At 40.3% G+C, this 144,179-nt stretch overlaps 2 protein-coding genes and 2 pseudogenes across 2 annotated transcripts; 2 read left to right on the top strand and 2 right to left on the bottom strand.

The window, feature by feature from the left end:
- Window positions 1-58,231: 58,231 nt before the first annotated feature.
- LOC105066598 (guanylate-binding protein 7) lies at window positions 58,232-77,385 on the top strand. The gene is made up of 11 exons (XM_010951972.3): window positions 58,232-58,886; window positions 62,269-62,464; window positions 65,645-65,772; window positions 67,760-67,869; window positions 68,075-68,271; window positions 69,603-69,848; window positions 70,775-71,055; window positions 72,263-72,475; window positions 74,615-74,717; window positions 75,044-75,237; window positions 76,082-77,385. Exons 2-11 carry the CDS (start codon window positions 62,275-62,277, stop codon window positions 76,247-76,249), a joined length of 1,830 nt encoding a protein of 609 aa, XP_010950274.2. The 5' UTR covers window positions 58,232-58,886; window positions 62,269-62,274; the 3' UTR covers window positions 76,250-77,385.
- Window positions 77,386-91,821: 14,436 nt separating this feature from the next.
- Window positions 91,822-94,793, bottom strand: LOC141579693 (guanylate-binding protein 2-like; annotated as a pseudogene).
- Window positions 94,794-97,918: 3,125 nt separating this feature from the next.
- LOC105065096 (calpain-15 pseudogene) lies at window positions 97,919-99,543 on the top strand (annotated as a pseudogene).
- Window positions 99,544-119,087: 19,544 nt separating this feature from the next.
- Window positions 119,088-143,857, bottom strand: LOC141579556 (guanylate-binding protein 3-like). Its single transcript, XM_074376048.1, has 12 exons — window positions 143,416-143,857; window positions 137,110-137,185; window positions 133,533-133,728; window positions 130,232-130,359; window positions 128,129-128,238; window positions 127,726-127,922; window positions 126,129-126,374; window positions 124,923-125,203; window positions 123,498-123,710; window positions 121,287-121,389; window positions 120,764-120,957; window positions 119,088-119,907 (listed from the first exon to the last, which is right to left on the bottom strand). The coding sequence occupies exons 3-12, from the start codon at window positions 133,720-133,722 to the stop codon at window positions 119,680-119,682; spliced, it is 1,890 nt and encodes a 629-aa protein (XP_074232149.1). The 5' UTR covers window positions 133,723-133,728; window positions 137,110-137,185; window positions 143,416-143,857; the 3' UTR covers window positions 119,088-119,679.
- Between the last annotated feature and the right edge of the window lie 322 nt (window positions 143,858-144,179).

Here is a 144,179-nt window from a genome sequence, read left to right as displayed (position 1 = left end):
TTCTTTTTACCCCTATTGTCCCCAGCCTTCAATTTTGGGTAAAGGAAATGTTCATCTCAGCTTCACTGAAAGACTGAGACTTAACAATAGGGCTATAGGATACTTCCCCTTCCCATACCTCACCACTACACCAACAGGACTCCTGTATGTTAACAGGGGATCAAAGCTAGAATATCTGCAACTCTCAGACCCTATTTAAGATGTCTTAGTCCATTTGGGCTATTTTAACAAAATCCCACAGATCTGGCAGTACTTAAACAATAGAAATTTATTTCTCACATGTGTGGTGGCTGAAAGTCTGAGATCAGGGTTCCAGTAGAGTGGGTTTCTGGTGAAAACCCTCTTCTTGGCTGCAGACTGACGAGTTCTTGCTGTATCCTCACCCAGGCAAGGGTACAAGAGAGCTCTCTTGGGCCTCATTTATAAAGGCATTAAACTCATTCATTAGTGTTCTTCATTCATGAACTAAACACATCCCATAGGCCCCACCTGCAAACCCAGCAAACTGGGCATTAGATTTTCAACATGTGAATTTTGGGGAGACACACCCATTCAGATGGGAGCAGAAAATTTCTCTAGGGAAAGCAAAAGAACAACACAGAGACAAAAACAAGAACAGTAAGGGAATTTTAGTTCCTGACACCTCAGCTATAACAAGAAGTAGTAAACACAAACTAACTCCTAGATAGATGACATAAAAGTTCTCATTAAGCACACATTTACCTAAGTTCTTTAACCTATGAAATCATGCCAGCTTGCAACAAAAAAACAGAAGGGATGCTAAAAGGCAAAAAAAAAAAAAAAAAGTGGTCTGTAGAGAATAATCACATATGAGAATGAGACCCAGACATGTTGAAATTTTGAAATTGTCAGACAGGGAATTTAAAATATGTATGATTAATATGCTAAGAACTCTAATGGAAAGAAGGAAAGAACAAATGAGTACTACAAGGAGAGAGATGGAAACTCCCAGAATTAAAAAGAAACGCTGGAAACCAAAAACATATTGACACAATGAAGAATGGCTTTAATGGGTTTATCAATAGACTGAACATGGTTGGGAGGGACTCAGTGAGCTTGGAGATGTGTCAGTAGAAACTTCTCAAATTAAAAAGCACATCATATTCAAATTGTAAAATATTAAAGACAAAGAGAAAAACTTGAAAGAAGCAAGAGGGAAAATACCTTACCCACAGAGGCACAAGACTAACAATTACAGCAGAATTTTTTTCTAAAGCATTCGAACAAGAAGGGAATGGAGAGAAAAATTTAAGTGTTGAAAGGAAAAACAACAGAGCCAAATTAGAATTCTCTATCTACTGAAATTATGAGAATGTATTTGAAGAAATCATGACTGAATACTTCCTAAACCTAAAAAAGGAATCAGATATCCAAGAACAGGAAGCACAGAGGGTCTCAAACAAGAACCTAAACAGTCCTACACCAAGACAGATTATCATTACGATGGCCAAAGTTAAAGATAAAGAAATGATTCTAAAGGCCACAAGAGAAAAACAAAAGTTAGTTAAAAGGGAACTCCGATAAGGCCTTCAGCTGATTTCTATACAGAAGCATTGCTGCCCAGATGGGAGTGGCAAGATACATTCAAACTCCTGAATGAGGAAAGGCTGTAGCCTATGATACTTTATCTAGCAAGACTCTCCTTTGAATAGAAGGAGAAAGAATCTCATAGACAAGCAAAAATGAACAGAATTCAGAAATACTAAACCTATCCTAAAAGAAATACTGAGAAGTCTACTCTATATAGTAAAGAAGCAGGAAGCTACAGAAATGAGAAAAAAATTGGAAAAGCAATAACCAAAATGAGTTGTAATGGAATAAACTTGAAGTTGGAAAAGAGGACATCAAAATCATAAAAGGTGTGAGGGGGAGCAAGAAAAAGTGGATTTTTTTCCTCTATTTTTTAATCTTTTTAGGATGTGTTTATGTCTATATGACTACCAGTCTAAAGCCAACATAGTAATGGGTAAACATACTTAAAAAGCAGGGTAATCACAAATCAAAAGCATACTATAGAGTCACAAATGCCAAAAACAATCCAAGCTAATATAAAAGAAAATTATCAAATCACAAAAAGGAAAAGAAAGGAAGAAGAAGAAATATCAAATCGAGTTGAAAACAAAGTTCAAAATGGCAATAAACACACATTTATCAATAATTACCATAAATGTCAATGCACTAAATAATCCAATCAAAAGACTTGAAGTGGCAGATGGAATACTACATCAAGAGCCTCCAACATGCTGCCTCCAAGGGACCCACTTGAGGGTAAAAGACACACATAGAATGAAAGTGAGAAATTGGAAACTGATACTCCATAGAAATGGAAATGACAAGAAAGTGGGAATAGGAAAACTCATATCAGACTAAATAGACTTTCAAACAGAGGCCATAAAGAATGATAAAGAAGGACAATATAATGATCAATGGAGCAATACAACGTGAGACTATTACACTTGTTAACATACATGCACCCAATATAGGAGCACCTTAATATATAAAACAAATACTCACAGACATAAAGGAAGAAATTAATGGGAACACAATAATAGTAGGAGACATTAACACTTCAGTAACATCATTGGACAGTTCTTCCTGACAGAAAATCAGTAATGAAACAGAGATATTAAATGACATAACAGAACACCCAGACTTGGTTAATATTTTCAGGACATTACATTCCTCCCAAAACAGAATATACATTCTTTTCAAGTGTGCCTGGTATATTCTCTAGGATGGACCACATACTCAGGCACAAAAGAAACCTCAATAAATTTAAGAGGATAGAAATTATTTCAAGCATCTTCCCTGACCACAATGAATCTAGAAATCAATGACAGAAAAATGAATGAGAAAATAAATGACTGTACAAAGACTAAGTAACATGCTACTAAAAAACCAATTTTTCATTGATGAAATCAAAGAAGTAAATTTAGAACTTTGAGACAACTGACAATGAAACCACAATCACACAAAATCTATGGGATACAGCAAAAGCAGTCCTAACAGGGAAGTTCATGGCAATACAGGCATTCCTCAAAAATCAAGAACAATCTCAAATAAACAACCTAACCTTCCAGCTGACAGAATTAGAAAAACAAACTAACAAACCTAAATCCAGCAGTAGGAAAGAAATAATAAATACCAGAAAGGATATAAATAAAATAGAGATTAAAAACCAATAGAAAAAAATCAATCAAACCAAAAGCTGTTTTTTTTTGTAAGAGTAAATAAAATCAGTAAACCTCTGGCTGGGCTCACCAAGAAGAAAATAGAGAAGACACAAAGGAACAACATAAGACTGGAAAAAGGATAAATTACAAACAACACCACAGAAATTTAAAAAACCGTAAGAGAATTCTGTGAACAAGTATATAGAATCAAATTGGACAACCTAGAAGAAACAGATAAGTTTCTAGAAACATAAATTCCACCAAAACTGAATAAAGAATAGATCACTTGAACAGATTCACCACTAAAATTGAAAAAGAACTAGCAATAAAAGCCTCCCTGCAAACAAAATTGTAGGACCTGATGGGGAGTTTACCAAACATACAAGGAATAACTATACTGATTCTTCTCCAACTCTTCCAAAAGACTGAAGAGGAAGAAATACTCCCCAAAACCATTCTATGAAAGCACCATCACCCAGATGCCACATCCAAAGACATTACCAAAAAACAAAATTACAGGCCCACATCATTGACGAACATAGACGCAAAAATCCTTAAGAAAATATTTGTAAACAGAATCCAACAACACATAAACATGATCATATACCATGACCAACTTGGATTTTTCCCAGGGTCACAAGGATGTTTCAACATATGCACATCATTCAATGCGATAAACCACATCAACAAAAGAAAGGACAATAATTACACGATCATCTTAATAGATACAGAAAAAAACATTTGATAAAATTCAACACCCATTTATGATAAAAAATTTACCAAAGTGTGTATAGAAGGAACATACCTCAACATAATAAAAGCTATTTATGACAAACCCACATTCAGCATAATAATCAACAGTGAAAAGTTGAAGGCCTTCCTACTAAAGTTTGGAATAAGACAAGGATGCCCACTATTACCACTTCTACTCAACATACAATTGGAAGTCCTAGAGACAGCAGTTAGGCAGGAAAAAAAAAAATAAATGGGATCCAAATTAGAAGAGAAGAAGTAAAATTCTCATTCTATGCAGATGATATGATAGTATATATAAAACCAACAAAAAAAAAAAGCCACTTTATGTGATAAAAATTTAGCAAGGTAGCCGGATACAAGATTAACATACAGACATTAGTTGCATTTCTTTACACTAACAAAGAAATATCAAAAAAAAAAAAAAAAGACAGTAAAGAAACATCCCTTCTCAAATCACATCCACAATAAAATACTTAGGAATATATTTGAACAAGGAGGAGAAAGACTTATATGCAGATAACTACAAAACACTGATTAAGGAAATTAAAGATGACTTAAAGAAATGGATAAGTATCCCATGCTTATGTGGTAATAATCAATATTATTAAAAGGGGCATACTTCCCAAGGCAATCTACAAATTTAGTGTGATCCCTAGCATATTACTCATGACGTTTCTCACAGAACCAGAACAGATATTTCTAAAATTCATTTGGAATCACAAAAGACCCAGAATCAACAAAGCAATACCAAAGAAAAATGAAACTGGAGGAATAATCCTCCTAGACATCAGAGAATACCACAGAGCTACAGAAATCAAAACAGTATGCTATTGGCACAAAAACAGACACACGGATCAATGAAAGAGAATAGAGAGCCCAGAAATAAACCCACAGAGCTACAGTCAATTGGTCTTCAACAAAGAAGGCAAGATTATACAGTGGAGAAAAGACAGCCACTTTGGCACATGGTGCTGCGAAAACTGGACAGCAGCGTGTAAATCAATGGAGTTAGTACACTCCCTCACACCGTACACAAATGTAATCTCAAAACGGCTTAATGACTCAAATATAAGTCTAGACATGGTAAAAATCCTAGAAGAACACACAGGCAAAGCATTGTCTACCATAAATCTTAGTGATGTTCTCCTAGGGCAGTGTAGACAGGCAATAGAAAGAAAAGCAAAAATTAACAAGGGAGATCTAATGAAACTTTTAGGCTTTTGCACAACAAAAGAAACCATAAGGAAAACAAAACGACAAACTATAGAATGGAGAAAATATTTGCAAATGATGCACCTGACAAACATTTCATTTCCAGAGTATATAAATAGCTCATACAACTTAATAACATAAAAACAACCAAATCCAAAAATAGACAGAAGACCTAAAAAAGCAATTCTTCAATGAAGACATACAAATGACCAATAGGCACATGAAAAAAAAGCTCACTGTTGCTAATTACCAAAGAAATGCAAGTCAAAGTTAAATGAGGTTATCATCCCACAACAGTCAGAATGGCCATCATTCAAAAGGCCACAAAGGATAAATTCTGGAGGTGTGAAGAAAAGGGAACCTTCCTACATTGTTGGCAGAAATGTAGTTTGGTGTGGCCATTATGGATAACAACATGGAGATTCCTGAAAAGACTAAAAATAAAATTTTCATATGATCCAGCAATCCCACTTTTGGCCATATAGGGAGGGTACTCCCACGTGAAAATATACAGGCACCCAATGTTCATAGCAGCATTATATACAATAGCCAAGACATGGCAGCACCCTAAATGTCCATAGAAAGAGGACTGGACCAAGCAGCTGTTGTATATTTATACAATGAAATACTACTCAGCCATAAAAATGAATAAAATAATATTTGCCACAATATGGAAGGACCCAGAGAATGTCATTCTAAGTGAAATATGACAGAAAGAGAAAGAAAAGTGCCATATGATATCACTTCTATGTGAAATCTTAAAATAGAATAAAATAGACACTAATGGACTTATCAAAAAAAACAGAGACTCACAAACGTGGTAAACACTCTTATGCTTATCACGGGGTTGGATGGGATAAATTTGGGAGTTTGAGAACTGCAAATATTAACTACTATGTATAAAAATAGATTTAAAAGAGTCAATATGTTCTGTATAGCACAAGGAACTATATTCAGTATCTTGTAATAACCTTTAATGAAGAAGGATATGAAAATGAATACGTGCACATATATATGACTGGGACATTTTGCTGTACACCAGAAACTGACACAGTGTAACTGACTACATTTGAATTTTAAAAAAAGAGAGAGATTCTTACCCACACTTTCAGGCAAATAGGCTCAGATCCTAAAATAATCAGTCAGTAGATTACTATGTGTGGAATGTAATGTGACCATTGAGGTTGGGACTATACCAACTTTAATCTGAGAGAAACTTGGCAAGGACCCACCAGTCCTGCTGTCTCTTTTCTTGCTGTCCCTGACTTACTCTGATTAACATTTTGCAAAATACAAGTTTTAGAGTTCATCCCCATCTTTTGCATGAATCTAAACTTCTGTTGTCAATTTAAGGACAAAGCAAATCTGAAACTTTAGTTTCTGTTAGTATATGTGAGATTGAAAGTGGAAGAAGGGCAGGGCTGCTTTGAAATAGGGTTCATGCTGAGAAATCACTTGTTGCTTCTCCAGAACAATAAAATGTGTGGTTTAATTCAGATAACCCCAAAACAGTTGCAGAATAGCTGAATCTTCTTGTGAAAACCACTGGCAACTTTACCGCTCAGAGAGATCTACAACTTTCAGGGCTCCACCCAGAAACTTTTTCACCTTGGGAGCTTAACCTAGGTTCAGTCTTGTCTGTAAACATTCCTTCTTGGGGAGAGGATGAAATTTAATTATTATGTCAGATGAAGGCAGTTACCTACATGATAGTGACCTCAATTTTCAAGTGAACATTGGGTGAACTCTGTATGAGAAGGTACAGGGCGTTCAGGATGACACAGTAAATTGTGCTGTCCAGTCCTCATGGGAAAAAAGGATACCACTTATCCAAGGAGACATGTCACATGTGGGCTAAAAACAGTGCAAACGGATCTTACCTGCTTGTTTATAGAAAAAGTATGGAAATTCATCCTGCCTTTCTGGTCACTTTCAGTCTACCTACATGCATGTCCTTAGTTGTGTGAACTCAGCAATGAAACACTCTTCCTTCTTCTCTTCATTGTTATGGACAGGACATTCTTTGCTGATAAAAGTTTTCATTCACCAACAATATGAAACAATTGAATTTGCTATCTATCCCCAAACCCTTCTCCAAATGAACTCAACTTAATCTTCTTAATATATTTGGGAGTGTTTGCTTGAGAAGAATTCAATTTATCGTAGGTAAAAGATTATTTTATTTTGAAAAATGTATAAATCTAATAGCATAGACAAGCCTAGAAGCATACAGTATATACCCCAAGATTAATCTTATTTCTTATTAATTGATAGGATTGGAGACTGTTTTATTTTTATACTTCTGAGTATTGCAAATATTTTTCAATAAATGAAAATTACTTTATCATAGAAAAGAACATACGCCAGAAGAAAGCAATTTCTCTTCTGAAAAAGAAATTTATTTATTCAAAAAGTATTTTCTGCTAGATGCTGTGTCCCACAATCCATTGGTTACTCATTTGCTAGACAGACATTTAATAAGCAATGACAATGTTCAAAGTCCGTCACACTTTAGTGGTCAACTGTGGACACACAGGAGAGTTATTCCATTGAGGTGGGTTGTGTGGGAAAGGCAGCTTGGAATGAGGGAGTGCACTAGCCCTCTTGGTTTGGACAGAAAACAGACTCATTTTCTGTTGCTGTGGCATCCATTGTTTTATCCTGGTGGTCCAACAGGAAGACAAACCAGTATTTTATCCATATGTTGATTTACTTTAAAATATGCTGGGTGTGTTTCCAAGCTGCCTCCAATTTACACCCGTGGGTCGACAATGAGCATGTGAGTTCCCCTAATGTGGAATCATCATGTTAAAGGTTGGTGGTTTAGCATAGGAAGAATGGCTTTCTGAATTACCAGCAAGGCGTTTGTTCATATACATCACTTTGGTAGAAATACTGAAGCCATTCATCTTAATGCATGTGGTAGCTCAGGAGAGGAGGACAGAACTGTGCTCCCTGCCTGCCGGGCCTAGTCCAGGAATAGGGCCTGAGGCCCTGCTTCTGTCCAGAGGGAAGATGCTGCCTCTGCCTTAGCGTCTCACTGCCTCCTCCTTGTGGTCGGGTTCTGCCTCACACAGAGGGTCCAACCTTGGCTGCAGAGAGATGGCTGATGTCCTCTTACCATCTTCTCATGTTTAAGGTTCACACTGAGGCAGAATTTCATATGAGACTGAGGGGGCTGCAGGAGTCCTCCTGACACTCTTACCTGCGACTCAAATCTGAGCTTTCTTAACTTCTTCCCTGTATTCTTGGAGAGAGGCCTCCTCTATTTTCTTTGCATTTCTAACAATTTGCTGCCACTATTCCCTGAGTGTTTCCTTGAGAAGTACACTGTCTGAGGCCTACTTGAGGCCAGGCTAACAGGTGAGAACACAGCATCCGTGAGGCAAGCTGCAGACTAAGTCTGAGAAAGTCGGGAAAGAATTCTCGAAGAGCCAAGCTGCTGACTAACTGTATTACAATAGCATGTGCAAGCGTGATCGTGACCCTGGCTTCCAAAAAAATTTCTTGAAACGTTACTTAAAATAGACCTTTTTTTCCTGCAATAATTCAATGATTATGAATTAGTTTTGAAGTATGTGAGAAACCTTTCTCCTAGAGCCTATTATTGGGGTGTATATAACACATGACAACAGATGACAGCTTATGTTTGAATGTCAAAGTGGGGGCATTCTCCTTTACTCAGCCTCACTGATATTTACCTCACTCCTAATCCCTCCCTGATATATAAATAGCTCTAATTCCACGCCAGCAGCCTTGTGTTGACTGCTGCATGTTCTGTGCACTGGTCCTGGGTACTGGGGAACCTGATGGGGATGCAGCACTGTTCCCTGCCCCTCAACACCTTCCCAGAGCATCCAGACATGAAGCCTGCAGCACATTTCTCCAGGAGACACCAAAGGGCTCAGGACAGGCTCAGCTTTAGGATCTCTCCTTCCTCTGTTGGCAGGAGAAACTACAGGTAACTGGAAATTACCTCACTTCCCTCGGGAGTGCAGAGCTGTGTGCCTCCTAATTTAGAAGGAGAGAAGACATGAGGGCTTATGTTAGAGTTGCTGTCTGATGGCTCAGCGGACAATGTTCAGATCCCACCACACTGTCAGCATGCGGGTAGGTGTCACATTCAGTGAGATGTTGTTTCTCATAGAAAAAGCATGATTTTATTTCAGCACAAACACCCTGAACTGATTTTTTTAAAACTATGGTGGAACTATGAGGCGTTTTCATGATTTGGTAATTTATTTTCCTTTTAAACAGCACAATGACCCTGTGAGTCAAAGGCCCTTGTGTAATTCCTGGTGACTGTCGTGAAAGGAATTTTGAGGACACAGAGCACATGGAGTTTCCGTTCCTCAGAAAGAACAGACAACAGGTTCCCATGTGGTGCACGGCCTTTCTACCTCAGCGGGTCCCTTCTACACTAGTTCCTCAAAGAGTGTCCTGGATGTTGAGAACCGTGGGGAGTGGGGAATACAGTGAGGAAATGGAAAATTGAGTGGTTGTTCGTGTGCTGATGCAACCCACACCGGCTGCTTATGTGGTGGGCTCTGCTCTGAGAAATGGAGATACATGATGGTGACTTAATCCCTGAGATCAAGAAATAGCAGGGGAGACAAAAGTGCACAGGAAACCTTCAACTTTATGATTGTATGAAAATTCCTGATAGGAGTGAGCACAGGAAGGCACAGTGGCAGCAGAGAGGAGGGTCCCCTCACCCAGGCTCAGGAAGTCAGGAATTAGGAGACCATACAGAGGAATGGAGGCTGGCAAACAAGGAGGACTGTAGGGGGAAGCAAGAGTGTCTTTTGAAGAAGTCTGTGCATTGTGAGCAAAGGCCCATAGATCTGATAGTATGTTTAGCTTGTAGGATTCCAACGAGTTGATTCCAGCTACAGCAGCATCTACAACAGCGGACAGCATAAAGCCTTCCCCAAATGGAATTGACACTGAAGAAAACGATTCATCCTGATGCACCAAATTTATAAATCCGGGAGTATTTAGATGCCATTCCAGCTAACCTCCCATATAGTTTATATTGAAGAAGTTAGGGAGTCAAATCTTAAAGCTTTTTGGGAAAAACCGTATCATGATGAACCCACAGTATAACCAAAGGTCTACCAGACATACTGAACACAGAGACATGCTTTGGCACATGGGCGACTCAGGGTTCCCAGTGACAATGACCTTTTCTTTTGTGGTCTTGGTATTTTTTGCATGGGTGAAGGAAGAGGACTAGAAAAAGTTTGATTGCCCCAGGAAATTACAATTCAGCAGGTCTTCTTGTATTTTATCAATACGGAATGAGAGATTTTTTTCACTTGTTAGCTGGTCAAGGACAAAACTTCCATTTTAGAAAGAATGGCCTGATACATTCTGGGTATGTTGGAATTCTGGAGTTGGGAATTTTTACCTGCCGACATGGCAGAATCATGGTCATTGAATGGAGAGCCTTCAGACAAGACTCTTTCTGGGAACCTTTGAATCATTGCAGCTCCTAAGCCTTTAAATTTCCTTTAATCCAATCTATCATCACGTTATTTCAAATAAAACTGTGCTAATCCAGCAAAGAGAAGGAACATCATTTTCTGCACCAGCCAAGAGTCACGGAAGTACTTTAGGGGAGGAAGGAGAGGCAGGCAGCCCAAGTGAAGAAATGCATGTTTGGTGTTCTTAGCAGTGATATGGAGCTTGGTGAATTTAGGGTTTCTTAAATGTGTATTGAATGAGAGATTAATGAAAACATGGTCATAATTCCTCATGATCCTACTGTCTCCATGGCTGAAATGAAGGGCCCTAAAGTAATACAGTACTGCCAGAAAGAACACAATGTTCCTTGAGGAAATACAATGTGGAAAAGAGTGAAACAAATATAGAAATCAGAGCTTATTTTACACACACACACACACACCCCATAAATGTGTTTGGGAATTCTCTTAACAGAAAACTCCAGAGAGTAAGGTCAACCTAAATATAATTTGGAACTCACTTCTCATCTGTATCAGATTTCAACACACTTGAAAGTGCCTTACAGAGTCGTTCTGTGGTACTTACCTGGTGTTTAACTGTTTAATAAATGTGTCTGATGGAATAAATGAATGAGTAAACAGAAATGAATATTCTTCTTAGGCGCCATCAGTTGCTCACTGTGCTACATACAACAATGCATTATGGTAAATAACAAAATGGTACTACAATGGATAAAGCTCTAAGAATGTAGAGTTAGGTCATAGGGAAAGTAAAGTGAAGGCTCGGTAGTCCTCTGCAAGAATACGTCATTTTGGGATGAAAATTTAGGTGTATGTATATTCTTTCTCTGAAAAATGCAACTGTCCAGGCACTTCCAAAATATGCTTTGGAAAATAAATTTTTAGATGAAATTACTTTATTTCTTCAGATTCTATGTGTTTTAAATCCTGCTCAGATAAGCTTTTTTGGCAGTACAGAATAGGAGGACCACAAATTTGGAACATATGTATGTAAGCCTTGGGGAATTACAGCACTGAGTGTAGCCTGGAAAATTATTTTCATGGTGTCAATTGCTATAAAGTCATTTGCCCCAACACTGGTTCTCAAATTTGGGGATTGTTAATTTTATAAGTCAATTGCATAGGCTAAGGGATACCCAGAGAGTTGGTGAAACAGTATTTCTGCGTAGGTCTGTGAGGGAGTTTCTGAAGGGGATTGATACTTGATTCAATAGAGTAAAAAGATCCACCTTCATGAATGTGGGTGGACATCATCCAATCCCTGGTCTCAGGACTTCAGACTCAGACTGAATAACACCAATGACTTTCTTGGTTCTCCAGCTTGCAGACAGAATGTGGTACTGCTTGGCCTTCATAATTGCATGAGCCAATTCTTATAACTCTCATAATTATATATAATTTTTATATATAATATGTATATATATGTATGTGTGTGTGTGTAAGTTTGTGTATATGTATGTGTGTGTGTGTGTGTGTGTGTGTGTGTGTGTGTGTGTGTGTGTGTGTGTGTATTCCATTATTCTGGAAAACCCTGACTAGTACAATTTTCTTCAGTGAGCTTATCCAGCACAGGAGTTTTACAAGCAATAACCCAAGAACATCAATCACCAGTTGCCACTTAACACTCATCACTATTAGCATGGCTCTCAGTCCAGGCTCCAATTGAGACTGAAGTCAAGTTCTGAATGATGGTACTCGGTTGATCCTATCCACTACTTAACCAGCCACCACCCAGGCCATGCTCTGGTACCTGGAATCAGCTTCAAAGCATCTTCCAGTACTCATTTTCAATGAAGGGGTGTCCATCTATTTTCATCACCAGGGTCAAATCCAGAGAGTCCCAACAAAGCCTGGGGTAAAATGTAAAACCTCAGTGGAACCTTCTACTTCATCAGGTGTCAAGGAAGGTTTTGCCCTAATTGGCTCTGTTAGTTGAGTCACAGAGCTGGGAACTGAGCTAAGGAAGGAGAAGAGTTCTACATTGTGAATTTCCAGGTCTTATAAAACATTTTTATAAATATTAACTTTTGCCTAGTGCCCCATTTCCAACCATGATGACTGAGTCACTGGAAAGAAGAAACAGTCGCAGTTGCTAAAACTGTGATCTCAGTAAACCTTGGAGGGTTAGTCCACCAGCTTGATGATGGTGCCCATGCTACTGTAAGCAAAATTGCTACTGAGAAGCACAGCCAATGCAAGGGTCCACGAGTCATTCTTAAGGTCACCCTAGAAAGTGTATTAGAGCAAGGGGCTAAAAAGTTTGTTCTTTCATTCATTAGTTCAATCACTATTTAATTCATTTGTACAAGGGCTAGTACATAGTAGGTGTGAACTACTAAGCAGGGTATTATATCTTTAGCAAATTTTATTTATCATGGCAATATTAGAAACACAATGCTATTTGATTCAATTCAACAACAATTCTTTGGGTGTCTGCTAAATACTGGGCAGTATGTTTAGTTGTGTTTATGCAAAGTTCCATATGACAGTCCTTGTCCTAAAGAAAATGACTTTCTGGATGGGCACACAACTAAAATAATCATAAAACTGTGACCAAGTTTATCATTTCTGCCAGCAGTGGAACTAAAGCTATAGTGTAAAAGACAAAGGAGTAAATTCAGTTAACAAAAACAAATATGTTTTGAAGACAGAGCAAGAGGAGTCTACATCTGAATAAGAAATGATGGCAGTAGGGGAAATAGCTGGGCACTACAGAACTGGTAGAATGTAGATCAGTGGAGATGAGAGGATCGTGCAGGCGGAAGGACCAACACAAGCCAAGTCAGAAATGTTTAAAGCACCATCATGTGAAAAGTGTGGTAGAATCATGACATTTGGCTGAGGCAGTGGATCGATCTGTGGGATTGGAAGGCAAGGAGAGTTGGGGCAAGATGTGAAGAACACTGAAGGCAGGGCACACGGAATTAGACACCACCCAGATCCCACTACAAGTGCTGAGATTAGCAAGCAGCTCTATCTCCACCAGTCAGTTACAGTTTCATATATCTTGGTCCCCTAAACAAATGCAGTCAGATGAAAATAAGTTTAGGTTAAACTACAATCAATTTCAACATTAAGCCCATCTAAGTTTTAGAATTTATACTGAAAATTTTAAACATAATTGAAAACTTTTTCCAATTTTGAAATTAAAAATAACTTTAATTTAGAATTTCTAAATCCTCCCCCTCCCTTTTTTTCAATAATGGGAGTCTCCAATCTGCTGGTCCTACTTTATATGTAGACTCTGACTCGAGTAATATCAAAATTATCGATTTCACCTAACAGAGAAAGTCAGTGTACCTAAAGTTATCACATATACTATATTTTTATTTGGTCAAGCTCATGCTTTTCAGAAGTCAGTGAAGAATCAATCTTGAAAGTCCAAAACTTAGACCAAAACCTTTATGAATGTTTCTAGTGCAGCTAAAGCTTTACTGAATACTATTTATTGCTTTTTTATTTGAGTTATAGTCAGTTCACAATTTTGTATCAATTTCTGGTGTATAACACAATTTTTCAGTCATACATGAATATACATATATTCATTTTCACATTCTTTTTCACCATGAGCGACTACAAGATCTTGAATATAGTTCCCTGTGCTATACAGTAGAAACTTATTTATCTAGTCTATGTATACCTGTCATTATCTGCAAATCTCCAACTCACAGTCTATCCCTTCTTACTCCACTGCCCTCTGGCAACCACAAGTTTGTATTCCATGTCTGTGTGTCTGTTTCTCTTTTATATTTAAGTTCATTTGTCTTTTTATTTTTTAAGATTCCACATATGAGTGATATCACGGTATTTTTTTCTCTTTCTGGCTTACTTCACTTAGAATGACCTTCTCCAGGGACATCCATGTTGCTGCAAAAGGCATTATGTTGTAATTTTTTAATGGCTGGATTGTATTCCATAGTATAAATATACCACTTCTTCTTTATCCAGCTATCTATTGAAGGACATTTAGATAGTTTCCATGTCTTGGCTATTGTAAATAGTGCAGCTGTGAAAGTTGTGGTGCAGGTGTCTTTTTTAATGTATTTTTTAAACATTTTTTATTGATTTATAATCATTTTACAATGTTGTGTCAAATTCTAGAATTCAGCACAATTTTTCAGTCACACATGGACGTATACACACTTATTATCACATTTTTTCCTCTGTGAGCAACCATAAGATTTTGTGTATCTTTCCCTGTGCTATACAGTATAATCTTGTTTATCTACTCTACAGTTTTGAAATCCCAGTTTATCGCTTCCCACACTCCACCCCCATGGTAACAAAAAGTCTGTATTCTATGTCTATGAGTATATTTCTGTCCTGTATTTACACTTTGTTTTTGTTTGTTTGTCTGTTTATTTGTTTGTTTGCTTGTTTGTGTTTTTGTTTTTTAGATTCCACATATGAATGATCTCATATGGTATTTTTCTTTCTCCTTCTGGCTTACTTCAGTTAGAATGACATTCTCCAGGAGCATCCATGTTGCTGCAAATGGCATTATGTTGTTGGTTTTTATGGCTGAGTAGTATTCCATTATATAAATATACCACTTCTTCTTTATCCAGTCACCTGTTGATGGACATTTAGGCTGTTTCCATGTTTTGGCTATTGTAAATACTGCTGCTATGATCATTGGGGAGCAGGTGTCATCCTGAAGTAGGGTTTCTTCTGGATATAAGCCCAGGAGTGGGAATCCTGGGTCATACGATAAGGCCATTCCTAGTCTTCTGAGGAATCTCCACACTGTTTTCCACAGTGGCTGCACCAAACTGCATTCCCACTAGCAGTGTAGGAGGGTTCCCCTTTCTCCACAGCCTCTCCAGTATATTGTCATTTGTGGATTTTTGAATGACGGCCATTCTGACTGGTGTGAGGTGATACCTCATTGTAGTTCTGATTTGCATTTCTCTGATAATTAGGGATATTGAGCATTTTTTCATGTGCCTTTTGACCATTTGTATGTCTTCCTTGGAGAATTGCTTGTTTAGGTCTTCTGCCCATTTTTGGATTGGGTTGTTTATTTTTTTCTTATTGAGTCGTATGTGCTGCTTATATATTCTGGAGATCAAGCCTTTGTCGGTTTCATTTGCAAAAATTTTCTGCCATTCCGTAGGTTCTCTTTTTGTTTTACTTATAGTTTCTTTTGCTGTGCAGAAGCTTGTAAGTTTCATTAGGTCCCATTTGTTTATTCTTGCTTTTATTTCTACTAGGGGAAAATTTTTGAGGTGTATGTGAGATAATGTTTTGACTATGTTTTCCTCTAGGAGGTTTACTTTACCTTGTCTTATATTTAAGTCTTTGATACATTTTGAGTTGATTTTTGTATATGGTGTAAGGGAGTGTTCTAGCTTCATTGTTTTACATGCTGCTGTCCAGTTTTCCCAACACGATTTGCTGAAGAGACTGTCTTCATTCCATTGTATATTCTTCCCTCCTTTGTCAAAGATTAGTTGACCAAAAATTTGTGGGTTCATTTCTGGGCTCTCTATTCTGTTCTATTGGTCTATATGTCTGTTTTTGTACCAAAACCATGCTGTCTTGATGACTGTAGCTCTATAGTATTGTCTGAAGTCTGGGAGAGTTATTCCTCCAGCCTCTTTCTTCCTCTTCAGTAATGCTTTGGCAATTCTAGATCTTTGATGGTTCCATATAAATTTTATTATGATTTGTTCTAGTTCTGTGAAATATGTCCTGGGTAATTTGATAGGGATTGCATTAAATCTGTAGATTGCCTTGGGCACTGTGACCATTTTAACAATATTGATTCTTCCAATCCAAGAGCATGGGATAGCTTTCCATTTTTTAAAGTCTTCTTTAATTTCCTTCATCAATGGTTCATAGTTTTCTGTGTATAATTCTTTCACCTCCTTGGTTAGATTTATTCCCAGGTATTTTATTACTTTGGGTGCTATTTTAAAGGGGATTGTTTCTTTACTTTCCTTTTCTGTTGATTCATCATTAGTGTAAAGAAATGCAACTGATTTTTGAACATTAATTTTGTAACCTGCTACCTTCCTGAATTCTTCAATCAGCTCTAGCAATTTTTGTGTGGATCTTTTAGGGTTTTCTATATATAGTAACATGTCATTGGCATATAGTGACACTTTTACCTCTTCTTTTCCAGGTTGCATCCCTTTTATTTCTCTCTCTTGCCTGATTGCTGTGGCTAGGACTTCCAGGACTATGTTGAATAGGAGTGGTGATACTGGGCATCCTTGTCTTGTCCCAGATTTTAGTGGGAAGCTTTTGAGTTTTTCATGGTTGAGTACTATGCTGGCTGTAGATTTGTCATATATAGCTTTTATGATGTTGAGATATGTTCCCTCTATATCCATTTTGGGGAGAGTTTTTATCCTAAATGGGTGTTGAATTTTATCAAATGCTTTTTCTGCACCTATTGAGATGATCATGTGGTTTTTGTCCTTCCTCTTGATGATGTAATGTATTACATTGATTGATTTGTGAGTGTTGAACCACCCTTGTATCCCTGGGATGAACCCCACTTGGTCATGATGTATAATATTTTTTATGTGTTGTTGGATTCTATTTGGAAATATTTTGGTGAGGATTTTTGCGTCTATGTTCATCAGTGATATTGGCCTATGATTCTCTTTTTAGGTAGTGTCTTTGCCTGGTTTTGGTATCAGGGTGATGGTGGCTTCATAGAATGAGTTTGGGAGTATTCCTTCCTTTTCAATCATCTGGAAGAGTTTGACAAGGACTGGTATGAGTTCTTCTTTGTATGTTTGGTAGAATTCCCCGGTGAAGCCTTCTGGTCCTGGATTTTTATTTGTAGGGAGGTTTTTTATTGCTATTTCTATTTCCCTTCTAGTGATCAGATTGTTCAATTGTCCAGTTTCATCTTGATTCAGTCTTGGTGGACAGTATGTTTCCAGAAACTTGTCCATCTCCTCTAGGTTATCCAGTTTGGTTCCATATAGCTTTTCATAATATTCTTGTATGATAGTCTGTATTTCTATTTTATTTGTTGTAATTTCTCCATTTTCCTTTCTTATTTTGCTAATTTGTGCTCTCTTTTTTTTCTTCTTGGTGAGTTTTGCAAGAGGTTTGTCAATTTTATTTACTTTTTAAAAAAAAAAACCAGCTCTTTGGTTGATTTTTTCTGTGGTCTTGTTAATCTCTATTGTATTTATTTCCTCCCTGATCTTTATAATTTCCTTCCTTCTGCTGCCTTTTGGGGCTTTTTGTTCTTCTTTTTCTAATGCATTCAACTGGTGGGTTAAATTGTTTATTTGAGATTGTTTTTCTTTTTCAAGGAAGGCCTGTATCACTATAAACTTCTCTCTTAGCACTGCCTTTGCTGTGTCCCATAGATTTTGAGTGGTTGTACTTTCATTATCATTTGTCTCAAGGTATTTTTTAATTTCAGCTTTGATTTCCTCATTGACACATTGTTTTTTCAATAACATACTGTTTAATCTCCATGCTTTCCTTTATCTCTCCTTTGCTTCTCTGTTGTTGATTTCTAGTTTCATGGCATTATGGGCAGTAAAGATGTTTGAGATAATTTCTATCTTCTTAAAATTGTTGAGGTTTCTTTTCTGCCCAAGTACATGATCAATCCTGGAAAATGTTCCATGTGCACTTGAAAAGAATGTATATCCTATTTTTGGGAGGTGTAATGCTCTGAAAATATCCACCAAATCTAGTTTTTCTATTGTATTATTTAATTTCTCTGCTGCCTTATTTATTTTCTCTCTAGAATATCTGTCTAGTGATGTTAATGCAGTGTTAAAATCTCCAACTATGATTGTATTCCCATCAATATCCCCCTTTTTCTCTGTTAGTAATTGTTCTATGTACTTAAGTGCTCCTATATTGGGTGCATACATAAAATGAGTGTAATATCCTCATCTTTTATCACTCCTTTAATCATTATTAAATGTCCTTCTTTATCTTTCTTATGGCCTTTGTTTTAAAGTCTATTTGGTCTGAAATCAGTACTGCAACGCCTCCTTTTTGGGCTTTTCCATTTGCATGGAATATCCTTTCCATCCTTTCACTCTCAATCTGTATGTGTTCTTCTCCCTAAAGTGGGTCTCTCATATGCAGCAAATTGAAGGTTCTTGCTTTATTATCCATTCTGCCACACTATGTCTTTTGACTGGAGAATTTATTCCATTAACATTTACAGTAAATAATGATAGATGTGTGTTTATTGCCATTTTGGACTTATCTTTGCAGTTGAATTGGCATATCCTCTTTGTTCCTTCCTTCTTCCTTTTGTGGTTTGGTAGTTTTCCTTTGTATTATCATGGATTTTATACAATTTTTCAGACTCCCTTGTAAGTTTTTGGCTTGTGGTTACCCTTTTTCATAAATCTATTAGCCATTACTATAACTGTTCCTATTAAACTGTTTGTAAAATGATCTCAAACCCATCCTACCGATGACAAAAAATTTTAAAAAGAAAGAAGAAAATATATTCTATATTTCCCTTCCTCCCTCTTCCACTCTCAGTGATTTGTATGTCTTCTTTTATATTTTCATGTTTATTTTATTTATTATTCATGAGTTATCACCTTTCCAGTTGTGAGTTTCTCATTTCTGTAGCATCCTGCTGCTTTTCTATTTAGAATAGACCTTTCAATATTTCTTTGAGCATGGGTTTAGTGTTGTTAAACTCCTGCAGGTTTTTCTTGTCTGTGAAATTCTTTATCACTCCTTCTATCCTAAAGGATAGCCTTGCTGGATAAAGTATCCTAGGCTGCATCTTTTTTTTTTTTTTGATTCAGGGCTTTGAATGTATCTTGCCACTCCCTGTAGTGTTTGTGTAGAGAAATCAGCTGAGAGCCTTCTGGAGTTTCCCTTGTAACTTACTCTTTGCTTTTCTCTTACTGTGTTTAGAATCATTTCTTTACCCTTGACTCTTGCCATCTTGATTATGATATGTCTTGGTGTGGGTCTATTTGGGTTCTTCCTGTTTGGGACCCTCTGAGCTTCCTGCCCTTGGATATCTGATTCCTTCTTTAAGTTTTGGAAGTTTTCACTCATGATTTCTTCAAAAACCTTTTCAATCCCATTTGATCTTTCTTCCCCTTCTGGGACCCCTATTATGCGAAGATTGGGATGCTTTATATTATCCCATAGGTCCTTTATGCTATTTTCATTATTTTTTATTTGTTTCTCTTGTAGCTCTTCTGATTGGGTGCTTTCTATTGTCCTGTCTTCTAGGTCACAAATTCGTTCCTCTGCATTATCTAGTGGGCTTTGCACAACTATTAGGTCATTCCTCATCTCAGTCAATGAATTTACCCATTCTACTTGGCTCTTCCTTATAGCTTCAATCTCATTTTTGACATATGTTATATCTCTAAACACTCTCTCTTTTAATTTCTTCAGCACTTTGATCACTACTTTTTTGAAATCTTGATCTAGTAGGCTATCAATGTCTATTTCATTCATCTTTCTTTCAGGGGAATTATCTCGTTCTTTTAATTGGGAATGTTTTCTGTGCTTCTTCATCTTGCTCATACCTCTCTGGCACTGTGGTTTATGGAGTATCAGTTGTTTATTTTGGTCCTTAAGGATTTTATCTATTTAATGCCTATGTAGGAATAAGACTTAGGAAAAAAAGAAAAAAATAGGAAAGAGAGAGAGAAAGAACTTTAAAAGAAAGGAGAAAAAAAGGGATTGAAAACAGTGTATAATGAATAATAGAAGTGCAAGTCACAGCAGAATATCAATCGGGTTGAGACGTATTTTTAAAACCTTTAAAAAAAAGGGGGGGGGGTGAAAAGAGGAAAAGATGTTTTGAAATATGTGTCTAATCAAGAGGAGGATACAAAACTCAAGAGAAATAAAAATGTATTAAGAAGTAAAAATTAAGAGGGTAATAGAAAATAGAACAGGTAAAACAGATTTTAAAAAAGGGGGGGGTCGGTGTTCTCCTGGAGTCTGTGTGCTTTTAATATGAAGTCTTTCTGTCTTTGTCCTGTTTTGGAAGCTCAGCTTGCTGTTTCCAGAGGTCCTCTGTTGGCGCCCTTGTCTGTGCTGCTCCCAGTACCTGTTGGCAAGCAGATCATGCCTCCTCCCAGCACTGGGTCGGGTGCAGCTCTCCTTTGCTGTGGGAGGGCGGGTCACTGCCCTCCCGATGCCACAGTCAGATGTTCCAGACTGGCCAGGTAGGAGGGTGGGCCATGCCCCATCCCAGCAGCGCAGTTAGGGACTGCATTCCAGCCCAAAATGTGGGGGGGCCGCCAGCCCAAAATGTGGGGGGGCCGCCCGCCCTCTCCTGGCGCTGGACCTTCCGCTTCTCTGTGCGGCTGCGCGCTCCGCTTCAGGTTGGCGCTCCGCAGGTGGGCTCAAGGAAGACCGAGGAACAGCCCTGTCCCTGCTTTGGGCCAGGACCCAGCTCCTTGTTTGTCTTGGTGGAGCAAGTTCTCTGAGGGACCAGGATGGAAGGATCCTATCTGCCTCAGGCTGTAGACAAGTCTCCGTCTGGCCTTTGAGGCTGCTAAGCCCTTCGGTGCAGATGCAGGTTTTGCCCCTGCCCCCGCCTGGATGCTAAGCGCCAGAGAATATGGCGGCTGTGCCTGAGACCCGCCTCTCTTCCCCCAAAAACTTTCCGCAGGTTTTCAGAGATGGGGGTATGCACCCTTCCCCCAGGGCACATCAACCATGTGGTTTTATGGAGGGCCCAGGTTGTTCTGCCCTGTACATCAACAGCTACAGCACGCAGCCCCTTGCAGTCCCCCAGGGCTGCCTCCATGCAGCTGCGCCCATCCTCTGCCCTGCTTGGGCAGCCTGGCCCTGCCTGCAGCTGCCAGCCTGCGACTCAGGCTGGGTGTCGGGGGGACCCTCTGTGCCCATTTAAATTAGTTCTGTCAGTCAAGGGCTGCTCTGTACAGATCTGAGCCTCAGAGGCTCCCCCTCCAACCCGCTGGCCTCTCAGTTGGAGAGGGGAGACCCAGCGAAAGAGTGCCAGTCCTCTTTTGCCACTCCCTCCCCATGGGGCCCGTCCCGCTCTGCTTTGCCTTTTGTTCTTTCTTTTTTCCTCTTCTCCTACAAGATTTTTGGCGTCTCTATCTTTTGAAGAGGGTGATGTTCTGTCGGAGTTCCGCAGGTGCTCTGGTTGGCTGACTGGGTCTGTGGATGTGAGTCTTGGTGTATTTGTGGGAAAGGGTGTGTTATGGGCTTCCTTCTACTCCGCCATCTTCTCTCTTCTCCGCAGGTGTCTTTTTGAATTAGGATTCCTTCTGGATATAGCCCAGGAGTGGGATTGCTGGGTCATATGGTAAGTCTATTCCTAGTCTTTTGCGGAATCTCCATACTGTTTTCCACAATGTCTGAGCCAAACTGCGTTCCCAACAACAGTGTTACATTATAGGAGGGTTCCCTTTTCTCCACAGCCTCTCCAGTATTTATCATTTGTGGACTTTTGCTGAGGGCCATTCTGACTGGTGTGAGGTGATACCTCTTTGTAGCTTTGATTTGCGTTTCTCTGATAATTAGTGATATGAAGCATTTTTTCATGTGCCTATCAATAATTCATATGTCTTCATTAGAGAATTGCCTGTTTAGGTCTTCTGCCCATTTGTGGATTGGGTTGTTTCTTTTCTTCCTATTAAGTTGTAAGAGCTGCTTTTGTATTCTGGAGATCAAGCCTTTGTCAGTTTCATCTTTTGCAAATAGTTTCTCCCATTCTATAGGTTGTTGTTTTGTTTTGCTTATGGTTTCCTTGCTGTGCAAAAGCTTGTAAGTATAATTAGGTCCCATTTGCTTATTTTTGCTTTTATTTCTATTGCTTGATTAGACTGCACTAGGAGAACATTGCTGAGATGTATGTGAGATACTGTTTTGCTTATATTTTCTTCTAGGAGATTTATTGTGTCTTGTCTTATGTTTAAGTATTTAATCCATTTTGAGTTTGTTTTTGTGTATGTTGTGAGGGAGTATGGTAGCTTCACTGATTTACATGCTTCTGTCCAGTTTTCCCAACATGATTTGCTGAAGAGACTGTCTTTATTCCATTGTATGTTTTTGCATCCTTTGTCAAATTAAATTGACTAAAACATTGCAGGTTCATTTCTGGGTTCTCTAATATATTCCATTGATTCATATGTCTGTTTTTGTACCAATTCCATGCTCTTTTGCTTACTGTAACTCTGTAGTATTGTCTGAAGTCTGAGAGGGTTGTTCCTCCAGCCACATTCTTTTTCTTCAGTAGTGTTTTGGCAATTCTGGATCTTCTGTGTGTCCATATAAATTTTATTATGATTTGTTCTAGTTTTGTGGATGAATACAATTTAAGTATATTCCTTCACTAGAATCCTATTTTCTAGGCTCTTATATCCAACTTCATAACTCCACACATTTTAATGGATATCTCCTATCGATCTCATGGGTTACAGTTTACAATTTGTCTCATCATGAACCTTTCTCTACATGTCCGATTGGGCTGCATCCATGGCATCCTATACTTATCATGCTTTGATCATGCTGTTGTCCACCCAACTAGCCTCTGGTCCATTACCTTTCTCACAGTAGATTCTATAGGACTTAATACAAAGCCCTGGATTCACCTGTCAAATAAAATATTTACAAAATTGTGTTATTCTCCACAGTGTTAAAAATCAGATGAAAATCTTCCCCTAAAGTACAAATGTATTTGTAATGATCACAGAAATATGTTTACAAGAAGATAATTTAGCTTCCTTACCCATAACTATTGTTTACATTTTGCAAGAATATGTCAAAAAAGTTGAATTAACATGGCAAATTAAAAGGCAAGAGCAAAGACGGTTTTCCCATGATCCTCACTGCCTAGGCCATCTGTATCTAAAAGGACCAGAGTTTGAAGGAATGGGGCCTATTTCACATCTAGATGTCTCAGATTCAGATCTCACTGTACATCCCAGATGGAAGCCTGCAAGGGAGGAGAAGTAGACAGCATACAGTGACAGCATATGGTCCAGGTGGCCCAGGGCCCCCAGGGATTAAACTTGTTAGAAAGTAACGGCCCAACAGGGAGAGGAGTTGCTTCCATTTCAGCAATCCAGTCTATATACATATTAAGAATTTTCTCAAGAAACATGTTATGTCCCTAATTCAGCACATACATTTAGAAACTAAATGCCATAACATTATACAATTAATGTAAACTCTATTAACCTGTATAGATTTATCTGACGGGCAAGAAGAAGGAAAAAGCATGCATTCATAAGCAGAATTTGTGAGAGGGCAGAGATGACAAGTCTATATTCCTGGTTACCTTCACATACAACTTTGTTTCCTTATCTGTGTCATCCTAAGAGGAGGACCATTCAATGGGGAAGCTGCCATCAGAGGAACAAGAGCATTGTGCTCTCACCCTAGTCCAAGCCAGAAACAGGTTTCCAGTAGCAGAGGAGGCAGGACTGAGTCCTGAAAGGTAGTTGCAGAATCCCAAATGAGGCCCAAACGCCCAGCTAAGTGGGCAATATTTGTTAGACAACAAAACTACTTACCTCTTAGTGATGCCCACGTGATGTGTAAAATGAGTAGAATTAGAGAAGCAAAGGATGTATGTCAGAGCCTTGAGAATGCTAACATTTCAGGGGTCAGCAGAGGCTGGATGGGAGATGAAGGAGATGAGAGAAGTGGACAGAAGAGATTCTATGAGTTCCAGGACAACATGACATCCCATTAATTCAACCAATATTTGTGGAGTCCCTTCCTTGTGTTGGGCACAGTTGTAAGTGCTCAGGATCCAGAAGTGAACAAAGGGGTAAAATTCCTGTCCCAGGCAGCTCCGGTCAACTGGATTCATCAGGTAATTTCCAAAAAAAAAAAAAAAAAATCAAAGTCCATTGGTGTGTTAAATGATGGTACATGCTCAATAGAAAAATCAGCAAGCGATGAAATTCTCAGGAAATTGGACAGAGATTGTTGTGTTGAGTTATATGCAGTGTTTTCTGAGAAAGAGTCCAAATGAAGGTGATCAGCAACCTTGATGAGGGCAGATTTGGTGACATGATGAAACAGGACACAGATTGGGTGGAGATGTAGTCGTGAAACATAGGAGAAGAGGTGCAGAAAGCAGTTTGTCTCCACGTGGAAGGGAGGACCCACATGGTGCCTAGAGGAAGCTCTGAATCTAGGATTAATTTATTTAACTGGAAGAAGACATTTCTTGTTTATACATTGACAGGATGACAGCAAATAGCGAGGGTATCTGAGGATCTCCCAGGTCTGACAGTCCCACATCTGAGGGAGGCTCTACTTTGTAATTTTCACCTCGATGAGAGGGATGTTTCATGACACCGAGGGACTTGTATGTCCCTTTAGTCTATGAAGTGCTAAGCAACATACTCATGTCCCCACATTGCATCCAGCCCTCTGACTAATGTGGGGGTCACTTCAAACAGTAACATTCAGGCCATCCTGGAACCCATGTCTGAAGAGTTCTTGTGTCCAAAGGTGCCCCACACTTAGGCGTGAGTGTGTACAATTATAAAACATATACTTTTATAGGTCAAAATTATCACTATCATTTGGATGCAGAAGTTTGGGGATGGGGCTGCAATTTTATATTTTGGGAGTCCACTTTCAAAGATGCAAAAATAAAAATAAAAAAGAAAATATTTATTTAAATGTACAAAGCAATCATAACCAACAACAAATTTAAAAATTTCTCAAGTCATCAAACATTTTGTTTTAGTTTTCATTTTTTTTCTGTTATGGTACTTCTGATAATCATTGAATGTTAGTGTGATCAATAATTCTGGGGAAACTGAAAATATAAGAACATAAGGCATTTGTCCATATTGAACTAAATAACTAGGATTGTATGATCAATTACTGTCTTACTACATCTGTGACCTTCTCTATGGAGATAGACAGGAACTGCATCATGGAATCTTTGTGCACTTTGGTTCGATAGTTGTTTTTGTTGATGATCTTTTTTGCCCAGGATATTCTGAGTGGATGAAAAGACATTAAAAGCATTAACTCCACCATCACCAGTATCTTTGTGAGAAGTTGGCTGTTTGACAATACTTTTAAAACAACAACAACAACAACTAAGTACTCATAGTTAGATGTTGCAGATTCACTTTTTGTAATACTGTCAAAAATAGATTCTTAACATGACAGATGAATTGAGGAAGCCATTATTTATAAAAATTACCAGAAAAGAAATTTCTAATTTCAAAAATTAAGTATACCCATTTCCTATGATATGAAAGCAATCACATTTTCCATGAAAAATTTGTCTTTAAATATGAGTTTACATCTGATCCTGCCTAATTTTAACTGTTAAAATATGCTCTTCTTTAAAGATATCATGATGAAATTAGAGGACCAGTTTTTTAAATACTCTTTATTTGGTAGTATTAAGATTGGGAAATGCTATGGTTTTCCTGCAACTCATCAGGGTACATTTTACCGGGACGTGTAATCCAAGGGAGTGGGAGGGGATTAAGCAAAAATAATAGTGCTGAGAGGGACTTCTAGGAGTCAGCCAGGATCCACTGTAGCCAGTGAAACAGTTCATGGAGAAAAGGTTTGAAAGCTCAGTTGGGACTTGAGTCATGGGCTTTATTTCACAGACAGGTAGAGTCTTCAGGGTTATTATTAAGCATACCCATCTCTCTGATGGCAGGAGGAGAGAGAGAATAAGGTGGATACTGGACATAGAGATCAATCAGGAGGGTGTTGCTGTGGTCTAAAAGGCATGGTACAGTCCTAACTCTCAAGGCTTATGAAGAAGCATTTATCCACAGGGTCATTCAGGGATCTAGTTTCCTTCCAGTTTGGTGTTCTGCACCCACTAAGACACTTTGCTTATCTGCAAGGTCAGAACTTGACTACTGCCACGTCTGTGGCCCAGGTAACAAAAGGGGAGAGAGGCTGGTGGAGCACAGGCTCAGAGTTCTACTGCTCAATTTCACAGTGACATACATGTGCTTCTGCTCACAGTGCATGTTCAAACTTAATCATGTGTCCACACTTAGTTGTAAAGTATCCGGAAAAATATAATTTCTGGATACTTTTACACAAGCGCATTTGTACAACAGAGTCATATGCTATTTAGATCTGAAAGGTATATAACAATAGCAGGGAATAATTTTTAAATCCCAAAATTAAACTTGGCAGTTTCAAGCATTGAACTCAATTCAGCTAAGTATAGTAGCTTGGGATTTCTTAGACACAGAAATTAATTTAGGAGGAGAGTTTGACAATTGATACAAGTCTGAATAAAGAGAATCCTTCTTCAGCCAGCTTAACTACAAGCTTCTGTTTCTTTTTTTAAATTTTTGTTCATGATGCTATGACATGTGAAGTATCACACGCCCTGGTTTCAAACTATAATACAAGGCAAAGCAACTTTTTGTTTTTATTCAGAAAAAGAAGGAAAAGGGACTTTGCAATATTTCTTCCAGGTTCCACATTTTGTTATTTCTATAAGAAGAAATATATTTTAAAATTACATCCTATCCATCTAAGTCACAAAGTCTGACACAACAGTATTTCTGTGGTATAGGCGTATTGTTAAAATGGTTTCCTAAATGACTGGAGGTTAACAAGGCTTGATTTAACTGACACGAGTCTATGTTCAATAATTTAACTCCACATAAGTTTGCCTCACATCTTTTTCTATCAAGCGTGTGTATTTGTCACGTAGTGCCCTTTGCCTTGGGACCTAGTCTAAATACACAGAAAGAGTCTCATTGTTATATCCTTGTGTAGAAAGCTTGTTTAAAAGCATGAAATTGCAGAGGGACAAGCTCTTCTTAAGGATCACACTCTTGAAGCAGTTTCAGTTCAGTAATTTGTTGAGTGTGATTCTTCAGCTAACCATAATGTGGCTATAAGGAAATAAAGACTTTTGTGGGATAAGATTCATATAGGATTAGCACATTCAATATGAGGGGAGAATAGCTACAGTGACTTAACTGTGAAACGAACATAAAATGAAAAATACATTGGATATTGCTGGGAATACTGGTACCCAGGGTAAGAATCTCAAACCATGATGTAATCTTACACCTAAAGAAACTAGCAGAAGAAGAAATATAAAATCTAAAGTTAGTAGAAGACAAGGAACCATAAAGTTCAGGGCAGAAATAAATGAAATAGGGTCTTAGAAAACAATAGAACTAATAATTTTAAAATTCATATGGAAGCACAAAAGACTGTGATTAGGCAAAACGAATCTTGAGAAAGAAGAACAAAGCTGGAGATATCACACTCCCTGATTTCAAACTATACTGCAAAGCTATAGTCATTGAAACAGTATGCTACTGGCACCAAAACAGACATAGAGCAATGGCACAAAATAAAGGACCCAGAAATGAATGCATACATATATGAGCAATTAACTTACAGCAAAAGAGGCAAAACAATACAATATGGAAGAGGCAGACTCTTTAATAAAAGGTGCTGGGAAAACTGGACATTACATGCAAAGGAATAAAATTGGACTACTCTCTCACACCATGCACAAAAATAAATTCAGAACAGGTTAAAGGTTTATTATAAACTTGAAACCATAGTACTTCTAGAAGAAGATATAGGTAGTAAGATCTTTGACACCAGTCATATATATATGTGTATATAAGGAAAACAATGTACAAGGAAACATATGGGATGACATCAAACTAAAATACCCCTGCACAGCAATAAAGACTATCCACAAAACAAAAGGCCACCTACTGAATGGGAGAAGGGTTTTGCAAATGATATATCTGATCAGAGGTTAATATCCAAAATATGGAAAGAACTCATACAACTCAATATCTAAGAACCAAATAACCTGATTAAAAATGAGGGTTTGAATAGACATTTTTGCAAAGAAAACATACAGATGTCCAACAGACACATAAAAAGATGCTCACCATCACTGATTATCAGAGAAATGCAAATGAAAACCACAATATCACCTCACATCTGTCAGAACTGCTAATATCAAAAAGCGAACAAATAATAAGTATTGGCAAATAATGTAGAGGAAAGGGAAGACTTGTGCACTGTTGATGGGAAAATAAAGAAATAAAGGATAATTAACATCAATCTCCCTGAAACCCTCCAAAAACATTGAAGATGAGGGATCACTTCCAAATTCATTACCTGATACCAAAGTCAGACAAAGATACTACAAAAAAAGAAAAACAAATTTACAGACCAACATTCTTGGTGAATGTTGAAGTAAAAATCCTCTGCAAAATACTATGAGACAAAATTCAGTAGCATATTAAAAGAAATAGATACCATGACCATATGTGAATTATACCTGCAATTAAAGGATTGTTCGACATAGGAAAATCAATCAATGTGATATACCATATAGAAGAATAAAGGGCAAAAACTGTGTGATCATCTTAATTGAGGCAGAAAAAACATTGGACTAAATTCAACACAATTTAATGATAAAAAAATTCAATAAAATAGAAATAGCAGGAAACTACCTCCACAGAATAAAATCTATATATGTAAAGCCTACATGTAACATCTCACTCAAAGGTGAAAGACAGAAACCTTTCAGTAAAAGATCAGGAATATGGCAATAATGACCACTTGGCCACTTCTATTCAACATAGTACTGGAAGTCCCAGCTAAAGCAATTAGAGAAGAAAACTGAAAGGCATCCATTTCAGAAAGGAATAATTAAAATTATTCCTGTTTACAAAGGGCGTAGTCTTATATGAAGAAAATTGTAAAGACTTCACCAAAAAAAACCTCTGTTATAAGTGATAAATGAATTCAGCAAATTTGTAGGATATAAAATCAACATGCAAAAATCAATTGCATCTTTATACACTGACAATAAAACGAATCCAAAAAGGAAATTAAAAAAACAATCTCAGTATAATACATCAAAAAGAATAAAATAATAAATTATATATATATATATATAACTATAAAAACAATTAATAAAATTAAACCCAGAAGGCAAAAGACTTATACACTGAAAACCACAAAACTTTGATAAGAGAAATATTAAATGTCATAAATAAATGGAAAGACATTCCATGTTCATGGATTACAGGACTTAATATTGCTAAAATTACCATACTACACAACACGATCTAGAGATTCAATGCATTCTTCATCAAAAGCCCAATGGTATCTTTTACAGAAACATTAAAAGCCAACCTCAAATTCAAATGGACTTTCAAGGGATACTGAATAGCCATGGGAATCCTTAAAAAGAATCAAGTTAGAGGACTCACACTTCCGTTTTGTTTTTGTTTTTGTTTTTAACATTTTTTATTGATTTATAATCATTTTACAATGCTATGTCAAATTCCAGTGTTCAGCACAATTTTTCAGTCATACATGGACATATACACACTCATTGTCACATTTTTTTCTCTGTGAGCTACCATAATATTTTGTGTATATTTCCCTGTGCTATACAGTATAATCCTGTCTATGTATTCTACAATTTTCAAATCCCAGTCTATCCCTTCCCACCCTCCGTCCCCTGGCAACCACAAGTCTTTATTTTCTATGAGTCTATTTCTGTCCTGTATGTACACTTTGTTTTTGTTTGTTTGTTTGTTTGTTTTTGTTTTTGTTTTTTAGTTTCCACATATGAGCGATCTCATATGGTATTTTTCTTTAACTTTCTGGCTTACTTCACTTAGAATGACATTCTCCAGGAGCACCCATGTAGCTGCAAATGGCGTTATGTTGTCTGTTTTTATTGCTGAGTAGTATTCCATTATATAAATATACCACATCTTCTTTATCCAGTCACCTGTTGATGGACATTTAGGCTGTTTCCATGTTTTGGCTATTGTAAATAGTGCTGCTATGATCATTGGGGTGCAGGTGTCATCCTGAAGCAGGGTTCCTTCTGGATACAAGCCCAGGAGTGTGGATCCTGGGTCATATGGTAAGTCTATTCCTAGTCTTTTGAGGAATCTCCACACTGTTTTCCATAGTGGCTGCACCATACTGCATTCCCACCAGCAGTGTAGGAGGGTTCCCCTTTCTCCACAGCCTCTCCAGCATTTGTCATTTGTGGATTTTTGAATGACGGCCATTCTGACTGGTGTGAGGTGATACCTCATTGTAACACACTTCCTTTTTTTGTAGTATCTTTGTCTGACTTTGGGATCAGGTACTGCTTGCCTCATAGAGTGAATTTGGAAGTGATCCCTCCTCTTCAGTTTTTTTGGAGGGTTTCAAGGGGATTGATGCTAATTTTTCTTTATTTTTTGCTTTCCCATCAACAGGGCACAAGTGTTGCCTTTTCTCTATATTATTGGCCAACACGTTATTTGTTGGATTCTTGATATTAGCTGTTCTGTTTGATATAAGGTGATATTATGGTTTGGATTTCCATTTCTCTGATGATTTGTGATGTTGAGCCTCTTTTTATGTGTCTCTTGGACATCTGTACATTTTCTTTGGAAAAATGCCTATACAAATCCTCAGTTTTAATCAGGTTATTTGGTTCTTAGATGTTGAGTTTTATCAGTTTTTTCTATATTTTGGATACTAACCCCTTATCAGACATATCATTTGCCAAATTTCTCCCATTCAGTAGGTGCCTTTTGTTTTGTGGATAGTTTTCATTGCTGTGCAGGAGCTTTTTACTTTGATGTCATCCCTTTTGTTTCCTTTTCCTTTGTATTTCCCGGCTGAGGACATATGTAGATAGCTCTGCAGTTCAATATGGAAAAACGCCTTACATTCATATATTTTTAGTTTCCCCAGAACTATTGCCCACACTAACATTCAGTGATTATCAGAAGTACACTAATAGAAGAAAAACTGAAAACTGAGAGAAAATGTTTGATGATTTCACAAATTTTTAAAATTTTTTGTTGGTTATGATTGCTTTTTAAATTTAAATAAATATTTACTTTTTAATTTTTATTTTTGCATCTTTGAAAGTGGGCTCCCAAAATATAAAAGTGCAGCCCCATCCCCCAAGTTCTGCATCCACCCCAATGAGAAACAATGTAAGAATGAGCCTCTAAATGATAGTGAATATTTTGAAAAATAAAATTATAGGTTTTATAATTGTACACACTCACGTCTAAGAGTTGGGCACCTTTGGACATGAGAGCTCTTCAGACATGGGATCCAGGATGGCCTGAATGTTACTGTTTGAAGTGACCCCCACATTAGTCAGAGGGCTGGATGCAATGTGGGGACATGAGTATGTTGCTTAGCACTTCATAGACTAAAGGGACATACAAGTCCCTCGGTGTCATGAAACATCCCTCTCATCGAGGTGAAAATTACAAAGTAGAGCCTCCCTCAGATGTGGGACTGTCAGACCTGGGAGATCCTCAGACACCTTGCTGTTTGCTGTCATCCTGTCAATGTATAAATAAGAAATGTCTTCTTCCAGTTAAATAAATTAATCCTAGATTCAGAGCTTCCTCTAGGCACCATGTGGGTCCTCCCTTCCACGTGGAGACAAACTGCTTTCTGCATCCCTTCTGCTTACTTTCACAGCTATACCTCCACCCTATCTGTGTCCTGTTCCCATCATGTCACTAAATCTGCCCTCATCAAGGTTGCTGATCACCTTCATTTGGACTCTTTCTCAGAAAACACTGCATATAACTCAACACAACAATCTCTGTCCAATTTCCTGAGAATTTCATCCCTTGCTGATTATTCTCCAGAGTATGTACCATCGTCTAACACACATACGGACTTTGATTTTTTTTTTTTTGGAAATTACCTGATGACCCAAGTAGACTAGAGCTTCTTGGGGCAGAGATTTTACCCCTTTGTTCACTTCTGGATCCTGAGCACTTAGAACTGTGCCCAGCACAAGGTAAGGACTCCACAAATATTGGTTGAATTAATGGGATGTCATGTTGTCCTGGAACTCCTAGAAACTTTTCTGGTCAATTCTCTCACCTCCTTCATGTCCCATCTGGCCTCTGCTGAACCCTGAAATGTTAGCGTTCTCAAGGCTCTGACAAACATCCTTTGGTTTTCTCATTCTATGCATTTTAAACATCACGTGGTCATCACTAAGAGGTAAGTAGTTTTGTTGTCTAACAAATTCTGCCCACTTAGCTGGGTGTTCGGGTCTCATTATGGGTTCTGCAACTAGGTTGAAGACACAGTCTTCCATCCTGTGTTATTGAAAATCTGTTTCAGGCCTGCACCATGATGGTAGCCTCCCACTCTCCTTCTTCAGATGGTAGCTCCCCCAATGAATGGTCCTCCTCTTAGGATGACACAAATAAGGAAACAAAGTGCTACGTGAAGGTGACCAGGAATGCAGACTTGTTATCTCCTCCCTCTCACAAATTCTGCTTATGAATGCATGCTTATTCTTTCTTCTTGCCCATCAGATAAAACTATACAGGTTAACAGAAGATACATTAATTCTGTACGGTTTTGGCATTTAGTTTCTTAAAGTATGTGGTGAATCAGGGACAAAACATGTTTCTTGAGAAAATTCTTCAATTATAATTATGACTGGATCACCTGTCTTTTCTGAGATAGAAGAAATTCCTCTCCCTGTTGGGCCATTACTCTATTACAACTGTAAACCCTGTGGTCCCTGGGCCGCCTGGACCATCTCCTGGCACTTTATGCTGTTTACTTCTTCTCCCTTGGAAGCTTCCATCTGGGCTGTACAGTGAGATCTGAATCCAGGAAATCTAGATGTATTATAGACCCCATTCCTTCAAAGCCTTATCATTTTAGACACAGATGGCCTGGACAGTGAGGATCATGGGAAAACCATTTTTGCTCTTGCCTTTTAATTTGCCATGTTAATTCAACTTTTGTGACATATTCCTGCCAAATGTAAACCCAAATTGTGGATAATGAAGTTAAATTCTCTTACTTTAAACATATTTCTGTGATCAGTACATTTGTATTTCAGGGCAAGATTTTCATCTGATTTTTAACACGGTGGAGAATAACACAATTTCATAAATATTTTTTTTCACAGGTGAATCCAGGGCTTTCTATTAAGTCCTATAGAAACTACTGTGAGGAAGGTAATGGACCAGAGGCTAGTTGGGTGGACAACAGAATGATCAAATCATGATCAGTATAGGATGCCATGGTTGCAGCCCAACTGGACACATAGAGATAGTTTCAAGGTGAGAGAACCTCTAAACTGTAACTTATGAGGTTCATGTGTGATACCATTTAAAATATGTGGAGTTATGAGGTTCGATAAAAAAGCCTTGAAAACGGGATTCCAATGAAGGAATATAATTAAATTGTATTCATTCACAAAACTAGAACAAAACATAATAAAATTTATATGGAATCACAAAACACCCAGAATTGCCAAAGCATTACTGCAGAAAAAGAATGTGGCTGGAGTAATAACCCTCCCAGACTTCAGATAATACTACAGAGTTACAGTAAGCAAAAAAGCATGATATTGGTACAAAAACAGACATATGGATCAATGGAATAGAATACAGAAACCAGAAATGAACCTGCAATGTTTTAGTCAATTTATATTTGACAAAGGATGCAAAAACATACAATGGAATAAAGACAGTCTCTTCAGCAAATCATGTTGGGAAAACTGGACAGCAGCATCTAAATCAGTGAAGCTACCATACTCCCTCACACCATACACAAAAACAAACTCAAAATGGATTAAAGACTTAAACATAAGACAAGGCACAATAAAACTCCTAGAAGAAAAGATAAGCAAAACAGTATCTCACATATATCTCAGCAATGTTTTCTTAGTGCAGTCTAATCAAGCAATAGAAATAAAAACAAAGACAAGCAAATGGGACCTAATTATACTTACAAGGTTTTGCACAGCAAGGAAACCATAAGCAAAACAAGACAACCTACAGAATGGGAGAAACTATTTGCAAAAGATGAAACTGACAAATGCTTGATCTCCAAAATATATAATCAGCTCTTACAACTTAATAGGAAGAAAAGAAACAACCCAATCCACAAATGGGCAGAAGACCTAAACAAGCAATTCTGTAATGGAGACATATGAATGATCAATAGGCACATGAAAAAATGCTGAATGTCACTAATTATCAGAGAAACACAAATCAAAGCTACAATGAGATATCACCTCACACCAGTCAGAATGGCCATCATTCAAAAGTCCACAAATGATAAATGTTGGAGAGACTGTGGAGAAAAGGGAACACTCCTATAACGTAACACTGTTGTTGGGAATGCAGTTTGGCTCAGACATTGCTGAACACAGTATGGAGATTCCACAAAAGACTAGGAGTAGACTTACCATATGACACAATAATCCCACTCCTGGGCTATATCCAGAAGGAATCCTAATTCAAAAAGACACCTGCACCCCAATGCTCACAGCAGCACTATTTAAAATAGCCAAGACATGGAAAAAATCCAAATGTCCTTTGATAAATAAGTGGATAAAGAAGAAGTGGTATATTTATACAATGGAATGCCATTCAGCCATAAAAAATGACAACATAACGCCATGTGCAGCAACATGGATGTCCCTGGAGAATGTCATTCTAAGTGAAGTAAGCCAGAAAGACAAAGAAAAATAACATGTGATATCACTCATATGTGGAATCTTTAAAAAAAAAAAAAAGACAAATGAATGTAAATATAAAATAGAAACAGACTCACAGACATGCACTACAAACTTGTGGTTGCCAGAGGGGAGTAGGGTTGGAAGGGATAGACTGGGAGTTGGAGATTTGAAGATAATGACAGGCATATGTAGAATAGATAAACAAGTTTCTACTGTTTAGCACAGGGCTCATGGTGAAAAAGAATGTGAAAATGAATATATGTATATTCATGTATGACTGAAAAATTGTGTTATACACCAGAAATTGACACAATATTGTGAACTGACTTTAACTCAAAAAAGCAATAAATTGTATTCAGTAAAGCTTTAGCTGCACCAGAAACATTCATAAAGGTTTTGGTCTAAGTTTTGGGCTTTGAAGATTGATTCTTCACTGACTTCTGAAACCAGGAGCTTGACCGAAGGAAAACAGAGTAAATGTGATAATTTAAGGTACACTGACTTTCTCTGTTAGGTGAAATCGATAATTTTGATATTACTCAAGTCAGAGTCTACATATAAAGTAGGACCAGCAGATTGGAGACTCCCATTATTGAAAAAAAGGGAGGGGGAGGATTTAGAAATTCTAAATTAAAGTTATTTTTAATTTCAAAATTGGAAAAAGTTTTCAATTATGTTTAAAATTTTCACTATAAAGTCTAAAACTTAGATGGGCTCAATGTTGAAATAGAATGTACTTTGACCTAAGCTTACTTTTATCTGATTGTATTTGATTAGGGGACCAAGATATATGAAACTGTAACTGACTGGTGGAGATCGGGCTGCTTGCTAATCTAGCACTTGTAGTGGGATCTGGGTGGTGTCTAATTCCATCTGCCCAGCCTTCAGGGTTCTTCACATCTTGCCCCAACTCTCCTTGTCTTCCACTCCCACAGAGTGATCCACTGCCTCAGCCAAATGTCATAACTCTACCACACTTTTCACATGATGGTGCTTTTAACAGTTCTGACTTGGCTTGTGTTGGTTCTTCCGCCTGCACGATCCTGTCATCTCCACTGATCTACATTGCATCAGTTCTGCAGTGCCCATCAATTTCCCCTACTGCCATCATTTCTTATTCAGATGTAGACTCCTCTTGCTCTGTCTTCAAAACATATTTGTTTTTGTTAACTGAATTTACTCCTTTGTGTTTTACACTATAGCTTTGGTTCCACAGCTGGCAGAGATGATAAACTTGGTCACAGTTTTATGTTTACTTTAGTTGTGTGCCTATCCAGAAAGTCATTTTCTTGAGGACAAGGACTGTCATATGGAACTTTGCATTAAACACAACTAAATACACTGCCCGGTATTTAGCAGACAGCCAATGAATTGTTTTTGAATTGAATCAACTAGCGTTGTGTCTCTAATATTGTCATGGTAAATAAAATTTGCTAAAGATATAATACCCTGCATATTAGTTCACACCTACTATGTACTAGACCTTGTACAAATGAATTAAATAGTAATTGAGTGAATGAATGAAAGAAGAACAAACTTCTTAGCCCCTTGGTCTAATACACTTTCTAGGGTGACCCTAAGAATGACTTGTGGACCGTGCACTGGCTGTGCTTCTGAGTAGCAATTTTGCCTACAGAAGCATGGGCACCATCATCAAGCTGGTGGACGAAACCTCCACGGTTTATTGGGATTAGAGTTAAGGCAACTGAGACTGTTTCTTCTTTCCTGGGACTCATTCATCATGTTTGGAAACGGGACACTTGGCAAAAGTTAATATTTATAAAAACGTTTTATAAGATATGGAAATTTACAATGTAGAACTCTTCTCCTTCCTTAGCTCAGTTCCCAACTGTGTGACTCAACTAACACAGCCAATTAGGGCAAAACCTTCCTTGACACCCGATGAAGTAGAAGGTTCCACTGAGGTTTTACATTTTCCCCCAGGCTTTGTTGGGACTCTCGGGATTTCACCCTGGTGATGAAAACAGATGGACACCCCTTCATTGAAAATGAGTCCTGGAAGAAGTTTTGAAGCTGTTTCCAGGTACCAGAGAATAGCCTATGTGGTGGCTGGTTTAGTAGTGGATAGGATCAACCGAGTACCATCATTCAGAACTTGACTTCAGTCTCAATTGGAGCCTGGACTGAGAGCCATGCTAATAGTGATGAGTGTTAAGTGGCAACTGGTGATTGATGTTCTTGGGTTATTGCTTGTAAATCTCCTGTGCTGGATAAGCTCACTGAAGAAAATTGTACTAGTCAGGGTTTTCCAGAATAATGGAATACACACACACACACACACACACACACACATATACATACACACAAACTTACACACACACACATACATATATATACAAATTATATATAGAAATTATATATAATTATGAGAGTTATAAGAATTGGCTCATGCAATTATGAAGGCCAAGCAGTACCACAATCTGTTGCAAGCTGGCGAGCCAAGAAAGTCATTGGTGTTATTCAGTCTGAGTCTGAAGGCCTGAGACCAGGGATTGGATGATGTCCACCCACATTCATGAAGGTGGATCTTTTTACTCTAGTAAATCAAATATGAATCCCCTCCAGAAACCCCCTCACAGACCTACTCAGAAATAATGTTTTCCCAGATCTATGGGTATCCCTTAGCTCTATCATCTTGACTCATACAATTAACAATCCCCAAACTTGAGAACTAATGTTGGGGCAAATGACTTTATACCAACTGACACCATGAAAATAATTTTCCAATTTACAGTCAGTGCTGAAACACCCCAAGACTCACATATGTACATTCCGAATTTTGTGCTCTTCCTATTCTGTACTGCCAAAAAGAGCTCATCAGTGCAGGACTTAGTACATATGGAATCTCAAGAAATAAAGTAATTTCATTTAAAAATACATTTTACAAAGCATATTTTGGTAGTGCCTGGACAGTTGCATTTTCCAGAGAAAGAGTATATACACACATAAATTTTCATCCCAAAATAGCATATCATTGCAGAAGACTACTGAGCCCTTTGCTTTACTTTCCCTAGGACCTAACTTTACATTCTTAAGGCCTTATGTATTATAGTACCATTTTGTTATTTACCATAATGCGTTGCTGTATTTAGCACAGTGAGTAGCTTATGGCACGTAAGAAGAATATTCATTTTTGATTACTCATTCATTTATTCCATCAGAAACATTTATTAAAAAGTTAAACACCAGGTAAGTACCACAGAACGACTCTGTAAGGCACTTTCCAGTGTGATGAAATCTGATACAGATGAGAAGTGAGTTCCAAATTATATTTAGTTTGACCTTACTCTCTGGAGTTTTCTGTTAAGAGAATTCCCAAACACATTTATGGGGGGTGTGTGTGTGTGTAAAATAAGCTCTGATTTCTATATTTGTTTCACTCTTTTCCACATTGTATTTCCTCAAGGAACATTGTGTTCTTTCTGGCAGTACTGTATTAGTTTACTTTAGGGCCCTTCATTTCAGCCATGGAGACAATAGGATCACGAGGAATTATGACCATGTTTTCATTAATCTCTCATTCAATACACATTAAAGAAACCCTTAATTCACCAAGCTCCATATCACTGCTAAGAACACCAAACATGCATTTCTTCACTTGGGCTGCCTGCCTCTCCTTCCTCCCCTAAAGTACTTCCGTGACTCTTGGCTGGTGCAGAAAATGATGTTCCTTCTTTTTGCTGGATTAGCACAATTTTATTTGCAATAACGTGATGCTAGATTGGATTAAAGGAAATTTAAAGGCTTAGGAGCTGCAATGATTCAAAGGTTCCCAGAAACTGTCTTGCCTGAAGGATCTCCATTCAATGACCACGAATTGCCATGTTGGCAGGTAAAAGTCCCAAAATCCAGAATTCCAACATGTCCAGAGTGTATCAGGCCATTCTTTCTAAAGTGGAAGTTTTGTCCTTGACCAGCTAAAAAGTGACCAAAATCTCTGATTCCATATCGATAAAATGCCAGAAGACCTGGTGAATAATAATTTCTTGGGACAATCAAACTTTTTCTAGTCCTCTATCTTCACCGATGCAAAAAAGACCAAGACCGCAAAAGAAAGGGTCATTGTCACTGGGAACCCTGAGTCACCCATGTCCCAAAGCATGTCTCTGTGTTCAGTATGTTTGGTAGACTTTTCGTTATACTGTGGATTCATCAGGATATGGTTTTTCCCATAAAGCTTTAAGATTTGTCTCCCTAACTTCTTCATTATAAAGCCATATGGGAGATTGGCTGGAATGGCATCTAAATTCTCCTCCTGGATTTATAAAGTTTGTGCATCAGGAGGAAACATTTTCTTCAGTGTCAACTCCATTTAGGGGAGCACTTTATGCTCTCTCCTGCTGTAGACGCTGCTGTAGCTGGAATCAACTCCTTGGAATTGTGCAAGCTAAACATACTATCTGAGCTATGGGCCTTTGCACACAATGCACAGGCTTCTTCAAAAGACACTCTTGCTTCCCCCTCTGGTCCTCCTTGTTTAGCCTCCATTCCTCTGTATGGTCTCCTAATTCCTGACTTCCTGAGCCTGGGAGAGGGGACCCTCCTCTCTGCTGCCACTGTGCCTTCCTGTACTCACTCCTATCAGCAATTTTCATACAATCATAAAGTTGAAGGTTTCCTGTGTACTTTTGTCTCCCCTGCTATTTCTTAATCTCAGGTATTTGGTCACTGTCATGCATCTTCAGTTCTCAGAGCAGAGCCAACCACATAAGCAGCTGGTGTGGGTTGCATCAACACATGAACAACTTTTCAATTTATCATATCCTCACTGTATTTCCCACTCCCCAGGGTTCCCAATATCCATGAAACACTTTGAGGAACTAGTGTGGAAGGGACTCACTGAGGCAGAAGGGCTGTGCACCACGTGGGAACCTGCTGTCTGTTCTTTCTGAGGAATGGAAACTCCATGTTCTCTGTGTCCGCAAAATTCCTCTCACAACAGTCACCTGGAATTACACTAGTGCTTTTGACTCTCAGGGTCATTGTGGTGTTTAAAACGTTAAATAAAGTACCCAAATCATGAAAACGCCTCATAGTTCCACCATAGTTTTAAAAAAATCAATTCAGGGTGTTTGTGCTGAAATAAAATCATGCTTTTTCTATAAGAAACAACATCTCACTGAACGTGACACCTACCCGCAGGCTGACAGCGTGGTAGAAATTGAACATTGTCTGCTGGCCAATCAGACAGCAACTCTAATGTAAGCCCTCATGTCTTCTCTCCTTCTAAAGTAGGAGACACAGAGCTCTGTGCTCCCGAGGGAGGTGAGGTCATTTTCAGTCAACTTGTAGTTTCTCCAGTCAACACAGGAAGGAGATGTCCTAGAGCTGATCCTCTCCTGAAGCCCTTTGGTGTCCCCTGGAGAAATGTGCTGCAGGCTGCATGTGTGGATGCTCTTGGAAGGGGGTGAGGGGCAGGGAACAGTGCTGCATCCCCATCAGGCTCCCCAGTATCCAGGACCAGTGCACAGAACATGCAACAGTCAACACAAGGCTGCTGGTGTGGAATTAGAGCTATTTATATAAAAGGGAGGGATTAGGAGTGAGGTAAATATCAGTGAGGCTGAGTAAAGGAGGAGGCCCCCACTTTGACGTTCAAGCATAATCTGTCATCTGTTGACATGTGTTATATGCACCCCAATAAATGGCTCTAGGAGAAAGGCTTCTCACAAACTTCAAAACTAATTCATAATCATTGAATTATTGAAGGAACAAAAGGTCTATTTCAAGTAATTTTCAACAAATTGTTATGAAAGCCAGGGTCACGATCACTCTTGTACATGGTGTTGTAATACACTAATTCAGCAGCTTGGCACTTCAAGAATTCTTTCCTGACTTTCTCAGACTTAGTCTGCAGCTTGCCTCATGGATGCTGTGTTCTCACCTGTTAGCCTGCTCTCAAGTAGGCCTCAGACAGTGTACTTCTTAAGGAAACACTGAGAGAATTGGGGCAGGAAATTGTTAGAAATGCAAAGGAAAAAGAGGAGGCCTCTCTCCAAGAATACAGGGAAGAACTTATGAAAGCTCAGAGCTGAGTCGCAGGTAAGAGTGTCAGGAGGACTCCTGTGGCCCCCTCAGTCTCAGATTAAATTCTGCCACAGTGTGAACCTTGAACATGAGAAGATGGTAAGAGGACTTCAGCCATCTCTCTGCACCCAGGGCGGCCCCTCTGTGTGAGGCAGAGCCCGACCACAAGGAGGAGGCAGTGAGACGCTAAGGCAGAGGCAGCGTCTTCCCTCTGGGGAAGAAGCAAGGCCTCAGGCCCTAGTCCTGCACCAGGCTCGGTGGGCAGGGAGCACGGTCCTGTCCTCCTCTCCTGAGCTACCACATGCATTAACACGAATGGCTTCAGTATTTCTAACAAACTTGGTGTATATGAACAAACGCCTTGATGGTAATTCAGAAAACCATTCTTCCTGTGCTAAGCCACCAACCTTTAGCATGATGATTCCACATTAGGGCAATTCACATGCTCATTCTCGACCCATGGGTTTAAATTGGAGGCAGCTTGGAAACACACACAGCACACTGTTTATTGGAAATAGTTTAAAGTAAATCACCACATGGATAATGTACTGATTTGTCTTCCTGTTGGACCACCAGAATAAAACAATGTATGCCACAGCTACAGAAAATGAGTCTGGTATCTGTCCAAACCAAGAGGGCTAGTGCACTCCCTCATTCCAAGCTGCCTTTCCCACATGACCCACCTCAATGGAATAACTCTCCTGTGTGTGCACAGGTGACCACTAATGTGTGATGGATTTTGTACATTCTCATTGCTTATTAAATATTTGTCTAGCAACAAGAGACCAATGGATTGTGGGACTCAGCACCCAGAAATAATAAATTTCTTTTTCAAAAGAGAAATTACTTTCTTCTGTGTATATTCTTTTTTATGATAAAGTAATTTTCATTTATTGAAAAAAATTTGCAATACTCAGAGAAGTATAAAAATAAAACATAATATCCAATCCCATCAATTAGTAAGAAATAAGAATAATCTTGATGTATAAAATATAGGCTTCTAGGCTTGTCCATGCTATTTGATTTATACATTTTTCAAAATAAAATAATTTTTACCTACCATGAATTGATTTCTTCTGAAGCAAACACACCCAAATGTATTAAGAAGAATAACTTGAGTTCATTTGGAGAAGGGTTTGCAGATAGATAGCAAATTCAATTGTTTCATATTGTTGGTGAATGAAAACTTTTATCAGCAAAGAATGTCCTGTCCATAACAATGAAGAGAAGGAAGAAGAGTGTTTCATTGTTGAGTTCACACAACTAAGGACATGCATGTAGGTAGACTGAAAGTGACCAGAAAGGAAGGATGAAATTCCATACTTTTTCTATATACAAGCAGGTAAGATCCATTTGTAGTTTTTAGCCTACATGTGACATGTCTCCTTGGATCAGTGGTATCCTGTTTTCCCATGAGGACTGGACAGCACAATTTACTGTGTCATCCTGAGCATCCTGTACCTTCTCGTAGAGAGTTCCCCCTATGCTCACTTGAAAATTGAGGTTGCTATCATGTAGGTAACTGCCTTCATCTTACAGAATAATAAAACTTTCATCCTCTCCCCAAGAAGGAATGGTTACAGCCAAGACTGAAACTCACTTAAGCTCCCAAGGTGAAAAACTTCTGGGTGGAGCCCTGAAAGTTGTAGATCTCTCTGAGCGGTAAAGTTGCCAGTGGTTTTCACAAGAAGATTCAGCTATTCTGCAACTGTTTTGGTGTTATCTGAAATAAACAACACATTTTATTTTTCTGGAGAAGAAACAGGTGATTTCTCAGCATGAACCCTATTTCAAAGCAGGCCTGCCCTTCTTCTACTTTCAGTCTCATCTATACTAGCAGAAACTAAAGTTTCAGGTTTGCTTTGTCCTTAATTTGACAATAGAAGTTTAGATTTATGCAAAAGATGCAGATGAATTCTAAACCTTGTATTTTGCAAAATATTAATCACAGTAAGTCAGGGACAGCAAGAAAAGAGACAGCAGGACTGGTGGATCCTTGCCAGGTTTCTCTCAGATTAAAGTTGGTATAGTCCCAAACTCAATGGTCACATTACTTTCCACACATAATAATCAACTGACTGATTATTTTAGGATCTGAGCCTATTTGCCTGAAAATATGGGTAAGAATCTCTTTTTTTTAATTCAAGTATAGTCAGTTACACTCTGTCGGTTGCTGGTGTACAGCACAATGTCCCGGTCATACATATATGCATGTATTCATTTTCATATCCTTCTTCATTAAAGGTTATTACAAGGTATTGAATATAGTTCCTTGTGGTATACAGAAGAAATTGACTGTTTTAAATTTACTTTTTTACTTAGTAGTTAATAGTTGCAATTCTCAAACTCCCAAATTTATCCCCTCCCACATCATGATAACCATAAGACTGTTTACCATGTTTGTGAGTCTGTTTCTGTTTTGTAGATAAGTCCATTAGTGTCTTCTTTTTTCTTTTGAAGATTCCACATAGGAGTGATATCATATGGCACTTTTCTTTCTCTTTCTGTCATATTTCACTTAGAATGGCATTCTCTGGGTCCATCCATGTTGTGGCAAATATTATTTTATTCGTTTTTATGGCTGAGTAGTATTCCATTGTATAAATATACCACTACTGCTTTGTCCAGTGCTCTTTCTATGCACATTTAGGGTGCTGCCATGCCTTGGCTATTGTATATAATGCTGCTATGAACATTGGGGGCCTGTATCTTTTCACATGGGAGTACCCTTGCTTTATGTTCAAAAGTGGGATTTCTGGATCATATGAAAATTTTATTTTTAGTCTTTTCAGGAATCTCCATGTTGTTATCCATAATGGCCGCACCAAACTACATTTCTGCCAACAATGTAGGAAGGTTCCCTTTTCTTCACACCTCCAGAATTTATCCTTTGTGGACTTTTGAATGATGGCCATTCTGACTGGTGTGAGATGATAACCTCATTTAATTTTGACTTGCATTTCTTTGATAATTAGCAACACTGAGCTTTTTTTCATGTGCCTATAGGCCATTTGTTTGTCTTTATTGAAGAATTGCTTGTTTAGGTCTTCTGCCTATTTTTGGATTCAGTTGTTTTTATGTTACTAAATTGTATGAGCTGTTTATATACTCTGGAAATTAAATGTTTGTCAGGTGCATCATTTGAAAATATTTTCTCTATTCTATAGTTTGTTGTTTTGTTTTGCTTATGGTTTCTTTTGCTGTGCAAAACCCTAAAAATTTAATTAGGTTTGCCACTGTCCAGTTTTCCCAGCACCACGTGCCAAAGTGCCTGTCTTTTCTCCACTGTATACTCTTGTCTCCTTCATTGAAGACCAATTGACTGTAGCTCTGTGGGTTTATTTCTGGGCTCTCTATTCTCTTTCATTGATCTGTGTGTCTGTTTTGGGGCCAATAGCATACTGTTTTGATTTCTGTAGCTCTGTGGTATTCTGTGATGTCTAGGAGGGTTATTCCTCCAGTTTCATTCTTTTTCTTTGGTATTACTTTGTTGATTCTGGGTCTTTTGTGATTCCAAATGAATTTTAGAAATATCTGTTCTGGTTCTGTGAGAAACGTCATGAGTAATATGCTAGGGATCACACTAAATTTGTAGATTGCCTTGGGAAGTATGGCCATTTTAATAATATCGATTTATTACCACAAAAGCATGGGATACTTGTCCATTTCTTTAAGTCATCTTTAATTTCCTTAATCAGTGTTTTGTAGTTATCTGCTTATAAGTCTTTCTCCTCCTTGGTCAAATTTATTCCTAAGTATTTTATTGTTGTGGATGTGATTTGAGTAGGGATGTTTCTTTACTGACTTTTTTTTTTTTGGATATTTCTTTGTTAGTGTAAAGAAATGCAACTAATTTCTGTATGTTATTCTTGTATCTGGCTACCTTGCCGAATTTTTATCAGCTCCAGTGGTTTTTTGTTGAGCTTTTATATATACTATCATATCATCTTCATAGAATGAGAATTTTACTTCTTCTCTTCTAATTTGGATCCTATTTATTTTTTTTCCTGCCTGACTGCTGTCTCTAGGAATTCCAATTGTATGTTGGATAGAAGTGGTAAGAGTGGGCATCCTGGTCTTATTTCAGACTTTAGTAGGAAAGTCTTCAACTTTTCACCATTGATTATTATGCTGAATGTGGGTTTGTGAAAAATAGCTTTTATTATGTTGAGATATGTTCCTTCTATACCCACTTTGGTAAGAGTTTTTATCATAAATAGGTGTTGAATTTTATCAAATGCTTTTTCTGTATCTATTAAGATGATTATGTAATTTTTGTCCTTATGTTGATGTGGTTTATTGCATTGAATGGTTTGAATGAGAACCATCCTTGTGACCCTGGGAAAAAGCCACGTTGATCATGGTATATGATCGTTTTTATGTGTTGTTGGATTCTGTTTACTAATATTATCTTGAAGATTTTTGCGTCTATGTTCATCAAAGATGAGGGAGTGTAATTTTCTTTTTTGGTAATGTCTTTGTCTGGATGTGGCATCTGGGTGATGGTGCTTTCATAGAATAATTTTGGGGAGTATTTCCTCCTCTTCAGTCTTTTGGAAGAGTTGGAGAAGAATCAGTATAGTTCTTCCTTGTATGTTTGGTAAACTCCCCATCAGGTCCTGCAATTTTGTATGCAGGGAGGCATTTATTGCTATTTCTATTTCACTTTTAGTGGTGAATCTGCTCAAGCGATCTATTCTTCATTCAGTTTTGGTGGAATTTATGTTTCTAGAAACTTATCTATTTCTTCTGCGTTGTCCTATTTGTTTTGATACACTTGTTCGCAGAATTCTCTTACAGTTTTTTAAATTTCTGTAGTGTTGGTTGTAATTTCTCCTTTTTCCAGTCTTATGTTGTTCCTTTGTGTCTTCTCTATTTTCTTCTTGGTGAGCCTGGACAAAGGTTTATTGATTTTGTTTACTCTTACAGAAAAAAACAGCTCTTGGTTTGATTGATTTTTTTCTATTGGTTTTTAATCTCTATTTTATTTATATCAACTCTGATCTTTATTTTTTCTTTCCTACTGCTGGATTTAGGTTTGTTTGTTTGTTTTTCTAATTCTTTCAGCAGGAAGGATAGGTGGTTTATTTGAGATTGTTCTTGTTTATTGAGGAAAGCCTGTATTGCTATGAACTTCCCTGTTAGGACTGCTTTTGCTGCATCCCATAGATTTTGTGTGGTTGGGTTTTCATTGTCAGTTGTCTCAAAGTTCTAAATTTACTTCTTTGACTTCATCACTGACAAATTGTTTTTTTAGTAGCATGTTACTTAGTCTTTGCACAGTCATTTTTTTCTCATTCATTTTTCTGTCATTGATTTCTAAATTCATTGTGGTCAGGGAAGATGCTTGAAATAATTTCTGTCCTCTTAAATTTATTGAGGTTTCTTTTGTGCCTGAGTATGTGGTCCATCCTAGAGAATATACCAGGCACACTTGAAAAGAATGTATATTCTGTCTTGGTGGGCAATGTAATGCCCTGAAAATATTAACCAAGTCCAACTGTTCAGTTGTGTCATTTAATATCTCTGTTGCATTACTGATTTTCTGTAAGTAAGATCTGTCCAATGATGTTGCTGAAGTGTTAATGTCTCCTACTGTTATTGTGTTCCCATTAATTTCTTCTTTTGTCTGTGAGTGTTTGTTTCATATATTAAGGTTCTCCTATATTGCGTACATGTATGTTAACAAGTGTAATATTCTCATGTATAGCTTCTTTGATCATTATATTGTCCTTGTTTATCATTCTTTATGGCCTTTGTTTGAAAGTCTATTTAGTCTGATATGAGTTTTCCTATTCCCACTATCTTGTAATTTCCATTTCTATGAAGTATCTCTTTCCAATTTCCCACTTTCATTCTATGTGTGTCTTTTACCCTCTAGTGGGTCCCATGTAGACAGCACGTTTGAGGCTCTTGTTGAAGTATTCCATCTGCCACTCCAAGTCTTTTGATTGGAGTATTTAGTCCATTGACATTTATGGTTGTTATTGATAAATGTGTGTTTATTGCCATTTTGAAATTTGTTTTCAACTCGATTTGATATTGCTTCTTCTTCCTTTCTTTTCCTTTTTGTGATTTCATAACTTTATTTTGTATTAGCTCAGATTGTTTCTGGCATTTGTGACTCTATAGTTTGCTTTTGATTTGTGATTACCCTGCTTTTTATGTATGGTAACCCATTGCTATATTGGCTTTAGACTGGTAGTCATATAGAGATAAACACATTCTAAAAAGAATGAAAAATATGGGAAAAAAATCTACATTTTCTTACTCCCCTTCACACCTTTTATGATTTTGCTGTCTTCTCTTCCAACTTCATGTTTATTTCATTACAATTCATTGTGGTAGTTTCTCAATTTTTTTTCTCATTTCTGTAGCTTCCTGCTTCTTTTCTATTTAGAGTAGACTTCTCAGTATTTCTTTTAGGATAGGTTTAGTATTTCTGAATTCTTTTCATTTTTGCTTGTCTATGAAATTGTTTCTCCTTCTATTCTAAAGAAGAGTCTTGCTAGATAAAGTATCATAGGTTACAGCCTTTTCTCATTCAGGACTTTGAATACATCTTGCCACTCCCATCTGGCCAACAAATCTTGTGTATAGAAATCAGCTGAAGGCCTTATCGGAATTCCCTTTTAACCAACTTTCCTTTCTCTTGCAGCCTTTAGAATCATTTCTTTATCTTTAACTTTGGCCATCGTAATGATAATATGTCTTGGTGTAGGACTGTTTAGGTAGTTCTTTGGGACCCTCTGTGCTTCCTGTTCTTGGATATCTGATTCCTTTTTTAGGTTTAGGAAGTATTCAGTCACGATTTCTTCAAATACATTCTCATAATTTCAGTAGATAGAGAATTCTAATTTGGCTCTGTTGTTTTTCCTTTCAACACTTAAATTTTTCTCTCCATTCCCTTCTTGTTCGAATGCTTTAGAAAAAAATTCTGCTGTAATTGTTAGTCTTGTGCCTCTGTGGGTAAGGTATTTTCCCTCTTGCTTCTTTCAAGTTTTTCTCTTTGTCTTTAATATTTTACAATTTGAATATGATGTGCTTTTTAATTTGAGAAGTTTCTACTGACACATCTCCAAGCTCACTGAGTCCCTCCCAACCATGTTCAGTCTATTGATAAACCCATTAAAGCCATTCTTCATTGTGTCAATATGTTTTTGGTTTCCAGCGTTTCTTTTTAATTCTGGGAGTTTCCATCTCTCTCCTTGTAGTACTCATTTGTTCTTTCCTTCTTTCCATTAGAGTTCTTAGCATATTAATCATACATATTTTAAATTCCCTGTCTGACAATTTCAAAATTTCAACATGTCTGGGTCTCATTCTCATATGTGATTTTTCTCTTCAGACCACTTTTTATTTATTAATTTATTTATTTTTTGCCTTTTAGGGTCCCGTCTAATTTTTTGTTACAAGCTGGCATGATTTCATACGTTAAGGAACTGAGTTAAATATGTACTTAATGAGAACTTTATGTCATCTTTCTAGGAGTTAGGTTGTGTTTACCAATTCTTGTTATACCTGAGGTGTCAGGAACTGAAATTCCCTTACTGTTCTTGTTTTTATCTCTCTGTTGTTCTTTTGCTTTCCTTAGACAAATTTTCTTCTCCCATCTGAATGGGTGTGTCTCCCCAAAATTCACATGTTGCAAATCTAATGCCCAATTTTCTGGGTTTGGAGTTAGGGCCTATGGGAAGTGTTTAGTTCATGAGTAAAGAACACTCATGAATGAGTTTAATGCCCTTATAAATGTGGCCCAAGTGAGCTCCCTTGTCCCCTTGCGTGGGTGAGGATACAGCAAGAACTTGGCAGTCAGCAGCCCCAAAGAGGGCTTTCACCAGAAACCCACCATACTGGATCCCTGATCTCAGACTTCCAGCTGCCACACCTGTGAGAAATAAAATTCTATTGTTTAAGTACTGCCAGATCTGTGGGATTTTGTTATAATAGCCCAAATGGACTAAGATATCTTAAATAGGGTCTGAGACTTGCAGTTCTTCTAGCTGTGATCCCCTGTTAACATACAGGAGTCCTGTTGATGCAGTGGTGAGGTATGGGAAGGGGAAGTATCCTATAGCCCTATTGTTAAGTCTCAGTCTTTCAGTGAAGCTGAGATGAATATTTCCTTTACGAGTTGAAGGTTGGGGACAATAGGGGGAGAAAGAATTGGATAGATTTCTTCCCCCAGGTTGCTTTGGCTTTGATAATACCAAAGGCTGTTTGGGCCTGGCAAAATAGTTTCCATTGAAGGAAGGCTTTGTTAAGGAGAACACAAAGCTCTGGGCATATTTCAAATTTTTACATCCCCCTCCCTTGCTGGAATTATTCACAAGTTTTTCTCCTACTTTCACAACGAGAACCTGAAGGTTTTTTTCTTAGAAGTAAAACTCAAGAAAGTATGGGGCACCCCCTTAGACCACCATCCTCCATGTTTTTAAGTCATAACTTATTCCACACTAACCCTCTCTCAACTCATCAGTTACAGTGGAAGTATTCCCACCCCTGCTGGGGACTGCCCTTGGTGAGCTATTATGCTCTGTTCACCTACCTGTCTCTCCAGACTGGGGGACAGCAGTTAACCTATGACCTCTATGTTCCCATGTATCTAGGAAGACTTGTTGATTTCAGTTTTCTCAGCTAATTTTTTGTTGTTAGAATCATGACTTGCAAGCTTTTTAAATGTCAGACCAAAAATGGTGTGCCTTTACATTCATAAGTGATTGAAACTTTATTTTCACATATACTATTTTAGTGATATTTTGGAATTAAATATTTCCAAGACTGAAATATTGATTTCACTAATGCATGTTATTTTTTGTGCTCTATGGAAATTTGGCCAACATTGAAATTACTGTTATTGAATGTAAAAAATCACAATTGAAATGGCCAAGCTATGAGCTATCTTAAAAGAATTCTCACTGACTAAATTTCCTAAATACTTATTATGATTTTCTGTTTTGTATTTTGCCCTTGAATCAGTTGTGTTAATTTATATTTTAAGAAATTTATTTATGCAACTTTTCTGTTATTTACATAAAATTATTCATTAATACCTTAGTGTTTAATATTTGTAGGATTTTAATGGCAAATAGACACTTTTTTCATGTCTGATATGGTCTCATTTCTCATATGTTGTTTGTGCCTTCTGTTCTGTTTATATTTGCTGAGAATTTCTTAAAATGAAAGCCTGAAGGCAAAAAATTCTGTCAGCTTTGTTTTTTGACATTTAAAAATGCATTTAATATACTTATAAGTGGTTAGCCCTTATACTTTTACAGTACCTGACTCCCACTCAACCACTGCTTCCATGTTTTACCTTTTTTAAAAAATTGAAGAATAGTTGATTTACAAAATTATATTCATTACAAATGTATACAGCATACTAATTCAACAGTTGGACAGACTACACTCTACTCAAAGCTATTATGATGTAATGGCTGTAATCCCTGTGCTATGCAATGTCTCCTTGTTAGATGTCTGTTTTATACATTGTAGTGTGTGTCTTTTAATCATGTACCCCTAATTTGCCCCCTGGCCGTCCCTCTCCCCACTGGTAACCACTAGTTTGTTTTCCACATCTGTGAGTGTGTTTCTATCTTGCATGTATATTCTTTTATATTACTTTTTACATTGTGCAGATAAATGATATCACATAGTGTTTGTCTTTCTCAGTTGACTTATGTCAGTAAGAATACTGTTCTCCAGGTGCACCCACATTGCCACAAATGGCAGAGACTCAGTCTTTTATAGAACTAAGATATATTTCTTTATATGTATATTTACATGTACATACACTACATGTCTATCAGTTCAGCTGATGATAGGGGCTTGTGTTGCTTCCATGTCTTGGCTATTGTAAATAGTGTGCTATAAACACTGGGGAGCATGTGTCTTTTCAAATTTTTGTTCTTTTTCACATACAAACACAGGAATGGAATCGCTGGATCATATGGTAGCTCTGTTTATAGTTTTGTGAGGAACCCCTATACTGTCTTCCATAGTGGCTACACCAATTTATATTTTGACCAACAGGGTACAAGTGTTCAAACCATACTTTAAAAGTTTTTATTTTCCATTCGCTTGAAAAATATTTTTAGTATATAGCTAATAATGGTAGACATTTTTCATTCAGCTCTTTAGAAAGTTTATTCTAATTTCTCTTAGTTGATATAATTTCTAGCAATGTTTGTTTCCAATCCTAATTTTTCTTGCTCTGTATGTAGTGTTTCATTTTTTCACTAGTTTTGTACAAGGTATTTATACTTGGTTTTTACTGCTAGTGTGTGAGATACATGGCCATATTTATCTTCTGTTTGTTTTGCTCGGGGTTCCATGAGATTTTGATCTGACATTTGTTAGCCTTTCACTACTTTTAGAAAATTCCTGGCCATTTTCCCTTCAAACATGTTTTCTTCTTCCTTCTTTACTTCTTCTATTTGTATTTTTCCAATTACCTACAGTAAATCTTTAGACCTTGTCCTGTGAGATGTTCTTAGCTACTGAACACTCAGCTGCATTTTTTTCTCTTTCTCCTTGATTTCCATGTGGTTAAAATGAATTTATCTCTCTCGGGTTCTTGGGTTCTCAGATTCTTTACACCAATTTGCCTGCATCTTTTTAAGTTAATTACACTAAAATAAAACTTAATCACTGATATTGTGCTTTACTTTTATAGGATTTTCATTTAACTCTCTAAGTAGTGTCCATGTCTTCACTAAATTTCACATATGTTCCTGAGTGTTTGTCACCTTTTCACTAGATCCTTCAGCATAATAATAATAGGAATTTAAACTCCCTGCTCTGATTGAACCAAAATTTGATCTATCTCTGATTTTGTTTCTGTTCCTCATTTTTTCTGATTATAATGGACTGTTATAACGTGTTTTGGTTTTGTTTTTCTGCTTGATTACATTTTAATTGTATGTTTGGCATTGTAAAACAGTAGATATTGAGATAATAACATTTACATTTCAAAATTTTCAGTTGTTGTAATTGTGGGGGCATTGATTAAGTGCAGTGGTGTCCACCTGGCTGGGCTTTGTTTTGCTGTAGCTACATCAAGTACACTACAAGCTTCCCATTCCTCCATTGGAATTTTGCCATGGCATTGATCTGAGTGGGAGGTCTGAGGATTTCCTGAGTATTCCTGTTCCACTCTCAACTTTTAGCAGCCCTGCAGACCTGTCTTACAGTGTCTCTCTGTGCCCTTGACCTATTCCAATGGTAGACTGCTGCATTTGTCACCCAAGGCAAGGCTTTGTTGAAGGCCTGTGTGCTCCTAGGTTCTCCAGGTCTTCCTGCTGCACCTCAAACCTTGGGAAACCAAGTCAGCCTGTCCAGCCAAGGATGTCACACATCTCCTTCCCGGCATCTGCTGTTTCTTATGAGCACCTGATGGAGGCCAGTGGGACACTTTTTATAAATAGATGTGGATTCATCTCATGTCAAGGTTGCTTAGGATTCTAGCACTCGCCAATGAAATTATTTTATATGATACTCTAGTGACTGTATGTCATTATGTATTTGTCAAGAGCCACAGAATGCACAACATCAAAAGTACACCCTAATGGAAACTATGGACTTTGGTTGGAAATAATGTGCCCATGTTGATTCAATGATTGTACCAAATATGCCACAGTGATGAGGGATACTGAGGGTAGAGGAGTATATATGGGTGGGTGGGTGGGTGGGGCTGTGTGGGTACTGTGTGTATTCTCTGCTTAATTCTGCTGTGAACCTGAAACTGCTCTGAAAGTATAGTCTATTAAAAATAAATAAATCAATAAAATAGATAAAATTTAAAAAAAGATTCTAACACTCACCCTGCCTTGAAGAAATTTATTAAAATTTTAGTTACTTTTTCTCATGTGTATAATTTGCCAATGGATAAAAAATTTCTGTGGCTTCTGAAAGGAGATTTGGACCCTTTGGAATTCAGTTTATCTTCTTAGCTAGTGACCTAAATCATTGTGGATTTTTAAAAGCATGATCTTATAAATTCTTTGGTCTTTCCTTTTTTTCAGACTGTGACAATATTTTCCTGAGGCATTTGGAGTCTCAGCAATTTGGAACACAGGTATCTTGTCTTTTGATTCATCAATCTAGCTTTGCCAGTTTCACAAAGTATGAACATTTTGGACACTTTGATCCTCCTACTCTGTATTGATTTTCTGTTTTGTTAAGTATGCTTTCATTTTTAGTTTGGTTATTCTACTTTTTCTGTAGTTGTATCACATGTAGAGATTGATACTTAGCTTGTTTTCAACTTCAATTCTTTACTAGCATCAGGCTTTGAGGTCATGAATTTCACTGAAATTACTGATTTGGCTGCATCCTGAAAGTTTGATGTATAGTATTATCAGTATTGTTCATAATAAAATATTTTGTAATTTTCAATATAAAATTTTATTTGTCCTATAGGTTATTTATATAAATAAATAAGAATTTCTAGTTACATTTTTGTCAGCATTTTTTAACATTGTCTTATGGTAAATTTGTATATTCAGCTTGACTTTAATTCTTAAAGTTGAAAAAGTATGTTTTCTACAGCGTTTGATCACAGTTATCAATATAATAAATTTCTATTTGTTCAGTTTTGCTAATTCCCGTATACAAAGCTCCAGCTTCACTACTGATTTTGTGTGTTTGCTCTAACGATCAATCACAGAAGAGGGATGAGTGTGCTTTTCAGATTGTAGCCTTAACTATTCTTTTAGTTCTACCCACTTCCTCTTAATTTGTTGGAGACTATGTTATAAAGTACATACAAATATAATACTATTATGTCTTTCTGGAAAACTGGAACTGTCATTTTTCTATATGACTACATATAGGCTTTTTTACTTTTAAAGTCTACTTTTATATGCTGCTATATATTCCATGCACAGACTATCATTTCAGTTTTCATGGAGCTCTTGTAAACAATTCTGTTTTTATAGGATACTAAATTTTTTGTTTTCTATAGTACATTGTTTATTATTTGTGTAGTGGATCAAACCCCCTGTCTTTACGTTTGACCTTTCATAGCATTATATTTTAATGTTTCTCAAGAATAACATAAGCTTTAGTTGATATTATGTACATACTATGCATTATTCCAGTTGCATTAATTTCATTTTTATTTACTTTATTGCTATATACTCATTGCTATATGCTTTTGTATAATATATAATTTCACACTTTCATTCCACTTGGACTATTATGAGTTTATTTTTCTCTCTTTTGTTTTCTTTCAGAGAGACTGAATATATTTAATTCCTCCATTTGTCTTCAGTTTTTTTAGAAGATATGAATTGAGTTCAGCCTGTTGCTTAGCTCAGAATTTAAAACGCGCATTCCTAACACATCATGATTTAAAAGAAACAATGGCTTTATTCTGCTTTTAGGAAACGAGGTCTGGGAAGGTACATGTATACCTTGGGACATATGTGTTACTATTATAGCGAAAATATTCCTCCCTGCCCCCATCATGTGACAGTAATCCTACCTCTTCATGATGATCACAGTCAATTTTCATGATAACTACAAGGACGCTGACTCATTCCTCTACCTGTTCTATTGGCACAAGATGCCCAGAAGGAATAGGCAGCAGCTTGGCTGCAGCTTAGTGGCCCCTTAATTTTTCCCCTGGTGGAAACATTCCCTCTCTAGGAACCAGGATCTCTGGAGCCACAACCCAAGGTTTTCAAGTTCAGGAAGCACAAATTCCCCTAAAGGTGTCACCACGAGAGATACAGAGTGGGACTATTAGTCATTCTGCCATTGGACTCCAATCCTGTGTATTATGCCTACTGGGTGCACAGAACCCTATCATGACTAAGGGTTTAAGTTATTTACCTTATCCAGAATAATGGTACCCCATCCTCACAGAAGTCATGGTTAAACTGACCTCTCGGTTGCCTCTATAACAATATGTTCCACAGCTCTACTGGGCAAGCAAGTGTTGAATCTTATGATTTGTGGTAGAACCAGTGGAATGCATGTCCCACGACTGTAGGCTCATTCTGTGTTGTGGAAGTGGCCAAATTCATCCCGAAAAATTGGGGAAAAAGCTCATCTTGGGAGGGATGTGTTGACATACTGCTATGGTCTTTACCAGCACAAAGAGCAAGCTAACTGAAAAGCCATAGTTTTAAAGAGAAATGTATATGTTTTCCCCCAAATTTCGCTGCTTTATCACCTAGGACTATCCTTTACTTTCTAATCATTATCAGCTACTGGACAGACCCAAAGGGCACAACATAGCAGAATTCAGCTGAGTATATGCAAATGTTGGGAAACCTAAGAAAGATAGTATAGCTACACAGGGTAGCTCCTTGTCAGGTCATGGCTGCAATTTCTCCACCGTTCACAGCCAAGCAAATACCACGACAAGTGAGAGAGTTTCATTGACAGACAGCTAAACCACCTCTTATGCAGGAATTAGGTGAGCTGGTTTTGTAGTTTAAGATTTGTATTTTACATCTATAATTGTAATATGACTGTTAGGCTCCCAATTCTTAAAAACAAGTGGAGGTGTGTGAGAAGGTAAACACCCCCATAAAGTATGTGTAGATATAAACAAACTGAATCCAACAAAGCCAACAACACTGAATGAGACTCACTGCAGTGGATGAATGCAGAGGCATTTGGAGCTTCCATTTTGCATTAGAACCTGGCTTCCCTTTCAGTGTAGCTCTAATGGACACCTTCCCCCACCCCCACCCAACAATAGTAGTCTGTGAACTCTGATCAGGTAAACTCTCATCTCCTAGTAAAAGGAAACATTAAACCAGCAGTGAGATTTCCCCTCTATAAATGGGATCTTAAGAGAGTTTACGCTGAGCACCATCACTCCTACAGTGAGCCCTGACACCCAAGTGACAAATTATACATTCCTCGACGTTCCTTAAAATGGACCCTCCCTGACAAGTGCTGGGAATTTGTAAAGGAGGTATAAATACACATCTGTCTTTAGCACACCGAGGCAGATGCACAAAACTGTCATTTCAGTATTCCCTTTACCTCATGTCCCAGACAGACTATGGCTGAGTCTCCTCGGTTGATGCACTGCATTTCAGCTTGTGAGCAGGGTGATGTGATTATTATGACCAGATAAGCACTCCAGCTCTGTTGCCTTACATTGTGTACATTTCTGAGTGCCTGTTCTTGGCCTTGTTTATTTCTGTGCTCAGCAATATACAAAGTGATTCAGTTTTGCCTTGTGGTGGCAAACATTTTGTCCCACTGACCACTCTCTCCAAGTCTAAAGGGCACAAACCTATGAATCTTATCCACAGAGGCCAATATTCCTTTGTATCCACATTTTCCACACCTGAATGACTGCACTCAGGTTTGTGAACTGAAAATGCTTCAAGTGTGAGCTGCTGAGAATGCTGCTGCATCCCCAGCTCTGTTCCTTCACTAAACTCTGAGTAGCAGGATGGGAAAATGAGACTCTTTCTGGCAGGATTCTCACCAGACACCAAGCTGAATGCACTAGGTGACTAATAAGCACAATGTCTAAAATAAGATGCCAGACCACTTTTTCAGAGTTAAAGTAATAGACAATGAAAACACTTAATTTCAGCCTCATTGACTGCCTTCAGTTTTGGATCTCATTTTAATCATTCATCCTTTTCCAATATTACACTTTTGGGAATTAGACTTATGGAATACAATTTCTTAAAGTATTTTTCTTGAAGCAATTACAGAAAATGGAAGCTGAAAATAAGACTATAAATTAATTCCCCCTCTGTAAATAAATATCTATCATGCTTTAAAGACAAACATATCTAAGTGTCCTTTCAGTCTTCATCTCAAAACACATCTTCACTTCCTCATTGTCAACAATGAAAAGTTAATGGAAACAGAAGAGAAGACAGCTTGAGAGCCAAATAAGACCAATACCTGGAGAAAAAGGAAAGACAGAGAGAGAGAGAGGGAGGGAGACAAATCCCTTGTATCTAAGTAACTGAGAAAGGATTAAATTTGTTTGGTCTTGGGTCATGTGCCACATGTCTCCCTTAATCAATCATGGTGGCTCAGGAATTACAAGGCTGTGGTCATTTCCTCACCTTGGGTTGAAATCTTAAATATGTCACGTTTATTTTCAGGATTCTAGAAAAACCTGTTCCTGACTGTGTTGCATATACTTTTAGTTATAACATGCTTTGCAGTTCAAATATTGTATCAGTGTATTTTACAAAGTGAGCTTGTGGCCGTCCAGCTAAGGACAATGCTCACCTAGCTGCTCATGCAGCTGAGAAAGACCACGGACAGAACGTGCACTAGAGCACGTGCTCTGGGTGAGTCTTGGCCGTGGATCTTTGTGACTGTAGCCCATCTGCCTTCCTCTCCCTTCCTACCTTCTGACACACAGATGTGGCGATGAAACCACATCCCTGATGGTTAAAAACCTGTATCAGAAAGTGGTAACTAACACATCCTGTGCTCATCTTACAGAACAGCAGATAAAGGGACAGCTTTATTTTTTCTTTCTTTCTTTCTTTTTTTTAAGCCCTCTTCTTATAATACAACCAAAGTGACTGAAACAACTGGTACCAATATGGCTGAACAGACTCTGAGCAGAACAGACTTGCTTGTCCCATGCGTGACCTATTTATATCACAGCCTGCTTGTTTCCCACCAACACCCCATGAATCTGCACACGCATCACATGAAGAAGCATGGAACTCGGGTAGTCCTGCAATCACACCAATGAGCTCACTTTTTCCTCACTTCCAACAACTTTTTCTCACAGCATAAATCCATCCTGCTCCTTTATCCCATCAACATCCCAAGCACTTACCCTTCTGGGGGGCAGAGCTAAGACTTGTTATCCTGCCTCATTGCTTGCTTGCCTCCCAAATAAACCCTTTCTCTGCTGCAAACCTCAGTGTCTCAGAGTTTTGGCTTACATCTCCTCAGGAAAATGAATCTGGTGCCATAGTGGCAGATGTCAAGCTTATACCTGTTGGGTAAGTACAACAACTTAAACATACACAACAAGGCAGAAGGAATCTCAGTCACCCCCCAACCACCAAATCTGGATCCATCCTAGTCAAACACAAGGGAAAAATAGTATGACAAAATAATAGTGAATATGTCTGGGCTATAAAATCAAGGATTTTATACACATATATACTGCTAATGAAGAAAAATCACTAAGTGAAAAACAAAACATTTTTAACAAAGAAGGAGAAAGGAAATGAGCACATAAAATATTCCTGAAATTATAAAAAAATTAATAAGCTCCTTTCCTCATAAAAGAACCCCTGAGTGACAGACTGTTGAACACTCTTGTCCCACTGTTACTTGACCCACGTTCACAATTGGGTCAAGGACACACCTAAGAAACCCTTGAAAGAGGGACAATGTTGGGTTTGTTCAGCCAGGTGTGAAACCTGTCTTTCCCTGACTTCATCCAAGTTCCTGCCTGCAAAGGGATGTAGGAAGAAAGGAAGGAAAGAAGAGAAAGAGAAAGCGAGAGAGAGAGAAAGCGAGAAAGAAAACAAGAAAGCAAGAAAGAAAGAAAGGAAAGGAAGAAAGGAGAAAGCCTTTGCCCTTCCTAGAAATGGCCTTTTTCTTTCGCTTTCATTTCCCTTAAAGGAAAGTCAACACTGGTTGGAAGGCTTTAACACCCAGCCCACCTTTCATCTTCTAAAGAGAAGAATCCATTTGCAGAGGAGCCAAAGACCAGAGGAGCTTCTCCTGCGCCCAGGGCAGCTGAGAACGTGATCCGCGGTGTATCGCCAGCGCCACGTGAGTTTGTTCCTAAACTTGACCTTCCTTGCACGTTGCCATTGACTAGCAACAAGCATAGGAAGAACTCACCCAGTGCAGTCCCCGCGCTGCAGGCGGGGTTGCTCGGGCGCCAGCTCTGCGGGAGGGAAAGAGGCAGGTCTGGCCCTGGGCAGAGCCGGCTCTGCGGCTCCATGTGGATGCAGGGCGGCTGCCAGGCGTGTCCTGGGTCCAGGGCTGCAGCAAAGAGCTGTGCATGTGAGAAGGAAGGATGTGTCCTGCCTCATCTGAGGAAAGGGGATGGAGGTCCTTTTTAGCACTGATAACCCTTCACCAGCCTCTTCCCAGAGGCGCTGGATGGGGTCCCTCCCAGGTCAGGCCCCTCCCTCATGGCCCTCTTCCCCACCTCAGACAGGTCCTGCCCCTGCCCCTCTGGGCATTGGAGAAGCAGAGAAAAGATGGCCCTTGACATATAGACAGCTTACATCCTGAAAGACTGACCCTGGATTAGTTTTGTGTTAACATTTGTTATTCCAAATACTGCAGAGCTGGATTATGTGCAGTAATTAAATGTGGCTCTCAGTTAAAAGCTATTAAATGTAACTGTAAGTCTAAGCATGTTTGTTTATCGTGGATTATTTGTAATGAGTAGCCCACACATGATCTGCCTCAGGGTAACTTTGTACTTGCTGAAAACACAGGGCATGTGGTAATTTTAACCATCACCCCAGGCAACTCTCAGGAATAATCTTTGCAAAGTGTTGATCATCTTCTGCCATCTAGTAGCACTATTCTACTTATTTAGCTTCAAAATTAAAAGGCTTCTTGGTTTTTGTACCTCAGTATAGTCTGAATTAAAAACAAAACCTTTGTAAACTCATTGACTCTTACACAAAGCTTTATCAATATTCAATGTAAGAAGTGATTTCCACAATTCCTCTTGCTTATTCACCTTAAAAATTAAACAGTTATTCCTGAAGTAAAAATGGGTTTGTTCAAGCATAGCAGTGGAATTGCAATTTGGGACAAGCAAGCTCTAGCAAAATCCATAAGCATATCCAAGAAACAAAGAATAGGAACCTTTTTTTAAAGAAAAATGAGGAAGTTGGGATGCATTGTTTTCAAAAAAAGTCCATTGGAGAAAAATAAGATGATAACTGGTTCTCATTGGCTGAGGTGTCTGGGTGGACAGTTCTTGTAGACCTGCTCCTTTGGGGAACTGGTCTTGATGCCTTTCCTGATGATGATTTTCCCTGGGGGGTCTGTCATTGACAAACATTCCTGTAACTGAGCTCCAGTGGTACCACATGAGAGCGCCCCCTTCTGGCCTCCACTTGAGTGAAATTTCCATTTATTAATTTTCACATAACACATTAGTAAAAGGTCTTTTTAGTCCCCCATCTCTTCTCCCAATCCACTATAGAAAAAAGAGAAATTAAAGATAGGAATTGTGTTAAACAAATTCATGTTTTGTTTCTAAGAAAAGATTGTATATACCTTATGTTTCTTGGCAACTGACAGCTCACAGTATGCACTGACACAGCCTAACACATTGTCTAACTTACTTGCTGTTGAAAGAGTAAATTAATGCAGGAAACGTTTTTTTAAAATTTCTGAGAACCTACATGTTACCAGTTGTGCAGTAGTGAATCAGGCAAGAATTCTTGTTTTCCATATGATATTGATAAAAATTGAGGCTTAAATTGTCAAGTTCCTTTGTCAAGGTCTCAACAGACAGTAAGTGACTTGAACTCTTGGGTTTGAACCCTGGCAATCAGACTGCAGACCCGCTCTCCATCAGAATTGTCCCTCTCAGCTGTTACAGACAGGCCTCCCAGGCCTGCTCATCATCCTCATGGCATGAGATGTCCCACTTGCTTGCACCCAGGGAGGGAACTGCCACTGCCTCAGGACACAGCCAATCCTCCGCCTTCATTCAGAAGTGACCCACCCTGCCTTCGGCATTCTGAATACTCAATTTTGAAACACTACTTATTCAGGGTTTACTAGGTACCAGCATGATTTTTAGGAGCAGAATGAACATTCTGATGTATTTATTCCCCTAGTGACCCTAATGAACCATATATACATTTAGTGCTGCCATTTTACAGAAGGAAACTCTGAGGCCCAGAGAAATGAATCTTTCTGGTGGTCACACAGCTACTGGAGTACAAGCAGGTGTGACTGTTGCATCGTATTGTCTCTAAGAAACTAAAGGGACAGTCAGAGCTCTCTGACTGCTCACTCTGGGTATCATGAAACACCTGATCATCGTGCTGGAAACATTTAAGTAGAATCTGGCCCAGATGTAACACTCTGACAGCTCTATGCAGATGCCCCTGTTGCTTGCCTCTCTCCCACATCAGCCTTAATAATCAAAAATGTGCTGTCATTTCAGTTAGTAAGTTAATGATTGCATGCACGACTTTGTGTAGGTAGCACAAAGCTCTGTCCTGTTGTGTTTGAGGGAGAGCTGGGTGTTTCATCTATCCTTCTTTCTCTCACAGTCACACCTCCTCCAGCCCATTCCTGCTCCCAGCGATCCACTGCATCTCTCCTCACCAAGGTCCCTGATCATATTCCTTTTCCCTTTATGGCTCAGGCCTTTGCTGACTACCCTCTATGTAAACTCTACTTCCCACACATTCTGTCCCATGCCTTATTTGTTTTCTTCAGAGCGTTTACCATCATTTAATAGACACTTAGTGTTTTGCTCCTCCACTTTCTATAGTATCTGCCTTCTCTCTTAGGTTGAGCTCCAGGAGGCAGGGATTTGCATCCATTTTGTTCACTGTTTGATACAAAGCACCTAGAACAGTGTCCAGCACATGGTAGTTTCTCCATAAATATATATCCAGTTACTGAGTGACCAAATCATTCTGGAACTCCTGAAATCTTCTCTGGTCACTCCTCAGCTCCTTCAAGCCCCTTTCTGCCTCTAATTACCCAAAAAGTGATAGTGTTCTCAAGTTTCCATCGGGAGAAGGGTATAGCTTAAGTGGTAGAGTGCAGGCTTAGCATGTCAGAGGTCCTGGGTACAATCCCCAATACCTCCTACAACAATTAAATAAGTAAACCTGATTACCTATACCCATCAGATAATATTATAAGAAAACCTCAGAGACATGTCAGGTCTCCATCATCAATGGCTTGTTTTCTCATCCTATTCACTGTGTGCGTCATGTTGGCAAGGTTGTTCTAGGGTTCATTTGAGTATAACTAATAGAGCGCTCATAAGCTACCTGTATCCGGCCTTGGCACAGTAGACTAGTAGTTATTATTGAAAACATACAAAACATAGAAAATTGATATAAGTTCCACAAGCAAAAAGCTCACGTGCATGTGACTTGTGTGACCATGAGAGGTGAGCTGTTTTCTACTGAGTTGTTGCTCTGGGTTACAGCTTCCCATGGCATCTGGACCCAGCATGATGAACCCTGTCTGTCTGGTGGAAAGACAGAACAGCCAGATGACAGTAAATCCGGATGCACTGAAGATTCTCAACCAGATATCTCAGCCTGTGGTGGTGGTGGCCTTTGTAGGCCCATATCGGACGGGAAAGTCCTACTTGATGAACCGCCTGTTGGGACAGAACCATGGTGAGTGCTGCTCAGGGCTGCTCAGGGCCATGTGCTTGGAAGCAGGGATAATGCAGGTGCTGAGCATTCTGCTCCAGGGTCCATCTCAGGAAGAGCCTAACCCCTCCCACTGAAGGGGACTTCAAACTCTCACCACCAAATTTATAAACTCATACCCATTTCTTTATGAAATTTACTCTTTTGTCCATTAACAGAGAATTCCCACACATGTCAAACTACCCACCTCCTTAGTCCTGATCCCATCCACTGCCATCTGCTCAGGGGGCTCACTTGCATTCAGTATTCTCTTCTTTTCTCCTTCATCACTTTTGTCCTAAACCACAGGGGCATTTCAAGCAGCACAGAAATACTATTCAATATGTACTTTTTTTTTTTTTAAAAGGAATGGAATGAAGAACGGACAGCAAAATCCCTGGATCCCAAATCTCAGTGGGGCTACTACCCCTTTTTATGGCTTTATTTCATGGGAAAACTTTCATAAATTATACTTTCTCTTTCTCTACATAGTATTTTCTAATATATGAACTAGAACACATGCAGAAGAGGGCATAAATATATGTCTATTATATATATAAAATAAAGTCGATAAAGCAAAGGGATTATCTATTGAGTCACTGCTCAGTTCAAGAAAAAAACATCACCAACCCACAGAAGCCCATGTCACTTGCATCAAACCCTAACTACAGCTAAGCAACATTTTGATTTTTGTGCTGTATTCTTTCAGGCTTCCTGTGTAAACATGAGTTTACAATCTATGTATATGTTTCTGAAATGTAGCTTGGACATGGTATAGGAAGTTGCATGCTGGTATAAATTAGGATCTTGCTTCATACTCTCGCTAAGTTGTTTACAAAGTCGATCTAGTTCATCATATGTGTCTATAATTATTTTCACTGATTGAAGAGCATGCAGTTGGCAGAGGGCACCGCGGTGTACTCACCCACTAGTGCTGATGGACATTTGTATCACGTGCAGCTCTGCTGCTTCATGAATGGTGCTGTTGTGAGAGTCCTTGTGTCTGTATCCTGGTGCCCATGTGCACAGCTTCTTTGTGTGATGTGCCCAGATGTGGACTTGCTGAGTCAAGGAGCCTTTCTGTCTTCAGCCTTTCTAGATGGTATTGAACAAACTTTTAAGCTTCCTATTCAATGTGTATACTTATTAGAAGTAATTTAGAATTCTTCACATCCTCATGAAATTGGTAAAAACACTTTTAAGTTTTGCTGATGTGGTGTGTGTGTAGTCGCATGCTTTTTGCCTCAATACAATTAAATTTGAGCACCTACTCACACAGTTATTTGTGATTTACATTTCCTATCTCAAGAAGTTGGGGTTTTTCCTACCAAGTTGCCTACTTGTTTCTTCTTCATCTGTAGGACCATCTGCCTACATCCTGCTGAGCATTTCTGTCTGAAAGAAACATTCACCATTTCCTTCCAAATGTCCTCTTCTGTGGCTCAGAGGCTCACAGGATTAGGGGATAGGACATCAGTTCACTAAACTCAAAGGATCTCAGGAATGTTTCATTGTCTCTCTCAGACTCTATGTCTATTTCTTTCTCTCTCTCTAGTTTTTTCCATTCTTCTCTCCTTCTTGCTTTGCAATCTCTCATTGGTTTCAAACAAAACTCACAGTCCTCGTCTTTCTTTTAGAGGAACTCTTGACCACGAATCAAGGAGTTTTCCTTCCTAGGCTGAACATAATTGTCTTCTTCTTTTTTTTTCTTTTGAGGGATTCAAGATTTGAGAACTCTAAGAAAAATATACCAGTCAAGGACTTTCAACAATGTTCTTTTTTATTCTATTTGAGATAATATCAGGCAATAAGGGAGTGATTTCCCTTATGAAGGATATCCCAACACAAGTTATGTTTTAAAACACCTGAACTGTGACCTACCACACCAGTCATATCACAGGAAGAGCAACACACACACACACACACACACACACACATTTGTGCCCAATCAAAGAGGTTGAGCAGAAGCAGGTCACAACTCTCTCCTTGTGATGACTTCTGTCTGGTCCTTACCTGTCTTACTGAGAGTGATGAGCACCAGGTACACCTTGTCTTTTCTCCTGGGGAAGGTCAAGTTGCTCTGCATTGATCAACAAGCAGTCAAGTACGATTATGATGTAGAATAGTGCGTATCATCTCAGGTGTTATTGCCCCTCCATGCAGAACACACCATGTATGGAAACTAAAGGGCCTGAGCCATGCTGAACCACGCTCCCCTCAGTGTGTCATCACATCCATTTCTGTTTTCAGGTGAAGGCGTCGTTGGTAGATGACAGATGCTATAAATCTTGGACAAGATATATTACCAGCAGCATGTCAGGCATACACTTCACATATCTCCCTGTGGGTTTAAGGCTTTGCTAAATAGATGAAAAATTCTGACAGGTCTTTTATGCTTTCCCTTCTATTATATCCTGAGTCAATGAACAAATAACTCATCACTTTAGAGGACGAGACAAAAAGGAGGAAAATCCAGAAATAAAGGGGAAGACAAAGAATCTAGCAAAGCTGACATATCAGTCCAGGTGCTGGAAGGGCACCGATGATCCACTTAAAGGGTAACTGTGGATGCTCAGTGGCAGGAAAGCTACAGGAGCACCAGCAAGGGAGAGTGAACTAGTGAAGAAGGTGGAGGCACCCAGGGAGTGGCCAGAGCAACAGCCAGGCAGCCATTGTAACTCCTGCAGCCTGAGGGGAGAGGCAGTGAGTGGAACCAGAATGTGCCAAAGACCAGAGCTACTGGGCAGAGCTAAATTAAAGGATATGTGACCAAGAGAGAGGAGCAGAGGCCTTGGGTCACTGTGGGTCACCTGGGTGGAAGAAAATCCAGGCACCTGCTGCTAATCAAAACTGGTTCATCTCCATCAGAAAGTGGAGGAAGGCAGCTCTTCGGTGTCAGATAAAAATAGAAGGGTTAATAGAGTTTAAATTAATCTCAGAATGTGGCAGTTTGAGCCATTAATGGTAGGAGGTGAACAAGTGACAGGAAGTGTTTCTTGAGGTGGTTCTGAAGAGGTACATAAGTTGGATTTGCTGTTCTTGCTGAAATGGAGGAACCTCCCTTTCAGAAAGGCTCCCACGTGCAGACAAGGATAGCCAAGGTAAGCTGTGCTCAGCCCGGACCTTCTGCTGTCACTGCGCACTGTTTCTTCTCTTCCTTTGCAGGTTTCTCTCTGGGATCTACGGTGAGGGCTGAAACGAAGGGCATCTGGATGTGGTGTGTGCCCCACCCCTCCAAGGAGAGCCACACCCTGGTCCTTCTGGACACCGAGGGCCTGGGTGACGTGGACAAGGTAGTGAGGAAAATCTTTGCTTTTGATAGTCAACTTATATTTTAACTATTTTAGTTTTAAGTTTTGGAGGGAGGTGATTGTTTTTTTTTTTTTTTCCTTTGAATACAGGTACTAGTGATCTTGACCCAGGCCCCCCTGCATGCTAAGCACATACTCTACCACTGAGCTCTACAATGCCCTTCCACTTACATTATATTTTCCCTTCTCAATTTAAATTTAATGACATAATACTATATTGCAAACCCAATGTTGAATAATGAGGCTAAATTCTCATCCCTTGAATCTATTTTTTAATAAATTAAATACTTTGAGTATTATTGAGAGATCTTACTTTTTACACTGGGGTGAAAGAGACAAGTTAGCAAAGACTTACTGGGCATCAGAATTCCAGGGCTTGTGTTCAGTGCCACAGACATCGCCGTGAGTGAGGTCTGGGCCCAGGGCCTCGTTGGGGAGATAAGAAATATACAGAGTTATCAGGACAGGGAACCATGGGTACCGAAAGTGAGAACCTACCCCTGCAGCTCAGGTTTGGGTACACAGCCTGCTGGAAGGTGTAACCCATGCGAACATGGAAATCTAAAAGTTAAGATGTGTGCAGTTAAAGGGTTTAGAGGCAGAAATCTGGAAAATAGGGTTTCAGTGAAACACGCTATTTCAATTATCTCCAGAAAAGTTTCAGCCACATCAAGGGCATTCGTGAAAATTTTACTCCAAGCATTTGGGCTGTGAGGAGAGATTCATCAATGACGTCTATAAACAGTGTGCTCGGCCCCCCAAAAGCACTTCACATGGGGTAATTGTAGAAGTTCTGGTTTTACAGTCCTGCTTGCAGTCATCTTTTCCCCTTTATATAAGTCTGAGTCTATGTCAAATTTAGTGGCCGTGAACCTTTAGCTTTCATTACTGCAGAAAAGAGCTGTGATATGAATTCAGACATTCTGAATTTAAACATTCAGGTTGAAATATTCAACAATCACCTCGGTGTCAGCCAAAAATGATCTACAGTACCAAATAGTCCATAGTTTGCATAACCCTCTTCTTCTTACCTTATTGCATTTGTCAAGGAACCAGAACATAGCAAATTGTAACCTGATAGCAGACGAACACCTGCTGCCCTCACTACATGTCGTGATAGGATCTGACTCCCTTCCAAGGCCACTCAGGACTTGCTCTCATCTCGTTTTCAGCCTCACCATCTCCTAGCACCGCCATGAGCACCATTTCAGACAAATAAATTAGCCCTGTGATTCCTCTGTGGGATTGCAGTTCCTGGCAGTACTGATTCACTTCTCCCATTCCTTCAATCTGCACTAGCCCTTTCTCTTCACAAACCCACATCCCTTCAGTTCTTTGAAGCCCAGTTATTTTCAGCTGAATGCCATCACCTCTCTGACAAACATAACGACTTCTGGCTCTCAATTCAGAGTACTTTTTTTTTGGTCTTTATTTTATTTTATTTTTTTCATTCCACCTTTGTCCTTCACATGAGAACATGTGGATCCACTCCAGGCAGTTTATCATCTTGGATACATTTATATGTTCGCACATGTTATTGGCACCTCTAGAAAGCCATGTCACTGGTGCTAGGGACTGTCCTTTGGAGCTTTATAGCCACACAAGCAAATGCATTATCTGGTGTTTTCTAGACACACAATGAACAGCTGATGAGTTTAGGTAAGTGGCATTTGTGACCCTAATGCAGCCCATAATCAAGAGAAATTTGCAAAAGCATCATTGCCCCCTTATTGCTTAGATTCTATGTGCCAGGCAGTGTATTAAACACGTGACACACATTTACGATGTCATTCCGTTCTGCTAAAAGATAATGCGACTGAGGCCCTGAGAGGGGAACACGTCATCATGGCAAAGGTTTGGGTTTAGCATTGTTTTAAAGTTTATTTTCCTTGCTGTCCTGTTGAGTTACGGTACAGCTGACAGAAAATGACCAAGCGATTGAGAGAATGGGGACCCCACTGCTTTCTAGGGTGACTCCAAGATCGACTCGTGGACCTTCACACTGGCCGTGCTTCTGAGCAGCTGCTTTGTCTACAACAGCATGAGCACCATCAACCACCAGGCCCTGGAGCAGCTGCAGTATCCTTCCCAGACTGAAAGCCCTGGGTCCAGTTCACTGAGTCGGAGGGAATGGATGCTGAGCCTGCTTCTCCTTTCCCATGACTCCGTTCTCATGGCTTAGAAGGGGGAATGGGGCAGAGAGGAATGCTGATAAAACTTGCTTTGGGGGGCGATCTGGAAATTGTGTTGCGGGGCACCTCTCATTCCTTAGCTAAGATCCCAGCTACGTGACCGAACTCACTAATCTGATCAGGACAAAATCCCCGTGCATCTCTGATGATGGAGAGGACTCAGTTGATTTTGTGAGTTTCTTTCCAGACTTCGTGTGGGCTGTGCGAGATTTCATGCTGGAGCTGGAGTTTGATGGACACCCCATTACTGAAGATGAGTACCTGGAGAATGCCTTGAGGTTGATTCCAGGTATCAGAGCCTGGCCAGGCTGCTGGGGGGGTCAGGAGGTCATGGGGTCTGCAGAGCCCTGCCACCCAGCATGTGACCTCAGTCTTTATTTGAGATTGGACTTGTGCTGGGTGAATAACAAGTGTCATGGCTCCAGTCATTATTCTTGTGGAAAAACCCCACTGGTCAGAGTTTAAGTTCACAGAGGAAATTTAGAATCCAGTATTAGACCAAATGATTTCAGGAAACTTCATGCCATGAAAAACTGAGGCTCACACATTTATGTTCCACATGAACTGCTTCTCCTTTTCTGAGCAAAATAGCTCATCAATTCAGAAATTGGTAAACACAAGAACTAATCTTTGAAATACTCTTCTCCCTGTACGTTGTACTTCCCCATATAGCCACGCCCCTCATACACAGGCTGTTTGTACACTGAAAATTTCATAAACAGCATAGCCATATTCTTCCAGGAAGACTGTCCAATGCCTCGTTTCATCTCTCTCATAACAACACACTTCATTCTAGACCTTGCCCGACACATGATATAATAAATTAATTTCTCAACTTACATTTAACAGAGAGGATAATGGTGGCACCCAAAAGCAATATGCATTTGGTGTATTTAATCATTTATTCATCCTTTCAATAAACATTTATTGAACTGCTGTCATATGCCCAGAGATGCTCTGTATAATACTGTCACGTCCAATATAAAAGAATGCAGAGGACTGCTGATGTCTAAGCTTCACGTAAGCTAGTCTCACCATGAGAGGGTGTACACTGAAGCCATTTCCAAATATATTTACACCATGTGTATTTTTTGACTCTGATCTTATAAAGCTGTTCATTTACTGTCCTGAGTATTATCTGCTCTCCACATGTGATCTTCCCAGCAAGGTCATATATATCCTGACCATGGCGTTACTTAACCGCCCACATTTCCTGTCTGTTTTAGGGTCTGTCATGTCAGATATACATTTCTGACAAGTTTTGTATTAATGTATCTTTGTAGAAAAGTCTAATAACGAGTTGATCTGCTGCACATCATGCAAGAACTGAGGAAAATAATCATAAGATTTTTCATTTGGAACAGATCCTCTCCTTCTTGTTCAGAAGCACTTCCTACACTCTTAGCTCTGTACCAAAAACAAGACAAAAGAAAATTAAAAACAGGGAGGGAGGTTTCCATGCCCAGGGTAGAGAAGCATAAGTTCAATTTGCATGATTCAATAAAAGGAGATTTACAGGCAGGGGAGCCACAGGGATGCAAAGCTCCCTGGAAAGGAAAGTCCTCACCCCCTGACCTGAAGTCTGTTTCTTCAGTGTTTATTCTTTCTCCACTTCTGCAGGCAAGGATCCCCAAGTCCAACATTCCAACATGCCCAGAGAGAAGATCAGGAGTTTCTTTCCAAAACGGAAGTGCTTTGTCTTTGACCGGCCTGTCACCTCCAGAAAACTATTAGTCCATATGGAGGATGTGCCAGATGACCAACTGGATGAGAGTTTTCAGATGCAGTGCAAAGATTTCTGTTCCTATATCTTCACCCATGCAAAATCCAAGACCCTAGGAGAGGGGGTCACGGTCACTGGGGGAGGTGAGTCTTTCATTGCAGCCTCTCCCTCTGTGGGTCAGGGTGTGTGATGGAGCTGTGAGCGCACTCTGGGTTTGTCAGCAATTGTGTTTCCTTCTGTATGTAATGTGGGAAAGTAGATGTTCATGCCACACAGTGAAATGCATGTTTCTTCACTAAAATTTTCCTGTATCAATGTTGTTGAAGCCTGTCAACCCTCATAATACTATTACACTAACAGTATAAGGACAGGCACCTGTTAAGTTAGGAAAAATGCACATTGATGAGACGTCTGATGGGATAAGTGTTGGAAGTGAAGATACACAAGATGTTCTGTGAGTTTGCATGAATGAGGAAACAAATACCAGGTCATGAACCATGTAGACTCACTGAGTGAGAGACAAATGCATACTCAGTCTCACGTCCCATGCTGGCTTCATGCATTTGCCCCCTGGGCAGTCACACGGGGCCCTTTTCTGAGATGGGCCCTTCTTGGTTTAGTATTTCTGCAACTGTCTTGAAAATCTTGATGACAGTTTTACATGGGGACCACACTTTGAATACAAATAGTGCCCACAAAGTGTGTACCTTACTTATGTGTGTAATTAGTTCTGTTTATTCTACTACACTGGGAAAGGATGTTCTTGGAGACCCTTGAATATTTTGTTCGAGGTCTTTCACCTAATATTATAATGTGATGCATTTGAGAATCATAAGATGGAGTGAGTAGGAGACACAGTGATGTTATTATAAAGAAGAGGATTCATGGAAGAAAGAGAAGGAGGAGACAAGGCTGAAGACAAGATGAAGATGAGAAGAAAGTGAAAGAAAAATAAATTCAGTCAAAGCCTAGTGATTTTTAGAATGCAGATCTCTAAAGCTAAAAAAAACACAAACAAACAAACCTGTAAGAACTGTCTCTGCTGCCCTAAATATCCTGTGTCCATCAGGGCTGGGGACGCTGGCGGTGGCCTATGTGGACACCATCAACAGTGGGGCAGTTCCTTGTTTGGAGAACGCAGTGATGACTCTGGCGGAGCGTGAGAACTCAGCGGCTGTGGAGAAGGCATCCGCACACTACAGCGAGCAGATGGCCCAGCGCGTGACCCTCCCCACGGACACGCTGCAGGGGCTGCTGGAGATGCACGCAGCCTGCGAGAGGGAAGCCATCGCAGTCTTCATGGAGCACTCCTTCAAGGATGACAAGCGGGAGTTCCAGAAGAAACTTGTGGTAACGTATCTTAGAAGATCTCCTTCTTCTGGAATGATCCCAGACTCCCTCTTTTGTCCCCATGGCTCGTGTGCTATTCATCATAAAATGAGTTTTGATTCTTCTGACTGACAAGCCTCTGTGGGCTACAGTTCATCCTTTTTGTAAAAGATGGGCTTTTATTTCAGACTGTGAAACATGAATTACCCTCTGCTTAGCAGTGTAAACCAACACACATTTATTGGCTTCCGTTCCTTCAGGTCAACTCCCAGCCCAGGGCACGTGGGTGGTCTTCTCAGTGCACTGTGGCTGGAGATGAGTGATTGGTCCTCACATGGAGGCTCTGTGGAACAGCCCTCCGTCTTTGATGCAGCCATGGTGCATTGCATCCGTGTCTTTTTTCTGATCTCTCTGACTTCCTCTTCTGCTACCAACAAGGGAAAACACCTTTGAAAGGGCCTGTGATTAGGTAATGTCCACTCGGGTAATCTCCATTTCATAGAGTCAGCCTGTGCCGTGTAACATAATTTAAACACGGGATGAGTGTTCATTGTATTCACAAGTCTCGGGACTCTGCAGAGTGTGGACACCAGTGGGGACAATACTTGGAGATCACAATTCTCCTTGCCATAGTCACCTTTACGGAAAGTTTGACTTTTGACCATCCTACAAGTTACAATTATCTTAGTTCACATAGAGCAAAGCCAGCTCAATTGTAATTTATCACTATCTGCAAAAAAAGCCTGTTCCTATATTTTCACACACACAAATCCTCAGTGAAAAAATAATCCATGAAGAGTTCAGAACTCTGGTTAGTGTGTGGTTAATTCATTAATAGGCAAGTGACTTGCTAAGTATATATTTTAATCCATAGCTCCCAAGTTTGCAGAAGAAACTCTACTTCAACTCATAAACAAAATTTCATTTGTGTTGTGGGTGAATGGCTGGCTGTTAGTCCTACTACTGTTAAGGGAATCATGGACATCACACCTGCCAAACCCATCATTTCACAGGTGTGGAGTCTGATCCCACAGGGGTTCAGAGACTTCCCACAAGCCACACAGAGAGCTGGTCAGAACTGGGGATAGAACTAGTCTCCTGACTCCATGTTTATTACTCTACATCTCCTGCACCCTGATGCTGTCAGACTGCTTCTTCCAAAGGACCACGGTTGGTCTTTCTCTCTAATAGCTTCTTTCTATTGGATTTCCCCACATTTCCCTGGCAGGTCAACATCAAAAAAAAGAAGGAAGAATTCTTGGTGCAGAATGAAGAGGTCTCTGTCAAATACTGTCAGGCTGAGCTTCAGAAGCTTTCAGAGCTCTTGATGGAAGGTTTTAAGAAAGGAACTTTCTTTGCTCCTGGAGGACACAAGCTCTACTTAGAAACAATGGACAAGCTGGAACAGGGCTATATGCTGGTGCCCGGGAAAGGGGTCAAGGTGAGGAGTAATGGGGTGGGAAAAGAACAGCAGATTGGAGTCAGAGGTTCTGTTCTGATTCATGTGGTTTCCATGTCCTGCCTTGTGCAGAGGCCACTATCTGGTGCTTTGGACCAGGTCACCAGGAGGCTGACTGTGGAGCCCTGGGGGCCTTTAGTGTAGGTTTGCTGGTGAGGGAAGTAAGACTCCAGAAGACCCTGGGATGTTGGCCACCCACTGGTGGGGGAGGCCAGGTCCCAGGGCTAGTGCCAGCCAACCCAGAGGGCAAAGCCAGGTCCCAGATGTGGCTGCAGGACCCAATGGTCCCAGAGCATGCGTTGGGCCACTGTTGGTTAGATCCCGTTCCTGACACATTTTGTTGCTGAGTCTGGGTTGTCCTGAAGCTTGTGTTGCCCTGCTCGTTGGGCAGAGCCTGAGCCTAGGTGTTCTGGCAGAATCGGGCCTGCTGGTGGGGGGCTGGGTTTGCAGGGTAAAGGACTGAGGCTTTGTTGTGGCTGGTGTCTTCCCACTAATGGGTGGAGCTGGGCCCATGGTCTCTGGCTGGAGGGCAGTGCCCTGGGTGCTTCAGGTGAAGTCCTGTACGCTGGTGTGAGGGGCTTGGTCAGGATCCCGTGTGGAGGTGGCTCTGGGCTCAGGAGGTCCTAAGGTAGCCTGTCTGCTGATGGGTGGGGCTGTGTCCATGCTGAGCTAGGTGCTTGCCCTCAGGCATCCCAGCACTGTCACCTGCAGACCATTGGGTCAGGGTGGTGCTGGATCTTGGGGCTAAAATGCTGGAGAGAAAATTCCAAAATGGTGATTGCCAGCAAGATGTCCACAAGGTAGAAGGAGCTCCCCAAAGGGGGCCACCAGTGTCCCTGCCCCTGGGTGAGCTGCAGGTGCCCTATGCCTCTCTGGGACACTCTCCAGAATCTGAAAGTAGATCTGATCCTGGCTCCCCAAATTACCGCTTCTGCCCTGGGTCCTGGGTCCTAGGCCCTGGGTCCCAGTCCCTGGGTCCCGGATCCCTGGTCCAGGCCCGTTTGAGGTTCTGTGTGTGCCCTTTAAGGGTAGAGTCTTGGGGGAAGGATACAGCTCAAGGGGAAGAGGACAGAGCTCAAGCGGTGGAGCACATGCTTAGCCTTCACAAGTTCCTGAGTTCGATCCCCAGTACCTCCTTGAAAGCTAAATAAATAAGTAAACCCAGTGACACCCCTCAAAAATAAATAAATAAGTGAAGCATTTTAAAAAACCTGTTACCAATCAAAACAAAAGCAATATAGAGGCAAACAAAAGAGAGCAGTCCTTATTTCCATCATCCTTCTGGGATTCCTGGAAGAGAGCCCCACTGGCCGTCCCTCTGTGATTCTCCTTGGGCTAGACCTCTTATTGGGGATCCCAGTTGAGGTTTAGACCCCTCGCTCCTCTGGGAGAAAGTCTGCAGGTCTCATTATTCTCCCAGTTGTGAATAATCCATCCGGGGGAAGGGATTTGTCTACATTGAAGCTCCACACCTCTTACCTACATCCTTATGGTTCCTTCTTTGTGCTTTCAGTTGTACGAGATATTTTCTGATAGGTTCTGGTCTTTTTCGTGGATGGTTGTTTTGCAAATAGTTGTGTTTTGGTTGACCTGTGAGAGGAGGTGATCTCAGGTTCTTTCTGCTTTGCTGAGTTGCCTAGACAATCAATGTAGGAATCAGAACAATGATGTTGGTACCACTGTCATCCTCATTATCAAATTGAGAAAATGATGCATGAAAATGTAATCTGCCTGCGATCACATCGCCCTCAAGTGGTAGAGCTGGTGGGGCAGCTGCATGTACTCAGCAGCTGTTCAGAGCTCAGAATAAGGCTCAGGAAAGCTTCCTGGAATAGGAGACAGAATGTACAAGTTGAAGTTAAAAAAATGGAATTATAATAAAGAAAGATTAGATGAGCATTATTCAGAAGGGAAACGATGGGCAGGTGCTGCGGTTGCAGGCAATGGAGGATGGTTGTTTGTAGAGCTGCACATGATCCTGACATCTGTGACACTGTGGGATCCTTTGAAATATGAAGATTTCACGGGGTCTGATCTGTAGTTTTACTGAAATAAAATTTCCCCTGTAATAGACTAGATCTTGGCTGCCTGACAAATCCTTGCTTCTTGCTGCTTCCTCAGGCAAATGAGGTCCTTCACAGCTTCCTGCAGTCCCAAGCAGAAATGGAGGAAGCCATCCTGAAAGCAGACAAATCCCTCACTGATTGGGAGAATGCCATGGCAGGTACGGGGCAGGGATGAGCCCACAGATGGGAAGGTGTTTCCTGTGATGCTCTTTGGTGTGACAGCAAACACATCCTAACACCAGGGACTTCTTTTCCTTCTGTGGGAGCTCTCTGATATGACTGAAGGCAACTCCGGGAGGTTGGGTTGCATGTAGGTCTGATCAGTGCCTTTCCATCCCATGCTGAAGCGTGTCTTCCTGATGTTGATAGAAGTCGTGTTCAGATTCCCTCCTGCCATTTTAAAGTCACTTTAGTGGCTGAGCTCAGGAGGGTACAGTTCTGCATAACTGATATTTCTTCCCTCTTGAAAATTGCTATGAAACAGTTGAACGTGCCCAGAAGGAGGCCGCTGAGAGGGAACAAGAATTGCTAAAGGAGAAACTGAATGAGCAACAGCAAAAACTGGAGATGCAGGAGCGAAGCATGAAGGAGAATCTAGCTCAGCTGGAAGAGAAGATGGATAGGGAGAGAGAAGACCTTCTGAGACAGCAGGACCGTTTGCTGGAGCACATGCTGAAGGTAGGCCTTGAGGGGCCTGGGTGGCACCTGATGGATGACACCCCAGCTCCTTTGGAAGAAAGGAGCATAAATTCTACCTAAAGTCAAATCCCAGAGGGAAATCCATTGTAACATCTAAGAGATGTGGGAAAAGGAGGAGGCTTATGTCTGTAAGACTCAGCACTTCCTGTAGTCTTAGGGTTCACAGGGTCCAAATTAAATTACCTGGGATCCTAGGCTGCTATTTGTGGTGACTATAGGATCTCACTTGCCCCCAAGTGAACAGGACTTCGGTCCTTTAGTTCTTAGGGCTTTTAGTACAACCATCAGAGGCGTGAAATAGACCTGCCCCTGAAAGTACCAGATTGTGCCTTGTAGAAAGTACTGGAGGCTGAAAGCTCTAAAATTTGCAACCTTTGGTTCCAGATCCACCTGACTCATGTTATACACCTTGAGTCAATGCATTCTTTGTCCCAAACTGGACTTCGGTGGCCAGTGTTCCAAAGAGAGTTAGCAGTTGCCATTATCTGTGACATATGTGTGGTCATCTTACCTCAGGGCAATAGGAAGTAACTGCAATTCACCTACATTCCCTCCCGAAGTGCATTCTTAGGCCTGGAGCACATGAGTGAGACAGTTCTCAGGCCTGACATGGGCCCATCTCTCCCACCCAGTGACATGGTGTTGAGGGATCGTGGGAAGCTGTAAACCCTGCCCAGGTCCAAATGTTTGCAAATATTGGCCAAACATCAGAAAATATCTCAGGGACAGCAAAACAGACACACGTGCTTAGCCGACACAGCTGTTAGACACACAACGCTGATGCCTGGTGTTTTCAAATGGGTGTTTTCTCTCCTTTTCACAGATGCAAAGAGAACTACTTAGAGATGGATTTAAAAAGAAAGCTAAGGCATTAACTACTCAAATAAATAAACTAAAAGAAAACATTCAAAGAACCAGAAACAAGTCAATAGTGGCCCATGTTGCGGCGAGCTCTACATTACTTACCTTGTTCCTGGTCATTAAAATGTAGCTGGTTTGGGGCTGAAAATGCTAAGTGAGACTTCTAAAAGGCCTTAGAATTCCTCTTAAGTATATTTTGGAAGATTTCTTATGTTTGAATAGAGTAACAGTTTAGCTCATTTAAAATATATGTGTCATGGTACTTTCGTTCAAGGAAAATTTAAAAATAAAAAATGATTACCAAAGAGATACTGAAGTTATTACCAGGGCTTGATGTCAAAAAGAACAAAAAATGGATTGAATTAGTTAATTTGAAGAGATGTAAAAGAAGCTGGAAGACAATGATGAGTTATAGAAAACCTTTAAGAAAAGCAAAACAACAAACAGTAAGAGGACGTACATTCGCCGTCGGTGATACCAGCACAGAGGTCACCTCTTTAAACTATAACAAGCCCTTATGACTCAGTGAGGAGAGAGCAACAAACACATTTTTTAAAATCAGCAAAAATATGTGAAGAGAATAAAAGTATTTAATTTCACTGACTCTCTGTGCAGAAGAGATGAAAAAGATTATACTGTACAGCACAGGTAAACAGATACATGACCTTGTGGTACCTCACAGCGAAAACAAATGTAACCATGAATATATGTATGCCGTGTATAACTGAGAAATTGTGCTCTAAACTGGAATTTGACACAAAATGCAAAATGATTATAACTCAATAAAAAGAATGTTAAAAAAACCCTTCACTCACTCTAAAATATGCACAAAGTAAAATTACCGAGTACGTGTGTCAGCTCTCAGATGGGCCAGAAATTCGTGGTTTGCCATGACACTGGCGGGCAAGGGTTCCAGGAATCCAGTGGTGTTTGATCTCCACCAGGGAGAATGCCAACAGTGCCAATGTACATCCAAATTTTAAATTCAAATACTGTTGTTCCAGCAAGACAGCATTTGGGAATTCATTTTATAGATTTTTTGACCCAAATTGAAAATGGCATATGTAGTAGTCTGTTTGTTGCAAGACTGTTGAAATTCCACAAGACTAGAAACAACTTTCAAGTGTTGTCACATACTGGGGAGGTCAGTCCCCAGACACATGTACAAAGGACTACTCTGCACTCACTGAAATGAAAGAGGAGCTTGATTTGTGCTAACATGGGGAATATCCAAGGTGTATCTTTCATAAGTAGAGAAAATAAATATGCAGGAAGCGTGTGTAATTGTAGTACTGACTTTGTAAAAAAATAAATATATGCACATGTTTTCATGAATCTCCAGAAACTACAAGAGAACCTGGTACCCATGAGCTGAAGTCTCCTGGGTTGTTGGCTAATGTGGTCCCTAAACACCAACCCCAAATTCATAAAGATGATGATTTCAAAAGGAAATTACACTTCAAAGTCAACTGAATATTTTAGGAATTCTTCCTAGTTGTCTAGGGCTTAAGACCCCTGTGGTTAGAATCAAATGCTTGTAATTCCACAACTGCACATAAATCTGACTCTGGGAGTTGGCTCACAGAACACAGACATCACTAAGCACCCCAGCTTCCTCACTCACTACCCATTATGTGTTAGTATCTGTTCCTCCCGCCAGTCTCCTGTTTGCTGATGTCTTGAGCCTGGATGAGGCGTCCCCCTCTGTGCTGCCTATTGCCCCAGGTTGCCCTCATACTATATGACTTGTTATATAACTTTGAACTTGAAATGGCCTATTTATACTTGCCTCCCCTGCCATGTCAGGAACTCATCTACGGGACGGTCTTCCACACTGTGTACTTACCTCCCACCACAAAGCTCACCACATGAACACTGGGGTTTCCCTCAATACAAGTAAAGAAACACATAAGCTGCCACCCAGAAGGGCCCCCAATTCCCATTTCCTTATCATGTTTACTGCTGCCCAGGGGTCTCAAACTAAGGGACACAGTTTTAGGAACTAGTGCTCAAGGGAAGTAAGTGCATGCATACCCACCTACACCCGCCGCCGTCCTCTCTATGGGATAGGCCACTCCGTGTTCTCTGGGTTCCTCAAGATTTCCTCCCATGAAACTTACCCAGCAAGGAAGCAACCTCCATCTGTGACTCACAGAACAAGGATATGAATTAAAAGAGTGAAGAAAGAGCCCATCACTTGCAAACCTTTCATGTCCACCTTCATTCCTCAATCTGGTCAAGGAGCGTCTCTTAAGATAAAAGTCTGCTTTTGACATGAGGATTGATTTCTCACTGAACATGATGCCCGCAGGCTGACAGACTGTGGAATCTACAGTCATAGCTCTGCTTTCCTGATGGCTGTGAGCTGATGCTGAGTTGCCATTTCCCTGACCAAAGCCACTGGAATAAGTCCCACCACTGGTCCAGCCCCCAGAGACCCTAGGGTATCAGCAGAGGAAGGCCCTGAGCACACTGAAGGTCTGGGTGATCTGGTAAAGGGGGTGAGGGGGCATGGTGAGGGCTGCCTCATCAAGTCCCCCAGGGCACGTGGCAATTATACAAACAGGAAACTGGAAAAAGGAGTTGGTGACAGGAAGTGACCATGGTGTAGAGAAAGGAAGGGAGTGGGAGTGAGGGAAAGGACAATTAAAGCAGAGGAAGAGAAATCTTCACCAACTCTGATGTTCACTTACAAGTTGTCATTTCTGGAATAAAGTTATATACATTTCAAGATAAGGGCCCAAGTGAAAGGCCTCTCCCATACTTGAAAATTAATACATAATTGTTAAATTACTGGAGGAATCCAAGTTCTGTGCATGTAATTTCTCACCCATTCTGCAGGAAGGCTGCATTACAACCATTCTTTTGCACATGCTTTGGTGCAGGAACAAGCGAGCTGCTCTAGACAGTTCTGTGTTCCTTCTCCCTTTCCCTCAGATCTGTGTGTGTAGTCCTCCTCACGAGTGCTCCCTCACCTGTGAGCTGGGTGGTAAGTAGTCCTCACAGATGTGTTTATGAAGGAAGGTCTTCAGTGTTGCAGATGGTTGCAGGAACTCATTACAAATGCAAAGAAAATTAGAGGACACTTCTCTTCAAGAATACAGGGGAAGAGCTGAAGGAAGCGAGACATGAGACAGTTTCAGGTGGTGTCCCTTGGCCTCCTCAGGCTTAGGTTAATTCTGCTAGTGTGTCTATGCTGAGGGAGCCACGGGCAAGAACACAAACAGCCAGTCTGCACCCTGGGGGGAGTCCTTCTCTGTGAAGCAACGGCCCAGTCCATGGTGAATGCTGTGGGCAGCTGGCATGTCCTCTGGGACTGAAGACCTGACAGGGTGTGTTTCCTCACTGAAGCCGGGAGGAGCAGGGCACCAGGAGCAATCCCAGGAGCTGCACAGCTGGCAGGAGCCCCGGGGTGCCTGACCTTATATCCTACTCAGGTTAGGGCATTGGAACCTGTCCAATTCTCCTAACTCATCACGTGCTTTAAGCCCTGCCAACTACATTACTGCCCAAGACTCTCATGCCAGTTAACAAACTCTATGTTGTTAATTCAAAACAAAATGCTTCCTGTACAAAATCACTTTAACTTATGTTATTTTATTCAAGATTTCATCCATTCACAATCTATTAACTACCCTATGGGTATAAATTAGAGTCAACATATGGACACACACAACGCAGTTATTTCTGAAATAGTTCATGTTAATTACAAATGGACAAACAAGTCTTCCCAATTCCAAACTGCTTTTGTCACGGATCTTTGTGTCCTGCTTTCTCACTACAATCAAACCCCTTTATTTCACCCTGCAACTTCATCAGCTGCCCCTGGCTTCTGTCCAAGTCAAGGGGATAAGAGAAATCCCTCATCATGGCCACATTATGTAGACAGCCTACATGATTTAGAGAATGTATCTGTGTACACTGGCCATATTTATGGCAGAATTTGGATAATGTTATTCATTAGCAAATACTCACCTAAAAAAATAAATGAAAAATAGATTTCAATACCCAATACATAGCAGAAAATTTTTGTTAAAATGAATGATTGATATTTTTCAAACAAACAGTACTTTCTTGCTGTGTGTATATTCTTGTATAATTATAACATAATTCAAAGTCATTAGCCATTATTTTATGGGCTGCAAATTCTGTCAGTTAGAATTACAGCTCACTGTCAGTGCTTATATGTGTGGCCAAAGGCGACAGTACCTCAATTAGCCAATCATTCTCCTACTTTGTGTTTACTTTTCTCACATAAGGATCACATTTGTTGGCTTCAAATTGGCTCTGATGTCAAATCTTGTGCAGAACCATGTAAATAAAATAAATGAAAGGAATAATACATTAATATGACACATTCTGAAAAAAATGAAAATGAATACATGGATGTATATGCATGACTGGGACCTTGTGCTGTTTACTAGAAATTGGCAGGTTGTAATTAACTGTAGCTCAATTAAAAAATAAATTAATTTTTAAAAGTATGATGCACTCAAAGCATAAATGAAGGAGTGGGGATGGATGGTGCAAAGAGTGCTATTGGTCTGACACAAGTAGGATTAAGCAGATTTATTTTTCACCTTCTCTACATCCCCCAGGCCTTCTGTGTCAAGCAGAGCTGGAGTGTGGTCTGGCTTCTTGGGGTGAGGCACACAACACACCCAGATGCCCTTCCTGTGAGACTGCACCGTGCAGCCCAGAGAGGGGGTGTGGAGAAAAGAGGGAGTGGAGATTTAGTAGCAGAGAGTTCAGGAAATTGAGTAAGACTAACAAAACCTGAGTTAAAAGAGATAAATGAAACCATAATGAGTATTGGTCTTAATTACAACTATATAAAGAGAGAAATTAGAATGTCCAGTACAAACTGAAAGGTTAAGTTTTACTTTAAAGATAAGTGTTAGCTTGAATTACTTTTTATTATTATTATTATTATTATTACTACTTTACTCCTTCCAGAAAAGTATATTTATACTTTAAGGAGGAGGTTAAGGCAAAGTAGGAATTGAGAGTTGAGTCTTATCCTCCAGAACAGAGAAAATGTCAGAAGCCCATCACTGGATTGAAAGTGAGATTTCAATGTGACTCCACATCCCTAACTTCCTCTCCTCACATCACCGTCCTGAATGCTGGGAGTCTCGGTGTACAGAAGGTACTCAGGGAGGCTTTGCTGGTGCCTTCACTCTCCCTTGCTGTCACCAGCCAGCCTGTTCACCAGGTAGGACTGCCCTGTGCGGTAGGGGCCCACCCAGGCTATCAGCACCACTGGCTGTGGAACGGCAGGCAGGATGGCCAGAGCTTTCAGATCAGCCAACAGTCACCCATTAGTGGATGAAAAGAAGCCAGGCTTCCCCTTTTCTATGATCAGGACCCACTTCCTCTTACAACAATGGCCCACAGAGCCTGCTGGCAAGCAAAATAGTCTGTCCAATTTTATACCATGAGGCATAACACTTTTACAAAATGGGAATCAATCAGTGACTGACTCAGAAAAAGTGTCTCCACAAAGATTTTATAAGCTCCCAAATTGCAATAGCTTGTTACCTCTTCTTGCTGCTTGCAATAAAAAGAAAAGTTCCATTGAATCAATTCAAATAATGCTCTTTATTTCATGTTTGGGGCCAGTGTGAACTGTGAGGATGTCAAAACTTCATAGAATATTTTCCTAGGTCCAGTTGCCTGGAATATTAGATTCATTCACAATGGACCTGGTTGCTCTTGTTTCATAGGTGAGGGCTGTAGGTTCCCTGATGGAATGATCATGGCTTATGCTAACCCAGGTGCTGACAAGCAGCACCCAGTAAATAAAAACAATAATGCGAACATCTTCCAGTTTCTGCACACTTGAATCAGACCCAGTGACAACTTCTTTACATGGATTATTTTCTCTTAGTCTTACAGATACTTTTACCACAATATTAGAGAGATTCAATAACTTGTTACATTCACAAGGTCCTAAATAAAATTTGAATCCAAAAAGTGTTACTCCAGAACCCATGCCATCAACCACCTCACTTACTAGCTGTGTGTTTGCTGCGTGAATAATAATGACAATAATATTTCTTATTTTTAATTGTTTCTAGGCCGGAACCTTTATGTATGTAAGTTAATATTCATAATAACTCTGTATACTATGGAGTTATTTTTATCCACATTGTCCAAGGAAGGAAACGAGTCACAGGTAAATATATGTCAACTAAATATTTTTTGTATCCATTAAAGGATTACAGCCCTGCAGATGTTGAGCACAGAGTTCTATGAGTTTTCAATAATATTTAATAGAATTCAATGATAGACTAGGATTTCTTTCATTAGTCTTCATTCCATTCTCTATCTCTGAGTTTCCGTGGATCCAGGGCTGTGACTGCACGACCACTACAGAGGTCCCAGTGCCTGACATATGGAGATCCACACTGGTGGCCTGTGGGCACAAAATCTCAGAGACAACAGAGCAGAGTGCTAACATTCCCATGGCTAAACCAGGGGCAAATATCATGTAGCATGATCAAGTCAGATTCATCCCAGGTCACAAGAATGTTTCAATATAAGCAAATCTATCACTGTGATACACCACATTCACAAAAGAAATGACAAAATCACATCATCATCTTAATAGATGCAGAAAAAACATTTGATAAAATTCAACACCCATTTATGATAAAACTCTTACCAAAGTGGTTATAGAGGGAATAGACTTCAACATAACAAACGCTATTCATGACAGACCCAGAGTCAGCATAACACTCAGTGGGGAAAAGTCTATTTTTAGTTCTTTGGGGAATCTCCATATTGTTTTCCATAGTGGCTACACCAGACTACATTCCCACTAACAGAGTAGGAGGGTGCTTTTTCTCCACAGCTTCTTCAGCATTTATGGTTTGTGGACTTTTGAATGATGGCCAATCTGACTGGTGTGAAGTGAGACCCCATTGTAGTTTTGATTTGAATTTCTTTAATAATTAGCAATACTGAGGTTTTTTTCATGAGCATAATTGATATGTGTAGTCTTCACTGGAGAATTACTTGTTGAGATCGTCTGCCCTTTTTTGGATTCAGTTGTTTGTTCTTTTCTTATCAAGTTGTATGAGCTGTTTATATATTCTAGAAATTAAGCCCTTGTCTGTCTCGTCTTTTGTAAATAGTTTCTCCCATTCCATAGGTTGTCTTTTTGTTTTGCTTATGGTTTCCTTTGCTGTGCAAAAGCTTATAAGTTTGATTAGGTCCCATTTGTTTGTGCTTTTATTTCTATTGCCTGGGTGGACCGCCCTAGGAGAATGTTGCTGAGATTTATGTCAGATGATGTTTGGTCTATGTGTTCTTCTAAGAGGTTTGTAATGTCTTGTCTTATGGTTAAGTCTTTAAGCCGTTTTGAGTTTACTTTGTGTATAGTATGAGGGAGTATTCTCCTTTTTAAAGGCTGAACAATATTCCACTGTACACATCTACCATCTTTTCTTTACTCATTAATCTGTTGATGGCCATTCAGACGTTTCCACATCTTGTCACTGTGATTGTGAATACTGCTGCCATGAACGTGGGAGTCTGAAATTTCTTTGAGGTCCTATTTCATTTCTCTTGAGTAATTAGAAATGAAATTGCTGGCTCATATGTTAGCTCTACTTTTAATCTTCTGAAGATATTTCATAGTGTTTTTCATAGTGTTCCCACATTTTGTATTCCTATCAGCAGTGTGCTAGGTTTCTTTTTCTCCACACTTATCAACATCTGTCATCATTTGTTTTTGAATAATAGCTGTTCTAACAGGTCTGAGGTGCTATCTCATTGTGTTTTTGATGAATTTCCCTAATAATTAATGATGTGTATTTTTTCCTATACTTGTTGGCCATTTGTATATCTTTGGAGAACTCTGCTCAAGTGCTTAGCTCACTTTTCCATTGGGTTTCTAGGTTTTTTTTTCTTGGTTGTAAGAGTTTCTTATATATTTGGGAGATTACCCCTCATTATGGTATATGCTGTGCAAATATATTCTACCAATCTATAAGTTGCCTTTTCACTCAGCTGATCATCTCCTTTACTGTACAGAAACTTTTTACTTTTATTAAATTCAAATTATTTTTGTTTTTGTTTTTGTTTTGCCTGTGATTTTGGTGTCCTATCTTTGAAATCTTGCCAAGGCCAATGTTGTGAAATTCTTCTCTATGTTTTGCATTAGAAGTTGAGCGATTACATGTCTTACATTTAAATTTTTAATTCATATAGAGTTGATTTTTGTTTGTGGTGTAAGAAAATGGTCCAAATTCATTCTTTTATGTGAATATCTATTATCTTGAACATCATTTATTGAAGAGAAAATAATTTCCACCTTGTGTGGTACTGGCAGCCTTGTTGAGTATCTGTTGATTGTATACATGTGGATTTACTTCTGGGCTTTCTATTTTGTTCCATTAGTCTAACTGTTCTCTTTATGTGAGGACAATTCTATTTTGAATATTGTAGCTTTGTAATATTTTCTGAAATCAGAAATTGTGATGCATCCAGGTTTGTTCTTTCTCAGGATTGCTTTGTGTATATGAAGATTTGTGTGGTTCTGTATGAATTGTAGAATTTTTTTATTTCTGTAAAAAAAAAACACTGGAATTTTGATAGAGATTACATTGAATCTATAGATCACTTTATTTTGTATGAGTATTTTAAGAATATTAAATTTTCCAATTCATGAGCATAGGATGTTTCTGCATTTGTGTCTTTTAAACTTTCTTTCATCAGTGTTTTGTACTTTATAGTGTATAAGTCTTTCACCTGCTTTGTTAACTTTATTCCTAAGCATTTTATTCTTTTTTAAACATTTTTTATTGATTTAGAGTCATTTTACAATGTTGTGCATTTTATTCTTTTTGATGCGATTAGAAGTGGGATTGTTTTTCTTTTAGCTGTAATTTCCATTACAAGGAATTCACTGTTAGTGCAAGGAAATGCAACTGATTTTTTGATGTTGAATTTGAATCCTGCAACTTAGCAGAATTTTAAAATTCATCTTATCAGTTTTTTAAGTGGAATCTTTAGGGAATTCTGGTTGTAAGTTTATTTCATCTGCCAACAGTAACAATTTTATTTCCTCCTCCCCATTTTGGATGCCTTTTATTTCCTTTTCTTGCCTCATTGCTCTGGCCTGGAATTCCACCACTGTGTTGAGTGAACATGGTGAGAGTAGGTACCCTTTCCTTATCCCCAGTCTGGAGAGTCAGGCCTGAGCATGTGAACATAGGGTCTGAGAGGAAGGTAGAAAAGCAGAAACTGAATCAAATTCAAGAGTGTAATTTTAAAATTTATATCAAGTTGATATCATTTATTTTCTTTTTAAAAAAAGCCTATTATTAATCTGAAAGTGACTAATGAACTAATGGCAGGAAAGAAAGGTCCAATAAAGTATTTTAATGGGATGTTTTTCAGAATGTTTGAGAAAGAACAAAGTTGTTTTCTGTTTACACAGAACTAGGTACAAAATAGTAACTGTTTAAAAATTAAGAATAATAGAAAATTTAAGATGTGAAAAAAGATAAAACTTAAATAAAAACAACATAATACGTTAGACACTATGTGTGTTGTCAGGACGTATTTGTTCTAGAGTCATTTTAAGGCTTTGTTAAGTATGACTGTCAAAAGATAAGAGCAACCTAAGAAATGTTAATAAACTTTCTGACTTTTAAAAAATAGAGGAAAAGTTAAAGGAAAATTTGAGACATGGTAAAGTGAAAATAAGAAAGTGTTCTATATGATGTACGTGACAATGTTATTGAGTTACTATTATTATTATTATTATCCCTATTTTAAGGTTTATCTACACAGACCCACCTGGAAGAACTGGTTGAATCTAACAAAGATGGAAATTACTCACATTATAAGCCTCTGCTTTCCAAAGTGGAAGACAGAAAACGCTCTCATTCTCGGACTCTCCAGCGGGGAGACTTGTGACTTAGATTCTGTCAGGGAGATATACATCTGTGAGATGGAGATGTGAGCAACCCAAAGATGCAAGTTTTCATGGGGGATTTTGTTTCCTGCATATATAAATAGAAGAGTCCGTTTACTCAGGGCTGACTTTGGTGGAGCTTCTGCCGTTGGATCTGGAAATGACTTTATGCCAGGGGGTCATGGAAAGGATGTTTTCCCTTAAGATTTCTTCACTGTGTAGTTGGTACTCTTCTCACTGAAGCAGCAGTAGAGTCTGGATCTCTCGCCCTCCTAGAGAAACTGTCTGCTACCTGACAGTCATAAAAATCTTTTTTTTTCCCTTATTACTGAGAAGATTCTGTTGCTTGCAATAAAGATCCTTAAGTGATACATATTCTGAAATAATTGTGGTAAGATAATATTTTCATATTAATAAATTGTTTTTTATTTTTTCATGTTTTTTGTCTTTCCATGCTAGACATATAACCTGAGTGGTTTTCAGGGCATGAAGTCTTAGTAGAAGAGAGGGAAGAAAAATAAAGTTAAGTTTTAGGTTTTGAAGGATTATAGTTATGATTTTCAGAAGAATGGAAAGGAATGTATTTTGAGTATGAATTAACGTTCCCTTTTTGTGATTGTAGAAACTATTCTCACAACAGTAGAAGGAGAGAAAACTAAGAAAAAGAGAGTAGAAAAGAGAGATGTTGGGTGGCCTGGAAATGGGACAGTAATTGTCTGGAGGGATTCTTTTAGATGAGAAGGTTAAACATCCACTCATGTATCCATTTTGCACAGGAGCATGCACTTCAACTGCCAGTGTCCTGGAGTCACTTCAGTGACCAGAGATAAGGCCTCCATCCCATGGAGAACTATACACTGTCTGCACACTGGAGTTAAGTGTCCCAGGTTTCCCTTACTGGAGGCCATCAGGCGACCTCATGACCCCTTAGCAGCCACTCCTATATAACTGGGGTCCGTGGCTTTGCTCATTATCATCAGATTTTTCCTCTGTTCCCAATACTCCAATTCTACCCAAGGACCTAAGTAAAACGTTGAGTAAGAGCATATCTAGAAAGGTGGTGTATGTGGGGGGAATACATCTGTCCTGAGTGGAACACATCTGTCCTGAGTGGAACTGATTATCTCCCTGCTGTAAAATGCATCTCACTTATACAATTTAAAGTTTCTCTAGAGTCAATGTGCATGATTTCAAATATAGGATCCAGCTAGTTGTCACACTAATTGGTAGTACTTTAATTAAGCATGAATTGAATCACCCTGTAGGTAAACACATTGTCTTCACATTTCGTTTCATCTTGGCAAAATTTATGGCTCAATGACAATTCAAGCCTCATTGTTTCAAGTTTTGTTCTGTGGTAATTGTTTAATGTCCTGAAGTTGCTCACTCAACTTGTTCCTAGCAGGTGGGGGCTGGTTAGGAAATTGCTTTCCTTAGGTTGTTAGGGTATTTTGGAGGTGCTTCTTTGTCTCTCATCTGGAGAACAGTTCTGTCTGAGAGACCCATGTTCTCCTTGTGGAATCCTTCCTGGTGAAGACACTCTTTTTCCTAAAAGGGAAAGTGGAGATGGAACTCACACAACTTAAAATGTTTCCTACATTTGCTAGATTATTTCTTATCCACATTAGCCCCTCCTGGGTGTTGAAACTTGTTTTTGAAATCTTATCCTCCCTTAACTTCCATTATATCACTCTTTCTTCAGTCGCTTATGCCTGTCAAAATGTTTCTGGGATTTCTTTAGCTGCGGAAATGTTCTACTCTTATAATTTCTAAAATATTACTGACCCAGAATGATTTTCTTGACCTCCTTTACCCACATAAAACACCCTCTTTTGGGAAAAACTGTGTTTTTTCCCCTTTAATTTTGATCTATGTAGTATGAACTCCCACAAATGTATCTAAAATGATAAGAAAGATGGGTAAACTCCAATAGGAAGGTTACTACAAGATTCAGAATCACAGCAGGTGTTTGATCAAGGAATTTAGTATAAGTCTCCAAAACTTGGTGGCAGAGGTAATGGAAATAAATTGAGGAGATCAAGCCTGCACTGGTCCCCACTGTAGTTCTGGGTAGACAGCCTAACTGAACATAGACTTGGAGGAGGGCCTGGAGAATAGGCAGGTACTGGCAGCCTGGGCATTTTATTATATGTTCAACTGTGTTGATGGTCATAAAGTCTTCCTACTCATTAGGATGCCTCCAGACATAAAGTCATATCAGGTATGTCAAAAACAAAGTCACTGTGGACTCCAAAAAGTAGATAGACAGGCCAGATATTTTCCCACAAAGCAGAAAAATTACTTATTCTCATGATATTACAATTGCTTCATTTGAAACATGAAAATAGAATAGTACTTGTAACATAACATGAGGATTTGATCACAGAATATCTGTAAAAAACTGTTGTGCTGGCAATGAAGTTATGGTTTATTAGTGATTTCATAATAAAAGATTTCATGAGTTTATCCTGTAAGTAAGTAGCCTGTAACAACCAGGGGTACCCAAAGGTGGAAACACAAAGAGGATAAAATTTCTGCCAGTGTTTGGGTAGGAAAGCCCTTCACCTGCCCTAACACTCTAAACCCGTCAGCAGTGTTTTTGACTCAGGACAGTGGAAGACACAGTGGAGAGGAAGCAAGCAAGTACCTGAAATTTAAGGACTAGAACCCTCCCTTGTCCTGCCTTTAACTGGCCTTCTCCTTTTCCATCTTCTCAAAAAATGGTTCTATATGTTCTTTTCTCTCTCTACATCATATGCTCAATCTTCTTTTCCATTTCCTCCAACAATTTGCAGCTTCTTCATCTTCAGACTAAATACATTCCACTAAAGAAAAACAAGCAGAGAAATACGAGATTTAAATTGTTATAGCTTTATTTTGCTTTTCACCCTTTTCATGTTTTCAGTTGAGTTATAGTCAGTTTACAATGTTGTGTCACTTCTGGCGTACAGCAGAATTTTTCAGCCATATGTGAAATACATATATATGTTTTCACATTCTTTTTCCCCATGAGCTACCACAAGATCTTAAATACATTTCCCTGTGCTGTACAGTATGCACTTGTTTATCTATCTATATATACCTTTCAGTATGTACAAATCTCAAACTCCCAGTCTACCCCTTTCCACACCCATCAACCCTGGCAACCACAAGTTTGTGTTCTATGTCTGTGAGTCTGTTTCTGTTTTATATTTAAGCTCACTTGTCTTTTCTTTTCTTTTCTTTTCTTTTTTTAAGACTCCACATAAGTGATGTCATATGATATTTTCCTTTCTTTTTCTGGTTTACTTCACTTAGAATGATATTACCCAGGGAAGTCCTTGTTGCTGTAAATGGCATTATATTGTCACTTTTAGGGCTGAATAGTATTCCATTGTATAAATATACCAATACTTCTTAATCCAGTCATCTGTCGATGGACATTTAGGTTGTTTCCATGGCTTGGCTATTGTATATATTGCTGCTATGAACACTGGGGTGCAGGTGTCTTTATGAATTAGAGTTCCTTCTGAATATATGTCGAGGAGTGGGATTACTGGGTCATATGTTAAGTCTGTTTTTAGTCTTTTGTTTTATTCTTATTTCATAGACAGCACTTCGGGTGGTAATTTTGGCACTGAGTAATTAGAAGACAGATAAACATTAACACAGTTTAAGAAAGAAATCCCCTGGAACTATGGAATGTACCTGCTATTCTTTGCACTATGTTTATATTCTAGGTGGATTAATGTGCCCAACATCAACATTTCTATGGCTTTCCGACTACCTGCAATGTCTCAGCTGTTCCCAACTTCCATCTCTCTCTCCTTTTTCATACATGAGTTCTCGGTCTTTAGAAGTACATCAGTCACACCCTTCTTGGAATCCACACACTTCTTCAGCAACTCTTCTGTCTCATGATGTGGAAAAAGTTAGAAAAATGAAGGAGAAACTATGGGCTGAAATAAACTCAGCAATACATCTGTTAATTCAATTTAATTTTACTACCTATTTTAGAATTCAAATACCGTTTCAAACCAAGCTAGCCGAAAACCCAACTCTGGATTCCCTCTCAAACCTGTTTCATTCCCAATCACACCAAATTTAATAATTTAATTAGTAAATTTGGTCTTCAAATTGCATGGGTTAAAAACCTTCGAGTTATTCTTCATATCTTTTTTCTTTCTTCCTCACAAATCCCACATAACACCATCAGCTAATGGTGTTTCCTCTGACTTCAAATACAACTGACCAGAGCCCATCAGTTGTCACCCACTCGTCCCAAACACCCTGGCCCGAGATGACATCACCCCGGCCTGGACCACAGCATTAGCTCTATGGTTGGTCTCCACACTTCCTTGCACTCTTGCCACACTGCAATCTGTTTTCCTCACAGCAGCTGGTGTTATATTACTGTAAGAAAGATCACTTCCCTCTGATGCAGAAAAACCTCTACTGATTTTCCATCTCTTTCCAAGGGAAACTGAAACTTCCCTCAGTGGCCTCTAACTTACTACCTTCTTTAGGCTCTGGCCTCTGAATGTGTCTCTGACCTTACCTCCTGCCACCTCTTTTTTCTCACTGCCCTCTTGCCACATATTTTGCTATTCCTAGAGCATAAAGAAATTTATTCTTCTGAACTTCTCTGTTGTGTGAAGTTTTCTTCTAGGTGCCTGCTTAGATCATTTGCTGGTTTCTTTGAAGATTCTGCTGAAATGTTACCTCATCAGAGCCGCCTTCTCTAGAAGCCTACATATATAATAGCACCGCATTTCTTTCCTTTCCTATGCCTGCCCGTTACTTTGGTTTTCTCTACGGCACATTTGTCACTGTGATAGTGACTTTGAGAGTCACCCTAATACTGTTCTTCCCTTTGTTCATAGTCACAGAACTCTTCCTTTTTTTCACCAGTGATGTGGACATAAAGGGTGAAACCACAGCGGCTGTCTCAGACCATGAACTGACCTTGGGGATGGAGGATGTGTGTAGGGTGCTGGAGCAGAACAAGGAAAGGGCTTGGGCAGGGTCTGGCTGTGGAGCTGTCACAGCGCCCTGGACTCCATCTGCTTTCCTTCTTGTGTGTAAGAGAAAAAGAAACTTTTGTCTTTTTAAGCCACTCCGTTTTCTTTTATGTAGTTCTGAAATAATATGTATCCAAACCTAATTCTAACTGATGTAACCTGAGTATACCAGCACAGGAGGATAATTAAGAACACAGGGTCTGCTCTAGGAAGTCCCTTTCCAGCTGTACCACTTGTTACCTGCATGCTCTTAGGTGAGTGATTTTATTTCCCTGTGTCTCTTTTTTCTTATTCATAAAATGGGGATATTAATAACATACACTTCATAGAGTCGTTGTGGGAATTGAATGAGTACGCTCATTCATTTCCCAAAACTAAATAAGATCTGTATGTGTTAACTGTTACTATTATTGTTTTTGTCTGTAAGCTATGATTTGTTCATTGCTGATTAATACTTTGACACAACTTGTTTTTTCAATTGCCTAACCCCTAAAATTTGACAAGATCTGGCCCACAGTTAGGGCTGGCTGGATACTTGTTGGATGACTGAATGACTAAATTATTGAATAAAATTTGCAAACATTTTGGGGGGCTCCATTTGTGCTTCCAGGGAGGAACCTGCTGTACATCCCAGGGTAGCCTCTCCCACTGAATGTCAGTGATGGGTGAACGAAAGGCCAAGGCCACAGGAACTGACCACATTTTGGCTCTTCCTGATGTAGTCTGACAGAGTCACGTCAAATAAGTCCCCAGAAATGGTACTCAGGGGGTAGTTCACCTGTACCCCTTTCTGGGGACCTGGTAGTACTAATTCTTTATCTCCTGCTGCTTCTTAATAAAGAGATGATAACCTCTTGGTTTAGAAAATGTTCCCTGCTTCACATCTTCATATGTAGAGGCTCCAAAATACCCTGAGTTACAGCCATGCAATGACCTGAGGGTGCTTTCATGTGCAGCTTACAAAAGTCATCTCTTTGTTTCTAACAATTCCTGTGAAATTAAAACAACAGCACAGATGGCACAGTAAGCCATGAGGAGGTTGGTAACCACACACGGGTTACAGGGAAATGCTTCTCCTGCAGAAATTGTGGCACATGAACATGGCCACACCCCTCACCTTGCTGGAAGAGTCTAGATACCCCTAAAAAATGCATCTACTTCTCTGTGTGATGATCTGAAACCTCTTTCCCATACTTTCCTGGCTTCAGACAATGGTTCTCAAAGCATGGACACTGTTCCAGATGAAATCTTCCTTTTCAAGTCCCTAATGTTAGGAACAGCTTAGAGTACAAACATCCAGTAAGACAGGCCTGCAGGAGTTCCTGGTTCAAGCACTTTGTGACTTTATGACACTCAACCTTTGTGAAATGAGGTTTCCTTGTTGGTAAAACAGGGGCAATGACATCTGTCTCACAAATACCATGTCAGGACTACATCTGGTGGTTTAGAATGATAAGTTCAGGGACTTTTCCATAAGTGCTCATTAAATGATCAATGATTAGTGCTACATTGTTTAAAATGATAATATTTTTAAATATTTTCTCAATATAAGGCTATTGAATGTAATAGAGGTTGTACTGCCTGTATTTTCAGTGTTGAAAGAGTCTAACAGAACAACATTTTACTGACATTACATCACTAAAGATAATTTATACATCCAACATTTTCTTTAGTCTAGGAAGATGCCCATTGTCCGCTGACCTTGACTATTTAGTTTATTCAGAACCTCTGAATGCAGGAAGCTATGATTTGTAAAATCTTGCCCTGCAAGCCAGGGAAGAGATTGTCATCTGTCATGTGATTATTTGTCATACGACAATCCTTCAATTTGAAAGAACTCTCACTAGAGTCCTCAAACAACACTCTTATGATTGGTTTCTCTTTCCTGGCTTTCTGAATGTTTTACTGTTGCTGTACATTAAACACAATATATTTTTAGGGTTTTCAAAAAGAACCAAATCCTCCCTGATTATTAACAGGTGACACATGAAAGCACTGAGTCTTTAACTAACTTTAAATGAAAACAATAAATTAAAATAATTTTTTTGCAATTTGTTAGCTTAAAATATGCCATTCACAGGGGTGAAATTAACAGAAGAGGATCTTTGTAAAAATCATAGTCAGTTTTGGTACCATATCTCTTGGACTAACTCTAGGAGCTATTCTTTTCTTTTAGTAAAGATTGCAAATGAGTACACAGAGTGCTGCTGTCTTGGGTCTGGGTGGATGACTCATTAATAAAGGCCTCGATTTTTCTGCCTCTCATGAACTAGAATAGCAAATATAACCTTAATTTCTTCTGGAACACTTGGTCCACAACCTTAAAAGCATTCTTCAAGAAGACTTTAATGGCCTCTCTCTCACAGGCCCCATGCAGGTCCAGCAGCTCCTTGAGGGTTTCCATGGGCAGCTGCACCTTCTGGTCCATCTTCTGGTCATAGTGGCCAATGGCCTTTTGCACTGCAGCTGAGTTCCTGATCTCACTCAGGGTCAGGACTGCGTTCTCCATGCAGGGAAGATCCCCACGGCTGATGGCATTGGCATAGGTCAGCACCAGGGACTCCAGACCTATAAAAGGGAATTTTTTAAAAATAGTAGCTGCCAGTTGGTGAGAGAGAGGAACAAACTCTATTTTATTAAGTCTTGAGGATGTAAATTTAATTATTTTGAAACAACTGCTGGAGTATTTTGTATGCTTTTCAAATTCTACGATCAATACTTCTAAGGACTTTTTGAGAAGAATTACAATGGAATGTTTTGTCGACCTCCAGATGCAGAGGAATTTCAAGCTTCTCTTTCCTCCTCTTTCCCTAATTTAAAATGAAGATGTTGGAATGAACATATTACAATAAGCATTTTTAGGGGATGAGATATTAGGTCTTGATCTCTTCTTAGCCTTCTTGTATCTCCCTTTTTTCTGCCTTCCTTCCATTTCCCCCATCACATCTCATCTATTGAAAGGGTCAAGGAGAAAATTCAGTGTGTGTAGGCCTGTGTGTGTGTCCGTGTGGTGTAGGCCACTAGCCCTGTGTCTGGCCTAGATATGTGGGTCTTCCTAGATGTTGTCTCCTCAGAGCTCCATGCAGTGCAGCCAGTTCATCCAGGTTTTCCAGAGACCTGCCAGTTTTAGCACTGAAATTCTTACATAGCAGGAAGTTCCAGCCTAGGGCAAACTAGAGTGGTTGGTCACCTTACAACCAGGGTTTTTGGAAACACTTAGATATCACCTAACACTGGTCAGAGTGGCCATCATAAAAAAGTCTAATAAGAATAAATGTTAGAGAGGGTGAGGAGAATGGGAAACCTCCTATGCTGTTGGTGGGAATGTAATTTGGTGCAGCCACTATGGAGAACAGTCTGGAGGTTTCTTACAAAACTAAAAATAGTTTCTATATGATCCAGCAATGCTGCTCCTGGACGTATATCCTGAAAAGATGAAGATCCTAATTTGAAAAGATAGCAGCATCATTTCCAATAGCCAAGACATTGTAGCAACCTGAGTGTCCTAAAGGCTATGCTTTCTCCTCAGGAGGAACAAGTAATCAGCATTTCTTCACCTTCTTCACCCCATACACAGGCTGTGAGACATGACCTCTACAGCAGCATGGCATGGCTGAAAGGCATGAGGCTCCCTTCCTCTCCCTATCCCCATACATAGGGTAGAAGCTCTACCCCAGGTCACAGACCAAGAACTCTGAGCACTGAGGGCCTCTGCACTGACATAACTCACAGAGTAGAGGTTCCATAGTGGGCGAGGAAAGCCAAGAAGACCAGGCTTATCTAGCCCTCCAATGGCAGAGCAAGGGTGCCACTCCAAGAGATGGAGTCCACTGGCCTGATCTACCGTTCCAGAGCAGTGGCTCATAGATTGTTCCCAGTGGGAGAGGCAAGCCTTAAGAACAGTGAGATTTCCCATAAAGGACAGATTTTATTTGGGGCAGAGGATGGAGAAGTTCAGGCCTAAGGGTGCTGTCAAAAACCAAGGGGATTTTGGAGGTAAGCAATTATGATGAAGCCAGAAGCACCACAAGAATAACAAGCTAAGCTACAGGGCAGCTGGAAGCTTAACAGAGAGAACCTGGGGAGAGACAGCTAAGAAGGACCCTCCCAAGTCAGAACACACATCTGAGACCAGCCTAGAAGATAAAGGCACCAAAGTCTGATTAGATCAGCCTTCAGGAATTTATGTCTGGGGAATTGTCAGAAAAATAATACTAGAGCAATTAGCCTGCAATTAGTGGAGGTTAACAGCTGGATGAGATGACAACAGAGGAAGGCTTAATAGGGAGATCAGGGGAAAAACACTCAGAGAGAGCTGTGGCATTCCAGGTTGACTGTGTGCTTGTCCAAGGCTGTTCCCTCTGCTATGTGACATCAGAGGCTATACACTGTGGGAGAAACACAATTCAATGACAAAGTCCAGACCATGCACTAAACAAATAAACAAGCAAACAACAAAATCCTGGGGGTTGGGAATCAGTACCCAGAGTTGCTACATTATCTAAAATGTCCAATTTTCAAAAAGATTATGATGTGTTAAAAGAAACAGGAAAGTGTGATCCATACAGAAGGGAAAGAGCAGAAATTATAAATGTACTTGAGGGGGGAGCTCCGCTGTTGGGCTCAACAATGGAATGAAATAAAAACTCAATATTCTTGGGCATATAGCCAGAAGGCACCCTACTCCAAAAGACACCTGCACCCCAATGTTCATAGCTGCACTGTTTACAGTAACCAAGGCATGGAAACAGCCTAAATGTCCAGGAAGACATGACTGGATAAAGAAGATGTGGTATATTTATACAGTGGAATACTATTCAGCCATAAAAATGACAACATAATGCCATTTGCAGCAACATGGACGTCCCTGGAAAATGTCATTCAAAGTGAAGTAAGCCAGAAAGAGAAAAAAATACCATATGAGGTCACTCATATATGGAATCTAACAAAAAGAAAATAGAACAAAAATACAAAACAGAAACAGACTTGTAGACATAGAATATAAACTTGTGGTTGCCAGGGGGGAGACAGGTGGGAAGGGAAAGACTGGGAGTTTGAAATTTGTAGACACTGTCAGGCATATGTAGAATAGGTAAACAAGATTATACCGTACAGCACAGGGAAATATACACAAGATCTTGCGATATTTCACAGTGAAAAAGAATGTGATACTGAATTTATGTTTGCTCATGTATAACTGAAATATTGTGCTCTACAGTGAAAATTGACACAATATTGTAAACTCACTGTAACTCAGTCAAATTAAAAAAAGGTTACTGTATTGTTGGAGCCTGGAGATGCTGTGATTTGTTTTGCTGACTTGCCATCCAGCAGACAGTCAGCAGTGTCAGAGGCATAAGGCTTTTTATTAGCCACTGGGCTAACATTTCTGCTCCCCCAGCCAATGAAATGTGATAACTTCTCCTGTCACATGCTTGAGTGGCTTTTCCATTTATACCATGAAAACCTGTAATAAACAAAAAATATTTTTGCCTTTAAAAAGATAAACTTCTGAGATAAAGTAAAAGCAATGCATAGAAGGAAATGTATAGCAGCAAACACCTATATTAAAGGGAAGAAAGATATTACAGACAGAATCGAGTTCCCACATATTCATATATTGAAGTCCTAATCCCTAATGTGACAGTATATGGACATGGGGTCTTTGGGAGATCATTATGTTGAGATGAAGCCATGAAGGCTTATGATGGAATTAGTGCCCTTAAAAAAAGAGACACCAGAGAGATTGCTCTCTGTCTTTCTTCTAGCCATGTGAGAACACAGTGATAAGGAACCATCTGCTAGCTGGGAAGAGTTTGCACCAGAACCCAACCATGCAGACACCCTGATATTGGACTTCCAGCCTCCAGAATCATGAGAAAATAAATGTCTGTTGTTAAGCCACCCAGTCTATGGTAATTCTTTATAGATGGATTAAGACAAAAGATCCCAAATTAAGAACCTAAGTTTCCACCCCAAGGAACTGGAAAAAGAAAAGCCAACTAAATCTGAAGCTAACAGAGAAAAGTTAATAATAAAGATTAGAGCAGAAAAAAAAGTAGATCAGAATCACAATAGAGAAAACTAGTAAAACCAAAAGTAGGTTTGAAAAGGAAACAAATAGAAAAATCTTTCAATAAACAGACAGAAAAAAATTCAAATTACTACAATCATCACTATTGAGTTCCCAGAAATGAAAGGGATTCGAAGAGAATGCTGTAAACAAGAGCATGTCGATACAGCAGGTAAACTAAGCAGTGGGTAAATTCCTAGAGAGACACAGACCATTAAATCAGACTCAAGAAGAAGTAGCATGTCTGAACAGAGCTACAGCAAATAAAGAGATTGAATCGGTCATTTTTAACTTTGCACAAAGCAAAGCCCAGGCCCAGATGGCTTCAAAGGTGAATTCTGCCAAACATTTCAAGAATTAATACCAGTTTTTAAAAAATGTTTCTAAAAATCGAAAAGGAGGGAACATTCTCAACTCATCCTATGAGATCAGTATCACCCTGGTATCAAAACAAAAGATATGACAAGGAAACAACAGATCAGTATCTCTTATGAAGATAGACACAAAAAGTCTTCAATAAAGTACTAGCAGAATGCATCCAGTAATGTATGGAAAGGATTTTATGCCATGGGGAAGTGCCATTGGTTTCAGAAATGCAAGGGTAATTTAACATCCCCAATTCAATTTCTGTAGAGGCCAAGGCCCTGTGGGAGAGCATCGTGCCTTCTGCTGGGAGAGCAGTGTGAGCTTGCTGGATTGCAGCTTCCTCTCGGGCCCCAGTCTGTGGGCTTCTCTGCAAGCTACAGTGTCCAGCAGCATGTGTGACAATGGTTGCGGCCCCACGAGGTCAACTGCACTATGTTCAGGTACCACGGATCCTTATGGCCTATGTTCCACACTCTCTGGCCCTCGAACATCTGGCAGGGTCTGCTCAGGATCTGCTGGTTCCTGAGTGCGCTGGCGGTGCTGGCCGAGCGGCCGGACCTGTTCGAGTGGCTGATGGTCACGTGCAGTCTGTATGCAGAGAGCACCCACAGGGTGTAGCTCTGCAAGGATGGCATGTGGACAATGGTGCTGTTGGACGTGCTGCCTCGCAATGAGGCCGGTATCCTCCTCTTCTCACAGGCTCAGCACAAGCAGCTGGCCCTCATCTAGAAGGCACAGGCCAAGCTGCATGGCTCCTACTTTGACCTCCAGGCCAGGCGTGCCATCCAGGGCCTGGAAACGCTTACTGGAGCCCCCTGTGACAGCCTGGCCTTTCAGGTCAGCTCTACCAACCGCCACAAGGAGCCTGTGGATTCTGACCTCATCCAGGCCAGAATGCTGAGTTCTAAGGGGGCTGGGGGTCAATACAATGCTGTGTACGAGAGCCAAGGGCTGCACCCCCGCCATGCCTATTCCATCCTGGATGTCCGGGATGTCCAGGGCTCCAGGCTCTTGTGCCTCCAGAGCCCATGGGGCCACTGCTCCTGGAATGGCAGCTGGTCGAACAAATGGACACACTGGCTGGGAACCCCTGTGGGAACCCAGCTAAGGCTGCACAGCAGAAGTGAGGGTGTTTTCTGGATGGAGTACAGCGACTTGATCAGGTACTTAGACTCTGTGGACGTCTGCAAGGGGCACGCGGATTGGCAGGAGGCGTGGGTGCAGGGCTGCTTCCCGAGCTCATCCGGTGGGCCATGGCGTCACGGCCCTCAGGGTGCTGGAGCGGGCATTCCTGGAGTTCGCTGTCTTCCAAGAGGGCAGCAGGTACACGGACTCAGTGGACCGCCACCTCCTTGCCTGTGCATACTGGTGTTCCAGGCATCCTTTGGCGGTGGGAACCTGAGCCCAGGCGGCCTGCTGGCCCACAGCTAGCGAGCTGACAAGAAGTTTGTCAACTGTGACATGATGCTGGAGCCTGGCAAATATGCTGTGGTGTGCAGTGCCTTCAACCACTGGGGCCCCACGCCAGGCCTGCCGGCCACACAGGTCTCTAACCCTTCAGTCAGTGTCCCAAGGAGCACGCCAGAGCCGCCTGGGCCTGTGCTGGCCGTGTACACCTCCAGACTCGTCATGGTGGGGCTCACAGGGGCCCAGCCAATGCCATCACCCTGCTCACAGAGAGCAGGGGTGTGTGGCAAGAGGGACATGAGTGCCTGACTTGCTACTACCTGATGCATGGCTGGGCCAGGCTAGTCATCTTCATGGAGAACTGGCAACACAAGTCCCACCTGCACGTGCAGAGCGACTGCTCAGACAGCTTCAATGAGGTGTCCACATGCGGTCGCCTGTGCACCCAGGACCACGTCCTGCCCCTGAACATGCAGTTCCTGGTGATCCTGTCCCAGCTGGAGAGTCACATCGGCTTCTCCATCACCCACCGCCTGGTGCACCGCAAGGCAGCCCAGGCCTTCCTCAGTGACAGGACGGCCTCTGGGGGCAGCCACAGCCCCCCACTCACATCTGAGGTCAATTGCCTGCTAGGTCCCCAGCCGCTGTGACCACCCCATGCCTACCTGCCCCCCACCACTTTATGAGGGAGACCCCAACACAGGACTCTTGAACCACGATCTCAGAACCCGATGCAGGGAGTGCCAGCTGCAGGGTGCAACTTTCCCTGGGACTTCCTCCCTGCCCCTCCTCCTGTCTAGGGCCTCCTAGGCACCAAGCAGAATGCCTCAAACTGGCCTTTAGCTCAAAGGGGCTATGTGGCAGCCTCCAGGTGTGGCCCACCTTGAGGTGGGGCTCAGACTGCTAGGGCCTCTCACCTGGGTGAGGCAGCCCAGAGTCCATTCACAGAACCAAATCTGGGAGGTTCAAAGGCCAGGACCCCATAGTGAGAGCAGGGACCACTCCTGCTGTGGGAGTCAGAGGCCAGGACGCTGGCGTGAGCAGGGAACACTCCCCGAGTGGTGCATAAGGTCAGGAGCCTTTTCTCCCCAGTTTGGCCCTGGTACTATCTCCCCACTCAGCCCCCATGAGGCATGGTGGAGTCCCCAGGGTCCAGCAGTGTGTCCCAGGAAGCAGGTGCCTGGTGACAACAGGCTCAAGCAAGGGTGGGGAGGGACACTATAGACTTCCTGGAGTGCCAGCCAGGACAGAAGCCATGTCCCTGGCTGGGGTGGCGGTGGCAAGTCAGGTGGGCCTGGGCCTGGCTCTGATGCTGGGTGAGGTACTTTGTCCTCAGCGCCATCTGACCTCTGCCGAGGGGAGCACCTTACAGCAGAAATCCTTGGCCAGCCCTGCCCAGGCACACACAGGGTGCAGCCCCTCCTGGCCTCTCCCAACCTCAGAAGCCCAGAATCCTCCCCATGGCTGTGATGCCCTGAGTTCTATGACTGCCCAGGGACATCTGAGGCCAGCTTCCCCAAGGTCTACCTGGGCTCCCTGCCCTGTGGCCTCCAGGTAGCAGGTGGCCCTGCCCACAGCCCTCACTTCCCATGGGGCTTGCAGGGATTGGGTTTACAACTGGAGAAGCACCCAGAAGTAACAGATTACTTCCTGGGCCTCCTTTATGCTTTCTCCTTTTACCTGAGCTGTGAGTATTCTTAACCCTGTATATATGGCAGCTCTTCTGATGCAGAGACTACTTTATCAACTGTCAGTACCATCCCTATAGGGTGACTGCATGGGTGTTCCCAGACTCAGCCTCTGAAGGACCAAATAAAAATGTTTTGTTTTGTAAAAAAAGAAATCAATACTGTAATATATTGTATTAATACAATAAAGGACAAAAACAATACGATCATATCAATAGAGGCACAAAAACACGTGACAAAATCGAAAAACTCTTCATGGCAACTCAACAAAGAAGAAACAGAGGGGGCACTCTTGATCCTGTGAAAGAACAGCTAACACCATATGTGACTGTGACAGTCTCCCTAAGACCAGGAAGGAGACAAGGACTTCCATTCTTGCCACTCCTCTTAAACTATACTGGGGCTTCCAGCCAGGCCAACTAGGCAGGACAAAGACAGGAATGGTTTCCAGATGGGAAGGGGACAATGAAATCTCTATCTTCAGATGGCATGATCTGGTACATAGGAAATCATAAGGCACTATTAACACTAACACATGAGTTCAACAGGGTTACACAAGACAAGGTCAATATGCAAAAATCAATTCTATTTCTATACATGAGCAGTGAACAATCAGAAAATAAAATAGAAGAATTCCATTTACAATAGCATCAGGAAAAACCCACATGGGAACACGGCAAGAAGGATGTTAGAAGAGAGATAGTATTAAAAAGAAATTATTCTGATATGTCAAAAGTGGTAAGGAAGAGCAGTATGGCGGTCCTCAAAAGTTAGAAATACAACTACCATATGATCTAGAAATTCCATTTCTGGGTATATATCCAAAGGAAAGTAAAGCAGGATATTGAAAGAATAGTTGAACTTCCTTTTCTATTGCACCATTATTCACAGCAGCCAAAATATGGAAACAAGCTAAGTGTTTGACAATGGATGAGTGGATAAAGAAGATGTGGTGTATACACATAAAGGGATATTATCGAGCCACGAGAAAGATGGGAATCCTGCTGTTTGAGGGCACTATGCTTAGTGAGACAAGCCAGACAAAGACAAATACTGTATGAAAAACTGCTAAGGCCACATTTTATATAACTCCATTTATATGAAATGTCCAGAACAGGCAAATCTACACAGACAGAAAGGAGAGTCACTGTTCTTATGTCTGGAGGCTGAGGGGGAATAGACGTGTGACTGTACATGGGTACCGGATTTCTTTAGCAGGTAGTGAAAATGCTCTAAAATAATGGTGACGATCACACAACTCTGTGGGTGTAGTGAAACATTGGATCGTGTAGTTTAAATGAGTGAATTCTATGGTCTGTGGATTGTATCTCAACAAAGCTGTTAAAAATTAAAAGGAGATAAATTAGAAAAGTTTTTGCTACATTTTAAATTTGCTATTTCTGTAATTCTAAAAATAAATAAGTCATTGTAAAGGAGTTGATTAAAAAGGTTCATTTTCTGAGAACTTTATGCATCTGCATGGATATAGGCTTCTTTCCCTAACACAAAAACTACATGTCCTCAAAGAGGAAGGTGACGAAGTTTTTCACAAAAACATTATTTTCCCAAAATGGAACATGTGTACAAGATTTGGTGCAACTAGCTTATGTTGGAGGGACTTTCTAACAGCATTATTTTCACCTTTCTTAGTATGCCTCATGAAGAGAGTTTGAAGTTTGGTGAAGTTAGGGTCTAAATGTGAGTTTCAGCGAAGACCTTCCAGAACATACAGATAGGCTTGTTTCCCAAACAGAAAAACTATGGGTTCCCAGCAAGGCAGAGGAAGGACACCTACCACACACATTGTTTCCCCACAATGGAGACTGTGGGTAAGATTTGGTGCTCCTAGCCTAACGCTGAAGGGACTTCCCTACAACAGTTGTTTCACCTCTCCAGGCGTGCATCCTAGAGACGGTTTCAAGCTAGGTGAAGTTAGTGTACTACAGCTGAGTTTGACATTGGAAGAAAGAATATTGTTAAAATGGCCATACTGCCCAAGGCAATCTACTTATTTGTGTCTCTGTGTGTTTTGTTTTCAGTCTTGTAGTTTAACAAATTAAGAGAGGAGATAAACCATGTAAGTGCTGTACAAACTAAGAGACTGTTTAAAAAGGAGGAATATTCTTGTGTGCCTAGTGCAACAAAAAGATCAAGAAGGATTAGGGCTGAACATTCTCCACTAAATGTAAGAACAATAAATTTGGGCATTTTTTTTAATCCAGGCATTTTTGATGTTGGTAAGAGCCATTCCAATTGATCGCATGAGATTGGGAATTATTGGAACACGGTGACCAAGTGTGGCCTGACTGACTCCACGGTAGTGCTCCGTAGAAGCACTACATAAACTCTTTTCCCACTGAGTTGGCACACATGTGAATTATAACCATTCTTACATATATGATCAAGCACCCAAACACACTGCTCAGGAACACACTGATTTAGAGGGAAACAAGAGTATTGGTGATTGTTCAAGAAAGTTCAGATGCATGACTTCAGTTAGACTTGTGATTAAATAAGCACTGGGCACAGCACCCATTTTTCTAACAACAAAAGCACTATTGGGTTTGAAAGTCTATAGAGCTACATTTGGGGCAAGAAAACAAAAATTTCTCAATAGTTCCAAAGATTTTTGATGAGTATGAACAACGCTGTAAGTTTCTATGACCGACATTTTTACACTTCCAGCCTCAAATCCAAGCATCTGCCCCATCCTGTGGACTTATGAATTAGTCATATAGGAACTTACAAGGGCTCCATGATACCTACAAAATCCTATGATGTGGTGAAACTCTAATGAATCTCCTGAAATTGAAGCTGATGCCTAATGTTTAGAATGTAAAGAAAGACAGAATATAGGCCAAGTTTTTTTAAAGAATTTTTATCTTTGATATCATTACATTTACTGATCATTGAATAAATTTGTTGACTGAAGTTGACTGAAATGTTTTGATTACTTTGAATCACTGCTAAATCAATAGCCAGTCACTTCATCACTATGAACAATAAGAAAAAAGATTCATAGAGCCCTCACAAATATTTACGAGCATGTTGTTTACCATTTAAAAAACTTGGATGGCTGTCATCTAGATGAACAGTGATTTGAGATTTATACTTCCATTTCTTTGTGTCATGGGTACTTTCTCTGTTCTGAGGTGTGAGCACACACATCCTTCAAGCTTTTATTGACGAGGGTTACAAAACCTGCATCTGTCACAAGCAGGGATGCACTGCATCAACCCTCCATTGCTGAACAGACTTTACATCTAATCCTGACTGAAGTTTGATGCCGGCTACTGTGTGACCTAAACACGTGGTTAATGGTCTCATTTATTCTCCAGTATCTTCCTGAATAAGCTTCCTGATGTGGAAGGATCCTAATGTCTACTTGTACTGTTGATGGTTCTTAAGGAATCAATACTTTGGCTTTATATAATAAATTGGGTAGCAGTCATTACATATTTTAGTTAAAGTCTAAAGACATTTATTTTAGTTAATAAAATCTAGGGCATTTATCTTAGTTAAATATCTCATAAGACAGTATTAAATTTATTACATGATTATGGTTTCCATAGCACACCATAACCTATTTCTGATTATGACCAATTTTGTTTAAATGAGTCAAGGAAAATTGTATAAGTGAACAGGTCATCTTCCTTATTTTGAATTCTCTCTCTACGTCTGATGTTCTATAAGGACAAGTTAGTTGGGGCGATGGCAATGGACTGTTCTATGCTTTTGAAACTGTGGCCATGTTTGTAGCAGAATAAACAACTGTACTTTAGATCTTGGGTTTAAAATAACTTAGTAGCATCCCCTACTGCAGGCCTCTTTACTGGATAGCAGTGAAGAGATAGAAAAACATTTAATGGTAAAGACACCAAAAATAAGGCCAGGTGATATTTTAAACCCTAACCCTAACCCTAATACTTCTAGGAAAATACTTCACCAAACATTTGAACAGGAAAGAGGTAATAGATTGGAAGCTGATGATTGTCCATCACCTCCTAGAAAGAGTTGTCCCGTGAGTAAACTTCTGTTGGCAGGAGAAGCAGGAATATTCCTCGTAGTGGTGGATGTAAGAACTAAGCCGAGCAACAAAAGTGTGAGAAATGCAAAGTGAGATCCAACCAGACCTCGATATGGGAATCTGGCAAGTTGCTCTGCCCATGAGACTGCCATGGAGCTGAGGGTCTGCGAAGGGTAACAGAACAATACCCAAAGGAGCCAGTTCACACACTGAGTGCAAACCCTGTGTGGTGGCAACTCACACACAGAGAAAGGTGGTTCCCATTCAGGAGACAGAAACCACACTGTTTATTTAAACAGGGAAAATAGAATATAAAGAATTGTTAACTGGTAAATGGTGGATAGCTACTAAAAAGGATAAAATGGGGATATAAACGGTCCTGGAGTAGTAGGTGCAAAAGAGTAGCTGCTACTTCCAGGGTGAGGGAGGGTGGACAGTACAGGAACCAATGACTAGGAGTGGGGTACCCCCTCGCTGCTCCCTATTCCCAGCAAAGCTTAGGTTCAGACATCTTTGAAGAGACTGTGGCTGCCCCTGGAACACGATGCCTGCTGGTGGTCAAATTAAAACAACAATAATAATGACAATAAAAATCTTGCCAGAGTATGGAAGCAACTGCTGGCCTATAAAAACTGCCTACAGATGTTGGAGGATATGGGCAGGTGGGACCTACTTAGAAGCAGCCGGACATGGCCAGATCTCATGTGCAGTCCTAAGCAGTCCAGTGGAGACAGTGGCTTGAGGGCACAGCTGGAATTCTTTCTGAGTCTCTGGGCTCCCCATCTAAACCATTATACAATAATGACAATGATGATAATGAAGAGTCCGAACCCAGTATGGAAGTGTATTCCCTCTGCTATGGCCTTATTTGTGTGTCTCCAGGACCCTCTGCTGACTAAGCCTAACATTCTGCTACTTGGACAGAGAAAGGCCCACAGGAGCTAACTATGATACCACAGAACAGGGCAAGGAGGGTTGAGCTTAGAGCTCACAGACAGCTGGTCTCTGAAAATGATTTATCCCAAGATCTTAAACAAAATTTTAGAAATCCACTTGAATTTTATTATGCTGCAAGAAGCTATGAGCTATGTAAATCAGAAGCAGAAAACCTTCAGAAACAGAAAAGAAAAAGACATGTGGCTGTGATGCAATTAGACTGCTGCTGAGGTGAAATAAATTATTGAAGAGAAGCTAAAAATGCAATGGTGTAATTAAAATAACCATTCACTTTGTCAAGTGGGAGGGATAAAATGGAGAACAGATTTGAGAGAGAAGTAGGGAAATGACCACAGAAGACATTGGTATATCATAGATTTGACAGACAAAAGCGATGAACTTTAAGAATTACATATGATCCTGAAGATGAAAACTGATCAATTAGAACAGAGGCAAAAATGAAAAACAAACTCGAAGTAATAGCACTGAATTAAAAAGCAATTTTTTTCTCAAATTGAAAGAACTTGTCATGTCTCAGTAAATGCATAAAAGGACTCAAAACTTTAAAAACTTCTAGCAAAATTTTAAAGTACATAAATAAAGAGAAACTTCTGTTTATCTCGGAAGAAAAAATGGTTACCTGCAAAGTACTTCAAATCTGCTTTGTCTGCAAAACTAAATTCTGAAAAGCAACACCCTGGATGTCATTTCCCTTCTAAGTTCTCTCTGGCTCCCCCGCGTCTGACCTGGTGCTTTTTCTGTGTTCTCACAGCATTCTGCAGCTCCCCTGTCAGACACGCTTGATCCATTGTGCTGTATTTACATCTGTACTTCTCTCCCTCCTTTATAAGTGCCATAAAGATGAAACGATAAGGTAAAATGACTTTGCCTAAAGTTCAATCTTTGAAACAAGAAGTGTTGAAGAAAAGCTGTACCCAACTAGTCTTCGCCTCGAAGACAGAGGAGACACAGTTTCTTTCCTGTTCAACAGCTTTATGGTTTCTGGACACTCACATATTTCAGTAACTGCAGGGAGCAATTTCAACAATCTGTTCACTGATGTTTCCCAAGCGGCTGAACTAGAGCAGCACAGAGCAGACGCCAGACACACGGCTCACACGTGCTGAATGGAAGCATAGGAGTATTAGAGTTAAAATTTAAAGCTATCGCCATGAAGCGGAATGTTAGCCATTGCTGTTTTTAGCTCCTCCACAGGCCTGTGACTGCAGCTCGGTGGGATCCTTGCACGTCCAGTGCAATATAAACACGGGCCAATGCAATGGTCACCCAACATTCTCTGGTGCACAAGGTACAGAGTGCATTCGAAGTCACTGGAACTCCCCTCCTTGCAAGCCAAGACTGATCCCTGTCAGGGACTGATGGCTCCACCTGTGACTTAGAGGCTCAACAAGGCCCCCGTGTGGATCAGACTGGGCAGTGCACTTGTAAGGTGCGCACTGCCGAAATTCAGTGAGGGAAAACCTCACTCAGTTCTACTTCCATTGCTCAGTTTTCACTTCATTCGGTTATTTATTCTTGTGTCATTAAGCCAAACAGAGAGACAAATAAAAATTCACTGCCAGACTCAGAGTTTTTATCTGGCATACAGATCAGCACTGCTTTTTAAGAATTTATTTTCAACCGAAACCCAACTTTTTTTCCTAGCTGGTACAAAATGATGTATTTTCAACAGCAAATTTCAATTTGTCTTTACATATTCACTTTGCTTCAACAAAAATAATCTGGGAGGGGGGAAAAACACAGTTATCTTAAGCATCATCAGAGAAAATCACTGCTAACTTGTAAGGCTCATAAAACAAATTCTCTTCAAATAAATCCATAACCACTGTACACTGAAAAATATACTTATTGCTGTGGAAGTTCAGTAAAATTTCATCGCGTATAAACTGTGACATTACAGTGATCATATGCAAATTCCAGTCCTCATGAATGTTCTTAAATGATGTAGAAAAATATACAATTAAAAAGGGTGAGTATACTGTATAGCACAGGGAAATACATACAAGATCTTGTGGTAGCTTATGCTTGAAAAGAATCTGAAAATGAATATATGTATACTCATGTATGACTGAAAAATTGTGCTGTACACCAGAAATTGATACAACATTGTAAACTGAGTATAACTCAATTAAAAAAAAAAAACAGAAAGGGTGAAAAGGAAAATAAAGCTATAACAATTTAAATCTCATATTTCTCTGCTTATTTTTCTTCTTTAGTTTAATGTATAAAGTCTGAAGCTGAAGAAGATGCAAACTGTTGGAGGAAATGGAAAAGAAGAATGAGCATATGATGTAAGAGAGAGAAAAGAACATATAGAACCATTTTTTGAGAAGATGGAAAAGGAGAAGCCCCAGTTAAAGGCAGAGCAATGGAGAGTTCTGGTCCCTAAATATCAGGTATGTGCTTGCTTCCTCTCCACTATGTCTCCCACTGTCCTGAATCAAAAACACTGCTGAGGGGCTTAGAGTGTTAGGGCAGGTGAAGGGCTTTCCTACCCAAACACTAGCAGATGTTTTATCCAATTTGTGCTTCTGCCTTTGGGTACCCCTGGTTGTTAAAGGCTGTTTACTTGCAGGATAAAGTCTCATGGAATCTTTTATTATTAAATCACTAATAAACCGTAACTTCATTGCCAGCATAACAGATACTTACAGATACTCTGTGATCAAATCCTCGTGTTATGTTACAGGTACTATTCTATTTTCAAGTTTCAAAAGAAGCAATTGTAATTTCATGAGAATAAGTAATTTTTCTGATTGTGGGAAAATATCTGGCCTGTCTATCTACTTTTTGGAGTCCACAGTGACTTTGTTTTTGCCATGCCTGGTATGACTTTGTGTCTGGAGTCACCCTAATGAGTAGGAAGACTTCATGACCATCAACACAGTTGAACATATGATTAAGTAGCCAGGCTGCAGGTACCTGCCTATTCTCCAGGCCCTCCTCCAAGTCTATGTTGAGTTAGGCTGTCTGCCCAGAACTACAGTGGGGACCAGTGCAGGCTTGATCTCCTCAATTTATTTCCATTACCTCTGCCACCAAGATTTGGAGACCTATATTAATTCCCTGATCAAACACCTGCTGTGACTCTGAATCATGTACTAACCTTCCTATCAGAGTTTACCCATCTTTCTTATCTTTTTAGAAATGTTTGTGGGAGTTCATACTACATAGATCAAAATTAAAGGGGAAATAAAAGAGTTTTTCCCAAAAAAAGAGGGTTTCATGTGAGTAAAGGAGGTCAAGAAAATCATTCTGGGTCAGTAATTTTTAGAAATTATAAGAGTAGATCATTTCTGCAGCTAAAGAAATCCCAGAAACTTTTTGACAGGCATAAGAGACTCAGGAAAGAGTGATATCATGGAAGTTAAGGGAGGACAAGATTTTAAAAACAAGTTTCAACACACAGGAGGGACTAATGTGGATTTGAAATAATCTAGCAAATAGGAACTGTTTTAAGTTGTGTGAGTTCCGTCTCCACTTTCCCTTTTAGGAAACAGAGTGTCTTCTCCAGGAAGGATTCCACAAGGAGAACATGGATCTCTCAGACAGATGACTGCTGTCCAGATGAGAGACAAAGAAGCACCTCCAACATACTCTAAAAGTCTAAGGGAAGGAAATATCTAGCCAGCCCTCATCTGCTGAGGACAAGTTTAATGAGCATCTTTAGGACATTAGACAATTACCACAGGACAAAACCTGATACAATGATGCTTGAATTGTCATTGAGCCATAAATTTTGCCAAGATGAAATGAAATGTGAAGACAATGTGTTTACCTACAGGGTGATTCAATTCATGCTTAATTATAGTACTACCGATTAGTGTGATACCTAGCTGGATCCTATATTTGAAATCATGCATATTGACTCTAGAGAAACCTTAAATTGTATAAGTGGGATGGATTTTACAGCAGGGAGATAATCAGTTCCACTCAGGACAGATGTATTGCCCCCACATACACCACCTTTCTAGATATGCTCTTACTCAACGTTTTAATTTAGTCCTGGGGTAGAATTGGAGTGTTGGGAACAGAGGAAAGAATCTGATGATAATGAGCAAAGCCACGGACCCCAGTTAAATAGGAGTGGCTGCTAAGGGGTCATGAGGTCACATAATGGCCTCCAGTAAGGGAGACCTGGGACAATTAACTCCAGGGTGCAGACAGTGGACAGTTCTCCATGGGTGGGAGGCTTTATCTATGGTCACTGATGTGACTCCGGGACACTGGCAGGGGAAGTGCTTGGCCCTGTGCAAAATGGATTTATGAGTGGATGTTTAACCTTCTCTGCCTAAAAGAATCCCTCCAGACAATTACTGTCCCATTTCCTGGCCACACAACCCCTCTCTTTTCTACTTTCTTTTTCTAAGTTTTCCCTCCTTCTACAGTTCTGAGAATAGTTTATACAATCACAAAAAGGGAACTTTAACTCAAGCTCAAAATACATCCCTTTTCATTCTTCTGAAAATCATAACTATAATCCTTCAAAATCTAAAACTTGACTCTGTTTTTTCTTCCCTCTCTTCTACTAAGACTTCACACACTAGAAGCCACTCAGGATAAATGTCTCACATTGAAAAACAAAAACAAGGAAAATAAAAAAGAATTTATTAATATGAAAATATTTTCTTACCACAATTGTTTCAGCATATGTATCACTTATGGGTTTTTATTGCAAGCAAAAGAATCTTCTCAGTATTTAAAAAAAAAAAAGATTTTTAAGAGTGTCAGATAGCAGATAGTTTCTCTAGGATGGCGAGAGAGCCATACTCTACTGCTGCTTCGGCAAGAACAGTACAAACCACAAAGTGAAGGAATCTCAAGGGAAAACAACCCTTCCATCACCCCCTCGCATAATGGCATCTCCAGATCCAATGGCAGACACTCCACCGATGTCAGCTCTGAGTATACGGACTCCTCTACTTTATACCTGCAGGAAACAAAATCCCCCATGAAAACTTGCATCTTTGGGCTGCTCACATCTCCATCTCACAGAGGTATATCTGCTTGACAGAACCTAAATCACATGCCTCCCCGCTGGAGAGTCTGAGGATGAGAGAGTTGTCTGTCTTCCACTTTGGAAAGCAGAGACTCATAATGTGAGCTATTTCCATCAATTTTAGAGTCAACCAGTTCTCCCAGTGGGTCTCTGTAGATAAACCTTATATTAGGGATGATAATACTAACAACAACTCAGTAGCATTTTCATGTACATCATATACAACACCTTTGTATTTTCACTTTAACATATCTCAACATTCCCTTTAACCTTTCCTCTATTTTTTATGTCAGACAGTTTATTAACATTTCTTAGGCTGCTCTTATCTTTTGAAGTCATACATAACAAAGACTTAAAAGGACTCTAGAACAAATACGTCCTGACAACACACATAGCATCTAACGTATTATTTTGTTTTTATTTAAGTTTTATCTTTTTTTCACACCTTAAATTTTGTATTATTCTCACTTTTTAAACAGTTATTATTTTGTACCTAGTTCTGTGTAAACAGAAAACAACTTTGTTCTTTCTCAAACATTCTCAAAAACATCCCTTTAAAATACTTTATTTGGACCTTTCTTTCCTGCTATTGGTTCATTAGTCACTTTCAGATTAATAATAGGCTTTTTTTCAAAATAAAATAAATGATATCAACTTGATATAAATTTTAAAATTACACTCTTGAATTTGATTCAGTTTCTCCTCTTCTACCTTCCTCTCAGACCCTCTGTTCACATACTCAGGCCTGACTGGCCTGATTAGGGATAAGGAAAGGATAACTACTCTCACCATGTTTACGCAACACAGTGGTGGAAGACCTGGCCAGAGCAATGAGGCAAGAAAAGGAAATAAAAGGCATCCAAAATGGGAAGGAGGAAATACAATTGTCCCTGTTGTCAGATGAAATAATCTTACAGACAGAAATCCCTAAAGATTCAATTTAATAATCTGGTAAGATGAATTTTAAAGTTCTGTTAAGTTGCAGGATTCAAATTCAACATCAAAAAATCAGTTGCATTTCCATGCAGTAACAGTGAATTCCTTGTAATCGAAATTACAGCCAAAAGAAAAACAATGCCACTTATAATAGCATCAAAAAGAATAAAATGCTTAGGAATAAAGTTAACAAAGGAGATGAAAGACTTATACTCTAGAAACTGCAAAGCATTGATGAAAAAAGTTTAAAAGACACAAACAAAATTAAAAACATCGTATGCTCATGGATTGGAAAATTTAATATTCTTAAAATATTCATACAAAATAAATTGATCTAGAGATTAAATGTAATCTCTATCAAAATTCCAATTTTTTTACAGATACAGAAAAAACAACTCTACAATTCATACAGTATCACAAAAGACTTCAAATACACAAAGCAATCCTGAGAAAGAACTAAGCTGGATGCATCTCATTTCCTGATTTCCGAATATATTACAAAGCTACAATATTCAAAATAAATTAGTCCTTGCATAAAGAGAAGAATTAGACTGATGGAACAACATAAAAAGCCCAGAAGTAAATCCACACATATACAATCAACAGATCCTTGACAATGCTGCCAATACCACACAAAGTGGAAATTATATTCTCTTCAATAAATGATGTTCAAGATAATACATACCCACATAAAAGAATGAATTTTGGCCATTTTCTTACACCACAAACAAAAATCAACTCAAAATCAATTAAAAATTTAAATGTAAGACCTGTCATTGTTCAACTTCTAAAGCAAAACATAGAGAAGAATTTCACAACATTGGCCTTTGCAAGATTTCAAAGATAGGACACCAAAATCAGAGGCAAAAAACAAAAATAATTTCAATTTAATAAAACTAAAAATTTTGTGTACAGTAAAGAAAATGATCAGCAGAGTGAAAAGGCAACCTATACAAAGGTAGAATATATTTGCAAACCGTATACCATAATGAGGGGTAATCTCACAAATACAGAAGAAACTCTTACAACTAAGTAGCAAAAAACCTAGCAACCCAATGGAAAAATGAGCTAAGGGCTTGAGCAAGCTCTCAAACAGTGTAGGAGGGTTCCCTTTTCTCCACAGCCTCTCCAGCATTTATGGTCTGTGGGCTTTTGAATGATGGCCATACTGAATGCTCTGAGGTGATACCCCATTGTAGTTTTGATTTGCATTTCTCTGATAATTAGCAATATTTAGGATTTTTTTTCATGATCCTAATGGTCATTTGTAGTCTTCAATGGAGAATTGCTTGTTGAGATCTTCTGCCCTTTTTGGATTGGGTTGCTTGTTTTTTTCCTCTCAAGTTGTAGGAGTGTTTATATATTCTGGAAATTAAGCCCTTGTCTCTCTCGTCTTTTATAAATATTTTTTCCCATTCTGTAGGTTGGCTTTTTGTATTGCTTATGGTTTCCTTTGCTGTGCAAAAGCTTGTAAGTTTGATTAGGTCCCATTTGTTTCTTTGTGCTTTTGTTTCTGTTGCCTGGGCAGGCGTCCCTAGGAGAATGTTGCTAAGATTTATGTCAGATGAAGCTTTGTCTGTGTGTTCTTCTAAGAGGTTTGTAATGTCCTGACTTATGTTTAAGTCTTTAAGATGTTTTGAGTTTACATTGTGTATAGTATGAGGGAGTATTCTCTGTCCTGTTGTCCCAGAGATTTTGTGCCCACAGGCTACCAGTGTGGATCTGCAGATGTCAGGCACTAGGACCTCTCTAGTGGACATGCAGTCACAGCCCTGGATCGGTGGAAACTGAGAGATAGAGAATGGAATGGAGAGTAATGAAAGAAATTCTAGTCTATCATTGAATTGTATTAAATTTTATTGAAAACCCACAGATCTCTGCACTCAACATCTGCAGGGCTGTAATCCTTTAATGGATACAAAGAATATTTAGGTTGACATATTTTTTTACCTGTGACTGTTTTCTCTCCTTGGACAATGGGAATAGTAATTACTCCATATTATGAAGTGTTATTATGAATATTAACTTACATACATAAAGGTTCTGACCTAGAATCTATTAAAAATAAGAAATTTTATCATCATTCTTATTCATGCAGTAAACACACAGGTAGTAAGTGAGGTGGTTGATAGCATGGGTTCTGGAGCAACACTTTTTGGATTCAAATTTTATTTAGGACCTTGTGATTGTAACAAGGTATTGAATCTCTCTAATATTCTGGTAAAATTATCTGTAAGACTAAGAGAAAACAGTCCATGTAAAGAAGTTGGCACTGGGTCTGAGTCAAGTGTGCAGAACTGGAAGGCGTTCCCATTATTATTTTCATGTACTAAGTGCTACGTGCCAGCACCTGGGTCAGCATAAGCCGTGCTCATTCCGTCAGGGAACCTACAGCCCTCGCCTACCAGGTCCTTTGTGAATGAATCTAATATTCCAGGCAAGTGGAGCTAGAAAAATATTCTATGAACTTTTGGCCACTGTTTGCACTGGCCCCAAACATGAAATAATTAGCATTGTTTGAGTTGACCCAATGGAACTTTTATTTTTATTGCAAGCAGCAAGAAGAGGTTACAAGTTATTGCAATTTGGGAGCTTAAAAAATCTTTGTGCAGCCACTTTTACTGAGTCACTCACTGATTGATTTCCATTTTGTAAAAGTGTTATGGCTCATGGTATAAAATTGGACAGGCTGTTTTCTTGCCAGCAGGACCCGTGGGCCATTGTTGTAAGAGGAAGTGGGTCCTGATCATAGAAAAGGGGAAGCCTGGCTTCTTTTCATCCACTAATGGGTGACTGTTGGCTGATCCGAAAGCTCTGACCATCCTACCTGCCGTTCCACAGCCAGTGGTGCTGATGGCTAGGGTGGGCCTGTACCACACAGGCCAGTCCTACCTGGTGAACAGGCTGGCTGGTGACAGCAAGAGTGAGTGAGGACACCATCAAAGCCTCCCCAAGTCTCTTCTGTCCACCGAGACTCCCAGCATTCAGGACAGTGATGTGAGGAGAGGAAGTTAGGGACGGGGAGGAACATTGAAATCTCACTTTCAATCCACTGATGGGCTTCTGACATTTTCTCTGTTCTGGAGGATAAGACTCAACTCTTAATTCCCACTTAGCCTTAACTTCCTCCTTAAAGTATAAATATGCTTTTCTGGAAGGAGTAAGGTAAAAAAAAGATATAATAAGTAATACAAGGTAACACTGATCTTTAAGGTAAAAATTAACCTTTCAGTTTGTACTGGACATTCTAATTTCTCTCTTTATCTAGTTGTAATTAAGACCAATACTCTTTATGGTTTCATTTATCTCTTTTAACTCAGGTTTTGTTAGTCTTACTCAATTTCCTGATCTGTCTGCTACTAAAACTCCACTGCCTCTTTTCTCCACACCCCCTCTCTGGGCTGCACGGTGCAGTCTCACAGGAAGGGCATCTGGGTGTGTTGTGTGCCTCACCCCAAGAAGCCAGACCACACTCCAGCTCTGCTTGACACAGAGGGCCTGGGGGATGTAGAGAACATGAAAAATAAATCTGCTTTATCCTACTTGTGTCAGACCAATAGCATTCTTTGCACCATCCCTCCCCATTCATTCATTTATGCTTTGAATGCATCATAATTTTAAAAATTAATTTATTTTTTAATTAAGCTACAGTTAATAACAATGTGTCAATTTCTGGTGAACAGCACAAGTTCCCAGTCATGCATATACATCCATGTATTCATTTTCATATTTTTTCAGAATGCATCGTATTAATGTATTATTCTTATTTTATTTTATTTACTTGTTTGTGCTCAAGATTTGACGTCAGATCCAATATGAAGCCAACCAAAGTGATCCTTATGTGAGAAAAGAAAACACAATGTAGGAGAATGACAGGCTAATTGAGGAACTGTTGCCTTTAAGCACTAAGAGTGAACTGTAAGTCCAACTGACAGGATTTTCAGCCCATAAAATAATGGCTAATGACTTTGAATTATGTTATAATTATACAAAAATGCATACACTACAAGAAAGTACATTTGTTTGAAAAACATCAATCATTTATTTTAAGAAAAAATTTCTGCTATGTATTGGGTATTGAAATCAATATTTTTTACATTTTTTATTGAGTTACAATCATTTTACAATGTTGTGTCAATTTCCAGTGTACAGCACAACTTTTCATTTGTACATGAACATATGTATATTCATTGTCACATTTTTTTCACTGTGAGTTACCACAAGAACATGTATATATTTCCTTCTGCTATACAGTATAATCTTGTTAAGACTTATAGACATAGAATACAAACTGGTGTTTGACAAAGGGGTGGGAGTCGGGAAGATACAGACTGGGAGTTCAAAATTTGTAAATAGTGACAGGCTTATGCAGAATAGATAAGCAAGATTATACAGAAATCCATTTTTCATTTATTTTTTTAGGTGAGTATTTGCTAATCAGTAACATTACCCAAATTCTGCCATAAACATGGTCAGTGTACACAGATATATCCTCTTAATCATGTAGGCTGCCTACAAAATGTGGCCACAATGAGGGATTTCACTTGTCCCCTTGACTTGGACAGATGCCAGGGGCAGCTGATGAAGTTGCAGGGTACAATAAAGGGGTTTGATTCTAGCAACGAAGCAGAACACAAAGATTCAGGACAACAGCAGGTTGCAACTGGGAAGACTTATGTACTTTTATAATTAACATGAAATATTTCAGAATTAACTGCGTGGTGGGTGTTTATATGCTGACTCTAATTTATACCCATAGGGTAGTTATTAGAATGTGAATGGATGAAATCTAGAAAAAAAAATCCTCAGATAAAGTGATTTTGTACAGGAAGCATTTTGTTTTGAATTAACAACATAGAGTTTGTTAACTGGCATGAGAGTCTTGGGCAGTAATGAAGTCGGCAGGGCTTAAAGCACGTGATGGGTTAGGAGAATTGGACAGGCTCCAATGCCCTAACATGAATAGGACATATGGCCGGGCACCCTGGGGCTCCTGCCAGTTGGGCAGCTCCCGGGTTTGCTCCTGCCCTGCTCCTCCCGGCTCCAGAGAGGACACACACACTGTCGGATTTTTCAGTCCCAGAGGACACGCCAGCTGCCCACGGCATCCACCACGAACTGGGCCGCTGCGTCACAGAGAATGACTACCCCCAGGGTGCAGACAGGCAGTTTGTGTTCTTGCCCGTGGCTCACTCAGCATAGACACACTAGCAGAATTAACCTAAGCCTAAGGAGGCCAAGGACACCACCGACACTGTCTCGTTAGTCTCGCTTCCTTCAGCTCTTCCCCAGTATTCTTGAAGAGAGTGTTTTTTAATTTTCTTTGCATTTGTAATGAGTTCCTGCAACCATCTGCAACACTGAAGACTTTCCTTCATAAACACATCTGTGAGGACAACGTACTGCCCAGCTCACAGGCGAGGGAGCACTCGTGAGGAGGACTACACACACAGATCTGAGGGAAAGGTAGAAGGAACACAGAACTGTCCAGAGCAGCTCACTTGTTCCTGCACCAAAGCATGTGCAAAAGAATGGTTGTAATGCAGCCTTCCTGCAGAATGGATGAGAAACTACATGCACGGGCCTTGGATTCCTCCAGTAATTTAATAATTGTGTATTAATTTTCAGGTATGGGAGAGGCCTTTCACTTGGGCCCTTATTTTGAAATGTATATAACTTTATTCCAGAAATGACAACTTGTAAGTGAACATCAGAGTTGGTGAAGATTCCTCTTCCTTTGCTTTAATTGTCCTTTCCCTCACTCCCACTCCCTTTCTTTCTCTAAACCATGGTCACTTCCTGTCACCGACTCCTGTTACCGGTTTCCTATTGGTATACTTGCCATGTGCCTTGGGGCACTAGATGAGGCAGTGCTCATCATGCCCCCTCACCCCCTTTACCAGACCACCCAGAACTTCGGTGTGCTCAGGGCCTTCCTCTGCTGATACCCAGGGGTCTTTGGGGGCTGGACCAGTGGTGGGACTTATTCCAGTGGCTTTGGTCAGGGAAATGGCAACTCAGCATCAAGTCACAGCCCTCAGGAAAGCAGAGCTATGCCTGTAGATTCCACGGTCTGTCTGCCTGTGGGCATCATGTTCAGTGAGAAATCAATCCTCATATCAAAAGCATAGTTTTATCTTAAGAGACGCTCCTTGACCAGATTGAGGAATGAAGGTGGACATGAATGATTTGCAAGTGATGGGCTTTTTCTTCACTCTGTTAATTCATGTCTTGTGCTGTGAGTCACAGATGGTGGTGGCTTCCTTGCTGGGTAAGTTTCATGCAAGGGAAACTTGAGGAACCCAGAGAACATGGAGTGGCCCATACCTCAGAGAGGAGGGTGGCGAGTTCAGGCGGGCGTGTGTGCACTTTCTGCCCTTGAGCACTAGTTCCTAAAAATGTGCCCCTTAGTTTGAGACCCCTGGGCAGCAGTTAACATGCTAAGAAAATGGGAATTGGGGGCCCTGCTGGGTGGCAGCTTGTGTGTTTCTTTACCTGTATTGATGGAAATCCCAGTGTTTATGTGGTGAGCTTTGTGGTGGGAGCTAAGTACACAGTGTGGAAGATCATTCCGGAGATGAGATCCTGTGATGGCAGGGGAGGCAACTGTAAATAGGTCATTTCATGTTCAAAGTTATATAACAAGTCATATATTATGAGGGCAACCTGGGACAATAGGCAGCTTGGAGGGGGGACGCCTCATCCAGGCTCAGGACATCAGTAAACAGGAGACTGGAGGGAGGTTCAGATATTAACACATAACAGGTAGTGAATGAGGAAGCCGGGGTGCATAGAAAAGTCTGTGTTCTGTGAGCCAACTCCCAGAGTCAGATTTATGTGCAGTTGTGAAATTACAAGCATTTGATTCTAACCACAGGGGTCTTAAGCCCTAGACAACTGGGAAGAATTCCTAAAATATTCAGTTGACTTTGAAGAGTAATTTCCTTTTGAAATCATCATCTTTATAAATGTGGGGTTGGTGTTTAGGGACCACATTAGCCAACATCCCAGGAGACTTCAGCTCATGGGTACCAGGTTCTCTTGTAGTTTCTGGAGATTCATGAAAACATGTGCATATATTTATTTTTTTACAAAGTCAGAACTACAACTACACATGCTTCCTGCATATTTATTTTTTCTACTTATGAAAGATACACCTTGGATATTCCCCATGTTAGCACAAATCAAGCTCCTCTTTCATTTCAGTGAGTGCAGTGTAGTCCTTTGTACATGTGTCTGGGGACTGACCACTCCAGTATGTGACAACACTTGAAAGTTGTTTCTAGTCTTGTGGAATTTGAACAGTCTTGCAACAAACAGACTACTACATATGCCAGTTTCAATTTGGGTCAAAAGCTCTGTAAAATGAATTCCTAAATGTTGTCTTGCTGGATCAACAGTATTTGCATTTAAAAGCTTGATGTACTTTGGCACCTTTCGCATTCTCCCTGGCAGACATGAGACACAGCTGGATTCCTGGAACCCTTGCCCGCCAGTGTCCTGGCCAACCAGGACTTTCTGGCCTATCTGAGAGGTGACACAGTTACTTCCTAATTTTACTTTGAATATCTTTTAGAGTCAGTGAAGTTTTTTTTTTAAACTTTTTTTATTGAGTTATAATCATTTTACATTTTGTGTCAAATTCCATTATAGAGTACAATTTTTCAGTTATACACGAACATATGTATACTCATGGTCACATTTGTCTTTGCCTCGAGCTACCACAAGATCGTGTACTTATTTCCCTAGCTTTACTGTATAATCTTCATCTCTTCTGCATATAGAGTTAGTGAAGTTAAACACTTTTATTCTCTTTGCATATTTTTGCACATTTAAAAATGTGGTTGTTGCACTTTGCTCACTGGCGCTGTGTCCCCGACGGCAAACGTACGTCCTCTTACTGTTTTTGTTTTTTTTTTTTTTGCTTTCCTTAAGGCTTTTCTATAATTCATCATTGTCTTCCAGATTCTTTTCCATTTCTTCAAATTAACTAATTCAATCCATTTTTTTGTTCTTTTTGACATCAGGCCCTGGTAATCACTTCGGTAACTCTTTGGGAATCATTTTTTATGTTTAAACTTTCCTTGAAGAAAACTACCATGACACATATTTTTTAAATGAGCTATACTGTTACTCTATTCAAAATAAGAAATCGTCCAAAATATACTTAAGAGGAGTTCTAAAACCTTCTAAAAGTCTCCCTGAGCAATTTCAGCCACAAGCGAAATACTGAATGAGACCCAGGTTGCAATTCAATGTATATGGTTCTCACTGAATCAATGGCCTGTGCTATCATGGAGGGGTAATTGTTTCTGGTTCTTTCAATGTCTTCTTTTAGCTTATTTATTTCACTAGTTAATGCCTCAAACTTCTTTTCAAATCCTTCTGTAAGTAGTTCTTCTTGCATCTGTGAAAACGAGACAATCCCACTTGAAAACACCCGGGGGTCAGCAGTGTGTGTCTAACAGCTGCAGCAGCTAAACACGGGTCTGTTTCTCTGTCCCCGAGATGCTTTCTGATGTTTGGCCAATATTTGCAAACATTTGGACCTGGGCAGGGTTTACAGTTTCCCACGGTCCCTCAGAACAATCTAACTGGGTGGGGAGGCGTGGGCCCAGATCAGGCCTGAGAACTGTCTCAGTGATGTGCCCCAGTACTAAGAATGCACTTTGGGAAGGAATGTAGGTGAATTGCAGTTACTTCCTATTGCCCTGGGGTAACACGACCACACATATTTCACAGATAACAGCAACTGCTGACTCTCTTTTGAATACTGTCACCAGACTCCAGTTTCAGACAAAAAAATGCATTGACTCGAGATGCGTAACATGAGTCAGGTGGACCTTGAAAAAATGGCTGCAAATTGTAGAGCTTTCAGCCTCCAGTCCTTTCTACAAGGCACAATATGGTTCTTTCAGGGGCAGGTCTATTTCATGCCTCTGATGGTTATACTGAAAGTCCTAAGAACCACAGGACTGAAGTCCTGTTCACATGGGGGCAAGTGAGACCCTATAGATACCACAAATAGCAGCCTAGGAACCCAGGTCATGTAATTTGGACCCTGTGAACCCTAAGACTACAGGAAGTGCTGAGACTTACAGACGTAAGCCTCCTGCTCGGCCCACATCACTTTGATGTTACAATGAATCAAATGTCTTTGGATTTCCCTGTGGGATCTGACTTTAGGTAGAATTTCTGCTCCTTTCTTCCCAAGGAGCTGGGGTGTCATCCATAAGGTGTTGCCCAGGCCCCTCCAGACCTACCTTCAGCTTGTGCTCCAGCACCCATTCTTGCTGTCTCAGAAGGTCTTCTCTCTCCCTATCCATCTTCTCTTCCAGCTGTGCTAGGTTCTCCTTCATGCTTCGCTCCTGCACCTCCAGTTTTTGCTGTTGCTCATTCAGTTTCTCCTTTAGCAATTCTTGTTCCCTCTCAGCGGCCTCCTTCTGGGCACGTTCAGCTGTTTAATAAGAATTTTCAAGAGGGAAGAAATATCAGTTATGCCGAGCTGCACCCTCCTGAGCTCAGCCACTAAAGTGACTTTAAAATAGCTGGAGGGAATCTGAACACGCCTTCTTCCACATCAGGAAGACACGCTTCAGCATGGGATGGAAAGGCAATGATCAGACGTACATGCAACCCAGCCTCCCAGAGTTGTCTTCAGACATATCAGAGAGCTCCCACAGAAGGAAAAGAAGTCCCTGGTGTCTGGAAGTGTTTGCTGTCATACCAGTCAAAGAGCAGCACAGGAATCACCTTCCCATCTGTGGGCTCATCCCTGCCCTGTACCTGCCACGGCCTTCTCTGCATCTGTGAAGGCTTTGTCTGCCTGCAGGATGGCTTCCTCCATTTCTGCTTGGGACTGCAGGAAGCTCTGCAGGACCTCGTTTGCCTGAGGAAGCAGCAAAAAGCAAGTATTTGTCAGGCAGCCAAGTCTATTGCAGGGGAAATTTTTGTTCAGTAAAACTACAGATTGGACCCTGTGAAATCTTCATTTTTCAAAGTATCCGACAGTGTCACATATGTCAGAGTCATGTGCAGCTCTACAACCAACCATCCTCCACTGTTTGCAACCACAGTACCTGCCCATCATTTCCCTTCTGAATAATGTTCATCTAATCTTTCTCTATTATAATTCCATTTTTTTTAACTTCATCTTGTAGCTTCTACCTCCCCTTCCAGGAAGCTTTCCTGAGCTCTCTTCTGAGCTCTGAATTCCTGCTGAGAACATGCCACTGACCCACCAGCTCCACCACTCATGGGCTGTGTGATCTCAGGCAACTATCATTTTCATGTAGCATTTTCTCAATTTCATAATGAGGATGACAGTGGTACCACACCATGGTTCTGATTATTAAATTGATTGTCTAGGCAATTCAGCAAAGCAGAAGGACCCTGCGATCACCTCCTCTCACAGGCCAACTAAAACACAAGTATTTGCAGAACAACCATCCACTAAATAAATAAATAAATAAATAAATAAATACAGAATCTATCAAAAAATATCTGCTATAACTGAAAGCACAAAGAAGAAACCACAAGCATTTGTAGCGTAGACAAATCCCTTCCCCCGGGTTGTTTATTCACAACTTGGAGAATAAAGGGAACTGCACACCTTCTCCCAGATGAGCGAGGGGTCTAAACCCCAACTGGGCTCCCCAGTAACAGCTCTAGCCCCAGGAAGCCCAAGGAGGTTAGGCCAGTGGGGCTCGCTTCCAGGAGTCCCACAAGGATAACAGAAATAATGACTTCTCTTTTGTTTGCTTGTATACTGCTTTTGTTCTGATTGGTAACAGGTTTTTCAAAATGTTTTACTCAATTATTTATTTTTGAGGTGTATCATTGGGTTTATTTATTTATTTATCTTTTGAGGAGGTACTGGGGATCAAACTCAGGACCTTGTGAAGGCTAAGCATGTGCTCCACCACTTGAACTCTATCCTCTTCCCCTTGAGCTATATCCTTCCCCCAAGACTCATCCATAATTGGTGCACACGAAACCTCACATGGTCCTGGACCCAGGACCCAGGACCCAGGACCCAGGGCAGAAGTGATAATTTGAGGAGACTGGGTCAGATCTACCTGCTGATTCTGGAGAGTGTCCCAGAGAGGCAGAGGGCACCTGCAGGTCACCTTGGGGACAGACACTGTTGGCACCATTTTGGGGAGCTCCTTCTACCTTGTGGACATGGTGCTGGCAATCACCATTTTGGAATTTTCTCTCTAGCTTTTTAGCCCCAAGATCCATCACCACCCTGACCCAACGGTCTGCAGGTGACCGTGCTGGGACTCCTGAGGGCAAGCACCTAGATCAGCATGGACACAGCCCCAGCCATCAGCAGACAGGCTACCTTAGGGCCTCCTGAGCCCACAGCCACCTCTACACGGGATCCTGACCAAGCCCCTCACACCAGCGTACAGGCACAAGACCTGAAGCCCTGAGTGCACTGCCCTCCAGCCAGAGACCCCGGACCCAGCTCCACCCACCAGTGGGAAGACACCAGCCACAAAAAAGACTCAGTCCTATACCCCGCAGAGCCTGTTCCCCACAAACAGGCCAGATCCTGCCAGAGAACCAGCTGGGCTTGGGCTCTGCCCAACAAGCAGTTCAACACAAGCTTCAAGACACCCCTTGACCCAGCAACCAACTTTGTCAGGAACAGATTCTAACCAACAGTGACCCAACACATGCTCTGGCACCCTGGGTCCGGCACCCAGACCCCAGGACCTGGCTATGTGCTCTGGGTTGGCTGATATTAACCCTGTGATATGGCCTCACTCACCAGTGGGTGGCCAACATCCCAGCATCTCCTGGACCCTTACTCCCCTCACCAGCACCCAGCACTATAGCCCCCCAGGGCTCCACAGTCAGTGTCCTGGTGACCTGGTCCCAAGCAGCAGATAGTGGCCTCTGCACAAGGCAGAACCTGGCAACCACATGAATTAACACAGACCCTCTGACTCCAATCTGCTGTTCTTTTCCCACCCCCTTACTCCTCACCTTGACTCCTTTCCTTGGCAGCTGCATATAGTTCTGTTCAAGCTTGTCCCTTGCTTCTAAGTAAAGCTTGTGTCCTCCAGGAGCAAAGAAAGTTCCTTCCATAAAACTTTCCATCAAGGGCTCTGAAAGCTTCTGGAGCTCAGCCTGACAGTATTTGACAGATGCCTCTTCATTCTGCAACAAGAATTCTTCCTTCTTTATTTGGATGGTGACCTGCCAGAGAAATGTGGGGAAATCCGATAAAAATAACCTGTTAGAAGGGAAACTCCAACTGCGTTCCTTTAGAAGAAGCAGTCTGACAGCAACTGGGTGCATGAAACACAGGATAATACACATGGAGTCAGGAGACTAGTTCTAGCCCCAATTCTGACCAGCTCTCTGTGTGCCTTGTGGGAAGTCTCTGAAACCCTGTGGGCTCAGACTCCACACCTGTGAAATGATGGGGTTGGCAGGTGTGATGTCCATGATTCCCTTAACTGTAGTAGGACTAACAGCCAGCCATTCACCCACAACAGAAATGAAATTTTCATTATGAATGGGAGTAGAGTTTCTTCTGAAAACTTGAGAGCTATGGATAAGAACATGTAATTAGCAAGTCACTTCCCTATTAATGAATTAACAACACACTCCCCAGAGTTCCGAACTCTTCATGGATTCTTTTCTCATCAAGGATTTGAGTGTGTGAAAATATAAGAACAGGCTTTTTTTGCGTAAACTTATTAATTACAACAGAGCTGGCTTTGCTCTATGTGAACTAAGATTTTTGCAACTTGTAGGATGGTCAAAAATCAAAGTTTCCATAAAGGTGACTATGGCAAGGAGAATTGTGATCTCCAAGAATTGTCCCCACTGTTGTCCACACTCTGCAGATTCCCCGGACCTGTGAATACAATGAACACTCATCCCGTGTTTAAATTATATTACACGGCACAGGCTGACTCTGAAATGGAGATTACCCAAGTGGACATTACCTAATCACAGGCCCTTTCAAAGGTGTTTTCTCCTGTTGGTAGCAGAAGAGGAAGTCAGAGAGATCAGAAAAGTGGCAGCTGCAATGCACTATGGCTGGGTCGAAGACGAAGGGCTGTTCCTTGCAGCTTCCATGTGAGGACAAAGCCCTCATCTCCAGCCACAGTGCACTGAGACCACCCACGTGCCCTGGGCTGGGAGCTGACCTGAAGGAACGGAAGCCAATAAATGTGTGTTGGTTTACACTGCTAAGCAGAGGGTAATTCATGTTTCACAGTCCAAAATAAAAGCCCAACTTTTAGAAAAAGGATGGACTGTAGCCCACAGACCTTGCCAGTCATAAGTATCTAAACTCATTTTATGATGAGTAGCACATGAGCCATGGGGACAAAAGAGGGAGTCTGGGATCATTCCAGAAGAACAGATTCAGGAAGGAGACCTTCTAAGGCACGTTACCACAAGCTTCTTCTGGAACTCCCGCTTGTCATCCTTGAAGGAGTGCCTCATGAAGACAGCGATGGCTTCCCTCTCGCAGGCCACGTGCACGTCCAGAAGCCCCTGCAGTGTGTCTGTGGGGAGGGTCATGCGCTGGGCCATCTGCTTTCTGTAGTGGGCAACTGCCTTTTTCACGGCCTCTGAGTTCTCACGCTCCGCCAGAGTCATCACTGCATTCTCCAAACAAGGAACTGCCCCACTGTTGATGGTGTCCACATAGGCCACCGCCAGCGTCCCCAGCCCTGATGGACACAGGATATTTAGGGCAGCAGAGACAGTTCTTACCTGTTTGTTTGTTTGGGTTTTTTTTAGCTTTAGAGATCAGCATTCTAAAAATCACTAGGCTTTGACTGAATTTATTTTTCTTTCACTTTCTTCTCATCTTCATCTTGTCTTCAGCCTTGTCTCCTCCTTCTCTTTCTTCCATGAATCCTCTTCCTTATAATAACATCACTGTGTCTCCTACTCACTCCAACTTATGATTCTCAAATGCATCACATTATAATATTAGGTGAAATATCTCGAACAATATATTCAAGGGTCTCCAAGAACATCCTTTCCCAGTGTAGTAGAATAAACAGAACTAATTACACACGTATGTAAGATACACAGTTTGTGCACACTATTTGTAATAAAGTGTGGTCCCCATGTAAAAGTGTCATCAAGAATTTCAGGACAGTGGCAGAAATACTAAACCAAGCAGGGCCCATCTCAGAACAGGGCCCCGTGTGACTGCCCAGGGGGCAAATGCATGAAGTCAGCATGGGACGTGAGACTGAGTATGCATTTGTCTCTCACTCAGTGAGTCTACATGGTTCATGACCTGGTATTTGTTTCCTCATTCATGCAAACTCACAGAACATCTTGTGTATCATCACTTCCAACACTTATCCCATCAGACGTCTCATCAATGTGCATTTTTCCTAACTTAACAGGTTCCTGTCCTTATACTATTACTGTAATAGTATTATGAGGGTTGACAGGCTTCAACAACATTGATGTAGGAAAATTTTAGTGAAGAAGCATGCATTTCAGTGTGTGGCATGAACATCTACTTTCCCACATTACATACAGAAGGAAACACAATTGCTGACAAACCCAGAGTGCGCTCACAGCTCCATCACACACCCTGACCCACAGAGGGAGAGGCCGCAATGAAAGACTCACCTCCCCCAGTGACCGTGACCCCCTCTCCTACCGTCTTGGATTTTGCATGGGTGAAGATATAGGAACAGAAATCTTTGCACTGCATCTGAAAACTCTCATCCAGTTGGTCATCTGGCACATCCTCCATATGGACTAATAGTTTTCTGGAGGTGACAGGCCGGTCAAAGACAAAGCACTTCCGTTTTGGAAAGAAACTCCTGATCTTCTCTCTGGGCATGTTGGAATGTTGGACTTGGGGATCCTTGCCTGCAGAAGTGGAGAAAGAATAAACACTGAAGAAACAGACTTCAGGTCAGGGGGTGAGGACTTTCCTTTCCAGGGAGCTTTGCATCCCTGTGGCTCCCCTGCCTGTAAATCTCCTTTTATTGAATCATGCAAATTGAACTTATGCTTCTCTACCCTGGGCATGGAAACCTCCCTCCCTGTTTTTAATTTTCTTTTGTCTTGTTTTTGGTACAGAGCTAAGAGTGTAGGAAGTGCTTCTGAACAAGAAGGAGAGGATCTGTTCCAAATGAAAAATCTTATGATTATTTTCCTCAGTTCTTGCATGATGTGCAGCAGATCAACTCGTTATTAGACTTTTCTACAAAGATACATTAATACAAAACTTGTCAGAAATGTATTTCTGACATGACAGACCCTGTGACAGAGAGGAAATATGGGCGGTAAAGTAACATCATGGTCAGGATATATATGACCTTGCTGGGAAGATCACATGTGGAGAGCAGATAATACTCAGGACAGTAAATGAACAGCTTTATAAGATCAGAGTCAAAAAATACACATGGTGTAAATATATTTGGAAATGTCTTCAGTGTACACCCTCTCATGTTGAGACCAGCTTTCGTGAAGCTTGGACCTCAGCAGTCCTCTGCATTCTTTTATATTGGACGTGACAGTATTATACAGAGCATCTCTGGGTGTATGACAACAGTTCAATAAATGTTTATTGAAAGGATGAATAAAAGATTAAATAAACCAAATGCATATTGCTTTTGGGTACCACCATTATCCTCTCTGCTAAATATAAGTTGAGAAATTAATTTATTATATCACGTGTCGGGCAAGGCTCTAGAATGAAGTGTGATGTTATGAGAAAGAGGAAACGAGGCATTGGACAGTTTTCCTGGAAGAACATGACTATGCTGTTTCTGAAATTTTCAATGTACAAACAGCCTGTATATGAGGGATGTGGCTATATGGGCAAGTACAATGTACAGGGCAAAGAGAATTTCAAAGATTATTTCTTTTGTTTACCTTGTGATTCTTTGTTAACCAATTTCCGTATTGATGAGCTATTTTGCACAGGAAAGGAGAAGCACTTCATATGGAACATAAATGTGTGAGCCTCGGTTTTTCATGGCATCAAGTTTCCTGAAATCATTTGATCTAATACTGGATTCTAAATTTCCTCTGTGAACTTAAACTCTGACCACTGGGGTTTTTCCACAAGAATAATGACTGGAGCCATGACATTTGTCATTCACCCAGCACAAGTCCAATCTCAAATAAAGACTGAGGTCACATGCTGGGTGGCAGGGCTCTGCAGACCCCATGACCTCCTGACCCCCCCAGCAGCCTGGCCAGGCTCTGATACCTGGAATCAACCTCAAGGCATTCTCCAGGTACTCATCTTCAGTAATGGGGTGTCCATCAAACTCCAGCTCCAGCATGAAATCTCGCACAATCCACACGAAGTCGGGAAAGAAACTCACAAAATCAGCTGAGTCCTCTCCATCATCAGAGCTGCACGGGGATTTTGTCCTGATCAGATTAGTGAGTTCGGTCACATAGCTGGGATCTTAGCTAAGGAATGAGAGTTGCCCCGCAACACAATTTCCAGATCGCTCCACAAAACAAGTTTTATCAGAATTCCTCTCTGCCCCATTTCCCCTTCTTCTCAGCCATGAGAACGGAGTCATGGGAAAGGGAAGTAGCCTTAGTGGCATTTACACCGACTCAGTGAACTGGACCTGGGGCTTCCGGTCCGGGAAGGATACTGCAGCTGCTCCAGGGCCTGGTGGTTGATGGTGCTCATGCTGTTGTAGACAAAGCAGCTGCTCAGAAGCACGGCCAGTGTGAAGGTCCATGAGTCGCTCTTGGAGTCACCCTAGAAAGCAGTGGGGTCCCCACACCTCATTCTCTCATTCGCTTGGTCATTTTCTGTCAGCTGTACCGTAACTCAACATGATGGCAAATGACATAAACTTCAAAACAATGCTAAACCCAAACCTTTCCTATGATGACGTGTTCTCCTCTCAGGGCCTCAGTCGCATTAGCTTTTAGCAGAACGGAATGACACCGTAAATGTCTGTCACGTGTTTAATACACTGCCTGGCACATAGAATCTAAGCAATAAGGGAATAATGATACTTTTGCAAATTTCTCTTGATTATGGCCCGCATTAGGGACACAAATGCCACTTACCTAAACTCATCAGCTGTTCATTGTGTGTCTAGAAAACACCAGATACTGCATTTGCTTGTGTTGCTATAAAGCTCCACAGGACAGTCCCTAGCACCAGTGACATGGCTTTCTAGAGGGGCCGATACATGTGCGAACATATAAATGTATCCAAGATGATAAACTGCCTGGAGTGGATCCTCATGTTCTCATGCGAAGGACAAAGATCGAATGAAAAAAATAAAATAAAATAAAGACCAAAGAAAAGTACTCTGAATTCAGAGCCATAAGTCCTTTTGTCTGTCAGAGATGTGATGGCATTCAGATGAAAATAACTGGGCTTTAAAAACTGACGGGACGTGGGTTTGTGGAGAGAAAGGGCCAGTGCAGATGGAAGGACTGGGAGAAGTGAATCAGTACTGCTGGGAAATGCGATCCCACGGAGGAATCACAGGGCTAATTTATTTGACTGAAGTGGTGCTCCTGGCGGTGCTAGGAGATGGTGAGGCTGAAAACGAGATGAGAGCAAGTCCTGAGTGGCCTTGGAAGGGAGTCAGATCCTATCACGACATGTAGTGAGGGCAGCAGGTGTTCGTTTGCTATCAGTTTACAATTTGCTATGTTCTAGTTCCTTGACAAATGCAATGAGGTAAGAAGAAGAGGGTTATGCCAACTACAGACTATTAGGAACTGTAGGTCATCTTTGGTTGACACTGAGGTGATTCTTGAATATTTAAACCTGAATGTTTAAATTCAGAATGTCTGAATTCATATCACAGCTCTTTTCTGCAGTAATGAAAGCTAAAGGTTCAAGGCCACTAAATTTGACATAGACTCAGACTAATATAAAGGGGAAAAGATGACTGCAAGCAGGAGTGTAAAATCCGATCTTCTACAATTACCCCACATCAAGTGCTTTTGGGGGCCAGAGTGCACTATTTATAGACGTCATTGATGAATCTCTCCTCACAGCACAAATGCTTGGACTAAAATTTTCATGACTGACCCTGATGTGGCTGAACCTTTTCTGGAGATAATTGAAATAGCGTTTTTCACTGAAACCCTATTTTCCAGATTTCTGCCTCTAAACCCATTAACCGCAGACATCTTAACTTTTAGAATTCCTTGGTCGCATGGGTTACAAATTCCAGCAGCCTGTGTACCCAAATGAGCAGCCCGGGTAGGTTCTTCCTTTCCGTACCCATGGTTCCATGTACTGGTAACTCTGTATATTTCTTATCTCCCCAACGAGGCCCTGGGCCCAGACCTCACTCACGGCGATGTCTGTGGCACTGAACACAAAGCCCTGGAATTCTGATGCCCAGTAAGTCTTTGCTAACTTGGATCTTTCACCCCAGTGTGAAAAGTAAGATCTCTCAATATTACTCAAAGTATTTAATTTATTAAAAAATAGGTTCAACGGATGAGAATTTAGCCTCATTATTCAACATTGGGTTTGCAGTATATAGGAATATGTTATCAAATTTAAATTGAGAAGGGAAAATAAAATGTAAGTGGAAGGGCATTGTAGAGCTCAGTGGTAGAGTATGTGCTTAGCATGCAGGGGGGCCTGGGTCGAGATCACTAGTACCTGTATTCAAAGGAAAAAAAAAAAACAATCGCCTCCCTCCAAAACTTAAAACTAAAATAAGTTAAAATATAAGTGGACTATCAAGAACAAAGAAGATTTTCTGCTTTACCTTTTCCACGTCACCCAGGCCCTCGGTGTCCAGAAGGACCAGGGTGTGGCTCTCCTTGGAGGGGTGGGGCACACACCACATCCAGATGCCCTTCGTTTCAGACCTGACCGTGGAGCCCAGAGAGAAACCTGCGAAGAAGAGAAGAAAGCAGGGTGCAGTGACAGAAGACGGTCCAGGCTGAGCACGGCTTGCCTTGGCTACCCTTGTCTGCACGTGAAAGCCTTTCTGAAAGGGAGGTTCCTCCATTTCAGCAAGAACAGCAAATCCAACATCTGTACCTCTTCAGAACAACCTCAAGAAATACTTCCTGTCACTTGTTCACCTCCTACCATTAATGGCTCAAACTGTCACATTCTGAGATTAATGTAAACTCTATTAACCCTTCTATTTTTATCTGACACCGAAGAGCTGCCTTCCTCCACTTTCTGATGGAGATGAACCACTGTGGATTAGCAGCAGGTGCCTGGCTTTTCTTCCACCCAGGTGACCCACAGTGACCCAAGGCCTCTGCTCCTCTCTCTTGGTCACATATCCTTTCATTTAGCTCTACTCAGTAGCTCTGGTCTTTGGCACATTGTATTATCCACTCACTGCCTGTCCCCTCAGGCTGTAGGAGTTACAATGGCTGCCTGGCTATTGCACTTGCCACTCCCTTGATGCCTCCACCTTCTTCACTAGTTCACTCTCCCTTGCTGGTGCTCCTGTAGCTGTCCTGCCACTGAGCATCCACAGTTACCCTTTAGGTGGATCATCGGTGCCCTTCAAGCACCTTATGATATGTCAGCTTTGCTAGATTCTTTTCCTTCCCCTATATTTCTGGATTTTCCTCCTTTCTGTCTCCTCCTGAAAAGCGATGAATTATTTGTTCATTGACTCAGGATATAATAGAAGGGAAAGCATAAAAGACCTGTCAGAATTTTTCATCTATTTTGCAAAGCCTTAAACCCACAGGGAGAGATGCAAAGTGTATGGCTGAGACACTGCAGGTAATGTATCTTGTCCAAGATTTATAACATCTGTCATCTACCAATGCCGCCTTCACCTGAGAACAGAAATGGATGTGATGGCACACCGAGGGGAGCACGGTTCAGCATGGCTCAGGCCCTTCAATTTCCATACATGGTGTGTTCTACATGGAGGGGCTATAACACCTGAGATGATATGCACTATTCTACATCATAATCGTACTTCACTGCTTGCTGATCAATGCAGAGCAACCTGACCATTCCCAGGAGAAAAGACAAGGTGTACCTGGTGCTCATCAGTCTCAGTAAGACAGATAAGGACCAGAAAGAAGACATCACAAGGAGAGAGTGGTGACCTGCTTCTGCTCACCATCTTTGATTGGGCACAAATGTACGTGTGTGTGTGTGTGTGTGTGTTGCTTTTCCTGTGATATGACTGGTGTGGTGGGCCACAGTTCAGATGTTTTAAAACACAACTAGTGTAGGGATATCCTTCGTAAGGTAGATGACTCCCTTATTGCCTGATATTATCTCAAATAGAATAAAAAAGAACACTGTTGAAACTCCTTGACTGGTGTATTTTTCTTAGAGTTCTCAAATCTTGAATCCCTCAAAAGAAAAAAAAACAAGACAATTTTGTTCAGCCTGGGAAGGAAAACTCATTGATTTGTGGTCAAGAGATCCTCTAAGAGAAAGACAAAATTGTGAGTTTTGTTTGAAACCAATGAGAGATTGCAAAGCAAGAAGGAGAGAAGAATGTAAAAAACTAGACAGAGAGAAAGAAATAGACATAGAGTCTGAGAGAGACAATGAGACATTCCCGGGATCCTTTGAGGTTAGTGAACTGATGTCCTATCCCCTAATCCTGAGAGGCACTGAGCCACAGAAGAGGACATTAGGAAAGAAATGGTGAATGTTTCTTTCAGACAGAAATGCTCAACAGGATGTAGGCAGATGCTCCTACAGATCAAGAAGAATCAAGTAGGCAACTTGGTAGGAAAAACCCCAAGTTCTTGAGATAGGAAATGTAAATCACAAATAACTGTGTGAGTAGGTGCTCAAATTTAATTGTATTGAGGCAAAAAGCATGCGACTACACACACACCACATCAGCAAAACTTAAAAGTGTTTTACCAATTTCATGAGGATGTGAAGAATTCTAAATTACTTCTAATAAGTATACACATTGAATAGGAAGCTTAAAAGTTTGTTCAATACCATCTAGAAAGGCTGAAGACAGAAAGGCTCCTTGACTCAGCAAGTCCACATCTGGGCACATCACACAAAGAAGCTGTGCACATGGGCACCAGGACACAGAGACAAGATCTCTCACGACAGCACCATTCATGAAGCAGCAGAGCTGCACGTGATACAAATGTCCATCAGCACTAGTGGGTGAGTACACCGCGGTGCCCTCTGCCAACTGCATGCTCTTCAATCAGTGAAAATAATTATAGACACATATGATGAACTAGATCGACTTTGTAAACAACTTAGCGAGAGTATGAAGCAAGATCCCAATTTATACCAGCATGCAACTTCCTATACCAAGTACAAGCTACATTTCAGAAACATATACATAGATTGTAAACTCATGTTTACACAGGAAGCCTGAAAGAATACAGCACAAAAATCAAAATATTGCTTAGATGTGGTTAGGGTTTGATGCAAGTGACATGGGCTTCTGTGGGTTGGTGATGTTTTTTTTCATGAACTGAGCAGTGACTCAATAGATAATCCCTTTGCTTTATCGACTTTATTTTATACATATAATATGCATATATTTATGCCCTCTTCTGCATGTGTTCTAGTTCATATATTAAAAAATACTATGTAGAGAAAGAGAAAGTATTGTTTACGAAAGTTTTCCCGTGAAATAAAGCCATAAAAAGGGGTAGTAGCCCCACTGAGATTTGGGATCCAGGGATTTTGCTGTCCGTTCTTCATTCCATTCCTTTAAAAAAAAAAAAAAAGTACATATTGAATAGTGTTTCTGTGCTGCTTGAAATGCCCCTGTGGTTTAGGACAAAAGTGATGAAGGAGAAAAGAAGAGAATACTGAATGCAAGTGAGCCCCTGAGCAGATGGCAGTGGATGGGATCAGGACTAAGGAGGTGGGTAGTTTGACATGTGTGGGAATTCTCTGTTAATGGACAAAAGAGTAAATTTCATAAAGAAAAGTGTATGAGTTTATAAATTTGGTGGTGAGAGTTTGAAGTCCCCTTCAGTGGGAGGGGTTAGGCTCTTCCTGAGATGGACCCTGGAGCAGAATGCTCAGCACCTGCATTATCCCTGCTTCCAAGCACATGGCCCTGAGCAGCCCTGAGCAGCACTCACCATGGTTCTGTCCCAACAGGCGGTTCATCAAGTAGGACTTTCCCGTCCGATATGGCCCTACAATGGCCACCACCACCACAGGCTGAGATATCTGGTTGAGAATCTTCAGTGCATCCGGATTTACTGTCATCTGGCTGTTCTGTCTTTCCACCAGACAGACGGGATTCATCATGCTGGGTCCAGATGCCATGGGAAGCTGTAACCCAGAGCAACAACTCAGTAGAACAAAGCTCACCTCTCATGGTCACACAAGTCACGTGCACGTGAGCTTTCTGCTTGTGGAACTTATATCAATTTTCTATGTTTTCTATGTTTTCAGTAATAACTACTAGTCTACTGTGCCAAGGCCGGATACAGGTAGCTTATGAGCGCTCTATTAGTTATACTCAGATGAACCCTAGAACAACCTTGCCAACATGACGCACACAGTGAATAGGATGAGAAAACAAGCCACTGATGATGGAGACCTGACACATCTCTGAGGTTATCTTATAATATTATCTGATGGGTATAGGTAATCAGGTTTACTAATTTTAATTGTTGTAGGAGGTACTGGGGATTGTACCCAGGACCTCGGACATGCTAAGCCTGCACTCTACCACTTAAGCTATACCCTTCTCCCAGTGGAGACTTGAGAACACTATCACTTTTTGAGTTATTAGAGGCAGAAAGGGGCTTGAAGGAGCTGAGGAGTGACCAGAGAAGATTTCAGGAGTTCCAGAATGATTTGGTCACTCAGTAACTGGATATATATTTATGGAGAAACTACCGTGTGTTGGACACTGTTCTCGGTGCTTAGTATCAAACAGTGAACAAAATGGATGCAAATCCCTGCCTCCTGGAGCTCCACCTAACAGAGAAGGCAGATACTATAGAAAGTGGAGGAGCAAAACACTAAGTGTCTATTAATTATGGTAAACGATCTGAAGAAAACAACTAAGGATGGGACAGAAGGTGTTGGTGGTAGAGTTTACATAGAGGGTAGTCAGCGAAGGCCTGAGCCATAAAGGGAAAAGGAATATGATCAGGGACCTTGGTGAGGAGAGATGCAGTGGATCGCTGGGAGCAGGAATGGGCTGGAGGAGGTGTGACTGTGAGAGAAAGAAGGATAGATGAAACACCCAGCTCTCCCTCAAACACAACAGGACAGAGCTTTGTGCTAACTACACAAAGTCGTTCATGCAATCATTAACTTACTAACTGAAATGACAGCACATCATTGATTATTAAGGCTGATAGGGGAGAGAGGCAAGCAACAGGGGCATCTGCCTAGATCTGTCAGTGTCTCACATCTGGGCCAGATTCTACTTAAATGATTCCAGCACGATGATCAGTTGTTTCATGATACTCAGATTGAGCAGTCAGAGAGCTCTGACTGTCCCTTTAGTTTCTTAGAGACAATATGAAGCAACAGTCACACCTCCTTGTACTCCAGTAGCTGTGTGACCACCAGAAAGATTCATTTCTCTGGGCCTCAGATTTTCCTTCTGTAAAATGGCAGCACTATATATATATATGGTTCATTAGGGTCACTAGGGGAATAAATACGTCAGTATGTTCATTCTGCTCCTAAAAATCATGCTGGTACCAAGTTAACCCTGAATAAGTAGTGTTTCAAAATTGAGTATTCAGAATGCCGAAGGCAGGGTGGGTCACTTCTGAATGAAGGCGGAGGATTGGCTGTGTCCTGAGGCAGTGGCAGTTCCCTCCCTGGGTGCAAGCAAGTGGGACATCACATGCCAAGAGGATGTTGAGCAGGCCCGGGAGGCCCGGCTGTAACAGCTGAGAGGGACAACTCCGATGGAGAGTGGGTCTGCAGTCTGATTGCCAGGGTTCAAACCCAAGAGTTCAAGTCTCTTACTGTCTGTTTAGACCTTGACAAAGGAACTTGACAATTTAAGCCTCAATTTTTATCAATATCATATGGAAAACAAGAATTCTTGCCTGATTCACTACTGCACAACTGGTAACATGTAGGTTCTCAGAAATTTAAAAAAAAACGTTTCCTGCATTAATTTACTCTTTCAACAGCAAGTAAGTTAGACAATGTGTTAGGCTGTGTCAGTGCATTCTGTGAGCTGTCAGTTGCCAAGAAACGTAAGGTATAAACAATCTTTTCTTACAAAAAAAACCATGAATTTGTTTAACACAATTCCTATCTATAATTTCTCTTCTTTCTATAGTGGATTGGGAGAAGAGATGGGGGACTAAAAAGACCTTTTACTTCTGTGTTATGTGAAAATTAATAAATGGAAATTTCACTCAAGTGGAGGCCAGAAGGGGGCGCTCCCATGCGGCACCACTTGTCAATTACAGAAATACTTGTCAATGACAGGCCCCGAGGGAAGAATCATCAACAGGAAAGGCATCAAGACCAGTTCCCCAAAGGAGCAGGTCTACAAGAACTGTCCACCCTGACACCTCAGCCAATGAGAACCAGTCATCATCTTATTTTTCTCCAATGGACTTTTTTGAAAACAATCCATCCCAACTTCCTCTTTTTTCTTTATAAAAAAAGGTTCCTATTCTTTGTTTCTTGGACTTGCTTATGGCTTTTGCTAGAGTTTGCTTGTCCCAAATTGCAATTCCACTGCTATGCTTGAACAAACCCACTTTTACTTCAAAAATAACTGGTTGATTTTTAAGGTGAATAAGCAAGAGGAATTCTGGAAGTCACTTTTTAGATTGAATATTGATAAACTTTTGTGTAACAGTCAATGAGTTTACAAAGATGTTGTTTTTAATTCAGACTATACTGAGGTACAAAAACGAAGAACCCTTTTAAATTTGAAACTAAATAAACAGAATAGTGCTACTAGATGGCAGAAGATGATCAACACTTTGCAAAGATTATTCCTGAGAGTTGCCTGGGGTGATGGTTAAAAATACCACATGCCCTGTGTCTTCAGCAATTACAAAGTTACCCTGAGGCAGATCATGTGTGGGCTACTCATTACAAATAATCCACGATAAACAAACTTGCTTAGACTTACAGTTACATTTAATAGCTTTTAACTGAGAGCCACATTTAACTACTGCACATAATCCAGCTCTGCAGTATTTGGAATAGCAAATGTTAACACAAAACTAATCCAGGGTCAGTCTTTCAGGATGTAAGCTGTCTATATGTCAAGGGCCATCTTTTCTCTGCTTCTCCAATGCCCAGAGGGGCAGGGGCAGGACCTGTCTGAGGTGGGGAGGAGGGCCAGGAGGGAGGGACCTGACTTGGTAGGGACCCCATTCAGCGCCTCTGGGAAGAGGCTGGTGAAGGGTTATCAGTGCTAAAAAGGACCTCCAACCTCTTTCCTCAGATGAGGCAGGACACATTCTTCCCTCTCACATGCACAGATCTCTGCTGCATTCCCGGACCCAGGACACTCCTGGCAGCTGCCCTGCATCCACACGGAGCTGCAGAGCCAAACCAGCCCGGCGCCAGACCAGCCGCTTTCCCTCCCGCGGAGCTGGCGCCCGAGCCACCCCGCCTGCAGCGCGGGGTCTGCTCTGGGGGAGTTCTTGCTATGCTTGTTGCTAGTTCATGGCAAATTGCAAGGAAGCTGAAGTTTAGGAACAAACTCACGTGGCGCTGGCGAAACAGAGCGGATCAAATTCTCAGCTGCCCTGGGCGCAGGAGAAGCTCCTCTGGCCTTTGGCTCCTATGGAAATGGATACTTCTCTTTAGAAGATGAAAGGTGAGCTGGGTGTTAAAGCCATCCAACCAGTTTTCAGTCTGGTTTACAGGAAACGAAAGCGAAAGGACAAGGCCATTTCTAGGAAGGGCAAAGACTGTCTCCTTACTTCCTTTATTTTCTTTCTTGCTTGCTTTCTTGTTTTCTTTCTCACTTTCTCTCTCTCGCTTTCTCTTTCTCTTCCTTCCTTCCTTTCTTCCTACATCCCTTTGCAGGCAGGAACTTGGATGAAGTCAGGGAAAGACAGGTTTCACACCTGGCTGAACAAACCCAACATTGTCTCTCCTACATGGGTTTCTTAGGTGCGTCCTTGACCCAATTGTGAACGTGGGGCCAGTAACAGTGGGACAAGAGTGTTCAATAGTCTGTCACTCACGGGTGCTTTTTTGAGGAAAGGAGCTTATTAATTTTTTTTATAATTTCAGAAATATTTAATGTGCTCATTTCCTTTCTCTTTCTTTGTTAAGAAATGTATTGTTTTTCAATTAGTGATTTTTCTTCATTAGCAGTACATGTGTCTATAAAATCCTTGATTTTATAGCCCAGACATATTCACTATTATTTTGTCATACAATTTTTTCCTTGTCTTTGTCTAGGGTGGATCCAGATTTGGTGGTTGGTGATGATTGAGATTCCTTCTGAATTGTTGTGTATGTTTAAAGTGTTATACTTACGTAACACGTATAAGCTTGATGTCTGCCATTATGGCACCAGATTCATTTGCCTGAGGAGCTGTGAGTCAACATGCTGAGACACTGAGGTTTGCAGCAGAGAAAGGGTTTATTTGGGAGGCAAGCAAACAATGAGGCAGGAGAACAAGTCTTAGCTCTGCCCCCCAGAAGGGGAGGTGCTTGGGATAATGATGGGATAAAGGAGCAGGATGGTCTTAGGCTTTGAGAAAAAGTTGTTGGAAGTGAGGGAAAGGTGAGCTCATTGGTTTGTGTGCAGGTCTACTTTATTTCCGTTCTTCTTCATGGGATGCGTGTGCATATTCATGGGGAGTTGGTGTGAAACAAGCAGGCTGGGATATAAATAAGTCACGCATGGGACAAGCAAGTCTGTTCTGTTCAGAGTCTGTTCAGCCATATTGGTACCAGTGGTTTCAGTCACTTTGGTTGTGTTACAAGAAGAGGGCTTAAAAAAAAGAAAGAAAGAAAGAAAAAAGAAAGCTGTCCCTTTATCTGCTGTTCTGTAAGATGAGCTCAAGATTTGTTAGTTACCAGCTCCTTTTACAGGTTTTTAACCATCAGGGATGTGGTTTCATCACCACATCTGTGTGTCAGAAGGAAGGAAGGGAGAGGAAGGCAGATGGGCTACAGTCGCAAAGATCCACGGCCAAGACTCCCCCAGAGCACATGCTCTGGTGCACGTTCCATCCGTGGACTTGTTCAGCTGCACGTGCAGCTAGGTGAGCATCGTCCTTAGCTGGACGGCCACAAGCTCACTTTGTAAAATACACTGATACAATATTTGAGCTTCAAAGCTTGTTATAACTAAAAGTATATGCAGCACGGTCAGGAACATATTTTCCTAGAATCCTGAAAATAAATGTGGCATATTTAAGATTTGAACCCAAGCTGAGAAAATGACCACAGCCTTATAATTCCTAAGCCACCATGATCGATTTAGGGAGAGATGTGGCACATGACCCAAGACCAAACAAAGTTAATCCTTTCTCAGTTACTTGGATCCAAGGGATTTGTCTCCCTCCCTCTCTCTCTCTGTCTTTCTTTTTCTCCAGGTCTTGGTCTTGTTTGTCTCTCAAGCTGTCTTCTTTTCTGTTTCCGTTAACTTTTCATTGTTGACAATGAGGATGTGAAGATGTGTTTTGAGATGAAGACTGAAAGGGCACTTAGATATGTTTGTCTTTAAAGCATGATAGATATTTATTTACAGAGGGGGAATTAATTTATAGTCTTATTTTCAGCTTCCATTTTCTGTAATTGCTTCAAGAAAAATACTTTAAGGAATTGTATTCCATAAGTCTAATTCCCAAAAGTATAATATTGGAAAAGGATGAATGATTAAATTGAGATTCTAAACTGAAGGCAGTCAATGAGGCTGAAATTAAGTGTTTTCATTGTCTATTACTTTAACTCTGAAAAAGTGGTCCAGCATCTGATTTTAGACATTGTGTTTATTAGTCACCTAGTGCACTCAGCTTGGTGTCTGGTGAGAATCCTGCCAGAAAGAGCCTCATTTTCCCATCCTGCTACTCAGAGTTTAGTGAAGGAACACAGCTGGGGATGCAGCAGCGTTGTCAGCAGCTCACACTTGAAGCATTTTCAGTTCAGAAATCTGAGTGCAGTCATTCAGGTAAGGAACATGTGGATACAAAGGAATATTGGCCCTCTCGGGATAAGATTCATAAGCTTGGGGGCTCTAGGCTTGGAGAGAGTGGCCAGTGGGACAAAATGTTTGCCAAAACAAGACAAAACTGAAGCAACTTGTACATTGCTGAGCACAGAAATCAACAAGGTCAAAGAACAGGCACTCAGAAATGAACACAATGTAAGGCAACAGAGCTGGAGTGCTGATCTGGCTGTAATAAACATGTCACCCTGCTCACAAGCCGGAGTGCAGTGTATCACCTGAGGAGATTCAGTTGTAGTGTGTCTGGGACATGAGGTAGAGGGAATACTGAAATGACAGTTTTCTGCGTCTGTCTTGGGGTGCTAAAAACAGATGTGTATTTATACCTCCTTTACACATTCGCAGCAGTTGTCAGGGAGGGTCCATTTTAAGGAACTTTGAGGAATGTTTAATTTATCACTTGGGTGTCAGAGCTCACTGTAGGACTGATGGTGCTCAGGGTAAACTCTCTTTAGATCCCATTTATAAAGCGGAAATATTATTGCTGGTTTAATGTTTCCTTTTACTAGGAGATGAGGGTTTACCTGATCAGAGTTCACAGACTACTATTGCTGAATGGGGGTGGGGAGAAGGTGTCCATTAGAGCTACACTGAAAGGGAAACCAGGATCTAATGCAAAATGAAAGCTCCAAATGCCTCTGCACTCATCCACAGCAATGGGGTCTCATTCAGTGTGGTTGGCTTTGTTGGGTTTAATTTGTTTGGATCTACACATCCCTCATGGGGGGTGTTTAACTTCTCACTCATCTCCACTAGGTTTTAAGAATATGGGAGCCTAACAGTCATAGTACAATTATAGGCATATAATGCGAATCTTAAACTACATGACCAGCTCACCTAATTCCTGCATGAGAGGTGGTGTAGCTGTCTGTCAGTCAACCTCTCTGTTTTGTCTTGGTTCTTGCTTGGTGAAGGGAGCAGAAATTGCAGCCATGACCTGACAAGGATCTACCCTGTTTAGGCACAAACTTCCTCTCCTTCAAAGTATTCCCAACACTTCCATATACTGAGCTGAATTCTGCTATTTTGTGCCCTTTGGGTCTGTCCAGTACCTGATAATGATAAAAAAAACCAAGGAAAGTCCTACTTGATAAAGCAGCCAAATTTGGAGGAAAACATATACATTTCTCTTTAAAACTATGGCTTTTCAGTTAGCTTGCTGTCTGTGCTGGTAAAGACCATAGCAGTATGTCAACATATCCCTCCCAAGATGAGCTTTTTCCCCAGTTCTTAGGGATGAGTTTGGCCACTTCCACAACACAGAATGAGCCCACAGTTGTGGGACATGCATTCCACTGTTTCTACCACAAATCACATGATTCAACACTTGCTTTCCCAGCAGAGCTGTAGAACACATTGTTATAGAGGCAACTGAGAGGTCAGTTTGACCATGACTTCTGTGAGGATGGGGTACCATTGTTCTGGATAAGGTAAATAACTTAAACCCGTAGTCATGATAGTGTTCTGTGCACCCAGTAGGTATAATACATGGGATTGGAGGCCAATGGCAGAATGACTAGTAGTCCCACTCAGTATCACTTGTGGTGACATCTTTAGGGGTATTTGTGCTTCCTGATCTTGAAAACATTGGGTTGTGGTTCCAGAGATCCTGGTTCCTAGAGAGAGAGAATATTTCCACCAGGGGACGGACTAAGGGGCCAGTAAGCTACAGCCATGCTGCTGCTTGTTCTCTCTGGGCATCTTGCGCCAATAGAGCAGGCACAGGAATGAGTCAGTGTCCTTGGAGTTGTCATGATAATTGACTGTGATCATCATCAAGAGGTAGGATTACTGTCACATGATGGGGGCAGGGAGGAATATTTTCGCTATAATAATAACATGTAAGTCCCAAGGTATACATTTACCTTCCCAGACCTTGTTTTCCTAAAAGAAGAATAAAGCCATTGTTTGTTTTAAATCATGATGTGTTAGGAATGCATGTTTTAATTCTGAGCTAAGCAACAGAGTCAATTCACATCTTCTAAAGAAACAGAAGACAAATGGAGGAATTAAATATATTCAATCTATCTGAAAGAAAACAGAAGAGAGAAAGATAAACTTATAATAGGTCAAGCAGAAGGAAAGTGTGAAACTATATAACATACAAAAGCATATATGCAATATAGAGTAAATAAAAGTGAAATTAATGCAACAGGAATAATGCATGATATGTACATAATATCAACTAAAGCATATGTTATTCTTGAGAAACATGAAAATACAATGCCATGTAAATGTCATACATAAAGAAAGGGGATTTATACATTACAGAAATAATAAACAAAGCACTGTAGAAATAAAAAAAATAGTGTCATATAAAAACAGAAGTGTTTACAAGTGTTACAAGAAAACAGAAATCATAGTCTGTGCATGTAATATACAGCAGCATATAAAAGTAGACTTAAAGAGAAGAAAAATCCTGTCTATAATAATATAGAAAATTGATGAAAGTTCCAGATTACCAGAAAGACATAATATTATTATATTTGTATGTACTTTGTAATGTAGTCTCCAATAAATTAAGAGGAAATGGGCAGAACTAAAAGAATAGTTAAGACTACAATTTTAAAAGCACACTTCCCCCACTTCTATGATTGATCATTAGAGCAAACACACGGAATGAATAGTGAGGTTGGACATTTGTAGAGGAGAATGAGCAAAACTGAACAGAGATTTCGTATATTGATAACTGTGATCAAACACTGTAGAAAACGTATTTTTTCAACTTCAATAATTAAAGTCTAGCCGAGTATATGAATTTACCATAAGACAATGTTAAAAAATGCTGACAAAAATGTAACAACAAATTCTTATATGCATATAAATAACCTATAGGTCAAAGAAAATTTTATTTTGAAATTTATAAAATATTTAAAAATGAACAATACTGATAATGCTATACATCATACTTTCAGGATGCAGCCAAATCACTAATTTCAGTGAAATTCATGGCCTCAGAGCCACATGCTAGTAGAGAATTAAAGTTGAAAACAAGCTAAATGTGAATCTCTACACATGATACAAATACAGAAAAAGTAGAATAAACCAAAGTAAAAATGAAAGCATACTTAATGAAACAGAAAACCAATCTACAGTAAGAGAATCAAAGCGTTCAAAATGTTGGTATTTTGTGAAACTGGCAAAGCTAGACTGACTACTCAAAAGAAATGAGACCCGTGTTCCAAGTTGCTGGGACTCCAAAATGCCCCAAGAAAATATTTTCACAGTCTGAAAATCAAGAAAGAACCAAAGAATCTATAAAATAATGCTTTTAAAAATCCACGACAGTTTAGGTCACCAGGTAAGAAGAGAAACTGAATTCCAAAGGGTCCAAATGTCCTTTGAGAAGCCACTTAAATTTTTTAACCATTAGCAAATTATACACATTAGAATAAATTAAGTAAAATTTTAATAAATTTCTTAAAGACTGAGTGAGGGCTAGAATACTTTTCTCTAATTTATCTATTTTATTTGATTTATTTATTTTTAATAGACTATTCTTTTACAGCAGTTTCAGGTTCACAGTAAAATTGAGCAGAGAATACAGACAGTTCCCACATAGCCCTCCCCACCCCCTCATATATACTCCTCTACCCTCAGCATCCCTCATCACTGTGGCATATTTGCTACAATCAGTGAACCAACATGGACACTTTATTACCGACCAAAGTACATAGTTTCCATGAGGGTGTACTCTGGATGTTGTACATTCCGTGGGTTTTGACAAATGCATAATGACATATAGTCACTATAGTATCATACAGAATAATTTCATTGGAGAGGGCTAGAATCTTGAGCAAACTTGGCATAAGAGGAATCCATACCTACTCATAAAAAGTGTCCCGCTGGCCTCCATCAGGTGCTCGTAAGAAACAGCAGATGCCGGGAAGGAGATGTGTGACATCCTTGGCTGGACAGGCTGACTGGGCTTCCCAAGGTTTGAGGTGCAGCAGGAAGACCTGGAGAACCTAGGAGCACACAGGCCTTCAACAAAGCCTTGCCTTGAGTGACAAATGCAGCAGTCTACCAATGGAATAGTTCAAGGGCACAGAGAGAGACTGTAATGCAGGTCTGCAGGTCTGCTAAAAGTTGATGGTGGTACAGGAATACTCAGGAAATCCTCAGGCCTCCCTCTGAGATCAATGCCATGGCGGAATTCCATTGGAGGAACGGGAAGCTTGTTGTGTACTTGATGTAGCTACAGCAACAATGAAGCCCAGCCAGGTGGACACAGCTGCACTCAACCAATGCCCCCACAATCACAACAACTGAAAGTTTCAAACATAAATATTATTATCTCAATGTCTACTGTTTTACAATGCCAAACATACAATTAAAATGTAGTCAAGCAGAAAAACAAAACCAAAACACGTTATAACAGTCCATTATAATCAGATAAAATGAGGAACAGAACCAAAATCAGAGACAGATCAAATGTTGGAACAAGCAGATAGGGCACAGATTTTAAATTCCTATTATTATGCTGAAGGATCTAGTGAGAAGGTGACGAACACTCAGGAACATATGTGAAAGTTTGTGAAGACATGGACACTACTTAGAGAGTTAAAAGAAAATCCTATAAAAGTAA

The sequence above is a fragment of the Camelus bactrianus genome, chromosome 13 (assembly GCF_048773025.1).
Source record: "Camelus bactrianus isolate YW-2024 breed Bactrian camel chromosome 13, ASM4877302v1, whole genome shotgun sequence".
NCBI lineage: Eukaryota > Metazoa > Chordata > Mammalia > Artiodactyla > Camelidae > Camelus > Camelus bactrianus.
Note: the sequence above shows the minus strand (reverse complement) of the source record. Positions and strands in the feature narration are given on the sequence as shown.

What these genes read in the sequence shown, in the direction of transcription:
- LOC105066598 (XM_010951972.3), top strand. Translation starts at nt 62,275, where the DNA reads ATGGCATCTGGACCCAGCATGATGAACCCTGTCTGTCTGGTGGAAAGA. An exon ending in AGTTCCAGAAGAAACTTGTG is followed by an intron (nt 71,056 to 72,262) that starts GTAACGTATCTT and finishes TTTCCCTGGCAG; the next exon opens with GTCAACATCAAAAAAAAGAA. An exon ending in TGCCCGGGAAAGGGGTCAAG is followed by an intron (nt 72,476 to 74,614) that starts GTGAGGAGTAAT and finishes CTGCTTCCTCAG; the next exon opens with GCAAATGAGGTCCTTCACAG.
- LOC141579556 (XM_074376048.1), bottom strand. Translation starts at nt 133,722, where the DNA reads ATGGCATCTGGACCCAGCATGATGAATCCCGTCTGTCTGGTGGAAAGA. An exon ending in GCCTGGGTGACGTGGAAAAG is followed by an intron (nt 128,239 to 130,231) that starts GTAAAGCAGAAA and finishes ACTGCTTTCTAG; the next exon opens with GGTGACTCCAAGAGCGACTC. An exon ending in GGTCACGGTCACTGGGGGAG is followed by an intron (nt 125,204 to 126,128) that starts GTGAGTCTTTCA and finishes TGTGTCCATCAG; the next exon opens with GGCTGGGGACGCTGGCGGTG.